At 37.5% G+C, this 144179-nt stretch overlaps 2 long non-coding RNA genes across 5 annotated transcripts; one reads left to right on the top strand and one right to left on the bottom strand.

Annotated features, from left to right (window-relative positions):
* Nucleotides 1-41733: 41733 nt before the first annotated feature.
* On the bottom strand, nt 41734-108857 carry LOC134756720 (uncharacterized). The gene is made up of 3 exons (XR_010129822.1): nt 108760-108857; nt 103517-103586; nt 41734-41833 (listed from the first exon to the last, which is right to left on the bottom strand). It is a non-coding gene; the product is annotated as an uncharacterized lncRNA (long non-coding RNA).
* Nucleotides 80645-110751, top strand: LOC109025665 (uncharacterized). Of its 4 annotated transcripts, none has more exons than XR_010129820.1 (4): nt 80645-80710; nt 89096-89286; nt 109468-109651; nt 110543-110731. It is a non-coding gene; the product is annotated as an uncharacterized lncRNA (long non-coding RNA). The 4 variants fall into 4 exon arrangements; XR_010129819.1 differs by lacking the exon at nt 80645-80710 and adding an exon at nt 82111-82467; XR_010129821.1 differs by lacking the exon at nt 80645-80710 and adding an exon at nt 85347-85418 and having other exon boundaries at nt 85845-89286; nt 110543-110748.
* The last annotated feature ends 33428 nt before the right edge of the window (nt 110752-144179 follow it).

The raw sequence follows: 144179 nt of genomic DNA, 5'->3' as shown, positions 1-144179 counted from the left end.
GTATAGTGAGTCTAAATCGTATGCAGCAATATAAAATAATTATTAACATATAATTATAAGGAGAATATGAAAAATCATGGAATGAATGAGAATAATAAAGAATTTAACTATACTACAGATAAAACTCTCTAAAAGCATGCTTGCATACAGATAAACACTGGAAGGATATACAGGAAAACAATTGTAAAAGCACTTTAAAAGGTACTAGTAATAAGTTTGGAGGGAATTCTACTACTTTTTGTTTTCATACCCTTCAACCAAATTTTGTTCTAAGGCTATTTGGCAATAAATAGATATAAAGAAAAATGTTAGCAACTTCAGACATATGAAAGCAAGCAGCAAAGGCAGTCTTATTTTATCTCCCTCTTTATTCTATCTAGGGCTGAGAAAAGGACAGGAGAAGAAACTGGGTGCAGAATTGGTTTTTCCCTCTTCTTCCTACCTGAGCCATCCAGACAGCACAGCTGCCCCACAGGTAGGTCTCAACTAAGCTGTGTACATGTGGTTGAGGGCACCATAGAACACAGGAGCTTTGTAGAGCAGATCAAGTCCTTGATTCACTTGAAATAATATTACTCTTCTCTTTCAGTGATCTTCTCTGTTAATAAGAACCTTTAAGCTAATGACCGGAGGCAAATATAAAGAAGTTTTTGGGAATGGGCTGTAATTGTCTTTGTTATCCAAGAAGCAATTATTTCCCATAGTTGGCTTTCTCCAGAATCACTGATATTACTACTTTCTTTCTCTGGTATCTCACTTTCTTTCTATTTTATATTGCTATGCTTTGCATTTCTAATACATTTCATATCTTTGAGGAAAGGCTTATGTCTTTTTCTTTTTAATCTGCCATGTGCTTTTAAAAGTTTGGTTTATAGTAGATACATAAATTATGTATATAGTGGAATATAAATATAGATATTGCATTGAATCAAATTTCATTGTGTCATCTCTTAACGAGCATTTCTATTTTTAATGGTCCCTTAACTTCCCCCAAATAACCCATTTTAAGGTGGAGCTTGAATCAAATAGTTCATTTAAAAATGCCTATACAGTAATGCCATTATTTTTAAAAAATGTGCAGTGATACTGAAAGAAGAATGTCTCAACGATGTCAGCTTCCCACCAACACCTCAGTGTCTGCCCACTCTTTTCTTGTTGACCCGTTTCCCGGCCTGCAGGTATTCTTATTTAATGTACACCATATTGACAAACTCATCACTTTCCCACTGACGTCCTCACTGTTGAAATCTTATTTTCCTCATTTGCCCCATCTTGTTTTTACTCAAACAATTATATTTCAACCTATACTCTTTAGATTAACCCCTACCCAACCCCTACTCACACAGACACATTTGGTTTTCCACATCAATTTTTAAAAATCAAATATAATATAAAAATATATTTTGGGGGCTCTGGATTATTTCTGCATTTTTCAATACCTTTTAAAGATGATTATACAAATTAAATATATATGAGTTTTACTTTGCCAAAGTATATTTTTCAAGAAGCTAAAACAACAAATTATATGCAAATATAAAGTGAGCACATGTCAAAGTTTTTTTAGTTCATTAATGATGAAACCACCAAAATACTAAAGCTGGTCCCAAAAGTACGGGAGATATGTATAGTGGCCACGAGAAAAACAAGATTTCCACTTCAGGTACAAAATAGCTTAATGTTCATAAAGGACAATAAAACTATAATCTTTGGTCAAAAATTATTTGTGTCTTGCACACAACATTCATTTCTATTGCTATTTGATGAGAATCATCTATATTGCTATCCATTTTCTGAGAGCTAACATTTACCCTTGGAAAGTTATAAGGGTTATTATCCTGAATAATAGTAAATAGCAAGTCAAGTAAGACAGGAGAATTAAGTAATCCCTTGGCCAGGCTTCTACGCAATGTCTTAGAGGATATGGAAAAGAATCAGTAATCCGGCTGGGCACAGTGGCTCACGCCTATAATGCCAGCACTTTGGGAGGCCAAGGCGGGCAGATCTCCTGAGGTCAGGAGTTCGAGACCAGGCTGGCCAATATGATGAAGCCCTGTCTGTACTAAAAGTACAAAAAATTAGCCGGCTGTGGTGGTGCACGCCTGTAATCACACTTACTTGGGAGGCTGAGGCAGGAGAATCACTTGAACCCAGGAAGCAGAGGTCACTCCACTGCATTCCAGTCTGGGCAACAGAGTGAGACTCCATCTCAAAAAAAAAAAAAAAAAAAAAAAGGACTCAGTAATCCTATGTTTTGGAAAATTTTTCTTAATAGGGCAAATTTCTGAATAATGATCAATTCTTCACCAATATAATAATCTACCTGTAAACATGCCCACATTTGGTACAAAAAGAATGGTGTTTTCATGCCTGACTAGAATTAAAGTATCTCAAAGTTCAGGGCCTTTTAGCCTTCATCCAGGCAGCCAATCAGAATGGCAAGGACTATTTCAAGTAAATATCCCTCCTCCAAGAAACACTTAATTGAATACCTGCTATGTGTCAAGTGTTGTGTTGTACGGAAAAATATTCAATTCTTCTTCTTCAGAGCTGAGAGCTTAGTTAGAAAAGAGATGTACAATGAATTATGGTAGAGTCTAACGTATTTGCAAGATGCCATGGGCCTCTCGGGGTACAGCACCTGATGTAAGCCTTTGGAGTGAAATCTACCTGAATTTTACCACTGTATATGTTGTTTATTGACTGATGAAATAACCAAAATACCTTTTATACCTCAATCCAAGCTTGAAAATTTTTAAAAAAGTGTATGACACAATTCTCTGACTTTTTATAACCTGAGGTTATAAAAAGAACTTAAACTGATGAGATAACTCTGGGTCATTATGCAAAATACAGAATACTGTGCTGCACTGTCACTCAGCAATGACCCAGAAAGCAATGAGTCATAAAGGATATATTTATCTTTATAATAAATAACCCCAACCTGCTATATTTTTAAATTATTGTAACTGATTTATATGATTTTATATCTCTTGCAGTTCTGTTCAATATCACTTTGATATGTACAGCAAAAATATTCATCACAGTTACGTGGTATTTTGTTCAAAATGATGTAAATATGTGTCCATTGGACTGTTTTTTTATGTCTTGATAAAATTAGGTTAGGTCACAATACGAAGGATAAATTGTTCTTTATTTTTGTCTTCCCATCTGAAAAATGGGCGGACTGCAAGACAATAATGATAGGGTACTAAACTATTACAGAGCCTCAAGGAAGTTCAAAGAATCTTATGTAAGACATTGTGATGCAAGAGCAGTGTTATTTTAGCTCTGTAAGGGATAATTGTATAGTTAATCTTCTATATTACATTGAAAAACTTTCAATACTTCATTGTGTTCAATTATATTCCTGATTACTCAGATGGAAAAAATTGGGGAAAGTTTGGAGATGCTTAACTGTGAGTTGCTGATGAAGTGTTTTCTCACTGCCCTTGTCTCCTAAAAGGGCAGGATTTGGGTTTTGGGTCCTCTTGCAGGCCTCTGTGGATTTCAGTTATCATTTTAGCCCATGGTAGCAGCCTTCATCAAAGATTCAAGGGCCAGTTTTAATTAAGAAAGATTAATGACAGGTGGGGCTCACGCCTGTCATCTCAGCAATTTGAGAGGCCGAGGGAGGTGTATCACCTGAGGTCAGGAGTTCAAGACCAGCCTGGCCAACATGTTGAAACCCCATCTTCACTAAGAACACAAAATTAGCTGAGCATGGTAGTGCATGGCTGTAATCCCAGCTACTCGGGAGGCTGAGGCAGGAGAATCACCTGAACCTGGGAGGCAGAGGTTGCAGTGAGCCAAGACAGTGTCACTGCACTCCAGCCTGGGCAACCAAGTGAGACTCCATCTAAAAAAAAAAAAGATTGCCGATGAGCTCCAAAGAGCTTCCTTTCATTCCAGATATCACTTGCAGCAGAGGCATCACCAGGCTACCTCAGGCAAGAATAATGGACAACCGCATTTTCAATCTTCTCTGCACCCCTTTTTGTTTGTTCCTTCCCTCAGAAATTATACCCTAGAAATCTACAGTTCCCATGTTCTTTAAAGAGCAGTGGTTTTTCTGGAGAAGAATATGCCAAACAGAATTCCACTTCCTGAACCACATTTCTCTTTGTCTTCCATGAGTTCCACTGGAGATGAACTCATTTAGAAAAAAAAAATACCGCATAGTTGGTACCGAAAGTGACACAGTGTGATCTGGAATGCAAATACAAGCTTTTGGTCCATGATCTGAATTTCTGCCTGTCACGTAGGGAGCAGATTCAAGATGTTTGCGTTTGCTTTCTTTCTCAGAGAGATAAAGGAATACTCAAGAGCAAGGGGAAAATATAGGCCTTTGATTCATTCAATTCATTATTACTTTTTGTCAAACATGTAGATAGAGAAAGTTCTTGTCATCACTGAATTTATAAGTCAGCAAGAAGGATCGACATTGGGCAAGGTTAGTTAATGCAATTGGTGGTTTGTAGGAGATGTACCAAGGATATGGGTACGTAGACAGTGAGGGCTTAGCAAGGCCTTAGAAAAAGGAAATGATGTGTTAGCTGAGACACAAACATGAATTAGACAGTGAGTAAGGTGGGTGTCTCTCTAGGCAGAGAAAACAGCACATGCCAAATTACAGAGAGTATATCAGTTAAGTGGCATTTTTGGAAATTCTGAGAGAAAACACATGAGGACATTGTCAAGAGAACAGTTCCAGGGAATTCCACAACTAAGTGTGGGTTGGTGGGTGAGAAAGAGGGCACTCCTAGGGACTAGGATAAGCCAAGATAAATCCTAGGAAGAGCCTATGGCATAAGCCACAGCGAACCTCCTACTGAGTCAGGCAGCTCAAAGCACAGAGCTGTCCATCAGGAGTAGGGTGAGTGAGAGAATCATCCCTGACAGACTTCTTCCTGCCATGTGCTCCTTCTGAAGTCCTGGGCTGGGACTCCAGGTCTCTTCTCAATGCTTCTTGAAGTGACAGGCGCCTAGGGCAAGCCATGGGAGTGGTGGCTGACATCTATATGTTATGTTTAGTTACCTGTCACATATTTTTAAGAAATGAATTGTTTCTAAAGGCAGGATAGGTATTTTGTCTATAAGCATATAGTCAATGTCAAAAAATATTTAATTAAATCAAGTATTTCAAAAGCCTCACTCTTGCTCCATTAGATGTATAGGTAATTTTAGATAGCAAATTCAAATATGTTTATCAACCCACTTTTCTATCAGCAACTTCCTAACATTTGGATGAAAAATCAACACACTGAGAAGTCAACAGATATTTTTTTGTTTCTCTGAGGCAAAAATCTTTAGTGATTCACTATCCTTTTCTACTTCCTCTTTTTTCTTTCCTCAGCACACATCTCTTCTTTTAATTTTCATCCCTATAGATTACAAAATCTTGCAGAAAATTAGGTCGCTATATGCCTAACCCAAAGGGAAACTCTGAAAATGTAGAAAAGAAAATTAGTTCACCTTCAAGAAGTAATTTTAACTTCACTCTAAAATAAAAACTCAGAACTTTATATTGACAAAAGAAAGTTGAGCTTTCTCTCCTCTCAGTTTTTTCCTCTATTTTCCCATGTTTCAGGACAGAGGCTGCTGCCACAGAGCCTGTTCTTTGGATTCTGGAAGACACGGTGTAGAATGTAATGCTAGGGGTTTGCACGAATATTACTGACATCTTCCCAAATGAAACCTTCGCCCTTTATTTTAATCATTGTTGCCTCTGTATCTGAAGCATCTAGAAGAATGAACAGTATGGAGCAGACACTCAAGCAGTATTGGCTGAATAAATAATTGACGCCTTATCAAATCAATACCTACTAACTTTAGAAATTTTGGAAAATACATGTGTGCGTGCGCATGTGCAATATTACCATCCTGATTACCACCGTTAACATTTCAGTGAAATATTTTTGGAAGATTCCATACTAACATTGTTGAATCTCCTAAAGAGATCATGATGATTGAATCCTGGAAAAGTTAATCAAGGCAGTCAAGAGGGCCAGGGACAGGCAAAAAACTGATTTGAAAGAGAAGCTGAGAGGACACTTTAGGATGAATCTTTTCAAATAAGTTCAAGCAGGCCAATAGAATCATTTACTCCAGAAAATCTCACTAAGGTGCCTTCAGGAACACAGTACAAAGGAAAAGAAGTCTGACTGTATGAAAAAAAGTCTGTATGAAAAGAAGTCTGACTGTATGAAAAAAAAAAAGCTATAGGTCTTGAAGTTTCTGTTTATGGCAGATAATATATAGCACTTGACCTCTCTCACCCTGTAATCTATGAATCTCTATTATTTCCCTTGATTTGTACCAGCCTCAAATTTGATTCTACTTTGACTGGCAGTGAGAGTTGTTCACACTCCAATATTTACAGAAAACATCAATTTCCAGAAGCCTAGATATTTATGAATTATATTAGAATTATTTGTGTGATATACAGCAAATGTATTGCTGACCTAGTTAGAATTCTTTCAAAAGTGCTTTGTTAGTGCATTTGAGTTTAATATGCAGGGTGGCCTGTTTAGAGTAGGTTCCACTTAATTCATCATGTCCAGCTATAGTGACAGCTACTTTAAGTTTTGGGCCAATAACAAGTTTATTCAATCCCAAATCTGTACATCCATTCTGCCTAGAAGGTAACCTCATTGCACGTCACCTAGCAGTGGCCACAACCCCCTGGGCTGAGCAGATTTCTTCCCCTTCTCCAACAACCTCCCTTTGCTCACCACATGTCTGTATTCTCATTCCTGATCATCACTGATCTACTCGAAACCTTATTTCAAAGTCCCTAATCCTGGCCAGGAGTGATGGCTCATGCCCGTAATCCGAGCATTTTGGGAGGCCGAGGTGAGCAGATCACTTGAGGCCAGGAGTTCGAGACCAGCCTGGCCAACATGGTGAAAACCTGTCTCTACTAAAAATACAAAAATTAGCCAGGCATGATGGTACATACCTGTAATCCCAGCTACTTGAGAGGTTGAGGCAGGCGAATTGCTTGAACCCGAGATGTGGAGGTTACAGTGAGCAGAGATCATGCCACTGCACTCTAGCCTGGGCAACAGAGCAAAACTCTGTCTCAAAAAACAAACAAATAAAAACAAAACAACCTGATATTTTCTTTGTTCATTATGATCCCATCCATTTTCCAATTAGGGAGTTTCCAAAATTATAACTTCTCAAATTATTGTGCTTTGACTAACCAGTAAATAAATCTCTAAGCAAAAGAATGGCTTAAGAAAATATGTGTGCTAGGACAGGAAAGTGCCTGGCCACAGAGCCAAAGCTCAAAAATATTAAAACAATAAAGAAGAAAAATAGAAGATCAAATCCACATCAGTAATTCATTCAACAAATATTAATTGAAGGCTTACTATATGCCAGATACTTGGGTCAGGGCTGATGGTACAAATAGTGAGCAAAACAGATGGAATCCCTGCTCTGAGGAATCTCACAGTCTATGGTGGACAGAAATATCAATCAAGTAACTGAAAGAGAAATGTAAAATGGCAAAATGTACAACAGTTTAGATGTGTTGCTAGTATGACAGTATTTGATTATAAGATGTGATATAGCCATAAAATATTGTTAAAGGAGTAGCATGTATTAAGGCTATGGGAAGAGGGGAGCAGCATTGTGTGTTTGAACAAAGGAAGGAAGGCTGGTGTGGTTGGAACTGAGAGAGATTAGCTTAGAGAGGAAAATAGGGACCAGACAATTCTGGGGCTTTTAAGACATGTTCAACTACATGCACAGGGAAGCGGATTTACATAGGATCTCAAACTGTACATTTAGTCACATGATTTGCCTGCACAATTTGTCCATACATAGTATTGATACTTCTTTTATGTTAGAGATGCTGATGAAAGGAAATGATTGAATGGAAATGGGGTGAGCTAGTCTGTGTACTGAACTTCAACACAAGGTCCCGATATGAGTGCTTCAAACCCAATACCTTGCATTCCTCTTCCCACCTGGTTTCTTTTTATTTTTAAATTTCAACTTTTATTTTAGATACAGCAGGCCCACGTGCAGGCTCATTGCATGGGTATATTGTGTGATGCTGAGGTATAGTGTACTCATCCTATCACTCAGTTAATGAGTATAATACCCATTAGGTAGTTTAGCAATACAATCCCACCTCCCTTCTGCCCCCTCAGTAGTCCCCAGTGTCTATTGTTCCAATAGTTATGCCCATGTGTGCTCAGTATTTAGCTCCCGCTTACAAGTGAGAACATGCAGTGCTTGGTTTTCTGTTCTTGCGTTAATTCAGTTAGGATAATGCCTTCCAGCTGCATCCATGTTGCCACAAAGGACATGATCTCATTCTTTTATGGCTGCATAGTATTCCATGGTGTATATGTACCACATTTTCTTTAAAAAAATAGTTTTCTGTGAGTGAGTTTAGCATGCAGTGATGCACTGCATCATCTTTTGTTTGTGGTTGCAACAACATGTCGCTGTACACTGTCCTGTGGCGTTAGCTAGAGGTGGCCCCTTGAAATTACTTATGTCTCCCAGTTGATAATCACAGTAGAATTAGCTGGAGACATTCACAGAGATGTCCTGTCACATATCTGATTTTCAGGAGGTCTAGAGTTACTGTGGAGGAAAACAGATTTGAAACTTGGTTTTGACTCATGTCTGGAAAAGTATAGAAAAAATGCAATTGGCAGAATTCAGATTTTAAATGTGGAAAGAGCCTGAGGGTATTAGAATTCAAAATTTTGGAGAGAGAGGGTGCTATAGTAAAGCACAAATACTGCATCTTCTAGAGGCCCATCCACTCTGCTTGAGACTCACACTTCAAAGAGGGGTTTGTGGAGGGTATTCTCCATTCGACAGAAAGGTGGAGCTGGAGAAACAGTGAGAAATAAAGCAGATTAAGTCCAGGGGTCTTAAAAGTTAGGAAAGTAGGCTGGGCACAGTGGCTCAAGCCTGTAATCCAGTGCTTTAAGAGCCCGAGGCAGGGGAATCACAAGGTCAGGAGTTTGAGGCCAGTCTGACCAACATGGTGAAACCCCATCTCTACTAAAAATACAAAAATTAGCTGGGCGTGGTGGTGCGCACCTGTAATCCCAGCCACTCAGAAGGCTGAGGCAGGAGAATCACTTGGACACTGGAGGCACATGTTGCAGTGAGCTGAGATTGTACCACTGCACTCCAGCCTGGGCAACAGAGTGAGACTCTGTCTCAAAAAAGAAAAAAAAAGAGCAAAATAGTTAGGAAAGTAATGAGGTTGGCCCAGAAGGGCTAGAGAGACCTCAGCAGACAGATCTCTGCAGACAGACAGACCCCCACAGCAAGGGAGGAATGCCAGTGGGAGGGGAAGAAGGAGCAGGACTGAAGGCACAGACTAGAGCTTGGAGGACAAGACAAGGAAACCTATCCTGTGTTCCTCTGGGTAATCCAAGGTACGTGATCTGCTAATGTGAGCACAGAAGCTGTTGATCTAGTATATGCAGGAAAAAGTGGACAGTTGTCATACTCAGAACTTACCTGCTAGTGGGATTTATGGGACAACCCAGTTCTGTTGTGCTAGACTATCTAGCTCTATGCTTGAAACATACATAGATAATATTGTTCATGTGTGCGTATATGTGTGTGCATGTACGTGTGTGTGTGTACATGGCCAGTTGTACCAGCAAGAGTAATATAATGGTTCAAAGATCCTCATCTTGGAAAACGCCTCATGCTATGAAGTTGAATACTGCATATCACCAGATATCAAAGTCCCATAAGAGGGTAAAATCACCTTTAAATTGAGAACTGAAGTTATATTTGTGGGCCTTCTTCTCCTATATCTCCTTGTGAGACATCCTTGTGCTAATCTGGATGCAAAACTTGCGTGATAGGAGAAGACACGCTGAACCGGTAGGTCTGTGCAATGTGGAAGGAGGTGTGCTTTTCATGTGTCTTACACTCATTGAACCGTGAGTGCAAAATGGCTTCACCTGTGCCACAGTACTTGGCGGGATCATGATGTCAATTAGGTTTCATGAGACTCTGTAAAGCAAATTTGTTTATTTGCTCACTGAGTTATCCAAAGACAAAAGGAGGACTGTGCCTCCAGCACAATAATTAATTATAAAGTCATCACACATATTGCATTAATGTTGGCTGGCTTCTCACAAGTCCCTCTCAGAGGGCAGGGGCCATGTGTAAGTATAACTCTATTTAGCAACTACTAAAAAGACACTTTGATTGGAATCTGTGTGATCATAAACTTCTTTACTAGGTTGTGTGTTCCTTGAAGGAAAGGATTTTATCTTTCATTTATTCAATAAATATTTATAACTTTATAAAGTAGTAAAAAATACCAAAAATATCTTCATGCAGCTTATGTTCTGTTTTTTAAAATTTAATTATTTTTAATTGGTAAATAATAATTATATATATTTATGGTGTACAATTTGTTATATGTATATAATTGCAGAATGATTAAATCAAGCAATTAAAATATTCATCACCTCACATATTTATCATTTCTTTGTGGTAAGAATGTTTAAACCTAGAAGGACCCTATAAAATTGAACTTTATACTCTTTCACCAACATCTCCCCTTCACCTATTCACCTGCCCCCACCCCACAGCCTGTGATAATGATCATTCCACTCGTTACTTCTACTGAGTTTGACTATTTTAGATTCCACATATAAGTAAGATGATGCAGTATTTGTCTTTGTCTTATTTCATTTAATATAATGTCCTCTAGATTCATCCATGTTGTCACAATGACAGAATTTCCCTCATTTTTAAGGTTGAATCGTATTCCATTTGTGTATCTATACCACATTTTCTTTTTTTATTCATCTTTTTCCTGAACACTTGGGTTGCTTCCATATCTGTGCTATTGTGAATAATGATGCGATAAACATGAGAGTTCACGTATCTCCTAGACACAGCAATTTCAATTCCTTTGGTTTTCTACCCAGAAGTGGGATTGCTGAATCACATGGTAATTCCATTTTTAATTTTCTGAGGAGCTTTCATACTATGGCTCGGTAATAACTATACTAATTTACATTCCCACCAATAGTGTCCAAGGACTCCCTTTTCTCCACATCTTGCCAATACTTATCTTTCATCATCTTGATAATAGCTCTTCTAACAGGGAATATTGTGGTTTCAATTTGCATTTCCCTGATAATTAGTAATGTTGAGCATTTTTTCATGTATCTATTGGTGATATGTATGTCCCTTTTTTTGAAATATCTATTCAGGTCTTTTTGCCCACTTTTTTAATCAGGTCATTTGGGGGTTTTTTGCTATTAAATTCCATATAGATTTGGATATTGATTCCTTATCAGATGCATTGTTTGCAAATATTTTCTCACATGCTGTGGGTTGTCTTTTCACTCTGTTGTTTCCTTTTCAGAAACTTTTAAATATGATGTAATCATCCCATTTGTCTATTTCTGCCTTTATGGCCTGTACTTTTGGGGTAGTATCCAATAATTCATTGCTCAGACCAATATCATGGAGCTTTCCTCTTTGTTTTCTTCTAGTAGTTTTATAGTTTCAGGTCTTATACATCGAGTATTTCTCTAACACTTCTATAATGCTGACTGTATTCCAAGCGCAGGTCAAAGCTCTTGACATACATTAACAACTTAAAGCAACAACCCAATGAGGCAGGTACTAGGCTATTTCTATCTTATATATTGAAGGAGACTAAAGCAGAAGCAGTTTAAGCGTCGTCCAAGGGTGCACAACGAGTAAGTGGTGATGCTGGAATTTGTACCCTGGCAGTTTGGCTTCAGAGTCTACCTGTGTTTTCACTTTATTATCTCTTTCCTTTTAAATTACCTTTTTATTACTAGTGCCTAGCATAGCTCTCTGCAAAGAATAAATGAGTGCTAATTGAATAAGCCAATGAAACAATGACATTTATCATGCTAATGGTGATGATGATGAAAAGATACTGATAATAATGATTTATATTAATTGAGTTGTCACCCATACTATGTTTCATAATTTGTAAGCACCATATCATGTGATCTTTTTTTTTATTATTATACTTTAAGTTCTGGGATACATGTGCAGAACGTGCAGGTTTGTTACATAGGTATACATGTGCCTTGGTGGTTTGTTGCACCCACCAACCCGTCATCTAGGTTTTAAGCCCTGCATGTATTAGGTATTTGTCCTAATTCTCTCCCTCCCCTTGCCCCCCACCCTGCAACAGGTGCTGGTGTTTGATGTTCCCCTCCCTGTGTCCATGTGTTCTCATTGTTCAACTTCCACTTATGAGTGAGAACATGCAGTGTTTGGTTTTCTGTTCCTGTGTTAGTTTGCTGAGAATGATGGTTTCCAGCTTCACCTATGTCCCTGCAGAGGACATGAACTCATTCTTTTTTATGGCTGCATGGAATTCTATAGTGTATATGTGCCACATTTTCTTCATCCAGTCTATCATTGATGGGCATTTGGGTTGGTTCCAAGTCTTTGTGATTGTGAATAGTGCTGCAATAAACATACATGTGTATATGTCTTTAAAGGAGAACAATTTATAATCCTTTGGGTATATACCCAGTAATGGGATTGCTGGATCAAATGATATTTTTGGTTCTAGATCCTTGAGGAATCGCCACACTGTCTTCCACAATGGTTCAACTAATTTACACTCCCACCAACAGTGTAAAAGCATTCCTATTTCTCCACATCCTCTCCAGCATCTGTTGTTTCCTGACTTTTTAATGATCACCATTCTAACTGGCATGGGATGGTATCTGATTGTGGTTTTGATTTCCATTTCTCTAATGACCAGTGATGATGAGCTTTTTTGCATGTTTGTTGGCTGCATAAATGCCTTCTTTGGAGAAGTGTCTGTTCGTATCCTTTACCCACTTTTTGATGGTTTTTTGTTTTTTTGTAGATTTGTTTAAATTCCTTGTAGACTCTGGATATCAGCCCTTTGTCAGATGGATAGATTGCAAACATTTTCTCCTATTCTCTATGTTGCCTGTTACTCTGATGATAGTTTCTTTTGCTGTGCAGAAGCTGTTTAGTTTAATTAGATCCCATATCTGAATAGCAATAGTGTTAGTATTTAGCAGCTTCCCTAGACTGATAGTAAACCTGAGACCTAGAAAAGTTAACCTAACCACATAATGTTAGATACCTGGTAAGCTATAGAACCAGTGCTGGAATCCTGGTCTTCCTAACGCTAATAGCCATGCTCTTTCATTACAGCTAAAAGTCACCAGTTCTGGGATTATTTCTGCCATTTGTTTAGTGGCTTGAGAACAATTATTTATAACATCTTGTTGTACATGAATCTCACCTTATAAAATAAGATTAAAATAAACTTTGCCAAGCAAAGATTGTTGAAAACATAAAAATTCTCGAATAACAAAATAAAAACTGGTCTTTCTCCACATACATACTCAAAAGTGCACTCACACACATATATACTCTTACCCCACAGGACAGAAAGTTGAAAGTCACTATGCATCAACCATAGATCCCCATAGATCTAATCCAAAGAGTCTGAATGAAATCGAGATAAATATAGTAGGCACAATGGATAGAATACAATTTGTGGTTTAAAATCCATAAAGTCACTCTAAGGGCATTGTGATTTATTCCATATTAAACCCATTTCCCAATCCTAATATTTGTGCCCACATGTTTTTAATATGCTGTTTAACCACACATTTTACAGATATAAACATCACCATATGAGCTTTCAATTAGCACTGATTTTCTTCCTGAAGACGTGCCTATTGGAATGAAATGTTAGGAATAGCTGGGAACTGATGTATGTGGAGTTAAAGTGCTGTTAATTCAATTGCTTTATCTGATCCAAAGTCACTTAGATTATATTAAATTAGCCATCTGCTTGGCTTTCACCTTGGAATGTCTGCCAGATGCTGAATGTGTTTACAGAGTTCATTAGCAGACCCAACCTTAACAACTTTTTTGTGGTGTAACACCAGTGACCAGAAGTTTTCCTGAAAAGACATCATAGGGAAAAAAAAGTATAAGCTACACTTAAATAAATGTTTTTAAAATGAAATGTTTAGATTTATTCTCAAATTTAAAAATCATTTTATTGGAAGGGAATTTGGACAAAGGATTCCTACTAAATACCAGCTGATCTTTCACTTCTCTTTTGACAGGCAATGACAATTGATCATACTCTAATATTAATAAAAATACCAATTTTCACAGATCTAGATATTATTAATTATGTTAGAACTATTCATGCAATATACACCAAAGGGAATCTTCTACCACTTTACACTTCTGATTTAACTTTGTTGAGTGAATTCCCAAGAGCAGATGACTATTCTACCTTGTAGTATATTATGGTGCAGTATAGTCTAGTGATGGAAATTAATATGTAAAATCTAATTTTATTACCATGACAAAGAAACTATTAGGTGAGGACCATTACATTTTGAGGAGTTATAAGCAGCAACATTTGAGTTGGTTCTTTAACATTTTAGAATAACTGTATGTAAGGCATCCCAGGCAAAGTAAGCAATTATGAAAAGGCTTTTTCAGTTGGGGAATTAATAATAGAATGTGGCAACTGGAGAAAGATGAGGCTGGAAAGACTCTCAGAGGCCAGATAATGAAGATCCTTGATTACTGTCTAGGAAATTTGGTTGTTAATTGGTCGATTATAAACAGGTAGCCACTGAATTAGTTTTAAGCAGAGAAGTTACATGGCATAGCATGACATTTAGAAACATAATAAAAGTATAAAATATATAAATAAATTAAGCAAATCAAAGTCACCTAACTTAAGAGATTATTGTAAAGGTACAGGAGAGAAAATGAAAACCTTATCCTAAACAGAGAAAGTGGAGATGGAAAGGGGAGAGATTTAACAGTTAATTAGGAAATAAATGCAATGAAATGTGTTTCACAATTAGAAATGAGAATGTAAACAGAGGAACATACTGCTTTAAGATTTCTGATTTGTATGATAGATGATTATGAGTTCCAATTTAGGAGGAAGGTTATGGAAATTAGAGGGAATATGGGGCCATGACTTTATCTTTGGATATTTTAGATTTAATGTGACTATTAGATATTCTTGGAGGAATGCCTGTAGATAATTAGTTTATAAGTCTGAAATTCAAGACAGTGATCTGGGCTAGAGATACAAAGTTAAAGTTCATTGCTGTGTATTCTAAATTTGGGATGGTAAAAATTAAATGAAGCTATCTAGGAAGTATATGTGTAATGAGAAGATAAGGATACTCAACATAAGACTCAAAGTAATATTATTGTCTAAGGCATGGGAGGAAGAAAAGATTGCAAAGAACTGCTCAAAGAAGTAAAAGGAAAACCAGAAGAAGATATGATGGCAGAAGACATTGGAAAAGAGAGTAACTATAACAAGCAAAAAGGATCAGGACAGTCTAATGTTACAAAGACATATTCCCTTTTACTCACAGTACTATCAAACCCAATAAGTCAAATTAAAGTACCAAGGAAGAGGAAGAAGAGGAAAAGCTGGTGGTAGCTGAGGAGGAGGAGGAGCAGAAGAAAAAGGAAAGGAGGAAGAGGAGGAGGAGGAACAAAAGAAAGAGAAGGAGTTGAAGAAGAAGGACAGGCACAGAAATTAATGAAATGTTTTGAAGCTATCCAAACCTGATTGTATATAAAATAAATTCTACAAATTCTGAGACTAGGTTTCATGGCTTAGTTACTAATTTATCTATCCACAATGAGAAAATCAGATGTGGGAGAGAGTTGATAACATTTAATAAACTAAGAACAATATTAACATGTTTGATTTAGAGTAGTTAAATGTCTTTCCAGTACATAATGTCAGAGAAAGTTTAATCAGCATTATGAACTACTTGGAAAATTGTTATTATATCATTCTCATCCTCATTTTATCATGAAAAAATGAACACTTAGAAATATAAAAGTTAAAAATCCTGCTTATTCTCATACAGTCTGTGATGAGACTATATGAGAATAGGACATTTAGGACCCAAGCCCAAATGTCTTGGCTTCAAATTCTAATCTGTAGTAGAAAAGTAAAATGCATTCTGAGTTCTGTGATGAACACTGCAACTGTCTTGGCCAGATCATCTCTCTCCTTCAGGGAGTAAATGAGAGACTTCAGATGAACTCCCTTCCAGCTCTGTGAGTCTGCATTTCTATTAAATATTCTGAAAGTTTTGCAATTGTAAATGTCCCCCAGTATTAATGAATACTTACCCAAACCTACAAAAATACTACTTTAAATTCAATTAATTTTCTAAAGAACTAAAGTTTATATCTTGGAGCAAAGTATTTCATTTTGATTAATTATCATTCAATATTTATAAAAGTTCACATTTCTGCTAGGTTGGAGCACTAGCTCCCATAACAGGCTATAATAAATGATAATGGATAATTATTATTTCAATTACCTTACTCCTTTTCTTAGAGATACTCGCTTGTATTACAAATTGGACAATCCTCATTCATTTTGATGTACTAGTTCCTAAGTAACTTGTAGGCATTCATTGATAACGGTAATGTATTTGAGTGAAGGGATATTCAGAACTGAATTGACAGCAACTTACTCAACACATCAACTACACATTTCACCTGCTTTATTAATTTTTTAATAGACATTAGTTTTTAGAACAGTTTTAAATTTATAGAAAAATTTAGATGGTGCAGATAATCCCCGTATGTCCCACACCCATAATTGACATCCTATAGAAGTACGTTACATCTGTTACAACTAATGAACCAGTTTTGACATATTATTAACTGAATTCCATAGGGCATTTAGTTTCCCAATATTGACACACTTTTATTAACTCAAGGCCATTGTTCATTCAAATTTCCTTAGTTTTCTCCTAATATCCTTTTTTTAATTTTCTTCTTCAAGATCCCTTTTAGGACGCCATACTAGTTAGTTGTCACGTCTCTTTATTCTCCGCATATTTTTGACAGTTTTCTTGTTTTTGATGACTGACAGTTTTGAGGAGTACTTCTCAGGTGCATTACAGGGTTTTCCTTTATTGATAGTTGTCTGATGTTATTTCTGATGGTTAGACTGAGACTAGGGGTTTTGTGGAGGAACATAACCGAGGTAAAGTGTCATTTCCATCACATTATATCAAGGGTAAAAACTATCAACATAATTTATGACTGCTGATGCTGACCTTGGTCACCTTTTGGCTGAAGTCATGTTTGTTGGTTTTCTCTACTGCAGTGTTACTCCCTTTTCCCCTTTCCATACTATATTCTTTGGAAGAATGTCACTATGCAAAGTACAATTTAAGGGGAGAGAAGTTATTTTCCCTCTCTTTGCAGGTGGAATATTTAAATAGCTTATTTAGAATTTTTTCCATAGAAGATTTGTCTGTTCTCCTCCATTTAATAATTAATTTAATCATTTATTTACATCAGTATGTTCTGATGGATATTTATTTCGTATTTTCGCTAGCAATTCAGTACTATTTCATTTGTCGCTCAGATTGTTTCAGCTTTTGCCACTGGGAGCTCTATTAGTTGGCTCACTTGCTTTATTTTACAGGAACATCAGTGTATATTTGTCTGCTCTGGAAATAGCCTTCTAAGTAGGGACCATGGGAAAAAGTTAACAGGGAGAAAAAGCAAGTGTTCAAAATTAAATATTCTAATTAAATAAACAAAATATAAAAATGTTAAGTCAGTATGTAAAAATATTTCTAATGTACTTAAATGCCAAAATTTAAGTTAATGATAGAATACAAAGATATTTACTTAGCATTATAAATAATTATGATACTATATACAGGAAGGGGAACATCACACTCTGGGGACTGTTGTGGGGTGGGGGAAGGGGGGAAGGGATAGATTTAGGAGATATACCTAATGCTAAATGATGAGTTAATAGGTGCAGCACAACAGCATGGCACATGTATACATATGTAACTAACCTGCACATTGTGCACATGTACCCTAAAACTTAAAGTATAATGATAATAAAATAAATAAATAAATAAATAAAATAAAATAAAAATCTACTGAAAACTAGAAAAAAAATCACCTATGACTAACATAACTTCATCCCCAAAAAAACTAAGGGAATCAATTTTTAAAAACTATACTTGATAAAATAATTTTAGTTAAATAAAACAAGTAAACAAACCTCAGTAATATTCCTGCACAAGAATTGGATAAAGAAGGGATAAGATAGAACAAAAGATTCCATTTATTGTCAAAAATAAAGCACAAAATCTAGTTTTATATGCACACGGTTTTGTTATCAAGATAACTAGACTTCTATTTCTAATTGCATGGTAGACCAGATACAGTGAATGGTCTTTCTTACAGCAATAATAAATAATAATAACACTGATTAAAACAGAAAAGCAATTATTAAAAACACATTGTCAATCAGGTAAAAATTGTAAATATCTGCAAAGGCCAAAGACAAAAACAAAGTACCAGAAACTCATAGGTAAATTGTACCCAAAACAACTTTTATCCAGAGCATTTCTGAAAATTCCTGGAGATCTTGAGCCACACAAATTTCTGGGATGGAGGAGGAGGCCTAGGGCCATCCAAGACAGTCTGTCAGGAAAACTTCACAGAAACCTGCATTCCTGATGTATACCCTCAGTCTAAGTGTAAACAAAATCTAAACCTACTACATATAGAGAAATAGCAAGCATATTTTATGCCTAGATTTTGAGGCTAGATGTAGGGGAGAACATCTTCATTCAGCCAAGTCCAAAATGCAAAGAGTTTGTAAACCAAATTACCTTGAATCCAAAACATTCAAGGGCAGAATTTCATTGAAATAACTCTCCTGTAACTGTAAGTGCTTGGAAAAGCTAAAAAGTGATTGTCTCTGGAAGAGTACAACTTCTATTTGATTCTCAAACATTTTCCACAAATGAAGTTTTAGAAAAAAATACCAGTTCATTGTCTACAATTTTAAAAAGAAAAATGATAAAGAGACAGAAAATAGTTATCCATATTAATCTAACATGTACTTCAGATATTAAAAACACCAGAGATAATATATCTCATAAAAATGTTGTACTTTTTATAAATGACTTCATGAGCTAAAAGAAATCATAAAAAAGAACAAATTGATTTGAAAATGAGTAACAGAACTTCTATAAGTAAAATTTCTAGACACTTAATATAACTAGTAAGCAATAGATTAGATACAGCTGAAGGAAGAATTGGTAAATAGAAAACACATTTGATGAAATTATATATGATGCAGCCTAGTGAAACTAAGATATAGCAAACATAAAGTATAGAAGAAGAACCTATAATAAATGCCTGATAGAAGTTCCATAAGAAGACAGTGGTACATAGAAAATAGCTAAAGAAACTGTATTAAAATTAAGAACTTCTGTTTATCAAGAGACACCATTAATAATGTGAAAGGCAAATCAAAAGTGGAAGAGAATATTTAGATTGCACATGATAGAGGACTTAGGCAGACATGAAAAAGTCTTATATGTATCAATTAGGAAATGACTTGTAATCCAATTTTTGTTTAAATAAATAAAGAAAATGTTAAAAGACATAACCAGGCATTTTATGAAAGAATATATTAAATGGCCAAAAGACATATGAAAAGCTGCCCATTCTCATAAAATATCAGAGGGATATAAATTAAAACCATAATGACACAACTATACACCGGTCAAAAAATAAAATATAACAAAATGCCTATCCATACCGAGAGAAAAGCAAGAAGCAACTGAAACTTTTATACATTACTACATCAGGATTAATTATTTAGCCACTTTTTGAAAAATTGACAATATCTGCAAAAGCTGAACATACGCATATTCTATGCTATCACATTTTCACTTATATGTATATACCCAGCACGAATATATACATATGTACTCCAGAAATTTGTATAGCTATGTTCGTAGCACAAATTTTCCTAATAATCAAAAGCTGGAGACCAGCCACATGTTCATCCATGTAGATACATAAATTACTAGAATTGGATATTATATAAACATAATCAATATCATCGTCATCACTCTTGAACCAAAAAAGCCAGAGACAAAAAGGTGTACAGGATAATTCAAATTATAAAGTTCAAAAACATTCAAAATTAACATATGTTATTAGAAGTAAAGACAGTGGTTGGGATTTTGTAGGAAGGGATGATGAAGGGAAAATTGCAAGTGGAGAACTTTGGTAACTGAAAGGGGGAAGAATGCTGTTTCCAATAGAAAGAAAAATTATAATAGACTTGAAATAATGCTCTACATGCGTCTATGCACAAATTCTTTAAAAAAATTATATACTTTTGATGATATTAAAGAAGACCTAAAAATAAGAAATATATTCTTCTATAGGACAAGAAGACTGAATATGAGAATGTAAATTTTTTCTATTTTTACTTTTAGATTTAATGAAATTCCAAACCAAATATCTACAGAATTGTTCATGGAAATGACAAATTTTTTCTAAAATTTCTATGATAATACAAGAAGAACAGGGTTCTCCTAAAAGAGAAATGGGGTGACTTGCCCTAACAGGTAGCAAGACTTACTATAAACTGTGCTATTTAAAATTTATGCACATGTGCAAGCAACATTTATAGTTGAGCCGACCCTCCAGATCAGTAAGGAAAAAAACAGACTACCTAATTTTTCTTGAGTGGTGGGTTATCTATACAAAATAATTAATTTATCTTTACCCCCTATAAATAATAATTTAATTGGAATAAAAACTTAAATGTAAAAAGCAACATTATAAAACTTTTAGGAAACAAGAAAAAGAAATGTGTTCATGACCTCGTAACAAGGAATTTCTTAAACACCCAAAATGTGTGAACACTAAGAGAAAAGATCACAAATTTATGAAGTTCTGTTATGACCCAGTGAGTAAAAGGCAAGCTTTACTTTGGAATGATATTTGCACATCATATAATAAATTATTAAACTTTTATAGTAAAAGATTACCTCAAAGCAATACAAAAAGCTAAATATTTTTACAGAAACATACACAGAAGGCATGAAGAAAAGAGAGAATAAGAATGAGCCATGAATGTCTGAAAATCGTTGGTGTCTCATTGACAATGAGAAACGTGTAATTTTTAAACATGGTATGTGGAAAAAAAAATAGCTACCATTTCACATCCCTGATTGGTAAACATTAAAAACTTGAACAGTACCAGATGTTGGAGAAATTCCTTAGCAAAACAAACTCATCTATTTATTGCGGCGCAATTGTACATTGGCACAACCACTTTGGAAAAGGGTTTAACATTACTGAGTAATGCTCCATTCTACTTCTAGGGAAACATGACAGAGAAACTCGTGACCACGTGCAGTGAGAGACGTATACAAGAATGTTCGTATCACCCTTTTTCACAAAGGCAAAAAAAGGAAATGTCCAAATATCTATCAATGACAGATAAACTCTAGAATATTCTTACAACAGTTAAAATGTTAACTACATTAGGACTACACAGTGACTTGTACCCACACGGATAAACAATTGAAGCATTATATTGCTGCAGAGAGGCAAATCAAAGAAGCATTCAAGCCACATGTTCTTGAAGTGTGCATGAATAGAAGATAAACTACCTTTAATAAAAGTGTGAGGCTGATGAAAGCAGAATCCAAAATCGTGGTTACCTGGGGGACAGATAACACTATGCTGTCAGTGAGGGACACCCTGACCATTTCTAAAGTCCTGGTGACATTCTTTTTATTAAACTGAGTTTTGACTATGTGGGTAGCCATATCGTTATTCTTTAAATTTTACATATGCATTTTCTAAACTTTCTCTGTTTCACTAGAATTAGTTTAAATTATTAAGAAAAGAGAAAAATACCCGCTTTTTGAACTATTTTAAAGAATTGAATAAAAGAACACATAAATCTATTAGACTAGAAGGCAAAACATAAGAGATGTTTGAGATTTCTGTACAGATCTGAATTGCAGAAAACAATTGTTCTTTGGAATCTGACTATATACAAATATATATATATATATATATAAAGTTACATATATATGTTGCATATATATTATATATAAGTTGCATATATATAGCCATATATATATGGCTACATATATACATATATATGCACAACTTATACAACTAAGAATATTCTGGAAAGACCAGAACCTCAGTATATTCCTTTCTGTGGCTCCATAGGTCTCCCCAGGTGGGAGTTTGAAGGGCTCAAGAAAAAGCCAGAAATTTTGCTGAGGTCTATATCGTGCCTCCATGGCAGCTGCTATCTCTTTTTTCTCTCTGTTTTTGCTTTTGCCCAGCTCATACCAGGTCCCCTCCTGGACCACTGCTAACCTCCTCCAGATCACAAGTGTCCTTTCCATCACATACTCCTGACCACATTGCTGCCTGCTACCTCTTTCAATCTGAGAGCCACCATGTTTAGCTAGAGGTGCACAGGTGGAGACCCTGATCTGTCCTGAATCCCTGGAGCATCCTGTAGTGTGTGTGTGGATGTGGGGGATTGGCGGGGGAGGGGGTAGAATGTGTTTTTTAATATGTTGCCAGCTTGGGCAGCTTGCCAGTCTCAGATGTCTATAATAACCCCTTTGTTCTAGAGAACTGTGTCTCTTCTCACGGCAGAATCTTTCAGAGGAGGGCCACAGAGCATAATTGAGCCTGTTTTCCTTTTTATTATAGCTTTTTCCTTTCAAAGATACAAATTCAAGGAGTGCAGGGACAGGCAGATGATTCTTTTAGGCACAAGAAGAGACCAGACGCATCTGCACACTTTCTCTGTAACTCTGCATCTCTGAGCTGCTGTCACACTTAGCCTCCTCTGGCAAATTTCCCCCTTTCCCAGTGTTGTTCTTTTCAGAGTACCTTTGCTTCTTCACACACGTTGGCTTTCCTTGCCACCATCCCACCCCACATTTGTTAAACACCTCTGCATGTGTCCGTGCTAAAATTATCAAGATACGGAAAAAATTAAAGACTATAATAGAATAAATTACCCCAATATATTAGCAAAAAATTTACCTGAAAACACTAGATCTCTCTCTAGAAATACCAGAATTCAAATTATAGCAAATGAGATAATGTTATAGATGTATTAACACATGAAGATAAAGATAATATAATTATCTAATGCAAGCACAATTATAGATAATTGATAAATTGCAATGCCATTTAACATTAGTACTTTCAGAAAGCAAAATGACATAATATAAAGCCATAGAGATATTGGTAAAAGAAAACTATATAATACACATAATATGTGCACACAATATCTTTTGGGGAGGGGCATTTTACTGTAACCTATAAAGATGAAACATTTCACTCTAACCTGCTAAATCTAAAGCAAACAAAATTCAGTCTACCACCACCATCAACAATGACAAAAAATTAGGAAAGTAAACTATGTATTTAATATTAAGATATTTTAATACATTGGGGCATATCAACAAATAAACCATAATTTAAAAGTTATGATATTCAGGAACAAAAACATGTAACGTATAAATGATTTATGGCATATTAATAAAAATTAGTAGTTAAAAATTTACAAATGCACATTCTGCATATTGAATCTGATGTACACATTTGAAAATAGTTATTTTGTCATGAAGTGCAGTTGGATTACAAACTTGAGGTTATTTGCTTAAACAAAATGAAATTGCCAAGTTTCAACTGTTTTTGACCTAGAAAAAAGGAAATGGCATATGGTAATATCTAACATACTAAAAAGGCTATACCTTGGAAAAATGAGAATACTAATTTGCTCTCAAAGAATGTATCTATCAAAGAGGGTATCTATAAAGGTAGGAAGTGATAGATCCCACAGATTTCTTAACCCTCTTCTGTTGAATAGTAAAAGCTTTGACATTTTAAGATGCATTTTAAAAGTTTTGAACCCATATATTTGTTTATTTGCTACATGACACTAAATTTTTTCTAGTCTTCCCCTCACTTATGAAGCCACAAGCATAAGACAGTGATGAACGAAGGGCACCTAATGGCAGTCAAGCCCATATTTCTAATAAAATTCCAGCGTGCCCTCCGACACAGGGCTTCAAGCCTATCCTGCTGTCTTTTAGCTTCTCCTGCCTATGCAAATCCATTTGGGCGAAACAACCTGAGAAAACTAGAATTATTTGCAGAATCACTGCAAGAGAGTTCAAGCATGGAAGAATCATTATTCATAATTTTCTGCCTATGGTAAAAATCAGTACCAGTCTGTTCATTTTCACTTACTTATTCACTTGATAAATCATTGAGTAGACATGATTTTCAGCCTCCCCCAAGAAAGACAAAATTCTTTCAGAAAATAATCACTCAATGATTTAAGCTGAAAATATAAATGTAGTGCATACAGTACATAGAAATCTCTGTCAGCTATATAAATCTTATACACGTCCTCCTTCTCTTCTGTGGTATGACAATGCTAAGAGACCAAAGAATGTTTATAAGCAAAGATTTTTAAAAATTCTCAATGTCAAGAGTTTCTCATGACATTTTCAAAAATAAAACAAGTTGGATATAAACTCCACCCAGTGAATCAACTTGAGGAAAATGACTTTTTTTTTTTTTTTTTAACTCTGGATGAGACCAGATTTCTGGTAGAGCCATTTTTAAAGGAAGTGGGCTGATAAGTCTAAACAACAAAAAGGCACAAATGAGCAGAAAATCAGATATAAAGAAGGAACAAAATGGGCGGGTAGAGTACTAAGGATAATTTTTTTTAGACATAAATGGTGAAAGAGGAAATATGTGTGTGAATGCCCATTGTTGATTTTGTGTTAATCACCTGTGTTAGGCTATGTCATGGTAACAAACAACTCCCAATCTCAGTGGCTGATGAGGACAAAGGCCTATTTCTCACCTTTGTTGGTTGGAATCCAGACTGAAGAAGCAGCCTGCCTGCATCTCGAACATGTAGTCTCATGGCACAGGGAGAGAATCAATGGTGGGTTAAGGAACGGCTCTTTGAACTTCTCAGATGTAGCCTACTTCATTTCTGCTGGCCTTCTATTGGCCAAAGCAAGTCACATGGCCAAGCCTGACATCAGTGAAAGGTGATATTATATTCCTCTTGCAGGGAGGGGCCCTTCAATGAAGGATCTAATAGAGAAGGGTAGCAAACACTTGGGAAGAATAATACAATATACTATAATTTCCTACAAAATCTGCTATCTATCTCAGATGGAATTTTTTAGATAAACTTTACTTAAATCAAAGAAAATGGAACTGTTCAGTTGTCTCAACGGAAGCTTTGCACAGGGATTAATTACACTGGATTAAAAAGAAACTATTGTGAAGAGGCTGAAATTTTTTTTAACCATATAGCAGGCTCCTTAATTTGTTTATGTTCATATTTGAGGTAGGCATTATAGTATGAACTAAAGTTGATTGCTACCTGCATAACTTTATTCTTCTCATCTCATGATTTGTGGCTGGGGCTGTAAGGAGCTAGCAAGCATTGCCCTGTCTTCACTCCCTGAGATTGGAGCCAAGTGTGAAACACAAAAGACAGAAAAATAGAGATGAACATATTAGCTGCATTTACAGTAAAATCAGCTGGACAATGTAACCTTAGATCCTCCCATAAAAGAGCTGAATAATACTCACTGCCCTAATATTAAACAGACTGATTCGACTATGACTGGCAAAACGGGACAAGTTCAAGTCTCCACCTCAAAGAAAGGCACCTCACTGCATGGATTATTACAAACTAACTTTTACTCCTTCTACAGGTGAACCAGCCTGAAAGAGGAGACATAAGTTAGCCTTTGCAGAGCATGCTCAACTACTACATCCAAGGACATCAACCAAACGATTTAGCACAATGCAAGTAGGCCAAGAACTTGAGTTTAGATGAAAGGAAAACATAAAGAGTATATACACTTCTTAACACTTCAGCTTTCTATTCACTTAGCTCTTGATCTTACATGGTAAGTCTATCGTTAAGCCGTGATGGAGGTATCCTCTACTTGCATCTTCACTAGAATGTTCCCACGGAACTGAGTACCTGGTTTTGTACATCTTTTTGATACAACTGGTGGAGAGTTTAAAATGCTTCCAGGAAGGCTCCAAAATGAGACAAAACAGTACATTAATCGATTTGAAGGCATTTCTGTACTTAAGAAAAAGAACCACTTCCTCTTATATGTTCCATCCTTTAAGTAAGCATTCAGTTGTTGCAGCCTGGGATGTTACTCATTGGAAAGTGTTTGTTCCCTCAGGACCACCTAAGTTGCTTTTGTTCAATATCACGTTTCTTATATGCCTCTTGCATTAAGGAGTCCAAAGAATTTAGGGCTATCACCGCACACATAGAAAACACACCAATTGTAACTCTAATGGATTTATCTGAAGCCAAGTTATGTCGCCAGAATCTAGTACTTAATAAAGCCAAAGAGTCCTTTATCAGGAATGATAAAAAAAAAAGATCATAATGTATCATCTTTAGCTGGGAGATGCTAAAGAGGAGAACAGAATGGCATAAGCTGAGCATGCTAAATTCCTTCCAAACCATCATTCTGATAATGCACCCCTCTTCTCTTGCAGGGATGAGGGGTGGAGAGAAAAGCCAAAAGTGTTAGTCAGCTGGAGATCCTCCACATGTTGATATGAGAAGTTAGGATTCAGTACTCCTTCCTAACACGCAGATATAATTGCATGGACAAGGTCCAGTCTTTACAGAAGTAAACAGAAGGATAGCTTTGCTATTTCCTGTCTTACTGAGATCCAAATAATTCTACGCATCTGCTCAAAGGTCCTTTGCAAGATGCTTCCTCTCTAACCATAAATCCATAGACCACAGATAATGCAAAATCAACTCTAATTAATTCAGACCTGGCAGTGACTGAGTTAGCACTTCTCTTGGAATTCAGTAAAGGCTATTAAGTTAGCAAGATAACTCCTCAGGCAGGAATCAGAGTAAATTAAATATATACTATATTTATAAACACCACCTTCTTTAATAAATAACCTTCAATTAATTATATTCAAAATGTATGGTAGATTATTGACATATATGAGGGTCAAAAATGGCATTTATTCATATGACAAGGTCTTAGCAAATATAAGAGGAGCTATGAACAAATGATAAATAAAAGAGGATTGTAATTCCAAGTTCTGGTTACACTACCTGTAATGATTAATTCACTTTTTGGCCATACTTTAAGCATCTCGATTAATTATCACAGGCTGAGAAAGGCCTCAAAGGAAAACTTTCCTGCCATAGAACATCTGGTTTATAAGCTATTTATTCCAGCCCATAAAAACTTAAATTCCATGTATTGTATTTCTATTCCTTCTATTATATTTCCACTAAAGTGTCATTCAGACAATTCTAATTGGCCATGAGTAAGAAAATCCAATGGATTGCACCTGAAATGCTAAGTAAATATGTATCTAAATCCTATCTGTGTTTCATGATCCACTGTATATCTCTTCTACACCAGGAAAGTTTCTCAAAGTCTCAAAAATTCATGGCCAGCTATTTATGCAATAAATTTGCATGGCTAGATATCACTATAAATGCATACGTTTTGTCACACAGATGTGAGTACTGTATGGATATAATGTATACTATGGCTACTTTCAAGATCATTTGAGGTCATTTATAATAAAATTACATTTAAAGTAGAATAAATAAACGTCTTGGAAAATATATAGAAACCCAAGAACCATCAAGCAAAGATCAATTTGATATCTGATGCTGAACTGTAGATACCTGTGTGTTTTTGACCAATAAGATGAGCAGGTGACAAAGATGACATTCAATTATGCAAATAAAAGAGCCCGACTTATTTTCTTGGCTGGATATGGGAGCATCTATCACCATACTGTATTCATAGAAGCAGACTTTTCCCCCTAAAGTTGTTTTTGGGTTCTACATCTTAGGGTAGGGGTGTTACAACAGGGATCTGAACATATCTTTTTTTTTTTAAATCAAGTTATCTGTCTGCCATCTCAGAGTGACTTTTGTAGAACATATACATCTTGACTGCATATTTTTTTTCTAAATGAGTAATTATAAAATCAGTCCCTAGTAGATAATAGGTGGAATTCAATGTTTCTCATTTCAGTGTTGGGGAATGCTAGACAAAAATAAATTTTGTAGTTTTGGTCTAGCTGTTAAAATAATAAAATACTTCATTGTTCTAATTGTTTCTCTTTACATTAGTAGTCAGAAGAATAAGGTAAATTCTGAAAAACAGATAATTAATATCCTAATCCATTAAATAAATATTTGTTACTATATAAAGACTACGTAAGGTGTTGGTCCTCAAAGATAGAATGGATAGGAACAAAGGTTTAGTAAAGAAGAAAAACATTCAAATATATAATCATAATATAATGTGTTAAATTCTTTTTTTTTCTTTTCTGTTTTCTTTTTTTTTTTTTTTTTTTTTGAGATGGAGTCTTGCTCTGTCACCCAGCCTGGAGTGCAGTGGCACGATCTTGGCTCACTGCAAGCTCTGCCTCCTGGGTTCACACCATTCTCCTGCCTCAGCTTCCCGAGTAGCTAGGACTACAGGTGCCTGCCACTACGCCCGGCTAATTTTTTGTATTTTTAGTAGAGATGGGGTTTCATCATGTTAGCCAGAATGGTCTCGATCTCCTGACCTCATGATCCGCCCATCTTGGCCTCCCAAAGTGCTGGGATTACAGGTGTGAACCACTGCACCAGGCCTATAATGTGTTTAATTCCTAAATAATAGTCTGTATGATGAAATTATGAATGGTCTACTAGAGGATTCTCGATTTTCTTTGTCGTGACCAATAACCATGCTTGCAATATATCTAAAAGATAAATCATATTATTTAAGGATATGTTAATGTGTTAGGGATTTGAGGGAAAATCCTCACTGTATTACTTTATAATTACATGCACACAGTCAATGCACTATTATTTCTCAGGCTGATTCTGCGAGATATGTAAACATACAATCCTTAAAGCTACACTAATATCCTGGGAACTATGACTAACAGCTCATGTAATATCCTTTTCCTTAAATCCTACGTCAAGGTAGTCCTATTGCCAATAATCAATATATAGACATACATGGTATATTTAGCAAATGCACAAATATATATATATAATATTGATTATTTATTGAATGACCTTTATAGAAAGTATTTGGATATTCATTATTGTTTTCCACTACTTTTGTTTTAAATTCACCTTCAAGTATGTACAGGGAACATTGTGACAATCAAAAGCTCATTAAGAGATTGAATATGGATTATGTAAGTTACAAAGCAGAGTATTAATCAGATTTTTAACAGATTTGCCTTTTAAAAACATTGAATTACTTAGAGAATTTGGCATCATGTCTGTTAACATTCAAAGTGTCCTTCTACTGCAATAAAATTAAGACTGAGAAATTAGCAGTGTACATAGTTACACCATTGTTCTGGCTTGATCCAAAGATTTGAACTTCTTCATATTAACTGTTGTGCATTTAGCCCAAACCGACCCTCAATCCATAGCTTTTTAAGAAATGTTTATCAAATAAAACAAGAACATTAATACCTTCAAGCCATCCACAGCCCTCCTTCTGCATCACTATGGTAAGTATGGGATCACAGAACAAGAAAGCCCAGACTTGCAACCCTGGCCTCGCAATTATCCATGAGCATTTTGGCAAGTGTCTGATGCAGGCTTTGCCCTGTGCAAGACAGGGAGGTGGGTGAGATATGACACAGTGCTTATTTTGATGGCGCTTAAATTCTTGATTCCTCTTTTTTCCTCCTCTAACATAAAAGCAATCATCATGTTCATTGAATGATGGCTGTAAACCTTGCACAAAGGAATTCTATCTTTCAAATTTCCACTTCTCATTATCCACATGAAGTATGCTTAATCAAAATTATTGATTAATTGTACATGTGAAAAAGTAAATGATTGACTGCAGCCCCTGTGATACACTGGCATGCCCATTCCCCTCAATTTTTCAAACAATGGATGCTTTCTAATGTGAAAGCAATAGCCTTCCAGAACTAAGATTTACTTGAGTATACAAATAATTTCAAAAGAAGAGTAAAGGGTTCATTAATTTACCAAGTTACTATTAGTCTATGTTGGTCTTCATCCAGAAAATATTCACCAGAGGGAGGTTGTAAAGTATGCTTTTCTATGTCCAAATGACACGTATACTCTATTAAGTGCTTAGAGCTGCACTGGTGTGGCAGCAAACAATACTAACCATCACTCACAAGATCTGAGATGTGACAAATGATAATGAGCTAAAGCTCTGCTCCATCCCCACATTCAATTTGAGGATCTTTCTGGATAAAAAGGCTATTACATCCAGAGATGTCATTGCCATCACAACAGTCAATAGAAAAGTCATTTATTTTTAAGGAGCTTTACTTCATATGTTAACCTTTCCAGATTTAAGTTCTAAATTCTCCAGGATCAATTAGAATTAATCCAAAGCATAATATCAGACTATGCTTCCCTTTTATTTATTTAATTCTCCTACCAGAAACAGACAGGCACACCAATTGTGCTGTTCAATAGCCCTATACAAAGAAAAACATTTCCTGCCTATGATCATTACACAATGCAAATATTTTCCTGGAGAATCTTATAATTCATCATGCTAAATAGGAAAATGGCATGGCCTTTGTGCAGTCGACTGTAAGTACCCGGAAGAAAGCTCACTGGTCTCTTGATGAGGTGGGACCAATGATTAGTTGGATAGGAGCGACTCCCTCCATCTCCATCTGCTGCCACTTCATTCCACTAGGGATTAATTGACTTGAACCAAATTATCAGATACTCTCTGTGCAATTGCTTGATGAGTTGATGATGATTTCAATTCAACGACTGATTAACTTGTTGGAATGCCCAGGTGAAGTGATATTTGTTTTAGAAATCTGAATTTAAAATTTAAAACTAAATTTCTGCTGACAACATAGAAGAAACAGAACTTAATCAGGGAAAGCCTGTACTAAAACGTATTTGCTGCAGCAGTAAGGAAACTCAAAAGATTGGTTTTATCTTTGATGCATGTGCTTTAAAACATCAGTGGCATGTCTGCCGTCCATTTTTCGTTCTCAGAACAATAGGAATGGTTTAAAACATTATGTAAAGAATGTATAGCAGATTTTCGAATCAACAACTGTGAAGAAACAATGTGAATAACCAAATTAAAGATGTGACAGTTGAGAAACTGGAAACAAGTTATTATGGAGCATGTGTACACTCAAGATTCGTAAAAGGTTCTTAAAATAGAATTAATCCTTACAAGCCACTAATGTTTCTGTACTAGATTAATGCTACTATTCACAGAGGCTGATCATCCCCAAGGAAGTTCACAGTACATCAAACTAACACTGCTCACTAAAGGACAATTATATTTGGTAGAAATAATCCCCTTGAAAGTAGAAAAGGAAAAGAAAATCAATCACTTCATGATTTAATGAACTATCCAAAGCACTGCTGGCCATTACCAAATATGAACTACGGTGACAATAATTAGAACTCACCTCGTTAGGGAAAAACATTCACATTTTAGACTACTTTAAATTAAAACTCATTAAAATTTAGTTTATATTCTTTACCAAAAAAAACCTATCAGCAATTTTGAAAACGCATCACAAGTTCTAGATATCCACTAATGATGTGACTATTCATTTAAGAAATATTTATTACCTTTAAATAGGCAGGTAGTCACTGTAATACATATCAAAAACGTTTTTTGTTTAAATGTGGATGTACTTCCTTCTGATCAATGTTTGTCTCAATAATGACGATTAAATCTTATATTAACAAATGCAGGAACATGTTAAATGGAATGGAGAACTTGTCTTTAACAACTTGTTTTGTGTCTAGCAAAATCCTAGCCTTGTCCCTCACTTCCCTTTCTGTATACCCTACTCAAAGTCTTGACCAAGGCATCTCTGATGCTGAGCATGGGTCCACTAGCTAAGTTCACACCTTTGTTTATGTTCCCTGTTTGCCTCTAAGATTCAGCATTTCTATCTCTGCCTGACATCCAGCCCCTAGTCAAGTCCAGGTAGAATTAGTAGGTATTTTCAGTCATAGTATCTCCTTGGGGGGCCTCTCATGTCCTTTTTATGCATATCTCTATTATAGCGCTTTTCAGGGTTTTTCACAGCTGGGAATTTATAAAGGTTTCTTCCTCCTAGACCTGGAGATCCTGGAAGGAAGAGTCTACATCTTTGTTAGCTCAGAGATGGAAACCTAGGTAGAAAATTTGAATTAGGGAAATTAGTACAGAAAGTTGGAAATCCATCTGGGAAAGAATCCATCATCTCTCACTGATGATTTCAATTAGTCTGACTTTTTACAAGCTTAAAGCAAAATCAACAGATGTGAAATATAGTAACTGATCCCATTATAAAAATTTGATCTTTACCATATTCACATATCCAAAAATTGTATTTCTATGAAGGTTTTTGCCATATAATTAGTGGTTAATCAATGTTATTCGTGGATATGGGGTTCAAGCTCTACCTATGCTACTTAATTACATGAATATGGAGAAATTCTGTCAACTCCCTAAGGCTCAGGTTCCTCATGGGAAAATGGTGATGACAATAGTGTTATCTTATAGGACTTTTAAAATAATTAAATGAGTTGAATGCATAAAAAGCAAACTACAAGGGGTATATTAAACATACACAATTACTAGACTGGAACTCATGAGCACCCATGCAGAATATTTGAAAGCATAAAGACATCTTAGTAAGTTTTGAAGCTATTACCTAAGAAGTCTTTGATAATTTTCTAAACTGCCTAAGGCATCTGGGAAGGCTCCTTTTTCTTCTGTCTTATGGAGGAACAATTAAAAAAAAAAACAACTGAGGCCCAGTTGGAGAGTACGTATTCTATAGCAGGTTTTCCGCATATCTTTATTGATTACCATCATTTCTATCTCAAGTAACAGACATTCCAACCAGCAGAAGTTTTAGCTGTAGTTGCAAAACCAAAGGCAGAACTATGTTTACGACTCTAGACAACACAATCATGGTATCTAGTGAAAATCAAAACTCTCACCTACTTCCCCAGACATGGATGGATTCTGCCAACTCTCCATATCTAACCACCCTGGTTTCTTTTCGCAATATGGTGAAATTTTAGACAATAAGAAGAATATTTATTATTTACAACTATTAATATAAAGAAAACAATTTTTATTGATTTTTGTTTTCCAAACACAATTTCTAGATCTATCATTGATGCACACATACTATAGGAACACTTCGGTAACATGGCAACAAGGAAAGCCTAAATAATTCTGGAATTAGATAAAAAAGACACAAACAATGCTCCAAAGTGAAAGTAAATCGCCTTTTTTCAATATTAAAACTTATCTCAACATTTCCATAGTTACAGAAAGCTTGAGTGATCTTGGAAAGAACTCTATGCACAGAGAGCTTTAATTGTTGTTTACTTTAAACTAGGGGCCATTTTTCTAATTCTGGCAATATACAACTCTCTTCAGCATTAAGATTCTTGATTTATGCTCCTACATAAGTCCCCTCCCTCATCATTCTAATGAGTAAAGCCTGGTAGGAAAGGGAACACATTTTGATTAATAGTGCTTTGATAGTTATCACTTCTTTGTTTATGAGAAAACTTGCTAGCTGCCTCTTAGTTGCAAATTAGAAAATGATACTTCAGTCATCCAATCCTCTCAGGTTTCTAAGGGAATTCAGTTCTAGTTAATTAGTGTTAATGAACTGCTATTCTTTTCCTGGCACTGTATTTAGTCAGTGCAAACACAGGAACGATCATGGTGCTTGCCCTGAAAAAGCTTATAGTTTAATCAGGGAGATAGACATATGAAGATGTAAGTGAAATAGTGTTATTGAAATGTGGCTTCTATATGCTATGCAGACAACGGGAAAAGATGAGGCACTGCAGAGAAATAAATAAATTCTAGTGGGAATGAGAATGTGTAACAAGTGAAACTTCCAAGCCCACTAGTTTGTGAACAAAAATGTGGTCACATCAACATATTAATCACCCTAACCAGCTGATACAATAGCGCCCCATGAAGTCTGCTCTGGTGTTTCTGAGAGTCCCCAGGTAGTGTCTTATATCCTCCTAAAGTACTTGTTTTTTTTTCCTTCTGCTCCTGCTTTGCTGTTCATGTTCACTGCTTATAAATTGAGGAATCTCCTCCTCACCTACATGGTGAGAAGTGCCCTCCACAGGACATCTGCTTTCCTGCTCAGCATGCCAAATCTGCACGCCACTGGGACACTAAACAGCAGTGGACTCTTCATACCCCACTCTGCGGGACACATACTGAGTTCTATGTCTCTTTCCAATCTCTGTATTACAGTTGCCCAGCTGTGACTGAAGCACTACTGCTTGCATGATTTGCACAATGTCCTGCATGGATTTTCTTCTTTATATTTTACCTGTAGCCTCTCCCTCTAATGAATGGAATCTTAAACACTGGTGCAACACACACTCTCTAAATTCTAGACATCTGAACATCAACGTTTTCTTTATTAAGCCTTCTCTGCAACTCTCCTGTTCCTTGATTATGAATGATGATAAGTGTATGTTACATGGGGAATACTAGCTTACCAATTCATGAGACAGAGCCAGACCACGAACTCTACTTGGACTTAATTCCTGCTTTTACTTCTAGGAGAGATGAAACCTGAATTTAAACTTAATGACTAGACAGGAAAGGAAGAGGAGCCACACAGACAAAGGACAGAATGTGAGTCAGTCCAGAGTGCTTTAGGAACTGTGAGGAAGTGTCACATGGATGGAGGGGGAGCAGGACCAGATCGTAGAGCCCTGAGTTCTCTGCTTGGAAATAACGACTCATTTGGCTTGATATTAGGGAGCCACGACTCCATTTTACCTGAAGGAAATAATATAGTATTGATTCTGCAGCACAGTGCTCACTGTGATCTACAAAACTGTGGAAGCTTAAATGGAGACTGAAAATACTAGAGAGAAATAGCATTTGAGAGACAATTATGATAATTGATGAGTGAGTAATTACTGAAATGCAGCATTGGCTGTGAGATAAATATAAGAGACCTTACAGGGATATAAGCAATTAGGAGAGAAGAACATCATCACCAATTTTCTAGGTTGCATAACTTAGAAAGTGTTAATACCATTAACCAAAACAGAAAAATAAGCTAGAGAAGCAGGTTTGCAGGTGAAGTTGGGGAGTGGGGAGAAGATAAACATAGTTACAAATGTGTTGAGCTCAAAAACCCTGTGGTACATTGTGAACAGGGGACCTGTAAGAATTTGGGTATATCTTAAGCTGGATCCCAGCAGGCAACTGGGTTGGAGACACAGGTTTGAGTCATCAGCATGTACATGGTAGTTTAATCAGATTAGTGGGGCAGATTGCAAACCTAGGCAAAGCTTGAATGAGAAAAAAGATGAGGACCAAAAACAGAACTCTTAGGAAAACAAAAAATATATAACACGTATTTGCTGGACTAGTACATGATAAAAAGTAATTTGTCCTATGTTCTCTGTTTTATTCACATGATTTCCTATAAGAATCCTTTTTCTATTTCATTTTTTATTCTTTTGTCATTTTTTTCATAAAGAGGTAAATGTTGTGCTGTTACTTGTCCTGAAGATGAATATTCTGTTCAGAAATGAGGCTGAAAACATTGTCAACAAGATTAGGTATCTGGAAAATAATGTTAAGTTTCATGAAGCTGTTCAAATAAAAGGCCCTAGAGTTCAACACATTTCTACTGCACACTAATTGCCATAACAACACATATAGATGCATTTATTGAAATCAAGTTTCAAGGCAGAAATGTCCAAACTTTCTCATCATGATACTCCAGTGCCTGGTACTTTTTACACAGTGTCTATGCTGTGGGGGTAAATTCCAGCACATCTGAAATTTGCCTAAATTATTTTGCTGAGGTAAGAGGTGTGCCTTCAGGGTGCTGACTGACCCTTGGTCAAGGCATAACATCCACTGATTAATAGTGTTATTTTGTAACAATGGGTCCAAGGATGTTTGTGTCAATTTGATGGCACGGTTTATTGATAAACAGTAAGATGATGGTTTGCCCCTAGTTTCACCAAGAACTCCCAGGAGGGCTCTACCATTAGAGCCATTTATGTAACAACAAATATGCCTAGATAACAAGCAGGGTATAAGAAACCAAGGCCAAGCCTCCATAGTGAACTCCCTGGTTCTGAGGTGCCAGTGCACACGATGACATGGTCCTGATCCAAGAGAGGAAGTGTATCCAGTATGGTCCTGAAGCAAGTGGAAAGTTTCACTCATGCCTGGTCTCTCCACACCCTTTACTGTGGGGCAGCCTTCGGCTGCAAATGCAAGTTCTTATTTTAATGCTGTTTCTAAATTATATCATTTTCCTCAAAGAAATCATAGATTTGTAAGTACTGGCATTTTGGGTCCTATAAATCTTTAAAAACTGAATCCCGTCTGGCTGCCACCATTAACACAGTGCCTCCAAACCAAATTAATTAATTAGCTAGGTCCAAATAATTTAACACGTGTTTATTAACAACTTAGTCTTCATTTGAAAGAAAACAATATGCACACATGGAAAGAACACATACAACTTTCATCTCATGTTTAAGTAACCACAATTAGTCACTAATGAGGTATGTGCACCTGAGGATGCTGTAAAAGTCAAACCTTGGAATCAGATTGGGCACTGCCACCCTTGTGTCCTGTTCCATGATGATTTTCATGTCATGTTTTCTTTGTATCACAGCAACCTCCCAAATCCCAGCCGGCATCACCTAGAGGAAAATTGCTCAATCTAATACTCAAACTGTGAGCTGCCTTGAGAGTATTTTGTGGGATGTCTAACAAACATTGTTGCATTTCGCTGAAACATTTAAACTATCCCAAGATACCCATGTGAATTTTCCATGGCGCCCAAGGGCACTTCAGCAACTTTTGGGAACCACAGATATAAGAGAATGACAGAAACAAATTCCTTGTTCGCACAGGCTTTCCATCAGAGTCAACAGTTAGGGTTCGGAGATGGTAAGTTGATAAGGGTCAGTATGGAAAGACTATATATATATTCTTCAATATTCTATATTCTAGACATTGTAGAAAATTCAAGAATGGGATGCTGAGCTGCGATACCTTAGGAATTTAGAGAGTGAGCCACTTTCTACTTTTTGAAATATTATGTTTAATTCTATAAGCCAGAAGGGACTTAAGAGTCAAGTTGCCTCCAGAAGGTGATAAAAATGAATTTTTGGTATATGTATACACATATATACACATATATATTATATACAAATGTTTTATATATATTATATATACACATATATATTATATATAAATGTTTTATATATATTATATATACACATATATATTATATATAAATGTTTTATATATATTATATATACACATATATATTATATATAAATGTTTTATATATATTATATATACACATATATATTATATATGTTTTATATATATTATATATACACATATATGTTATATATACACATATATATTATATATAAATATATAATAGAGAGAGAGAGAAAGAGACGGAGTCTAGCTTTGTCGCCAGGCTGGAGTGCAGTGGCATGATCTTGGCTCACTGCATCCTCCACCTCCTGGGTTAAAGTGATTCTCCTACTTCAGCCTCCCAAGTAGCTGGCAGCATGAGCTGTCATGCCCAGCTAATTGTGTATTTTTAGTAGAGATGGGGTTTCACCATGTTAGCCAGGATGGTCTCAATCTCCTGACCTCGTGATCCGCCCACGTCAGCCTCCCAAAGTGCTGGGATTTCAGGCATGAGCCACCGCACCTGGCCAATGTATTTTTTAACCCCCAGTATTCATTTTCTAGAAAAAGAGATGAAACGTGGCTGAAATCAGAAACTTAAGACACACCTGAAAAATAGCTTATAATCAGTCTTGTCACCTAAATGAAACAAGTGTTATTTTCTTATACTTTTTTCTGGAAAGGCTGTGGGTCATCTCTTCACAGTGCCCTTGTAGGGTAAAGAAGCCAAATCTGTCAGGAACAGGTGTTTTCAGCAGGGGAAAGTCATATTCCAACCGACAGGAGTTTCCCTTTGTGAAAATTTACCTTTGAAAGATGGAGAAGGTAATTTTAGGTCTATAGATTTCTGATCTTTGAAAAGTCAATAGAGAAACTTTCTGAATGAGGTTCTTTATTACATAGTGTCTGGCTGGTTCTTGTCCTCCACTGCTCCCAAAAACAGCTATCAGCTTTTTCTATTCATTCATTCACTCATTCAGTTCATTGACTGTCAGCTTTAAGACAGGTGTACTATTCTAGACATTGTGGAAAATTCAAGAATGGGATGCTGAGATGCGATACCCTAGGACTTTAGAGAGTGAGCCACTTCATACTTTTTAAAATATTATGTTAAATTCTATAAGCCAGAAGAACTTAAGAGTCCAGCTGCCTCCAAAAGGTGATAAAAATGAATTTTCAGTCAATTCAAATGCTCTTTGTTCATTGAGGTGTTTATGGACATAAATCTTCATGGGCTTGACTTCCAGGGCAGTGATTCTGTGGCATTAAAAGTGAGTGCAGGCTGGGCACCATGACTCACACCTGTAATCCCAGCACTTTGGGAGGCTGAGGCAGGAGGATTGCTTGATCCCAGGAGTTCAAGACCATCCTGGGCAACATAGAGAGATCTCATCTCTACAAATGGAAAAAAAACAAAAGTGCAGCCATGTGTTCTAAGGGTATCATGGAGGCACCAAAGTGGCACAGGAAGCCTTTCATCCCCACTTTATGGCAGCATCATTTTAACCTATTCTATCTATTGGACCTAAAGTAGGTTTTCAAACAAAAGAATTCTCTTGATAAGAGGGAGAAAAGCTCCCCCACCCAAAAAAAACACCGTATTACTCTCTGTTCTGCTAGCTTCCTTTCACCCAAGATAACATAGTCTTCTGTAGGGAAGTTCCAAATAAATCACATGCCTCTGAGTTTTCACACTCTTGTTCACATTTGTTGGCAGTTAGGGTCATGTTATGCACCATCATGCATGTCTCAGTCAGAGCACTTTTTTTCTAGTTATGTGGAGAGAATTAATATATGAGTTTACTAACTAACTAAAGCAAAAGAGCACAACATAGCAGGATCCTTCTGATTTTATAGGAGGGGCATTCAGAAAAGTCCAACAAGAAGTTATAGGCAAAAAACTAAGGCTAGTGAATCACACCCTCACCTCTCTATCTCAGCTTGATCATATTTAAAGAGAAATGACTCAGGAAGACAAAGATGAGTAAATCACATCTATTGCTGTCAAAGGCTGGGTGGGGGAAATGCGGATTTAGGCCTGTTAACTAGGTGGACCCTTTAATACTATGTCCTTGAATGTAAATTACCCACTCCATTACAAGCATTGTGGGACATCACTGGCAACTCATCTGCAAGTCAGCACCACACATGGCCAAGGGTAGAGGGAAGCGTAAGCTCTTTGCAGGCAGGAATATCCATTCTGAGAGAAAAAGGAGAGTATCTTAAGTCACTGCACCCAAAGTATTAATCAGCATTCACTCCTATTCTTTTGGAAAGGAGTAATGAAGTGGCAAGACACGAAGCTGGGAGTGTAAAGGGAACATCTCTCCAGGTGGAAACCAGAGGAGGGGGAACAGCACCCTACACTGACGTCACGTAACACTGCCATGAGTTGGGAATCAGGATGAGAAGTCCCAGTGTGAAAAGGAGTGGAGGCTTGGAGGGAATACTTAAATCAACATACAGATGGTCAGAACTGTGACAGCATAACTGTAATACTGAGTTCTGCAGCTTACGCTCTCATAGCTATAAGCAACTAGATCAGCCCACCAAGTAACACCTTTAGAGATGTGATCATGAAGTCACAGGTGATAGAATTCTTGATAATAGAAAGGCAGAGAGAGGAGACAGGTTAATACTGGGATTAACACATTCCAGTGCTCCCAGCAGTATCTCCAGAATGAATTTTGTCTCAATACTTTAAATTAGAAAGCATCCTGAGTACATCTCTATAATTAAAATAGAAAGAATAACTACACTTATATTAAATGTGAAAGGAAACATTCAGGAAAGATGAGGAAGGGGATTGAAGGCAAGAATTGTAATAGGAAAGGCCAACTTTACCTTCTTCTTTCCCCACATTCTTGATAAAACTCAGGAATTTTCCTCATTTCTCATTTACAAGTCACTCTCTTTTGAGAAGAGAGGTTTTAAAAAATAAATCATCAATTTATTTTCATCACTACCCATTCCCTAAGTATAATCATTCTGTCGATTTACAAAGTAACAGTCTATAAAGAAATCTGAGCCACATTTACATTTTCTTTAACACTTGGTGGGATTTGTTTCCAGTCTATAGAATAGTGCACTCCAAATGCACGTGTAAGGCCTTCTAAAATCTCTAACTGCTGTCCAAAGGCTGATTCTGAAGACAGGTCCAGAGGCAGAGTTGCCTATCTCTGGAATTTCGTATGTGCTGAAGCATAGTGCTGGCCACTCGGGTTTTTTACAGAAGGGCCTCCTTATGACTTGGGACTTGGCCTATGACCTTTTATGATCAGGTGTATCTTAGGGAGAAATGTGTACTTCTTGGTGCTCTTGATCTTGCTCTTCCAGGAGATGTTCAGGTTGAAGCGTTAAACAAACAATTCCCGAGAAATATGAAATTGCCCAAAGGTCACAGAGCAAAGAATCTATATGTCAGCTTACAGAAGTAGTTCAAGACTTCCAGAAATTTCATTAAATTCATCTTTTAGTTTGATCCACTTACATTTCTCATTGGGAGTAATTTCCCTGACATTAGAGTAAATGCATAGGTTCTTTAAACTGTCAAAACCTCACCTTCTTTTTCTGCAAAAGGGATTCAGACTTCCCACCTATTATAGTTGCTGTAGGTACCAATGTTAAAATGAAATGTACAAGAAAGTGTTTTGCTAATGGGAAAAATTAAATGTGAAGAGGTGTATCATTTCCTCCACACCAATCATAACATGATGTAAGCAAAATACATAGTAAGTGTCTTTACTCCAAATAGACCAAAATTCAGAGAGAAGGTGAACAAATAAAATGGTAAAGTTACATATTTATGGTGTAGTTCAAATAGTTTATAAAGGCAAATTATATCTAATTACATAAGTAAATGAATGGGAAGAATAGGTATTCAGACTATGTCTTTTGGGACAAAATAAATGAGATGATGTAATCTCAACAAAGACAGTTTTCCTGGTGAAAGGATCAGCTTGACAAAGTCTATTAATCTATTCCATTAATCCAGTCCTCTATTCCTCAACATTCTATTAATATATTAATTAATCTATTCCTTTCTTAATCTATTATTCTCTTCCTCTTCATCATGATTTTCAAAGTCTGCACGCCGTAGTCCATCATCTATGACTCCAGCCAATTTCCCAAAAACCCCTGTATGAACTCCCTCACACTTAGTTTTCCAAATAGTCTGGCACATGTGAACAATCTGAATGAATATTCAGCAATCAAGCACTCAACATTAAAAAAAATTGGCCACATGGTAGGTGTCTTAGAGTTTTAAGAGAGTATGTAGAAATGAACAAGACACACAAGACTTCTGTCCTCACTAGAGTCCAGATAGTCTATCTTACACATACACTAAAAAACCTCATCAGGATTATACTCTATTTCAAATCCTTCAACAACTCTCCATTGCTTAAAGAACAAATGCCAATTTTCTTTCTATGACATTCCAGCTCCTCCTTTTACATTTTCAGCTTCATCTCTCACCAGTCTTCTGTATGCATCCCAACCTATGAGCCGCATTCAATTACTCACTGTTTCCCATGCTCATCATGTAATTTTATTGCTCTAGGTCTTTGCACAGGGTGCCCCTTCTGTCTGAAATGCCAGTTGCCAGTCACTTCATCTCTTTCTGGCAAATGCTTAATCATTATTCAAAATTTCTGAATGAATAAAAAAGAAAGAGAAGTTGAAAAGGAGTAAAGGGAAATACATATATTCTCTTTCCAGTACATTATTCTTCAGAATTCTGGTTGTCATCTAGACAATAGGTTTTTCCACTGCTCACTCACTCATTCAATGAATATATTTTAAAAACTATGAATTCCCTCAAAGATGACCACCAAAACTTCTTCCCATCCTAGAACTCGTTGACCACTCCTTCCTTCCAGAGGTGGACTCTATTTCACTTCCACTTAAATCTAGGCTGGCTTTGACAAATGGAATGCAGCGAACATGACACCATGCCAGTTCTGGGCCCAACCTGTAAAAGGCTTGGCAGCTTGAGCTTCGCTCTCTTGGAACCCAGCCTCCATACACTAGGGAAGCCTATCTAAGCTAATGGAAGAAGAGGTAGACCATGTGGAGAACTGATGTGGAGCCAACAGCCGACACTGTCTGACAGATATATGAAGGAGACCATCTTGGACTTCCCAGCCCCGGCTCAGCTCCCAGCTCAGTGCAGGACTGCTTATCAACTCACAGAATCACGAGAAACAAGAAAGTATTGTTGTTTTAAGCTACTAAATTTGGGGGTATTTTGTTATGTAGCAACAGATAATTGAAACATTATGCCAGTCACGAAAGATAAAAGGTAGAAGTATATATTCTAAAATAACTCACTAACTAGCAGAAGATATGAGTGTTTAAATATTCAATGACATATTACAAACACAGGTATAAGAATGACAGAAACTGTCTTATTACTAACCTATTTTTTGGTGGAAAATATTAAGACATATTTTTCTTTACAGTGGTGAGAAATTAAAAACAAACAAATAAACTAATGAGATGGCCCATAGACCAGTAAAGAGGTTTCTTGGAAGAATCCTATAGGTTTTCAGATCCATCTTCTTTCATTATTAAATAACCATGATAACATGAGTCTGAAAATTCCTTGTTAATTTTCATTTGGCAATGTGAGAAGGCAAAAAGAATTGTGAGATAATTTCTCATTTTCTGTCTTGCAGTTTTTCCAGAGGCCTCCAAATTACTTTTTTATTAAATGATTATTAATATTTCCAGTCAAGTCCTCTGGTGCCATATGGAAGTTTTACTTTTTATTCAGTACATATGTGAAAGTCTGGACTGTACAGAGTAGGAAAAAATCATTTCTCAGCTGGCATTGTCTTCCCCAGAGAATGTGTTGTTCTCAAAGCTAGTGCATCATGTTAAGTACCATCTTTTTCTCAATACTGTGTTGGTCATGAAGATGGAAGAAGAGGTGAGTTAAATATTCTAGAAAAACACATCTGCAAAACTATCAGCAGATTTATCTGCCAGAAAGGGCTTTCCCATGCACCTTTCCATACCATTCCAAGAACGGAAAGGCAGAGGATGGAATAAGAGAAGGAATCCAAAGTATGTCAAGGTTCTTTTATGGATTTTTCATTGTTGTTGTAGCCAGGATTAAATGACCTGTTATTACTATTAAAAAAAAATCCAAACAAGCAGGCAGTCAAAGACATATTTAAGTTGCAAAGTATCAACATGTTGCTTCCCTACTTATCTCATATTGCTTTTTTTCTCTCTCTCTTTACTATTAAAAGCCTTCAAAATTTAAACTTATTACTTACTCAGAAGGAATTAAAATCTGTTTTTGCCACACACAAAGTTTGAAAGGCTTTTAGATCTTGTGAGGGTGTTTAATAGATTTAATTAAATTAGAATTTTACACATTAAACCATAATTTTTAAAAAGACTAATAAAGATAAGACTTTTTTCATATTGGGAAAAAGAAATCATCTCCTGTAGCACAGCTACAGGAGAATAGTGTGTCTCCATAGTATCAGTGGCTTTGCTGCAAAACAAACTCCTAACATTTGGTAGCTTAAAGCAACAATTCTTTAGGCCGGGCATGGTGGCTCACACCTGTAATCCCAGCACTTTGGGAGGCTGAGTCAGGGGTGACCCAGGAGTTAAAGTCCAGCCTAGGCAATATAGTAATACCACATCTCTATTAAAAAATACAAAAATTAGCCAGGCATGGTGGTGCATGCCTGTAGTTCCAGGTATGAGGGAAGCTAAGGTAGGAGGATTGCTGAAGCCTGGGAGGTCAAGGCTGCAGTGAGCCATGATTGTGCCACTGCATACCAGCCTGTGTGACAGAAAGGGATCCTGTCTCAAAAAACAAAAAAAAAAAACAAAAACAGAAAACAGTTCTTTAAGAGATGACTTATGTGGATCAGTAAGTTGAGCTGGGCTCAGCTGAGCAGTCCTTCTTGCCTAGGCTTATTTTATTTATACAGTTGCATTCAGATGATGGGTTCTTGGAGGGCTAGTAGGTCTTGGATGGGCTCACACACATCTCTGGCATTTGGTAAGTTGTTGATATGTAATAGTGTTTCTCCCCTGTGACTGTGACTGATGATTGGCTTTGTGTCAACTGGGTGATACCTATATATATCCTTCATTATCCAACAGTTATTTCATGATCAAAAACAAAACAAAACAAAACACCTTTTCAAACTTTTGCTTGTATCATGTTTTCTAGTTTCCCACTGGCCAAAGAAATTCATAAGGATAAATTAATAGTCAATATTCAATGGGTGGAGAAAGAAATAGGTTTTTTTTTTTTTTTTTTTTTTTTTTTTAAACAGAGTCTCACTCACTCTGTCACCCAGGCTGGAGTGCGGTGGCACAATCTCGGCTCACTGCAACCTCTGCCTCCTGGGTTCAAGTAATTCTCCTGTCCCAACCTCCAAAGTAGCTGGGGATTACACGTGTGCACCACCATGCCTAGGTAATTTTTGTATTTTTAGTGGAGACAGGGTTTCACTATGTTGGCCAGGCTGACCTTCAACTCCTGACCTCAAGCGATGTGCCCACCTGGGCCTCCCAAAGTGTTGGGATTACAGGTGTGAGCCACCGTCAGAAAGAACTTCTTTGATGAGAGGAACATCAAAGAATTTGTGGTCACTTTCTATATTTGAACAGCTTACTACTTTCCTCCATATTTTCACATCTAATTATAAAACATAAATACCTAGAATTTGTTTTACACCCAGCAGGTTTCTTTTTTTTTTATTATTATTATACTTTAAGTTTTAGGGTACATGTGCACATTGTGCAGGTTAGTTACATATGTATACATGTGCCATGCTGGTGTGCTGCACCCATTAACTCGTCATCTAGCATTAGGTATATCTCCCGATGCTATCCCTCTCCCCTCCCCCCACCCCACAACAGTCCCCAGAGTGTGATATTCCCCTTCCTGTGTCCATGTGATCTCATTGTTCAATTCCCACCTATGAGTGAGAATATGCGGTGTTTGGTTTTTTGTTCTTGTGATAGTTTACTGAGAATGATGATTTCCAATTTCATCCATGTCCCTACAAAGGACATGAACTCATCATTTCTTATGGCTGCATAGTATTCCATGGTGTATATGTGCCACATTTTCTTGATCCAGTCTATCATCGTTGGACATTTGGGTTGGTTCCAAGTCTTTGCTATTGTGAATAATGCCGCAATAAACATACGTGTCCATGTGTCTTTATAGCAGCATGATTTGTAGTCCTTTGGGTATATACCCAGTAATGGGATGGCTGGGTCATATGGTATTTCTAGTTCTAGATCCCTGAGGAATCGCCACACTGACTTCCACAAGGGTTGAACTAGTTTACAGTCCCACCAACAGTGTAAAAGTGTTCCTATTTCTCCACATCCTCTCCAGCACCTGCTGTTTCCTGACTTTTTAATGATTGCCATTCTAACTGGTGTGAGATGGTATCTCATTGTAGTTTTGATTTGCATTTCTCTGATGGCCAGTGATGGTGAGCATTTTTTCATGTGTTTTTTGGCTGCATAAATGTCTTCTTTTGAGAAGTGTCTGTTCATGTCCTTTGCCCACTTTTTGATGGGGTTGTTTGTTTTTTTCTTGTAAATGTGTTTGAGTTCATTGTAGATTCTGGATATTAGCCCTTTGTCAGATAAGTAGGTTGCGAAAATTTTCTCCCATTTTGTAGGTTGCCTGTTCACTCTGATGGTAGTTTCTTTGGCTGTGCAGAAGCTCTTTAGTTTAATTAGATCCCATTTGTCAATTTTGTCTTTTGTTGCCATTGCTTTTGGTGTTTTAGACATGAAGTCCTTGCCCATGCCTATGTCCTGAATGGTAATGCCTAGGTTTTCTTCTAGGGTTTTTATGGTTTTAGGTCTAACGTTTAAGTCTTTAATCCATCTTGAATTGATTTTTGTATAAGGTGTAAGGAAGGGATCCAGTTTCAGCTTTCTACATATGGCTAGCCAGTTTTCCCAGCACCATTTATTAAATAGGGAATCCTTTCCCCATTGCTTGTTTTTCTCAGGTTTGTCAAAGATCAGACAGTTGTAGATATGCGGCGTTACCCAGCATGTTTCTTATTATATGACAAACAATTCTCTGTGTATTACCCTATGTCATTTTCACAGTGTCATCCAGTATTAAATGGTGAAACTAAATGACAGAAAGTAAGTTGCCTACTATCGGTGAAGTCTGTATCCTAAATTGTGAAGTCCAAATCTAAAGTTCATTTTCTTAGCCAGGACTCTATACGGAGGATGAATTATTTCTCTTTTTAGTAAGATACAAATTAAACACTACTAATATCACAAGAGTATTGGAGGTAACTATTTAGTTAATTCTAAGATGCATGTTTTCACACTTTAATGTGTCCAAAATTAATCTTTTATATGCTGGCATGTCATCATGTAGTCAGTAGTGGTACTTTTTTATTTCTTAATGGTACATAAAATAATGGTGCATCTTGCAATCTATACTATCTTACATTCAATAAACATGATAGCATTATCATATGCTACTTAGTTAATTTATAGCATTGATATATTCAGCAGCAAAGAGACATTTAGCAAAGAAAGCTCAGTATAAGCCCAGTGGCTTAGACACTGCTTAGTTTACACTAAATTATTAATAAAATTTATTATATGCCCAAGTATTGGCATTTCTTTGCATTTTATAATAAATGACATCATTATAGAATGAAAATATTAGTTTTTTCAATATGTTGTTATATAAAGCCAAGCAAGTTTCCAGAAAAAGCACTTTTACGAACATATCATAGGTTATCTGTCTCTTTTATACACATCAGTGGTTTATCCACTAAACATTTTGTTCATTTAAAATATTTAATGAAAACTCAATACATAAAACTAATGAACTAAAAACTGCACTATTTAGTTAGAGTTTAGTGATTATTTGGGAGGATATCAACAACACATACCTGCAATTCAAAGAGGAAAATGATTAGGATTGGGATATCTGAAGTTCAATTTTCATTTGAAATCTTCTTAGCTTGAACAAATGACTTTACTCCTATGCTGTAATCTCTTCATATGTAATATCTGTGGCTAATGGTACCTGACCCTTAGTTTCAATGTCTGCTAAACAATCAGCAAGTATTAACTATTTTTATTATTATTGGCAACTACCTTCCTCTTTATAAGAGCTGCTAGGAGGAGTGTCTGAAGGTAGAGTTTATAAACTATGGAGTGACATCTTTTAAAGTTAAGATTTTTGAATCACAGTACCATAACCAAGCCAACAATATCAGTAAGATTATTAAGTGGATGCTATATACTAAGCAGATAATGACTCTGTGCTATGTAGAAGAAAAATAAGTAAAACATAGACATTGCCTCAAGAGGCTTATAGTAGCTTAAGTTGTAGGCACAATGTCTTTGAAGTAATGATCTGATAACCATACAGCCAGTGATGTGGTTTGGCTCTGTGTCCCCACCCATGTCTCATCTTGTAGTTCCCACAATTCCCGTGTGTGGTGGGAAGGACCCGATGGAAGATGTTTGAATTATGGGGGCGGGTCTTTCCTGTACTGTTCTCATGGTAGTGAATAAGTCTCATGAGATACGATGATTTCATAAGGGGAATGGGCTTGGTGCCCATTCTGTCTTTGCTTGCTGCCATCCATGTAAGACGTGACTTGCTCTTCCTTGCCTTCCTCCATGATTGTGAGGCTTCCCCAGCCACATGGAACTGTAAGTCCAATTAAACCTCTTTCTTTGGTAAACTGCCCAGTCTCAGGTATGTTTTTATCAGGAGCATGAAAATGAACTAATACAGTAAACTGGTACCAGTACAGTGGGACATTGCTGAAAAGATACCAGAAAATGTGGAAACGACTTTGGAACTGGGAAACAGGCAGAGGCTGGAAATGTTTAGAGGGCTCAAAAAAAGACAGGAAAATGTGGGAAAGTTTGGAACTTCCTAGAGAGTTGTTGAATGGCTTTGACCAAAAGCCTGATAGAGATATGCACAATAAGGTCCATGCTGAGGTGGTCTCAGATGGAGATGAAGAACTTGTTGGGAATTGGAGCAAAGGTGGCTCTTGTTATGTTTTAGCAAAGAGACTGCTGGCATTTTATCCCTGCCCTAGAGATTTGTGGAACTGTGAACTTCAGAGAGATAATTTAGGGTATCTGGCAGAAGAAATTTCTAAGCACCAAAGCAGTCAAGAGGTGACTTGGGTGCTATTAAAGGCATTCAGCTTTAAAAGGGAAGCAGAGCATAAAAGTTCAGAAAATTTGCAGCCTAACAATGTGACAGTAGAAAAAAAAAAAAAAAAAACCAACCCAGGCCAGGCGCAGTGGCTCACACCTGTAATCCCAGCACTTTTGGAGGCCAAGGCAGGCAGATCATAAGGTCAGGAGATCAAGACCATCCTGGCTAACACAGTGAAACCCTGTCTTTACTAAAAATACAAAAAACTAGCCAGGCATGGTGGCGGGTGCCTGTAGTCCCAGCTACTTGGGAGGCTGAGGCAGGAGAATCACTTGAACCTGGGAGGTGGAGGTTGCAGCAAGCCGAGATTGTGCCACTGAACCCTAGTCTGGGCAACAGAGCAAGACTCCGTCTCCAAAAACAAAAACAAAAACAAACAAAAAAAAAAAACATTTTTTAAGGAGAAATTCTAGCCAGCTGCAGATATTTGCATAAGCAACAAGGGGTCCAATGTTAATCCCCAAGACCAACGTTAATCCCCAAGACAATGGAGAAAATGTCTCCAGGGCATGACAGAGGTATTCACAGCAGCCCCTCCCATCACAGGCCCAGAGGCCTAGGAAAAAATGGTTTTGTGGGCCAGGCCTAGTGTCCCTGTGCTATGTGCAGCACAGGGACTTGATGTCCTACATCCCAGCCACTGTAGCCATGGCTGAAAGGGGCCAACATACAGATCAGGCTGTGGCTTCAGAGGGTGCAAGCCTCAAGCCTTGGCAGTTTCCATGTAGTGTTGAGCGAGTGCACAGAACTCAAGAATTGAGGTTTGGGAATCTCCACCTAGATTACAGAAGATGTATGGAAATTCCTGGATGCCGTGGCAGAAGTTTGCTGCAAGGGTGGGTCCCTCATGGAGAACCTTTGCTAGGGCAGTGTGGAAGGGAAGTGTGGGGTTGGAGTCCCCACATAGAGTCCCCACTGGGGCACTGCCTAGTGTAGTTGTGAGAAGAGGGCTACCATCTTCCAGACCCCAGAATGGTAGATCCACTGACAGCTTGCACTGTGCACCTGGAAAAGCCACAGACACTCAATACCAGCCCATGAAAGCAGCCAGAGGGGAGGTTATACCGTGCAAAGCCACAGGGGCAGAGCTTCTCAAGACCATGGGAACCCACCTCTTGCAACAACATGACCTGGATGTGAGATATGGAGTCAAAGGAGATCATTTTGGAGCTTTAATATTTGACTGCCCTGCTGGATTTCAGACTTGTGTAGGGCCTGTAGTCCCTTTGTTTTGGCCAATTTCTCCCATTTGGAATGGATGTATTTACCCAATGCCTGTACCCCCATTGTACCTAGGAAGTAACTAACTTGCTTTTGATTTTACAGGCTTATAGGTAGAAGGGAATTGCCTTGTCTCAGATAAAACTTTGGAGTGTGGACTTTTGAGTTAATGCTGAAATGAGTTAAGACTTTGGGGGACTTTTGGGAAGGTATGATTGATTTTGAAATGTGAAGATATGAGATTCAAGAGGGGCCGGGGCAGAATGATGAGGTTTGGCTTTGTGTTTCTACCCAAATCTCATCATACAGCTCCCATAATTCCCACATGTTATGGGAGGGACCCCGTGGGAGATGTTTGAATTATGGGGGCAAGTCTTTCCTGTACTGTTCTCATGGTAGTGAATAAGTCTCAGGAGGTATGATGGTTTGATAAGGGGAAACCCGTTTCTCTTGGTGCTCATTCTCTCTTTGCTTGCCGCCATCCACATAAGATGTGACTTGCTCTTGCTTGCCTTCCTCCATGATTGTGAGGCTTCCCCAGCCACGTGGAACTATAAGTCCAATTAAACCTCTTTCTTTTGTAAATTGCTCGGTCTCGGGTATGTCTTTATCAGCAGTATGAAAACAGACTAATACGGCCAGCCTCACAGATTCAAAATGATCACCTGGGGGCAAATTATAGTGATAGTGGTAGTGATAGGGTAAGGGTGTAAGAGTCAGCCCACTTGATGTCATTTTCCCTTTACCTATACATTTTCCCCTTTGCTGCACAAATTGCAATTTTGACTTTTTCTATTTATGTTTCTTGGTAGAAAAAAAAAAAGCTAACATAATTGACTTCTTCCTGCTGCAACTTTCAATCTGAAAGTCAAACACTGTTTCAGAGAAAAATAATCCTCACCAGTTTTACACAATATATTCATCAGAAAGGTCCTGGCCACATCAATTAACAGCAGGGGATGAGATCAGGACTTTGGGGTTGATCCCGGAAAATGGTCCTTCACAAAATGTTACGTTGTTCTTAGTGACAATTAACTTAGCAGAGCACTTTAATGAAAGTGCAAACAAGGTCAATCTGCAGTTGGTTCTTTCTCCTCCATTAAATGACACATCGTACCTATATTTTAAAATTATGCATAGGAAGTAGCAGGCTCTTGAATGCATTCCAATTATATCACAGACCAGGTGTTAAAGCACATTGCTATTAAGCTCAAACCATGAGCTAAAATCACAGTACATAAAAGTCAGAGACTTTCCTATAGATATGTAATACATGGCTTAATCTTTTTTCTTGTATTATACAGATAAAAGCAACCATCCTTCCAAGGCAATCTGTTAGTGATAGCTGATGAAAATAGAAAATAAAAGTAAGACAACTTCTGTAAGTGTAGAGGGTATGAAACCTACAAACCCATAGTGAAAGACACTGGAAGGAGTGACCTTTGAGGAACCAGGAAGCTGAGAAAGTACCTTTCTTGGTTTAATTACTGTACACCATGCAGGCATCTACTAAAGCAGTACTTCCCAAAAAAGATGTGTGGTCCAGGTCATCAGAATCCCTGGAAAAGAATGTTTTTGTTTGCGGTGGCAGGCGCCTGTTATCCCAGCTACTCGGGAGGCTGAGGCAGGAGAATCACTCGAATCCGGGAGGAGGAGGTTGCAGTGAGCCAAGATCACGCCACTGAACTCCAGCCTAGGTGACAGAGTGAGACTCCATCTCAAAAAAAAAAAAAAAAAAAAAGAATGTTTTTGTTTTTAATGCAGAATTCTGAGTCCCACCCTAGAAGATTCTCTTTCAATATATCTAGGGGAGACCAAGAGATCTGGATTTATATCAAATATCTTGCATAAACCTAATTCAGGGACAAGTTTAGAAACGAATATCATCACATTTCATTATAGTTGGACAATATACTTTATATACTTCCCTAGACTGAGTCTTGAAGTTTAAGACCTAAGATTTTCTACTCTGGAGACTGTCACAGTACCTAACACAGAATAGGTACTTGGTGGGTATCTGCTGAGTGAAGGAAGCTATACATAAAGCGAGTCATGTCTTTTCCCTTACGCTCTCTAAAGGCTTATTTTCTCCATTCATTGTTTAATGTCCTCCTAAGTTTTTAGGTTAGGGATTAAATATCAGTGGCAAGTCTGAGAGAAGTGTAGGGTAGAGAGGACAAGGTACAGTAAGGAGGCAATAACTAGCAGCTAGAAGAACACAGGAAGGACCTTGGCCGAGGTTCTGCAGATTTGGTCTACTTGGAGGACGTACACTTGGAGGACCCTTAAGACAGACCCTGAGTATGCAGAGAAAGGTGATGGGCAATGTAACTGAAGAATCCACTCCCCTTTCTTTGCTTGGCTAGAGCTCTGCATGACATGGCCTCATTTGGATGGCACCTGATTGTCAGCCCAGTGTATTCCTCCTCTCAGATGTTTAAAAAGCCTCTACAACAAAACATTATCCAAGTTCAAGTGTATTCAATCTGATTCTTATATTCTTCATTCATATTTATAGCCTCCTGCTTTAAGATTCCATTTTAAGACAGAATCCTGTGTCTTACTCAAGCCACTGACTTCAGAATTTCTTTTACAATTTTCCCACCTCCAAAGGGTTAAATTAAAGTCTCTTCGGAAAACAGTTCTGAGAAAAATGATCAGTGCTCAATTTCCTGTTTTATCCATGGCTACATGCTGGATTTACATAACTGAAAACATCAATAAACTGTCAATTATGGTAAATGAATACTAGCTTTTCACTACACAATAATCCAAGACCTATAAGTTTAAGAGTATTAGGAAATCAGAAAGTTTAAGAGTATTAGGAAATCAGAGCTTGAGTTTTGGATCTTCCCCATGAGCTCATCTTCAATTTAGGTTAAATATATACCCAGGGATTAGGCGTGGCCTGGACAAATGGGCACATTGGTATTGTAGGCAATCTCTCATCTGCAAACCAGGTATTGAGCTGGATAGAAATGCCTGCACATAGGCAGCCTTTATTGTACCCTCGTCTCTAGGAAAATAAGGACTTCAATAAAATAAGTACATTTTATTCATTACTTTATGCTACTGCCCTATTTCTCAATTTCAGAGACAGTTGTTTTACAAATATGGCCCTTTTCCATTATAACACTTCTAAGTTAACTTCTTTTAAGTTTACCACATCCCCCTACTACAATATCAGCCAGTCCCTAATCATTATTAGCTGAATGAGCAAATGAAGAAGGAAAATGTTACAGTGGAAGCAATGAATCAGTCAGTTCCCAAATACTTACTAAATACCTATTAATTAAAAAACCATCTCTACCCTCATGGGACCTGGAGTCTTAAAAAGAGGCAGGCAGGCACAGTGGTGGGAAGAGACAGAAGGCAAGAAGATATAAGTAAACAACATAAGTTTATCAAGTGATAAATGATACAAGAAAATGAATTTTGATGCTGTTACAAAGTGTGACAAGGGAGATGGGGTGCTTCTTTACATAAGATGATCAAAGAAGTCCTCTTTTAACCCTAAGATGATCTGAGAAAGAATATTCCAGCCAAAGGGTCAGGACTTAAAAGACTGAGTCAGGACTCAAAGAATGAGTGAGCTTAACAGTGTGTATTAATGAAAGACACAGTCTTTACGCTCCCAGAGCTTATAAGCTTCTCCTCATTCCCACTAACTGGGTTCCCTTTTGTACATGGCTGCAGCAATTAGATCTTGCCTTGCTGCTAGGTTTCCTTGATTTCTGATCCATTCTTACTAATCATTTAGAAAAACTGCATCAGATAAACAACAGTCTGATTTTCTCTGTCCCTGGAAGTGGGGAGAGGGCATAACAAATGGCATTTCTAATGGCAGTTCAGGGTGGAGAGCCATTGTGAAAGGCATTTCAGTTATTTCAACAGAACTACTTCTATCTATCCTCCTAAGACAGGTCTGAAAATCAAAATCATGCTGGGCTTGCTATTAGCCAAAGTTGAATTTAACTGATGGGATGTTTTTCATTTATTCATTGATTCACATGTGTTTTCATCAGGCATTTATTTCGTGTACCAAACATTATTCTGGAAAGTTGAAATACACAGATAAGTGGAATATTGCTCTTTCCTTGTAGAGGTGCACAAACAAGTCTAGGGATAGACAGACAGCACAAATCACAGCAATGTTATTTGTGCTCTGAGAGGTTTGCAGCAGTTGAAGAGATTTGCACAGAAGCGTTAAGTATTTAATTCAGCCTGGAGAGGTTAAGACAGTTTCCTGAAAGAGGTGATGCTTGACTTAAGACTTGAAGGTTGAAGAGAAGTTTGTTAGGTGGGTAAAGATGTGGGAAGGGATAGAGATACTATAGAAAAATAATGTCATTAGGAATGCTGGTGTGAGCATGCATAGTGTGTTCAGGGAGCTGAAAGCCTATCTACAAGAAGCAAGAAAACTTAGTGAAATAGGAGGAGGCCATGGCCTCAAAGGCCAGTTTCCTGTAGCCACCATTTTTTTCACTAATTTGCTCTAACAGTTTGATATATTTAAGACAGTCATTTCATTAATGTTCTAGTCTTGCCTGGGTTTGGCAGAGAGTCTCTTTATTATTGAGTCTAACAGTCTCTTGTCCTTTCTGCTGTCCCAAAAGACAGAACGTGCCTCCAGTTGCCAGGGAACACAGAAAGTGCTCAGCAGCCATTATCTCATATTCTGACCATGCAAAGTGGTTGCCATTCTGAGAATGGAGGTGAGGAAACTGAGGTTCAGGGGTGAAACTGCCATGCCTAAGGTCACACACCTAGGAACTGACATGGTTATGATTCAATTTCAAACCTGGTGCTCATCCTCTAACACTGGGACAAAGCTGGTTATAAATCATGCTGGCAGTCTATTGAGCCTGTGGTTTTGGCTGGTGTGAAGATGTTGAAGGAAGGTTTGTATTAAGATACTCTGTGATTTTGGCACAAGAGCTATGGAAGCATATGGGCCCCTGGAGAGGTTAGCAATATGAGCAAGAAATAACAGGATGAGATTCAACTGGAAAAATGCTAATGAATACATCTGGAGACAAACAAGCAGAAACACACATGGTTAATGGGAAGCAGAGCAGCAGGGACCATGAGGGTTTGGAGAAAGTGGACATTTTATCATAAAGACATTGCCAAGAGGAGATGGGAGCAGGCGAGAAGAATTCCCTTGGGCTGTGGACAAAAAGACCTCATCGAACCAAGGAGAGAAAGAAAAGGCCTTTGGCATGCTTGATGTTTTGGATCTGCAGTGCCATTTTCACTCTGGGTCCTCGTATTTTAAACAGAAGCCAACCAATGCTGGGGAATTCAGAAAAGAGAATCACACACATAATTTAATACCAGAGCGGATGAACTCAAGAGGAACAAACAAACAAGCAAATAAGATCATCTTACATCTCTACAATTCTGAAAAAGGCAGCAGCAAAAAAGGGCTGAAGTGAAAATGCTCAAAAATGGAGGAGTGGGCAGGTAACATGGCTCATAGCAGTATAACTTACAGCACTAGCTACCTGCAGTTACTTGATCTTCTGCTAAAGTCCTCTCATTGGGAACACTGTCTCCTAAAATGTGGAGGCTCCAAGCCTGAAGTCCAGAACTAACACTGTGAAGACTGATTTCATGCTGTCAGAGGACAGGGGCTCTGGACCTCAGAGGGCAGCCTGTTGCATTGCTCTCAGTCTTATTTGATAATCACTCATGAATGATATCTATGGATACCTTGTGGTGTTTACTCTAGATGTAATACAACAGACCTTAATTCCTGAGCTAAATTCATGGGGCAGGAAAATAACACCATTTCTCAGTTTTCACACCATTTTTTTCTCCTTTTTGTCATCAGACACTGGGTGGATTATAAATGACCTGAGTGTGCTGTCTTAGTAATTCCTCAACCAAATGTTGTTTTCCAATAACCATCTATCTTCTAAAGTGTCTCTCCCATTATCTTTTTCCTAACTGTTTGAAACAGATGGTACTTTATACCATTCATGTCCAAGTCATTTCAACTAACACTGCCCTGTGATTTTGGACTCTCTACCTTAGAGGAAAAAGCACATTCAAACTGTGATGTGTGCAAAAATGTGTTTGATTTTGTAGAGGAACAGAAGGTTCTAGAAATTTTGGGGTGTTGTGGCATGTGCCTCTGAGTAAACAAGGGTAATGTTCTTGGTGGAAATTCCCTGAGTGAACCCTACCAGTACTATGTTAAAATATGAGATTCCCAAATGGAATGCTGGCATAGACTGATGTATCCTGTAACTGACATGAAATGAATTAAATCACCACCTGCTATAAGCATTCAGCATCTTCTCATTCATTTGAGGCTCTCAAAGGCAAGTGTCTGCCATTGAACATAAGAAGTACTTAATAAACATTTGCTGACTGAATAGATGAGTAACCTCAATGGTAAAACACAGTTATTACTTTGTTAGTTTGGTACAATGAAGATACCCAAGTTTGGACTTCAAGTCAGACAGACTACATTAAAATCTTCCCTTGTTATCTAACAATTGTGTGATTTCAGAATAGTAACTTCAATTTTATGTCCTTGATTTTTCTCATTTTTTAAAAAAGGAACGATTTTAGTTAACTCCTGGGGCTCTTGTGAAGATTAAATGCAAAATAGCGTATTAGATGACTACTCTAATTCCTGTGGTATACGAAAAATGTACCAAAAGCTATTTTGCTCCTGCTTTGGGAGCACACCAGTGACATTTTTCTGGCCAACATCTCATGCCCTTAATTCATATCCATGGCCCAGAGCCCCAGAGCAACTTTCTTGAGGAAGTTTTTCTATATGGCTTTCCTAGAGCTTTCTCCAAGCTCTTTTGACACTTTCTATCTGTACAACTCAGTCGGACACTATGTATGTCTAACTTCTCATACCATAGTATTTATTGAATTGTTATTTCACAGATGGTGTGGATCAGTCATGTGTCCCACGGTGAGAATTTGAAAACAGGGTTTGCAATAGGCTCATTCTATCACAATGCCAACTCCATGGGAGGTGCATGTAGATAAGCCCCACTGAACACAATACACCACTCTTAATCCTTTTGAGTTGGAGAATCTTCATTTTAAAATAAGGATATCATATGCAATCTATCTACTTTTTAGTCTGGTTATAAGAATCAAATGAGATAACACATATGGAAAAATTTTGTAATTCTTAAAGCTTTTATGGATGAATATAATTCTTCTCTTGTGATTATATCATCTTATTTGTCACTTAACTACAATCTTAGGAGGCAAAAAGAAAAGATGCTTTCATACTTAATTTTGAAAAACTAAGCTTAGTTAGGTAGGCATCAGATCAAGAAAGCATAATTACATAGGCAGTATCAAATTCCCTATATCCAAACATCTAGCTTCCTTATAACCAAACATCTTTGTGCTGTCCATGCTTCTAGTGACCATGTTATTGGAACAATACATCAAGGTATGGGGTATTTTCTTAAACACTGTGTCAGCGCAAAAAAGAGATATATATTGCATGCTCCTTCCTTCTCTTCAGCACCCAATGCATATCTCTATTAACAGACTTGTTATATTTTATTGAAAAGATCCGTGAAGGCCTCCCAGCTGTGGCCCTGATATAATATTTATGAAAACATACACAAACAAACGTTACCAAGTTAAAAAAAAAAGTGGAAACTTGAGATTTCTCAATGCTCTGCCAAAACCCTGGAGAAATTTTTACTAACCAAAGATCAGATAAAGTTTTCAGGAAATAAAAATGATCAGATGAAAGGGTCCAATGTGAAGATCTAGGAAAATGATCAACTTTATGAGTTGTAGTTTTGATTTCTGCTTTATAGCAAGAGAATAACTACAGAAAGCACCTAATTATTGAGAAATAAATATCCCCCTGTACCATCAGTTGATCAAACAGCAGAAGCAAGATTAATTCTAAATAGAGTCCATGCATAGAAGTAAAATAGACCTAGATTTGCATGCCAACACCACTACTTAGTAGTGGTGGGCTTTGATAAATTTATTTCATATTTCTAAAATTCATATTTTTAATCTGTAAAATGAGAATGATACTAGTGGCCCTTTTATGTAGCACCTATGAGAATACATGTGAAGTCCCTAACATAGTGACTAGAATAAGGGGAAGTTCAATACATGATAGTCGTTACTATTTATATTATTATTATTCATTATTATTAAATTATTATTATTATTATTAAATGCTGGAGATTGTTGATACTTCAGCATCCCCAAACCCTAACCCCGCAAAACATACTCTCAGGCATGTGCATGTGACCACATGCATGCACACACACACACACACGCACACGCACACACACACTTACTTTTGAACCTCACAAGGTCTGGAAGCCTAGAAAGTAATTTTCTCAGATTTCCTGGAGTTCTGACTTAGATCCTATCAATAAAAGCTGCCTACATACAATTAGGAAGACAAGAAAGAGAAGCCATTATTTTCTTCCTCCAGTGGCCTGTAGATGAGAGGGTAGCAAGAAAAAGTGGGGTTTAGAGAACTTTCTAGACCTGCTCCTGTGAGTCACTCACTCTGGTGCTTTGGGTCTTTGAGATTATGTGCAGAAATTCCTACAATTCCTGCATTTCCTAATTTCCACAAAGCCAGCTACTTGAACTGACCTTGACTCTTGGCTTTCCCAGCTGTCTCAATGGTTTTATAAGCAGCTAACTTCCTATATTAAATTCTTCCTGCTTTAAATATCCAGAGTGACTTCTGTCCTCTAGACCACATCTTGTCTACTATGTATTACACCCTATATAAGCACAGTTGCTGTTTGATACAGCAGAGTCTACTAGGTAATTGATGGGCAGGTATGGACAATTTGCCTGTGGGCCATGCACTTGAGCCAGCGCTCTCTCTCAATCACTGAATGAGAAGGCCTCATTCTCCTTCTCTGAGAAGGAGAAATGGAGGCTTATTTCTCCCTAGACAGAGAACAGTAAAATTATAAGATCTGTCCTCACTAATGGAGGAGTAGAAGCAAAACAACCACCACCACCACAATATCAACAACTTTGGCTTATAGAAGGTGTACCAACCTGCAACCAAGAGGCAGAGGAAAAGAATAATTGTTCTGATTTTTACAAAATCTTTTTCTGGTAAGCTCTATTACCTATGCAAATAAAAGATAACATATTTCAAAATTAAATAATACCTCAGAAAACATAAAGTGAAGGAAAATTTAGCTAATAAGTTTTTTCCTTTTCTTCAATGCTCTGAGCAATGCAAGAAGGAAAAATCATGTTTAATTTTTACTTGTATCCCAAGCACCTAGCATGGATTCTGGTGCACACACATTTTTCGAACTGAAGGGAAGTGGAAAATCAGGATTAGCCTGTAGCTTCAGGAGACAGAGAGGCCAGGGTGATCCTGTTAGTTCCAGACAGGTTCCAGAGCTAGGCTTCCTCTTGCCCCCCCACCCACCGCATGCTTCCCAGCCCACATTCCCCAAAGTTCACCTTTTAAAGTGCCTCTTAGCTTGTCCAGCCACACCAGCCCTAGGCTTACTCATAAGACCAAGCCCAGTGGAACTGCCTTTCCCACACCACATCTAAGTGAGCCAGTTTTAATAAACAAACTATTCCAGATTGGCACTCTTAGTTCCAATTTAGTACTTTTGATGTTCTTGGTTACCTAAAATAGAAAATAATAATTTAAAAAAGTTCCAAAAAGCTTAATTATTTAAAAGATGTGCTTTAATTTAACTAGAATGTTACAATAACATTTCCTTCCTATTATAACTGAAAAACAACTAAAAGTTGTGAAGAGTGCTATAGTGTTTTTGATGAGATAAATCTTTATTCTCAGACATAATTAACTTCTTTAAGAAGATGCACTAAGTCTAAATTCAAGGACATTTATTTTAAAACTTCTGAAGGTCTGAGATTCTACTTTGTTATATTCAGGCAATGAATTTTACCTCTTTAAAATATTTTAATCCTTATCCCACTCCTATCTGTGCATTTCTGGTTTAAATGACTTTTGGATCTCTCCTTAACAAACTAGAGTCTTTGAAGCTGACCTTCCTCTGGCTAGGAGAACCCAGAGGACTAATCCCCTATGGATTCTCTAGTTTTCTATCTCCAGGAGATGAGTGAGGTAATCAGGTTATCAGCAAGGTTCTGTCTGTCAAGGTGACTCATGAATGCCCCTGGTCTATGGTTAATTACTACGCTTCTGGTGTCTCTGCCTTCATCTGCTTTTCTGAATATTTTTTTTGTGGCACAGAAGCCCAGACCCCACTCTTTGGCCCTTACTTTTGAAGCACAGCACATGTGGAATGTCCATTCTCCACAGAGGGTGACAGGGCAGCTATAGCCACAAGCCCAGTTTCTATAATCTAAGAAAAACATATCTTGCAACTAAGTGATTACCTAAAAGGGGAATTGTGAGGCTAAGAATTTGAGATGACAGATTATTCAATGATTATGGAAGCCAGAGCTACTAATAACCCCCAACACCAAAAAAAAAAAAAAAAAAAAAAAAAAAAAAAAAAAAAAAAAAAAAAAAAAAAAAGCTTGTGGATAGAGCACTGGTTTTATATAATTGCACTGAATTCTGAATGAAACAGTTATCATACTGAAACAGAAGGTTAGTGTGGCATTCTTCTGTCTCAGTGACAAAGGGATTGAAGTCATCATTCAAGAAAGGAATGCAGGATAGATAATAGATGCAGCCCAACTGCAGCTGTAGACGTCAGGATTACTGAAACAAGGCCATTCTTCATGCAGATGCAAGCACATTGTAAACATAAGCATTAATACTTTTTGGATTCAGGGGAGAGCTGGAATTTCGCATTTCCAACATTGCTTTAATTCATCACTGCCTGCTGCATGATCCTCTAGCACTTTTGTGTATGAAGTATAACAATTAGAACTAATGATTTTGGTGTTCGCAGCTTCAGATTGCTTCACAATTTCTTGAGGTGAGAAGTAGCCCACTCTCAACAAGTAGAGTATAAATTAAACTTTACATCTTATTTAGGAAAGGATTCCCATGTTTTCTTTTTCTAAAAATATACTATTGATTATTTAAGTCAGGAATCAAGGGTACAGTGCTACCCTTGGTGCAAGAAGTTAAAAACCCATGCATCACCTCAGAACCCTCCACTGAATTTAGAGTTCTCTACAAGAAATTTGGGAAATTCCCTATAATTTTTCCAGTTTGGCCTGATTCCCTCATAGAAATCATGGCTAAAATCTCCTTATATTTTACACCCACTGAACCCCAAGGAGGCTACAAGGATAGCCTAGAATCTGAAAGGTAGCCTTTGCATTTTGACACCCCAAAGATTTGTCCATGTGCTGGGGCCATATGGGGATTCTGCAAGGTGCGAATTCTTGTCTCATCACCAAGACTAGTCCTGTAGTTCCTGATGCCCATGTGGGAACTGATCCTATTTTCCTGTGGATTTTAGTGAAGGAAAGATGATCAGAGAAACCTGGCAATTTCTAGGACAGATTGAAACAGCTGTGAGCATAGCAGAGTGTGTTGCCACTGCTTCTATATTATAATAAAAATGACAATATATCCTACATTTTACATTGTAATATACACTCTACAGAGGGTATTTGCTATTGGTGAAAGCTGCATAGATCATTCAACTTCAAACTGTTTATATTACTTCAAAATGACAACCTCATTTTCTGTAGGCATCAAAAAAAAAAAAAACCCTTCAACCTCCTGATAAAAATGCAATTTTTACTTACAGTACCATTCATAACACTTCTGAAAATATAGCCAAATGTGATATTAGTCACAAGACCTATCTCTTCCTATATTTCAAGTTATTGTTTCTGAATTCTGTGGCTCCATCTCTCCTTTTTACAGGTGGAAGTCATAAACTAACTGAAATGTGTTGGTGTGTTCTGGTGGTGGTCACCAGATTGGCAGGGGTAGTCATTAAGAAATAAAAAATCATGTAATATTCAAAGAAGCAACAATTTGATCATTGGCATCTGGAAGTAAATTGTATGGTAAAGGGATAAATAAGTGAGGATCTCAAATGTTTAAAGCCACAGTTAATGTTAAGGCCATATGTGAATCCTGGTAGAGAGTTCCTGGACATGCGAGGGGAGGGATTGTGGCTCCATGGCCACAAGATGTTTCCTGGAACCAGTGATTCTGTCTTGGGTTTTATTAGGACACTCTGGTACATTATTCATGTAATAGGGAAGCCCTGTGATTTTAGTGCTCACTATGGGTAGGGCAGGAGGTTGGAGGAGGAGGGTTACAATATGAATATTTTATTGCATGTAAATTATACCTCTAAGGTTACTTTAAAAAAAAATACTGCCAGGTAATAGAGTATATATCTCACTGCAAACAAGAAGAGTAAAACCTGGGGGTTTGGGTCAAGATGGTGGGCTAGAAGTAGTCCATGTGCTCTGCTCTCATGTGGATGAATGGAGCTGGAGGCCATTATCCTTAACCAACTAATGCAGGAACAGAAAACCAAATAGTGTATGTTGTCACTTATAAGTGGGAGCTAAACACTGAGTACATATGCACACAAAGAAGGTAACAACAGACACCAGGATCTACTTGAGGGTACAGGGGGGAGGAGGGTGAAGATCAAAAAACTGCCTATTGGGATACTATAGATTATTACCTGGGTGACAGAATAATTTGTACACTAAACTTCCACAACATGTAATTTATCTATATAACAATCCTGCACATGTAGCCCTGAAACTAAAATAAAAATTAAATAATAAATAAAAATAAAGGGTAAAGACTTAAAGTCAAAGATGGAGAAGGGAGAGTAGAGTAGAACAAAGGAAGAGTGACATCCCAAGGTGAGGGTTGGTGTGGACAGTTCACTTTTCTGTGTTTTCTGTACCCTGGGTGAGCAGCCCAGCCATGTATAAAGGGACAGTTACATATAGTGCAGCTGAACATGAAGTGTACAAACAATATCATCTTAGAACTTTTCAAACTGAACTAGGTTCACACCCCGGCTATGATGCTTCTTGGTTTTGTGATCATAGACAATTTGATCGTAAGCCTGTTGAACCTCAGTTTTCTCAATAGTGAAACTGATGCAAGGCAGGCAAGCCCCAAAATTAGGGCTTAGCCCAGGAGGGTTCTTGGCTTCACCTGGGAAAGAATTTAAATGTGAGCTAGTGGTGTTACCAACTATTAATTTGAAGGGGCAGTGTGTGGCAGCAGCAGAACCCACAGGCAGTGTGCCCAGAGTAGCAGCGTAAGGGCAGTACTACTGTCATATTTAAACTCTTTCAATTTCCTGCAAATTTAGGAATGAGTTATTCAGAAATTTCTAGAAAAGGGCTGGTAGCTTCTTGGTGTTGCCACGGAAAGGGGCAGTAACTTCCAGATGTTGCCATGGCAATGGTAAACTGTCATGGTGCTGGTGGGCATATTTTATGGAGGGATGCTGCTTTCCCTGCCTCTTCCCTGTTTCAACCAGTCTTCAATCTGGTCTGAAGCCTCACCTACATCAAAATGAGAATGATCACAGTCTTTACGTTTGTTGTGAGACTTATTCTAAGAAACACATGTAAATTACTTACATATTCAATATCCGTAAGTAATAATTTCATCCTCATACTCAACCTATGGATGGCAGATAGAAGACCAGACTCAGAGAGTCAGAAGCCCTGTGGCCAGGGTGAACAAATCTAAGAAGCACAGAACTGAATAAGTGACTGCGAGGAGTCTCCGACCCCTGACCACTTTCTTATTTCCTCAGACCTGCCCTATGATTGTAAGGCAATCAGAAACAAAGATATGATGATATTGGAAAACGGTGGGGTGAGTGTGGGGGAGAAACATATCTTCTGTTACCAGTGCCTTAAAGCATAAAAATGCCAACACATTATAGGACAATTAACATTAAACTGAACTCAGATATAAACATAATCAGACAAGGCATTCTGAAAATAGCCACGTCTGCTGGGTGCCAAAACCAGGTGGATTCTTAGAACATACTGGGCAATGTTTTGGACGTCTTGCCTGCTCTCTTGGGCTCTGCTCCCCAGCGTGCTGTATATGGCATAAGTTACAAGGCCCAAGGCAACGGTCTCCATGTTAACCCCTCTTGGGATGCTCTTAGAGTTACAGCAAAAGTTCTGTCTTCCTTCCTCTATGTTGTCAGCATTAGTTACAGCTGTTTACCTGATATCAGTTTAGTCTTCCTGAAGTAAACAGGAAGTCATTTTTTCCCCAATATATTCAACCATAATTAAAAACAAGTCACACATGCAGTTTCAGAGAACAGGTTCAACTAATGTCCTTTTTTTTTCCTTTTTTCAGAACATGACTGCAAGGGGAAAAGGCTATAAACTATAACAATTCAAAATGTTTATAAATGTTGCTGGGGTTCCAAGTACTTAGATTTTCTGTAGCCTCAATTATCAGCAAACCATGGTGACTGTGGCAAACTAAAACAAAGCAAAGGGAGAATTTTTGTTTTTTGTCTTTGAAACTCAGAGACCGTATCTCTGAGTTTTTCCTGGGACCAAGAAGAAACTTTGTGAATGAGGACACATTTAAAAAGGTCCTTAGGAATGAAGCCCCTGGATGTGATCCAGGAAGACGCACAGACCAGCCCTGCTTCGAACGTTGTCTTGTGGGAGGTTCTGAGCACTCTGTCTTCAGGAATGGTCAAATGCCTCTGGTGGGAGATATGAGGATAGAGTCTGAGACAGAAGAGCTGAAAACACAGGGCGTTAAATAGCATTTACAGGTTGATAATCTCATTATAAATGTAATAGGAGAGAATTATAGGAAATTTTACTGTAGAAAAATATAACAGAAAATAAAGGCCAGGAGTAAACATGGCACTCAACATTAAATATTAATATTCTCATCCGCTTTTTTCTAAAAATACATATACATGCTTGCATATGTAGTTTTAAAAGTAGGATTATAATGTAAATATTTTGTACACTGTTGTTTTTCACTTTCCATATACAATAGAAACTCTTCCAATCTAGAGTACTCAAAGTCAATAACCGGCCAATTAATTTTAAAAGGCTGTAAAGCAGAGTTATTTAAATAAACACTTACTGCTTAAACATTGTGTTTTCACTTAAGATATATAAATGTGCATTCATTAACTATGCTTATGATGCAAGGCCAACGCCTTTTTTTGTTGTTCTTTCTTTCTTTGTTTTTGTTTTTAAGACAGGGTCTCACTGTGTCACCCAGGCTGGAGTACAGTGGCACAGTCATAGCTCATTGTAACATCAAGCTCCTGGACTCAAGCGATCCTCCCACCTCAGCATCCTGAGTACCTGGGACCACAGGTGCACAGCACCATGCTGGGTATTTTTTAAATTTTTTTTCTGTAGAGACAGGATCTCTCTATGTTACCCATGCTGGTCTCAAGCTCCTGGACTCAAGGGATCCTCCTACCCTGGCCTCCCAAACTGTTGGGATTACAGGCATAAGCCACCAAGCCCAGCCAGGCCTTTTTGTTGTGCTTAGGTCCTCTGATGACAGTTCGGCAAAGTTTTCTTCTGAAAGCCACATTTATGATACATGGTCTACAATTTCATTTTATGATGTCTTTAAATGAGAGGGAGATTGCAAAGACTATGAAGAGGACATCAGAGCTCATAATCCTAGAATTTTCCAATCTTTTTCCTTACCTTTTTTGGTTGTCTTACCAGAGTTTGACAACAATTATTTAGCACCTTAGCTTCCTAGAAAAACAATCTGAAACTTTTTTTGCAATTAATGACTTAGTGATTTAACTGATATTTATCCAATATCAGTTAATTGAGCCATGCAATTACAGTGGCAAGGGCAACCAGCCTAAACATATTTATTGAGACATAGTAAGGACATTACAAAGAGTGGGAGCGGTTTGCACCAGAACAGGGGAGAGGAGCCTGCAGTCCATGAGACCAAGAGCACCGTGGACACGGCTCTGTATGTTTACAGATGGAGTGCCCAACTGTGTTATTCTGGTGAGTTGGTTACATGAGGGCTGGTTTAGGCATAATCTGCAATTTTCAGCTTCATCATGTTTCAACGTTGAAATTGATCCCAGACACTTGAACTAAATGTAAATGTTATAGAGGTATTGGAAGAGACAAGTCATTCCGCACTTATATTTAAAGTATCTCTGAGTGGTACAATTTGGTTTTAATGATAATGAAACTTAGTAGTATTCAGGTAGGAGACAGGACTTGACTCCAAAGGTGGGGCTTGGACACTGGACCAGATTGAGGACTAGCTAAACAGGGATGAGGGAGGAGGCAGTTTTCCAATCAGACACAACCACCAGTGTGCCATGTTAATTTATCACTGCCATGGCAACACCCGGGAGTTACCACCCCTTTCCAAGGCAATGGCCCAATGACCCAAAGGTTACTTACTACCCCTTCCCTAGAAATTTCTGCATAAACCACTCCTTAATCTGCATGTTATTAAAAGTGGGTATAAATGTGACTGCTACTCTCTGCTTGCGGGGTAGCCCTGCTCTGGCAGAGCAGTCACAAAGCTGTAGTAACACTGCCTCTTCAATAAAGCTGTTTTCTTCTATCTCCAGCTCTCCCTTGAATTCTTTCCCATAAAGTTGGGCTTAGCAGCTATGTTTAACTCACATGCAGGAATGTGTCTTTGTGGCAACAGAAGACTTTGTTTTCCCTTAAATGAACCCATTTACTAACCCAAACCAAGAAGCCCATCCTTTGGCTTCTACCCCATTTGTGTATTAACAATCAACTTAGATGGATGGATTTTGCATAAAAATTCAGCAAAAAAATTGATGTCATCTTGGATAAAGTTGAGCTTAGGAGTTTGTTGTTTCTGTAAATGTTCCCTGATATTTCCATTTCTTACTGCCAACATATCTTCTCACAAGAGTCAGCAGTGTTCTAAGTAATTTGCCTGGCCAAAGTGCTAACAAGTAATTAACAATGCATTCATTAGTAAGGCAGTTAATGCATCTAATGATCCTTAATCACAAAATGGAATGTTTACTATGAATGTTTTATTCCACACCCTTTTCCACACATTATTTACTATCAATTAGTTACGTGGAGCAGTGATCATTATCTGTGGATAAAAAGAAATTGCTCCAAAAAACTAAAAAACTGCATTATTGATAATCCTGCAATTTAATACATACATTTTTTAATTCTATGTGTCTGGAACCTTACTCATATGATTCCTTTTCTCACAGTGCATGCTATTTCACCTAGGATATAAATGCCACGTGTTTTTATATGGACAAGCCAAGTTCTTGCATTTATCTATTTAAAACAGAACAGCTCTAGGGCACCTTAGCCTTGGGCTATGCGTCTGCTAACCATTAAAGAAGTCAAACTCTGTGACTGGGCTTCTTTGAAATACTGCAGAAGCTCTGCTTAGCTGGCACAGTTTAAAAATGTGTCTGTGGTTATAAACATATATACGCACACACATAGATATATATACATATATAGTGCACAGTTATACGTATATGCTTTTGGATAACTTTTAAAGTAAACTCCCTTCTTTGCTAGTCATCTTTGTAAATGGCTCTACCATCCATAGAAGAAGAACCCACAGAGGTATTCTAGATGCCTTCCTCTTTTATATGCCATATTTAATATGTCATCATATTAGAATTTTACCTTAGAAATGTCTCTTACATCTCTATCCTGTGCTCCAACCCCAGTGCTTTTGTTCTGGAACCATCATTTCTCAGGAAGATGCGTTAACACATTAAAGTTCCCGTAAGGAAAATATTTCATTGCAGCCTCTCCTCTCAACAATCTATATTTTTATCATCCCTATTTGATATTCTTTTCTGACTAACATAGGAATTAGAAGAGTTTGTGATTGGGGATGATGGTGAGAGCAGGGAGACAGTTCATAAAACAGGAAGTCATGTCTCAAGCCCAGTTCTTCGAGGAAAGCTGGTGTGATATGGCCAATGTACTGCAAAAAGATAGATGTGAAACCAGCTCTATACATGTTCCTCTGTTTTTTAAGAAACCATCAATGAAGCAAGCTCTAGCTTCAGAAAATCCTATGTGGAGAGACCTAGAAGAGACCTCACCTGTCATTCAGTCTAACCATGAAGGCAATTGTACTTTTTTAGGGCTGAGTTGTTTTCCTTGTCCTCCAATTTATATGTTGAAGTCCTAACCCCTAGTACTTCAGAATATGACTATGTTTTGAGATAGGTAGGGGCTTTAAAGAGAAGATCAGGTTAAAATGAAGCTATTGTGGTGGGCCCTAATCCAATCTGACTGACATCCTTTTAAGAAGAGGAAATTTGGACATACAAAGAGATACACCAAGTACGCACACTCACAGAAGAGACACTAAGTGAGGATACAGCAAGAAGGCGGCCATCTACAAGCCAAGGAGAGAGGCCAAAGAGGGAACCAAATCTGCTGACACCTAGATCTCAAACTCCCAGCCTGCAGAATTGTGAGAAAACAAATTTCTGTTGTTTAAGCCTCCCAGTCTATAGTACTTTGTGATGACAGCCCTAGCAAACTAGTACACATTTTTCCTGGCTCTTGGGAAGGAATGCTATTCTTTTGTATATTTCAGCACACCCTACTTTTTCAGGCAAAACAATATGGGAAAGAATAATTTTCAAACTGGAAAGCATTTAGGACTGTGTAAATCTCACAGGAAACCATGATAACAAGAGATTTGCAGCAATTAAACTTTAAAAAGCCTCACAAGATCTCCCAAATTGAATGCGCACATTTCAACGAAGCCAAGTACTAACAAACATATCCCCTGAAGCAACACCACTAGAATAACACCTTCTCTCCTCCCTTATGATTCTAATTGTTTATTTGATAACCTCTTATCCCAACTATTCCCAGTGTGGAATCTGATAGTGGTTGGGTTGAAGCTCTAATGTACCATATTGAAGATGTGAATCTAAATGTAAAAAATAAATCCCATAGTTCAAAATTACTTATATCATTGACAAGTTTAACACAAAATTTAGTAAGACAGTATTCAGACAAAAAACATGTTTTACCCCAAGCCATTTGTTCAAGATTCTGAGCTCAACTCTGAATTACTATTTTCCTAAATACTTGGCTAAGGAATTGATTGTCCTCTGACCTTGTGTCATCGCCCTCATTGTCCTCTCTTTCCTGCAAGCACAGGTTCAGAGAAGATAAGAAATATGTCTTCTTTTGATGCCTATTCTGATCCTTGGCTCTGCACAGTGTATAATTCAAGGTTCCCACCAGGCCTTAGTGGGCTGATAGGCCTTCAACAGAATGCACTGCACATCAATCTACAAGGTTCATTGCTGACTAAAGCATCAAAGTTGGGCTACTCATCTGTGGGCCTTTCTGATTTTTCCCTTTCAACTTTGAAATTAATTTTCAATTCCAGATAATATTTGAAGGCATTTAAACTGGAGGTTTTTTGACTCCTTATGGCTATAGGTTTGCTTTGTTTGGATGGTACTACAGTATATTATTTTTTAAATGCATATTTATAAGTTTAAATGTTTATATGTGGATATGTGTACTCTCATTTGCCACCTTTTTCATGGTCCTCACTACCCTCTGTCCTCTTCAGAAGGTATTTTTGAAATGACTCTCAAGGTATTTGAGTTTATGTGGCCCCTAAGAGAGATTTTGAGATCCTATATCTCCAATTCAATTGGAGCACCCAAAGATAAAAGTATTGTCTGTAAATACAAAAAATTCCAGTTAGCAAAGTAGCTCCAAAATGATAATAAAACCTAAAGGGGCCTAGGGCAAGCATCTTAGTTGCTGTACCACCTGGTCACCAAAAGTTGGGTGGTCTGCTAAACTTTGATTTATATTCTCTCAGTAGCAAACTGACTCCAATGGGATTTCCACAAATCCTCTAAAATGCAAATATGTACTCCACAAAAAGTAATAAATCAATTTATGAGATTGGGGATCTATACCATTTCCCAGAAGAAGGAATCTACATATCACCTTTTTCTAATACAGGTCAGAGAAATGCTGATTGAGAATCGAAGAGACCAGGAATAAAAATTTCAGGGGAGGGCTGACAGTGAACAAGAAGGTAGGAGTTACAGTTCTTGAGTGCACAGGCAGCGAACAAGAGACAAATGATCTAATTCTATACTAGACTGGCAGTTAAACCGTGTGTGTGGCAGATAAACCAACCCTATATTCTATCTTAGGCTTAGGCACTTATATCCTTTATACACACACACACACACACACACACACATATGTATATATATTTTGCTGATTAAACAAATATATACATAAATCAATTTAATTTTTATGTCTGGGATTTTCCATATAAATGGATTAATATACCAGAAAATAACACTTGCTAAAATTAGATGTTTTTATTCAGAAAATATGCTCAACATGTTCTCAGCTAGAAAATAGGCAAAAACATTCTGACCTGTTTAGTATAATTGAGAGAATATAAGGGAGCTACTTTGCATTATACAGACTTAGAGGATTTACAATTTTATTTTTGCCATCTTGGTTTATGAAAAGCAGACTGAATAACATGCTAGAGATTGATTAATAAGAGAACATGGGACTAATCTTAAGGAGGCATTGGGTGAGATTATAACACTTAAGCTACTGTATAACTACAGAGTAACACTTTTAATAATCCTGAACAATATCTGTCTGTGACACCTTAAGATGAGTAAAATCAGCCTCTTTGTTGATATCATTAAATAGGGAAATGGTGCTGCACATGCCCCAAACTACCAGTGACCAAATAATCAAAGAAGAGACGGAAGGCTATCTCTCCTGGAAGCTTCTGTGTTCCAACCTCATGCAGCAAGCAGATGTGCTGGCCCTGGCTGCATGGCTACAGTCTGCTCTTCACTCCCTGAGATGGCATCTGTCCCCTGCTCCTGTGAACCGGGAAGCAGAACTCCAACCTTCTTCTCACTTCCTGAGATGACATCTGTGCCCTGCACCTGTGAACCAGGAAGTAGAACTCTGACCTTCTCCTCACTTCCTGAGATGGCGTCTGTCCCCTACCCCTGTGAACCAGGAAGTAGAACTCCATCCTTCAACAGTCTTCTCAGTGAATCCAGTCACACCAGTCACATTCTGAGTTCTGTAGCAAAGATCCATGAAGTCTTGGGCAGGGCTCTGCTACACGATCTGTACTCTTGTCTCAGTATCAAACACCCCTTCTAGGCTGTACACTGGTGCTGAGGGAAGTTTCTCTTTCCATTTCTCATACATTCTTGTTTCTAGCATCTAAATTGCTATCTGGTTCTTCTATTCTCCAGTCTGGGATTTCCCTGAATTACTGGTTTTCCTCTTTTCTGTATGTGGAGTAATTCATCTCTGTAAATTCTAACCAGCATTCCCTCCTTACCTCACAGGACTGAGTGAAATTAACACCCTCTGAGTAGTTGTCACCACTCTCCTTAGAAGCCTGTTTCATGACTGCAGTTCACTACTTGTGCCCTTCTTATCGGACATTATCTGCCATTTCAAAGTATTTATCAAAATGTTTTTGAAAATTCTCACAATGCTCTTCCTAAGAGGAACCAAGGTGAATAAACCAATATATTTTAAAGTATAGGCATCCTATACAATGAGAGTAGATACAGCAACTGAGAGCAAGAAGCAGAGATGACCCCATAATTGAGTGAGATACTCACATCAACATGCCTTATAGTCCCTGCAGAATTATGCATTTGGTTAAAAAATAGTGAAAGCTCAGAAACCATGGCCCTGCTTGGAATTGGAATACAGTGAACATGCCTATGGACTGGAATAAGAAGTAGAGCTAATATACATATATAAAACTGAAAAGAGGCAGGACCCATCCTGAGAACCACCAGCCCAGGGCAAGCGAGGAATTAAAGAGCCAGCTCTGCTCCATCACCCAGTGCTCCAGAGAATGAAGAGGTCTCCATGCATCAAAATTTCCTATGATGTTTACTGTCTGAATCCCAGCTTCACTCTTCACTGCCATGAATGCCAGTCCTCAGCAGCAGAGAACTTCTGTTTGGCTCTTCTAGTTTTCAGCTCTTCACAACCATGCATTAACCACAGGCTTTGAACCATACTAACCAGTGTCTTCAAAAGGGCAATTTCACATTCTCCCCCTTTACTGATGGGAGCAGAGGAAATGCTACTCAGGGGAAGGAGGGAGATCCTTCAGCATCAGGACTGACTCCCAAAGGCTGCCACAAATTTATTCCTGCAACCCCCTCACACAGTCACAGAGCCCTATAGCAATGGTGTTGCCATGGCAACCAAGAGGCAGCCAAGAGGAGAATGGATCTTATCACCCCACAAGTGGTGCTTCAAGTCTTCCATCTCATCACTCTTTCCATATGACAAACTACGTCATTAAGAGACCCCAGATAGTCATTAATTACTAAGTGTGTCTCCTCTACTCTAAGTTTGGTCATGCGAGTATCACCTAGAGGACACAGGAAAAGCAAGTTTCAGCCGCATGGTGGAAAAAATAAAAATGAGATTAGGATGCTGGGGAGGATTCCAGGGAGAGAAGACCAAGGAGGGAGAATCCTGGAGGTCATCTTACTCAATGCCCTTATCACAGCCCTCTGTGTGAGCATGGAGATGAAAAATCATGCAGTGTAACTTCTGATTGCCCTTTTCAAATTCCCAGAACAAGCACTATGAATCAGCAATGTCCCTTGGAGTGTGGGAGAAAGACTCCCAAGACAGCAGCTTAAGGCTGGCCAAGGTCTCAGGAAATCTATTTATGCCCTGGGTCAGCCAAGGCAGGGTTGGAATGAGAAAACTGGGATAGCTAAGCCCTTCGGGGGCAAGTTATTTTAGTAAGAAACCCATTTTGTAGAATTTAATAAATTCTAGGTTTTGTCACATGCTTTTTTTCCTTTCTATTTTTTTCCCTTACTGTTTTCATAAAAAAAAAAAAAAGCTTTTTTATTTTTAGAGGACAAATGGAAAAGTCTCTCTTTCCATGACTCAGCCAGAAAAGTTTGAAGGATTATTGTGTTTTACAAGGCCAGATGTGATGCATCAGGGATGGAAAGCTTGGTGAGGTGGGGGCTTGGGGAGGGATGCCTGCTGCCTCACATCCTTTCAGGCTAAGGAAAGAATGTATTTGGCATCCAAAGTGCATGACAAATTTGTGTAACTTCACGTACATCCTAGTGGTAGGGACAAGAGAAGATGTATAATAGTGAGACATAGAGTCAGCAAGGTAGGCAAAACCTGGTCACGAGCATTTTTATCTAGCTACATAAAGGATTTAGATTTTGTTTTATAAGTTGTGCATAGACACTGATCAGATCTAGTTTTGGCCAGATTATCCAGCAAGGCTAGGAAGGAAATTGCAGCTGGGAGTGGTATTCATGAGGTCCTTAGGGGAGAGAAAAAGACATAATGTTCTAGAAAAGAGTTTGCACAAATACGTTGTTGAGAACAGAGTTGCCTCTGCAGTGTTGTCTGAAAGGGTGGAATTTTCCCCTTGTAGGTGACAACAGAGCCATTTCTTCACTGTGAAAGATCAAGTTTCAAGTGCACCACAGGGAGAAGGGTGAATGAGACCCATTGGTGGTAGAGTCACAGGAATGAGCTGGTAGGGGCAGAAGAACCACAAATGAGGGAGAAATCTGCTCATTTCCTTCTTTCTTGCCCCAAAGCAAAGCAACAGAATCTGGTCCAAAGGGCTGGTACAGATGGTGGAACAGCACAGCATATGCTCTGCAAGTACTTCCAAGAACCACCTATATCTTGGCACTTAAATACTTCACAACAGAGAAAATGTGCTGATAATTTATATATTCAATATGTGTTCATGTGTGTACATGCCCAACATTCACACACACAGAGCCAACACTCAGCAAACTCTGCATCACTAAAACTTAGCTTATGGGCCCTGCTTCCATTTCGTATGCTTTCCCTATTCCTAGTATCACCATACTCTCTTCTTTCTTCAGTCTTTAGCCCTGTTCTTAGGATTGTTTTCTTACATCAGTTTCTTACCCCTTCAGCAAACTCCAGGGTTCTTAGGGAACCCAATTGCTAATCCCCATCATGTAGAATAAAAAGCTCTTTCCTCTTTTTAGAAGAATTTCATGCATAACTAAGTATGGGAGGGAAAGTCTTTTATGACCTTGACCTCATAGAATATAGTCCGCTACTTAGTAATTTTAATACTTAGTTTCTGTATACCTAAAACCAGGCATGGTCACGTGGAGGTACACTGGCATGTACACACCCCACCAATACCAAGATCTGTGAGTTAAAACAGACCGACAGAAATGCCTCTTTTATTCTTCCTCTGTTTCAGTCTTTAGTCCCCACTGCCTCTGGTAAGTAGGACAATGGCCATCAGTTCACCACAGCAAAGCAAACAAAGGAAGTGACACTAAGGATGCCCTAGATGGGGATTGCCTGTCTTCAAGTTTTAGACTTCTGATTCGGATTACTTTCAGAGCTAGTGTTACTCAATGGACTTGAAAACAAACTCATTTTGAAGTTATTTTCAGGAGGAATCCGTATCCTATCTCCAATACCCATGTGACTCTAAGCAGTTCACCTCTTCTCACTATAACCTCTTCTACAAAACATCCCCAATGTCATCGTCTGCTCCAAATTTACACTTATTGTAATAAAGTAGACTAGGCAGTGAGTTCACAAACCTCTGGGTGTCTCAATCCTTCGTTAGCAAATTCTTGCCAGCATAGCTCTATGCATGACAACACCCAACTCCTCCTCACACACTGATGTACAACACAACACACAGATACCCAGACCTACACATTCCCATTGTCCCCAAGACATACAGAACTGTGCCCAGTCCCACACAGATGCATCTGCACACAAAAATGCACACCCTGGGTGCAAACATAGTCTCCACATATATTTATGCAAGTGTTTTATAAACAGCAAAACCTTGCTAATTCACAAGGCTCTTTGGCTGGTGGATTACTGGAGTGTGCAGATTAGAATTAAAACAAATGATTACAAAATCAAGGATAGCCCATTGCCAAACACATTCTGTTCTTTTGCTTAGTGTTGTAGTTTTGCCTTAATTTATGGTAATCCTACCCACGCTGCAAGTTAATGTATGGCTGGTTCATAAATGGAGTGCAATCTACTACTCCATTTTGGCTGGGAAGGAAGAGAAGACCGCCAGGTTTTTAAACAAGTCTTAAAAAAAACAAAAATTACAGTTCTGCCACATATTAATGTGAGAATAGATGAGATTCCTCACTGTTCATATATATGGTGTATGTGGACAAATATATATACTCATAATGAAGTCCCAGTTCTGTGAAAACTCTTAGAACAGATGTTGAGTTTAATTTCTGTCATAATATATGATAGTTTGGTTTAATAAAAAAGAATTTACAGACTTCAGTAGCTTCATGTCCAAGGGCTATACCTCTGCACCAACTGTCATTTACTCCATCATGTCTCTCCCCTTCATTTCATGTGGGATTTCAGACCCATATTCAGTCCTTCATCCTTCTACTCTGTCTTGTGGTTTCTTCTTCCATGACAGGAACTGATGAAACTCTTCAATTGTGTCTATCTCTCTATATATTACACACAGAATTCAATACAAACTCGAAGTAGATTTTCACCAGAACCTCACGCCAACCAATCTTTCCTTCAGTTTCCAGCCAGCCTTGCTTACACTTCAGTCTAAGAACATACCATAAATATTCTACTTTCTTCAATTTCCTGATTCATCCCCATTGAGTTCAGATATACATGAATTTTTCTTAGCCTGAATTTTTTCCTCGACTAGAAACAGGTCATAATTTATCTTTCCCATGCATAGAATTTCTGATAAGTAATATGTATTTCTTCCCACTAGAAAAAAATCCCCGTTGTACCTGAATCCCACCCATCTTATGGAGCAGCATTGTTTAAAAACTTTGGATTGAGATGTAATGTATCTACAGCATGGTACACAGATCACAAGTGTTCAGCTATTTGAATTTTCAGGATTTGAATACACTCATCTAAGTAACCCCCTAGCTCAAAAGAAAGAATATTACTAGAACCACTGAAATCCCCCTGCTGGCCTCACGGTCATTATCCTCTATTCCAGGAGTTGATAGAAAACTAACCTGTCATCTATTACCACCAATTAATTTTGTCTTTTTGGGAACTTTATATAAGTGAAATAATGGGATATTTATCTTTTCATATCTTATTTATTTCAGTCAATGCTGTATTTGAAAGTCAACCATATTATTGTATGCAGTTGTAGTTCATTCATTCTCATTGCTGTGTAGCACTCCATTGTACAAATAAACCACATTTTTTTCTCCCTGTTGGTGGATAGTTGGGTAATTATTTTTATGGTATTATTAATAGTTCTGCTATGTACCTCATTATGCAGGTTTTTTGGTGAATATGTATAAATTTTTATAGGAAAATACCAGAAATGGAATTGCTAAGTCATAGGATGTACAGTGTATGTATGTTCAAGTGGAGTACATACACCCAACAGTAGTTTAAAGTCAATGGCTCTAAGAATGTAAGCCCTTATCATCACTGTCTGAGTGTCCCAAGGTCCTACACACACACCAACACACAGTGTTTAGGGTCATTTTTTTAAAAAAGCAATGTTGATGATAGTGTAGTAGTATAAACACATTATTACATTTTGATTCACATTTCCATGACTGAGCACAATTTTACACATTTGTTCATCATTTGACATCCGCTATTGTGAAGTGCCTAAGGATTTAAAATTAAGCATCTTTTCATTTGTTTATTGGCTATTTGGATATCCTCCTTCAAGAAGTTCAAGTTTTTGCATATTTTCCTACAGAATCATCTGTCTTTGTGTGTGTGTGATTGGTAGGAGTTCTTTATATTTTCTGAATAGGAGCCCTTGTTGGATAGGCATATTGTGAATAACTTCTCCCAATTGAGGGTTGCCTTTTTTCTCTGTTAGCACCTTCTTTTGATGATATGAAATAAGATGTCAATCATAATACAATTCATTTATCATTTTAACTTTTATGATTAGTGCTTTTTCTGTCCTATTTAAGAAACTGCTATTGCCTCACTCCAAGGCAGGACATTTTTAAGTTTTTTTATATCCTGTATTTAATTTGATCCTCAGGACATACGTGTGAAGTAGGCAGAAGAAGTATCATTTTGTCCATGTTACAGAAGAAGAACATAGACTCAGAGAGGAGAGTGAGTAAGACAGTTCTCAAAGCAAGTCTTCTGACTCCAGCTTCTGAATATCCTGGAAACCAAAGTATACTCCAATCTCTTATGATTCCTAAACTTGGGTCACTATTCATGCCAGAACTAAACCTCTCCATGGCATGGCCTGAAAGGACGCTGCTTGGGAAATGTAAAGCCAAGAAGAAGGTCATGGTTATGGGCATTTACAGCAAGTGATTCACATTAAAATATGATGGTATTCCCATCACCTAAACCTGAGGCCTCTTCTCTACAAGAGTAGACGTAGAAGTTTTTAAGAAAAAGCCAAAGTCTGCTTCTCTTTTAACCATTGAATGAGGCAGAGAGGAGTGAGATCCCTCCTGTTCTTATTACAGGTATATATATATATATTTAAATAAGGAGATGAGATGGGAAAGAGAGAGGGAAATGAGTGAGAGTTACAGAGAAGAGACTGAAATAAGAAGAGTAGTACAGAAGGAGAGAAAGAGGAGGAAGAGATTAAGAAACGTGAAAGACAGTGAGTCAGAGAGAGACAAAGATGAGTGAAAATGAAGAGAGCAGAGATGAAATAAGAAAGATTGAGAGAGGAAGGGAAGAGGAAAGGAGAAAAAAAGTTGTTAAAGAAAACTAAAGAGAAAGAGGCTTGCCATCTATAAGCACTGTGATCTTGACCATACTGTTTTATCTCTTTAGTCTTCACCTCTTTAAAATGGAGATAATAACACATACCCACTGTGGCTGCTGTTGGAATGAAAAAGAGATAATGCAGGTAAATGTATTTGCTCAATTGCCCCTCTGTGCTGGTGGCTTAAATAAAAAATTTGTTAGACAAAACTATTTTAAAAAGCTTCAAGACTGGCCAAATCATGAAGTCAATGATGGATGGTATGTTTACATCTACAGCCTACCAAATAGAATTCTTCGTTTTGCCATTAACAAAAATTGATTTGATGACTCCTTGTAGATATAAATCCATGGCTACATCTGGAGGTATCTGGACTCACTCCATGCTTAGCTTTAGGAATGATGAACAACTTTAAATTAAGTGCCAAAGCTCAATAAGCCACTGAGTTTCATTAACACTCTTATTAATGATCAGATTACATGTTAAACAGAGATAATTACTTTCTTGATGACAAATAGGAAGATGTCATAATCACCAGGTATAAAAAATAATACCCCCAGAAAAAAAGATATAAAAAGGGACCAAAGTGTAGCAATTTTCCTTTATCAGACTCTTTGAAAAATTTTCAACTAAGTAAGTTTTGGCACGTGCACACACAAACACAAACAAAACAACTTATTATTCTAGGAGAAATGCCTTCTCTTACAAGGTGTTTGAAATAATTCTGGAATTTAGGAAACTTCTTGGGAAATGAATAGAGTGGACTCTCTGTGGCTTGGTCACAATTTCTGTTTTCATAAGACTAACACCTTCTCTCCAGCCCTATTTGTTTTTTTCACTTTCCTGGGCTCCCTATGTATTTGTCTTTTCTATAGTTGCTATGTGTCTCCAGAATTGTTTCATTCGTTTAATCACTGAAAAATTATGTATTATTTAATAAATAATCCTGAGCACCCTGTTGGGATTAGAAACATAAAGTTGGAGGAGGGATGGAAAGCTATGGCAGATCTCTTTCTTGGCTCTCAGAGCCTAGCTCAGATGTCCATTCCTGAAACTGATAAAGAGGTAGAAAAGCTTATTCAAAGAGAAAGCAAGGCCCCTTGTTGATATTTTGCAGCTCTACACCTAATGGGGAATAGGAGGTGTTTTTTAAAAGTAATTTCAGAAGCCTCAGAAACCATAGCTTGACCTCCATAAGCATTGTTGCCTGGGGCAACAAAAGTTCTCAGACTCAGTTCTCCTCTACGCTCAGGGAAATAATAATGCCTTATTATTCTGACATACAGAACAACAAAGAAATTTCTTTGCATTTACTTTTTCTGATGCTTACAAAATCTTCCCTCTCTCCCTGCTAGTTCTATTTTCAGATGATAGAAAAAGGAATTTTTTTAAAAATGCATCTCTTTAAAAGGTCAAGGGAAAACTTGAAAAACTGAAAGTCACTTGGAGACATCTAAAGTCTGCTTCTATACATGAAAGTGCATTTAAAAGAGTTTATAAAATGAATTTTTAAAAATTAGTATATGCAGCTATTAGGAAAACATTCCATACCTTAATATTGATGTACCACTTGAAAAGGGAGACTTTTAGATGTGCTCATGGAATACACTAGGGAAAGATGAAGAGCTGCATACACTGATCCCTAAAGCCAAACTTAGAGGGGTCACTGGGGTCCTAACCTCAATAATCCAGGCCAGAAAATGTCAGACGGGGTCATCCCAGGAAAAAGTTGTGTTCTATTTGGTGTCTAGCGCGATGCTTTCTGAGGGTGCCTAGGGAGTAGTGTAACTTTAAAGGGGACCCACAGACCTATGGGGAACCCTATAAAGGTGAGGGAGGGATGGAGAGCTGTGGTGGATAGCTTTCCTCATCCAAGTTCCCAGAAGGTCCTCTGCCCAGAGAGAAGCCAGATGGAGGGTCTGACTTCACAGCCAGGCTGTCCTTAATCTTAACTATAGCCCTACCCCACGCAGTGCTACCTACAGTCCTCTCTCCCAATGCAGTCCTAGCTCCCTGCTCACCTCTGTGCAGGCAGTACCAGAACACAGTACTGGCTCCTTTCTGTTCTCCCCAGAAATTCTCCAAAATGACTCTGATTTGCAAAGGTCTGTGAGATTGAGATTGAAGTTACCCTAGAAACATCTCAAAGGTGAGAGAAGAGGAATGAAAAGAACCTGAGTGGAAATTTGGGAAACTGAAGCATAGTATTTGCTTAGGTATTGCTTGTCTATTTGCCTTGAGGTGTTTCGAAAGCACAGTGCTCTCATTCTCAAAGCTATCAGGGGCCCATACACACAACTGCACTCTCTTCTTGTGTATAAACACACAGCACACTATTTTTCACACCAGACAAATGCATCACATTATAAAACTTTTTAACATTGCTTGTTTCTACAAAAGCATGTGGTAAGTGAGTTTGCTATAACTTAACTCCTTTTTATATACCTACTGATAATTTATTTTGATCTACCATTGCTTTTTCCTTTTTAAGCAAAGATTATGCCTCTCAATATGGAATAGTAATCTCTTCTTCTAGTTCCACAATGAAGGACACACCATATTGTCTTAAAGGGGAACTAACATCACTTTATCTAACACATGAAAATAAAGATCCAGTTCACAATAGAGATTAAAGGACTTGGGAAGTTCTTGAAGGGAAGTTCTTGAAAGCTTTGCAAAGCCAAGCTTGGAGGCACAGAGGGTATTTTTGCGGCACCCTAAAGCTGCATTCAACTGACCAGTACTTTCCAACCCTGGAGGCTACATCCCTGAATAATCACACGCTACCACAACTTTCTTTCTGAGATGTTGACAGTCAAAACAACTTCGTTTTTCTCTACTGTAGAGCTTCTGCTTTCCAAAGAAAATTTTCCCGGATAATTAATTCTCATTTCTCCTCTGCACCAAAACAGAAACCCTACCACCTTGTTTATTAAGTTTTCAACCAGGAAGGGAGGATGTGAGAATCTTCCTGTAAACGCAGGCTGGGGGGTGTCAACAGGTGCAATCTAGAAAGTAAACATAGGTTAATGAAGCACAAATAGTGTTTGGAGCTAAGAATGTCCTTGGGACATTTTAAACCATATCTAAGGATTACGCTTACTGGAAGCTCTGCTGGCCTCCTATCCACACAGCTGATATCGCATAGGTCATACTGCAGGGTTAATTTCACTTCTGCCAATTAAAGATCCCCAGCCCCAAACTCTAGAACCTCAGCATCATTACGTCACACTTGTTTCTTCTCTGGCCCCTAATGTTAGGCCCCATGCTAGCGACCTCTCTGCTTTGTTCCATTTGGAGCACCAGTTGTATAAGTAGATACTTGCCTGGTGACTTCTATCAGAATCTCTGTGTATAATTCTGAAAGAGGTAGGATCTCCCTTACCTGGGCCCACTTGCCATGCTAGCCTTTCTTTATCATAGAGTATGATGTATCTTAGTGTGATTTGTCCTTTTATTTGTCCTTCTCTAGTAAAAGTCTGTTTGGGAGTTCCCCAGGTAAGAAATGGTGTTTACTCATTTCTGTCCTTGGCCTCCAGATTGTTTCTCAGATATAATAGTCTATTATGAATCATTTTATATATTAACTTTTAATTTATTTGACCCTACATAGCCATCAGGTTTTTGAACTAATTGACAGAAGAAATTAGATCTCACTCACTTCAATATTAATCTTCAACTTTGTGCTCAAAATTAAGCACACTCCTATCTTATTTAGCAAAATAAAATTATAAAACTACGTACTTTAAAATCCACTTAGAAAATATCTATGGCCAGAAATATTTGCAAAAATTAGAAACTCATGTGTTACTTTATTCATAACTTTATTTCATACATATTGAGCCCCTGCTATGGGCCAGACATTGTGCATGTTATTATTTTATTTAATGTACTCACTCCTGAACCTTTCAATAATACAGTGCACTTTTTGAATACAAAATAAAGTTTTACAAGGGAAGAAAACTCCTGGACCTTTTAAATACCTGGTTATCAATGGCAAATATATCAATTTAATATCAAAATTGAGATATGAAAAACAAACTCCATTATGGCATCTCATCATTCATTCCTTTTCCCACCAATTCCCTTGTGGCTTACTCAAGTATTCCTGACATGAACGGTGCTGCAGTGGTCACAGCTCATAAGTGAAGCCTCTCCTATCCAGATTTCACTGTCATTAGAATTTACTCTATTGTCAACAAAGCAATACTGCTGATGGTTGGAGAAAAACAACTGCCACGGTATCCAAGTGTGGGAGAAAGCTTTGTTTGAGCTTGGCTCACTTTTTGGAAGAAAGGATAAAAGGCTGCAGAGTTCAAGTGCGCAGGACGTGCCTCGATTCCTGCAAGATGGGGTGCAGAACTCAAGTGCCTAGCCTGTTAAGAAGGCTCTCCTAGAGCAGCCTCCCAGGAAAGCAGCCCTCTCGTGAAAAAAGACAGCATAATATCTCTGAGTGGCCATTCCATGACACGCCAGGCTCAGAGAAACAGTTTCACGGGTTGCTAGTACAGTATGGCATCGCCTGTTAAGATTGTGGTCAATGACAGACTACATATATGATGGTAGTACCATAAGATTATAATGGAACTGAAAAATTCTTATCACTTGGTGATGTAGTAGCCATTATGAGGTCATAATACAATGTATTACTCACATGTTTGTGGTTTTCTGGTGTAAACAAACCTACTGTACTGCTAGTCATATAGAAGCATAGCACATATAGAAGCATATATTATGCTCCTATATGTCATATAGAAGCATAGCACATAGTCGTATAGAAGCATAGCACATAGTCATATAGAAGCATAGCACATAGAATTATGTACAGTACATAATACTTGATAATGTTAAGAAATGACTGTGTTACTGGCGTATGTATTTACTATACTATACTTTTTATTATTATTTTATAGTGTACTGAGTCTCTTTATTTAAAAAAAAAATAGTTAGCTGTAAAACAGCCTCAGGCAGGTCCTTTAGGAGGTACTCCAGAAGAAGGCGTAATTACCTGAGGAGATGACAGCTCCATATGCGTTATGGCCCCTTGAAGACCTTTCAGTGGACAAGATATGGAGGTGGAAGACAGTGATATTGATAATCCTGACTCCGCGTAGGCCGAGGCTAACGTGTGTTGTGTTTGAGTTTTTAACAAAAATTTTAAAAAGTTAAAAAGATAGACATTTTAAAAATAGAAAAAAGCTTATAGAATAAGGACACAAAAATATTTTTGTACAGCTACACAATGTGTTTGTGTTTTAAGCTAAATGTTATTACAAAAGAGTCAAATTTTTTTAAAAAGTTAAAAGATTATAAAGTTACAGCAAGCTAAAGTTAATTTATTATTGAAAAGTTCTTATAAATGTAGTATGCCTTATGTCTATAATGTTCATAAAGTGATAGTGTATAGTGTACAGTAATGTCCTAGGCCTTCATATTCACTCACCACTCACTAACTCTCCCAGAGCAATTTCCACCCTATACAGGTGTACCATTTTTTATCTTTCATACTATATTTGTATTGTAACATTTCTATGTTTAGATACACAAATACTTACCATCGTGTTATAATTGCCTACAGTATTTAGTACAGAAACATGCTGTACAGGTTTTTAGCCTAGGAGCAAAACTGTCCCCTGCATCCTAGGTATGTAGTAAGCTATGGCATCTAAGTCTGTGTAAGTACACTCTGCGATGTTCACACAACAATGTAATCGCCTAATGATGCATTTCTCAGAACATATCCCCGTCGTTAAGCAACACATGACTGTATCTCATTGATTGTGTCAAATTAGAGCTGGCTAACCAGAACTGACAGTGATTCATTCAAAATAAAGTGTCAGGAAAAATCAAAGCTTGGGCTTCTTTTTCCTGCCTCTAAGCAATACAGACTTGCCTATCATTTTTAATATATGAGAAATGGATGGAAAAGTAACCTTATCAATAATCAGTGAAAGGATGAAAGATGCCTCTCCTTAAAGTTTAGAAGTCTTCAATGCTTCCCCACCCCCACCATCTAAATGGTAAAGTTTTAAAACCTGCACCTTTTCTTAGTATAAGGCCCTCCACAGTCCCCACCCTCCTCCCCAAATTCAATATGAAGCAAACAAGTCATCTCCCTGGAATGTATCTCCTCTCCATTCTTTATAATTGTCTCTGTTCGGCTTAACATGCAAAGCCAATCTCAACACATACATTCCTATAGGCACTATGCTGACCACGGTATTCACTGAGGACTCACTTTTCTAAATTGTCTAAGCCACTCTTAAACTACCAGGGCAGCTATTGCCCAGCACTAGGTCCTGCAGATATGCTATCCTCTCTAAGAAGGCACAAGTCTTTCAAAAGTAGAATCTTCTATTTATTCCGTTTGGCATCACAAAATTCTGAAACCCAGACATCTTAAAACAACATAAATTCATTCTCTCTTCTTCCTGCAAGTTAGAAGACCAAGACCAAGGTATCCACAGATCCAGTCTCTCTCTGAAGGGTCTACGGAAGGATCTGCTCCATGCCTTTCTCTTAGTTTCGGGTATTGCTGGCAATGCCTGGGATTACTTGCTTACAACTGCATAACTCCAGTTTCTGCCCCCAACTTCACATGGCCAACTTCCCTCTGTGTCTATCTTTCTAAGCCCTCTCTTTTTCTTATAAGAACACCAGTCATATTGGATTTAGGGCCCATCCTATCCAGTCTGTCCTCATCTTACCTTAACCAGTTACATCTGCAAAGACCCCATTTCCAAGTAGGGTCACTTTCTGAGGTTCTAAATACACACACATTGGGTGAGGGGCGAGCACTATTCAAAGCAGTACAGAGCTATACCTCATCCTGCTTTGATGCTTAGTGTCTTCCTTCCACTAGGAGAATTTAAGGACTAAGCTGCAACAATGACACTATTTGTGGAGTACGTGTTGTATAAGGTCATGTGCTGGACTGTGCAGTAGACCCTTTATTTACCAACTCTGACACAGAAGGGCAGGGAAAGTACCCTTCCTAGAAGCCTTGATTGTGGTAAGAAAAAGCCAATGCCTTTGTTATGGTAATTGCTTTTGACCTGCTCTTCTGGGAGGCCTCTGGTAAGGTACAATGGAGTTCACCTAAGCAAAGTTTCAGTGGAAGAGATCAGGAATAATTAAGGCAGGGAGGGTGGGGAGAGGAAACAATCATGGAGAAGTCTCATCTTCAAGCATGGGAAATGTCAAGCCGGATTCACTCTGTGTAAAGGTCAGCCCTAACATGCCAACCTTTTAAATTTTTATTTGAAGGACTGTGTTTAAAATACCATGCTACAAATTTGCTAAAAAAAGAAAAAAAAAAAACCATTCACTCTGAGAGAACCATGTATATAGCCACAGAAGACAGAGACACCACATTAGGGCACAAAACTACATAAGAACAATGGAAATTCCCTGAAGTTTTAGGGAAGCAAATGAAAGAGCACAGGAACTTTTTTAAACATGTAGGAGAAAACTTTGGTGAAGGAAAGCAAGCAAACAACAAATGCAACTTCACTTATCTTGGAGCCAAGAAACTTGTTTTCCTGTTTTAGTTTGCTATTTGCTGGCTTTGTGACATTCATCAGATAAAGACATTTCACTTTTCTCTACTATGGAGTAACACTTGGCTTACACACTGTAAATTATTGCTTTGTGCAACAAAATGAATTAAATGTTTTCAGAAATCATTAATTATTCCACAAATACTTGTGATTTTTTGATACTTTCAGATAAGTACTTATGTATTATCTTAATGATTACCAACATTGCAACCAAATGTTGTCTGCCATTTTGAAGTAATACAAATCTGTTCTTGAGAAAAGTCCTAAGGGATCAAGCCAAGCTTGTTTCCTAAGAGAGGCATTTCACAAAAGGTTAGGCAAAATTGAAAGCCATCATCAGACATTTAAAAATAAGGTTTTAAAAGCTGACCTAGTTGTTGAACAAATAGACGTGTTTATTGAATACCCACTATGTGTATGTGTTGCCTAGGATTGAAGGAGAAGCAGAGCTGAAAAAATCAATATCCCTGAGCCTAAAAAGATCAGAATACAGCCATACACTATTACAAAATGTCAAGGTAATATATGAAGAATACAGAGGTAAGGAAAAATAAGAGCTGGTTAATTTTAGAGTCAAAAGAGATCCCTATGAATTAATAGTTAAGGAATCATCATAGAGGAAAAGGTGGTAAGCTAGATAGTAAAAGATACCTTGGTGATAATTTTGATTCCATATAATAGAACAAATACTTAAACACTTGGATGGAATAGAGGTTGGAAAGTATGAGGATGACGAAGGAGGGAAAGAGAGAAAAATGCTTTAGTTTTAATCCTAAAGGCATTATCAGTTTAAGTACTTCTCTGTGACTGAGGTTATTATCCACAATATCAGGGTGGACCCTCACGTCAGACTGAAACCAAATGGATTTTAGCACATTTGCCAGACCTAGAAGAAAACTTAATGAGAGATGTTAATATCTTTACGGTCTGTTCATTCTAAATAGAAAAGAAGATAGGAGGTGAAGACTGAACCCATTTGCCTTTGAGGGAGCAGGACACTTGGACAGCATTCTCACTCTTTGTGGCCAAATGAATTCATCTATTTCTTATAATCTTCTTAATGGTAAAATATCTGCATGTGTAAAAAATTATTGTTTTATATATTTACACACACACATATATTCAAATGAATGCATGTAGATATACGACTACACTAGTATCTGTGGGAAAAAGAGAAAAAAATCCTTTATGAGAGATGAAGTATAAAAAATCAGAATGGAATTCAGAGTTGCAAAGTGGATGCTTTTTTAGAAGATTGAACGGAAGAAAATGATCAGACTGAAATTAGCTGGATTGGAACAATGCTTTCTAAAAAGTGACCTATTCTGAGATGGGAAGATCATACCCTTTCAAGAAGAGACAATCAGCTTTTGTGTGTTATGTCATTGTAAAAGCCACTTAGAGAAACGCAGCCCAGCACTTGCTTTTGAGAGGAGATGGTAAGACGACAAAACGATGAACTTAATGGACTATCAGATATTTTTAAATAGCATTTTTCATTTTAAATGTGGATCCAAAACCAATGCTTATAGAATGAGGGCTGAAAGCTTTAGTTCAAACCAGCAAGGCCTTCTCCAGTATCTGCACCGAAAGCTCTCTGACAAGAATACACTTGATTTTCAACCAGCAAGAGACTAGTTACTCCATTTAGGGAAATGACATCCTGATGACCTAAAATTACCCTTGCAGTTTCTGCAGACTGTAGCTTCAGCAATGTGTCTATTCCGGGTTGCACAAAAAAAGAGTTTCGCTATGGCTTTTGGAAAACCCTTCCTGGGGAGTATCATGCTTTTCCCAGCTTCTTTGCTAAAGGTGACATGAATGTCTATCAACATGGCACTTACCAGCCACCAGGGTTGGTAATTCATGCATTCAGGAAGAGTTTGTGAATGTTTACCATGTGCCAGACTCTGTGTTAGATGCTGGTTATACAGACTAAAAATATAGTGTCTGTCCTCAACAGCTTAACACCCTTTGGGAAGGAGAGTCAAGTAAACAGACAATTAGAATACAGCAGAGCGATGGCCAGCTAACTGGATTCCTGAAAATGTGTTTGACTTCATCCTATCCTCTCTTTTCTCATTCATTTCCTAACACTGCAGTCTGGCCCAGGCTCCTGCCTGATACTGATCTTCCAGGACTACACAACCTTCCAATCCAATGGCCAGTTTAACCTGCACCACACCCATTTTCCAACAGTATTTGTCACTTTGCATCACCCACTAACTTTCTCAATTATCTCTTTTCTTGGTTCCCAGGACTGTGCAATATCTTGAATTTTCTCCTTATAATTTTGAAAAAAACAATTCTTTCTAAGTTTCCTCATGTAGAGTCATTTCCATTATTTAGCCCCTAAATGTTAAGACTACATAGAATTTTGTTAGTTCTTTCGATATGTGCTTTCTTTATATAATTTCATCTCTTAGCCTCCCAAACAAAACAGAACCTCCAAATCACTCCCATATATATTCCATTGTCAGTTTTGTCCATGAGATTTTGGAAATGCCTCCAAGCTTCCATTCAAGATGGTAAACGGAGCTTATATATTTAACTACACCACAGTAAATTTCCATTTATATTCACAGTGTTATGTAAAAACATATACATTTTAAAAAACTGCATCAGCGTTACCAAACAGGGAAGGATGCCATTCACATATTCAATATTGTGAGGGTGTTTTTCCAAGATTTATTATAGGTCTTGGATTACTAAATTGAAAAATTACTAGCCTATGATTCAATGTATGGGAAGGCAATCCCCCAGATCTCCAAAACACTCGTGGCAGAATTGGAGAAATGGGTAAGACCTGGGCAATCAAGAGAGTCCAAATCTCACAATTTGAATGACTTCAGCATGGACACCAGGAAAATCCTTGAGAGTCCCAGGCTTGGACTCTTACTCTGGGGCTCTTTGACCATAGACAGTCTCACGAATAATGCCAAATAAAATGGGGACATTTTCTCAACAAGCCACTGACATTGGCCTGTCTACTCTGTTCTATTTCCTGTACTTTTACATTGCCAGATAAAGATACCAGTCCTTGTAAGTGAGGAGTAGGAAGGGAGCTAAAGTTACAGGCATTCATGCAGTAGGAAGGTTTGATTCTTCTGACATGGGTTTATTTCTCTGTTTGTGGATGTTTGTCACTTGCATCTGTTGTAGCAGCCAGCGTTTATCAGGGACTCAGTTATTGTTTATTGGGCAATGCAAATGTCCATGTTGTGAGACTCTTACAGGAAGGCTTCCTCCAAAACCAGGCACACCAACAGGGCAAGCTCTGTGTGCCTCTGTCCACTCTCTGCTCCAATTACATTTCTAAAAGATCAAACTTGACCCCAATGCCCCACCCCTTCTCCTCCAGCTCCTGCTGCCTGCACTGATGGACCCTACTGCCTGGTTGGCATATCACTTGGTTTACAGCAACTGGAAAGAGGAATATAATGTAACAAACCTTGCTGCTATTTACAAGATAGTTGTTTCTTTGTTTTTACTCCCTCAAGTTGGTTGTAACACTGAAGTTAGCTGGGCTACTGCCTCATATCCCTAATTGAAATGACTTTGCTCATTGCTGTGGTTTGAATGTGTGTGCCATGGTTTGAATGTGTGTGCCACCACCCCCAAATTAACATGTTGAAGCCTAGTCACCAATGCGAGGCTACTAGAAGGCAGGGCCTTTGGGAGGTGATTAGATAATGAGGGTGGAACCTTCATAAATGGGATTACGACCTTATAAAATAGGCCCAGAGAGCTGCCTTTTCCCTTTTATCCTATGGGGACACAGTAAGAGGACGCCATCTATAAATCAGAAAGCAGAGTCTCACCAGATACTGAATTTGCCAGTGCCCTGATCATGGACCCTCCAGCCTTCAGAATTGTGAGAAATTTCTGTTGTTTATAAGCTACTTATATAAGCTATATGGCATTTTGTGGTAGCAGCCCAAATGGACTAAGACACTTATCAACAAACCCTCTTCAGTAAAGTCCTACTTTAAATAGTGTGCACCCTATGCCACGGTGTATCAGTCAATTATTACCATAATCATTTTGTGTGACAAATAATCTCAAGATCTTAATGGATTACAAAAGTAACTACTTATTTTCCTTGCTTCTGTGAGTCAGGTATGGCTTTACTAGGGTAGGATGGGCTTGGCTACAGGTCAGATTAGCATCGTTCCAATCATTTTTTCTTTTGCAGGCAACAGACACCTGAGCCATGTACTCCTCCTGATGGATCGCAGGAGCATAAGATGGTAAGCCGAAACACAGAATACATCGCAAAGCCCATCCTTGAAACTAGGACACTGTCCATCAGCTACAAGTCCTATGATTGAGTCCATCAAAGGTGAAGTAGATGGAACTCCATATAGACAAAAATAAAGGTGACAGGTAAGAATAGGAAACGGTTGAAGTGGATGAGATAAAATTCTAACCTTAGGAATAATTTCAGGAATATAACAAGTGTCTTTCCAAGTTATGGTTGGCTATGTATGATAGATTTATTTATTTATCCCAATTTTCCCCTCCCTCCAAGCTATGAGATTATACATTTACCCCCTTTATAGTATGGCTTCTTAGTTACTGGATCTTGGGTTAGTCTAGCCTTCAATTTGATACTGTAAACAAGACGTTTTATACTGATTCTTTTCTTATCTATGCTGATGCAAATTTCTCCTAATATGTATCTTGGTGTGACACACACACACATTATTTGACACCCATATATCTATGTATATATGTATAGGTCTGCATATATATTTGTGCAAACATAAATTTGTAAGGGAGGGGAATTAAATGCATAAGGCTTAAATTGCCATCTTGAACCAGAAGACCTTTGGGTGTAATTTTTCCATGTTTGTTTAAGTGTGTTTCTCCCAAAGAGACTGTATATCATCTTGGTATTCTAAGCACATAATATTGTTCCTGGACTAGTCATATAAATAAATAAATAAATATATATATATGTGTGTGTGCGTGTGTGTGTGTATACACTCAACAAATGTTCAAATTAAATTATTAATCAAATTAATGATTTGGCTATTCTTTCCAAACATTTTATGATGATAAAAACTTAAATCCTGTACTAAAATCTTGCATCTTTTCATCCCATTCATTCTGTGACCCAGCAGCTTAATCCTGCTTTGCTGACCTTGTATATTCTCTAGGTCCATGATGCCTCCTTTGAGGTGGGGTGAAATATGTAGCAAATAACTCAGGGTAAAGGCACAATTGTCTGTTAACAGAATTTAAGAGATGTGAGTTTTTATCAGAGATGGTACGTAACAAAAGTTAGTATCAGTAAACTGTGGTTCTGACTTTTCTGCTACTGTTGGGCTTTTTAAACCCCTTCACCTCTCTAACCTCAGATTTCCCAAAAGAAAATGGAAACACGTTTTTAGAAGCTACTTTTCCTCCCCACCTTACCTGGCTATATCAAATGAAATGTTTGAGAATATGCTATGAATAAGAAGTGTTACAAAAATATGATCTGCAAGTATTAAAAGAGAAATTTAATAAATCCAGAGACTATTGTTTAGAAAGTAATTATTACTTGTGTCTCTCAGGGCAAGGAGAAGGGAACAGAAGGATATGGAGAAGCTATTTGTAGTTCACCCCTGACTAGATAAAATGACTTTAAACACAGTATACAATTGCAGAATAAGAAGTACCCCTCAAGATATAAAATTCTCCCCATATTACCTCCCCCATCATCCACATCCAAGAATCCAGGATGGGGGCAGGTAAAGGGGAAAGAAGATCAGCAACTTCAGAAGGGGGTCTCTATGGGAGGGAATTTTCAGAGTCTGTCAGCCTCACTCAACCTTCAGGGTTCTGGTTAATGCATTTTGACAGGGAAGAGAGTTGATTCTGAATAAATGAATCCTTTCATGTAGAGAACTTCTGGGGAGAAGTGCAGAGTGAAAAAAACCAGCACCCATGACTTCCTCATATGGAATTCTGGGCTGATGCTCCATCTGACGCCAGGTAATCATGGGGCATTTCTTTCAAAGCCATCCATATTTCTGGGCCGGAAAAAAAAAGTTTCAAAGACTAAACCCCACGCTGAGGAGCTGATTTCTTATAACAATAGCTAATGATGAGTGTTCTTGAAACCCCTTTTTAATCAAAGGACAGGGATTGTCAGAGCAGATATCACTGTATTAAGTCCAAACTAAAAGCCTGGTCAGGGCTTCTATACTATAGATAAAACCATTAATAAAGGCAGCTCTAAGATATTTCTGTGAAAGATTCAGAAAGAACACTAATTAACCCAGACAGGGAATCTTCCAAAGATGTATTCCTTCTGTTGAATAATACCCTGTATTGGCATTTTTGTGAATCATTCTTGACATTTTGCCAGTTCTGCTGTCAGCTTTCAAGGGATACAGAAATAGTGAGTAGATTTTTAAGAGCAAAAATCTATAAAACAAAGTCTGATTACAATACTACTGGCTGGCTTAAAAACAAACACAGAGATGATCATTAAAAAACAAAAGTTCTAGCAAAGTCTCCTGTGGTAAAATAGCTTCATCTTGTTGGTATGAGACCATGTCTGAAAGAGCCAACTTAGATTGAATTACAGTGTTCTCTGGATTACAAGTGTAAAAGTGTTTTGGGTTATTGTTTAGTGAACACGTCTGGGTGAGCAGACAGTCATACACATATACACACATTCATTCAGTGAATATTTTTTAAACAGCTATTCTGTGCCAGACACTGCTAATAAACTCTTACGAGAGCTACAGTTATTACTCTTTATAAAATACTAGTAATTGTTCTAGAAAGAGTAATTGCTAAATGTTTATTTTATGCTTCAAGTAACTGAACATTTTTAGACATAAGTAGTATGAACAAGCTCATTATTAAAAAACTAAAGTAGAATATTGGCTATTAAAGTGGAAGTAAAGTATCTATTCATCAATCCCTGACTTCCATAGCCCAACCACCACTTCCTGTGGAAATATTATTCATGGAGCGTGATTTAAAGAGTATTACTCTCAAACATTCTTACCACCCAGAACTTGCTAATGGCATTCAAAAGTGATGTAACACAAGTCACATTTCACACTTATACTCTTTCTTTTTATTCGCATAGTACCCATACTACTCTAGAAAACAGTATTTTTAGCTCCCTCACTTTAGCCCCTAAAATGACTGAGAGTAAGAGAAGATCGAAGTTTTCTTCCTTTCCTTTCCTTTCTGCCGCCCTCCCTCCTTCTTTCTCTTTCTTTCCTTTTTGTCTTCTTTCCTTCTTTCTTGTTATTGTTTCTAAATTATATGCATAGGCCAATATAACACAGACACAAGTTTGCGGGTTGTCAGGAAAATAAGAAAGAGAACATTTTGACTAAGAACTCCAAATTGAACCAGAATAGAGGACATAGTGCATTTCTTTGTAACTTGGAAAGTTGGGTCATGGAGAAGCTACTGTGTAAAACAGGCATATAAAATTTTGGCATTAAAGAAGACTCTTGCTCAGCCAATGACACGTGGACTGCCTAGATATCCCCAAATTCTGATTCCACATTTGTTTTTATAAAACAAAACAAATGAACAAAGAACAGCCCCATATTCACCTGCTACTTGCTACAAAATATAGGCCTGAGAGAATTTATGAGCAAAGGCAGGATGTTTACTTTAAATATGTTTGTATAGCATTTGGAATCCTCAGAGAATGGGGCCTGAATAAACAAAACACCACTACTAATAATATTTCACAAAGCTCGGTGAGAGAGTGACTGTGGACCCTGGCCATTCCCTGGGCATACCTGCCTCTTATCAAACTCGCATCACAGTCTGATGGGGTGTCCTTCTCTTGCCCTTGCCATTCAATAACTCCTGCAAGTGCAGAAGACAATGGGGGTTTTAAGGAAGGGTCAGGATTCTCTGCCCATCTCCATTACTCCTGCACTCAGCCCCGTGGTCACCTCCTGCAACTGGCATTGTGCAGACCGTCATGGAAGAGAAATGGTCCCTGGGCAGAGTCTGTCAGCAGGAATTTTGGCTGAGGAAGAGAGACAGTTCTTGTCCAGCATCGTATTTCTTTCTCTACCTTAGTAATAGCCAGAGAATACTGGAAATGACTGACTGAGTAAATTGCTTTTGGAACAAATGCGCTCCCTCCCACTGGTCTCCTCCTTCTCTTTTTTTGGTTTCTGGCTCTCTCCCCTCCCTCCTCATCTCCTCCTATCCCTCTGCAAGCATGAAAATCTCTCCTCTCTTTCAGATGATGCAAAGCTACTGACAAAGCTCAGGAAAACATGTATATATGTAATATGTAATGTTTTGCTAACAATTCAGGATGTCGCCTCCAGCTTTCCAGGTCATGAAGTAGGTGTGGTCTAGGTCAGAAAAGCCAGCCATCTTCACATTCATGCAGCTAGGCCAGCATGTAGGGGCCACTTGCAAACATCACTGACCCCATAACATGGTCTGTCTCTTGAGATTTATCCACAAGCATTGGCCTGAAGCCCTTTGGCTGGTAAAACATGATCCCAAGAGGAGGAGATAGTTCAGATTCCTGACTGGGTGCATTCAGTAGAATGAAGTCATTAACGTTGTTGCCACTTCCAGCTTCCCTCTCAGTCCAGCCTGGGTTCTCCTCCCTGAAACTTGCTCTGGATTCCTTTGAACAGCTTTGTTATCAGCTGCACAGATACTGTAAACCAACCTTCAGTGAGTGTGTCTGTCTCCGGTAGTGGTTAAAATTACACAAAGACACACCTTTATTGGGAGTTACTGCTGTGAACTTCCTTTACACTAGGGATATAACACAACTTATAAAGCAGGTGTCTGCCAAATTAACAAGCATAGTCTGCACTGCTTTCTGACACCAACAACAAATTCTCCGGCTCTCTAGACACCAACTAGATATCCTACAATTCAATTCTGTTCTGACGTTATCTACCTAGAGTTAGCTTCAGAGCCCATGAGTTAAGAGCTCAGTCCCACAAGACCACGCCCGCTTTAGACACCAGTCCTAAGTCCCAGGCTGTCACCTGTACTTCTGACTGACTGGATATAAATTCGAGGGTTTTCATTATCCCCTTTTAAGTTTTGCTACTTTTCTAGGACAGTTCATAGAACTCAGGAAAATACTTCATTATTTATTGTAAAGGATACATCTCAGGAAGAGCCAAATAAAAGAGATACACAATGTAATGTATTGGGGGAGAGCGTGTGCAGAACTCCCACGATCACTCTGGGCATGCCGCACTCCCAACAACTCAGAAGCTCTCCAAACCCCACTGTTTAGGGTTTTTATGCAGGTCTCATTGCATAGGCATAATTGATTAAATTATTGGCCATTGGTGATTGGTCTCAACCTTTAGAATCTCTCCCCTCCCCAGGGGTCACGGCTTGAGGCTGAAAGTTCCAACTTCTAGTCATGCCTTGATCTTCCTGGTGAGCAGTTGCCATTCTAAAGCTGTGGAGCCCCAAGACACCAATCACATCATTAGCATACAAAACACATTAATTCCCTGGAGATTCCAAGGACTTTAGGAGCTGTGTGCCATCAATCAGGGACAAAGATCCTCATATATTTCTTATTATGCCATGGGAAATAATACAGTTTACAAAGCAGGGTGTCTGCTAAATTAATCTTAATTAATGAACACAGAGATCCATGATTAGAGGTGTTGCCATGTGTGTCCCCACACTCTCCACCCACATGCACTAATATCCCTTAGCAAACAGCCTCCTGCATTAGTTTACTAAGGGTAATAGCCAAATACTACATGTTCTCACTTACAAATGGGAGCAAAATGAACTTATGAACACCAAGAAGTAAAGAACAGACACTGGGGTCTGCTTGACGGGGGAGGGTAGGAGGAGGGAGAGGAGCAGAAAAGGTTAACTACTCGGTACTGGGCTTGATACCTGGGTGATGAAATAATATGTACAACAAACTCCCATGACATGTGTTTGCCTATGTAACAAACCTTCACATGTACCCCTAAACTTAAAATAAACATTAACAAAATATCAGGCAGGAGGAGGAAATAAAGGGTATTCAGTTAGGAAAAGAGGAAGTCAAATTGTCCTTGTTTGCAGATGACATGATTGTATATCTAGAAAACCCCATTGTCTCAGCCCAAAATCTCCTTAAGCTGATAGGCAACTTGAGCAAAGTCTCAGGATACAAAATCAACGCGCAAAAATCACAAGCATTCCTATACACCAACAACAGACAAACAGAGAGCCAAATCATGAGTGAACTCCCATTCACAATTGCTTCAAAGAGAATAAAATACCTAGGAATCTAACTTACAAGGGACCTGAAGGACCTCTTCTAGGAGAACTACAAACCACTGCTCAATGAAATAAAAGAGGATACAAACAAATGGAAGAACATTCCATGCTCATGGGTAGGAAGAATCAATATCACGAAATGGCCATACTGCCCAAGGTAATTTATAGATTCAATGCCATCCCCATCAAGCTACAAATGACTTTCTTCACAGAATTGGAAAAAACTACTTTAAAGTTCATATGGAACCAAAAAAGAGCCTGCATTGCCAAGACAATCCTAAGCTAAAAGAACAAAGCTGGAGGCATCATGCTACCTGACTTCAAACTATGCTACAAGGCTACAGTAACCAAAACAGCACGGTACTGGTACCAAAACAGAGATATAGACCAATGTAACAGAACAGAGCCCTCAGAAGTAATGCCACATATCTACAACCATCTGATCTTTGACAAACCTGACAAAAACAAGAAATGGGGAAGTGATTCCCTATTTAATAAATGGTGCTGGGAAAACTGGCTAGCCATATGTAGAAAGCTGAAACTGGATCCCTTCCTTACACCTTATACAAAAATTAATTCAAGATAGATTAAAGGCTTAAATGTTAGACCTGAAACCATAGAAACCCTAGAAGAAAACCTAGGCAATACCATTCAGGACATAGGCATGGGCAAGGACTTCATGTCTAAAACACCAAAAGCAATGGCAACAAAAGCCAAAATTGACAAATGGGATCTAATTAAACTAAAGAGCTTCTGCACAGGAAAAGAAACTACCATCAGAGTGAACAGGCAGCCTACAGAATGGGAGAAAATTTTTGCAATCTACTCATCTGACAAAGGGCTAATATCCAGAATCTACAATGAACTCTAACAAATTTACAAGAAAAAAATCAAACAACCCCATCAAAAAGTGGGTGAAGGATATGACCAGACACTTCTCAAAAGAAGACATTTATGCAGCCAACAGACACATGAAAAAATGCTCATCATTACTGGCCATCAGAGAAATGCAAATCACAACCACAATGAGATACCACCTCATACCAGTTAGAATGGCGATCATTAAACGGTCAGGAAACAACAGGTGCTGGAGAGGATGTGGAGAAATAGGAACACTTTTACACCGTTGGTGGGACTGTAAACTAGTTCAGCCATTGTGGAAGCCAGTGTGGTGATTCCTCAGGGATCTAGAACTAGAAATACCATTTGACCCAGCCATCCCATTACTGGGTATATACCCAAAGGACTACAAATCATGCTGCTATAAAGATACATGCACACGTATGTTTATTGCGGCACTATTCACAATAGCAAAGTCTTGGAACCAACCCAAATATCCAACAATGATAGACTGGATTAAGAAAACGTGGCACATATACACCACGGAACACTATGCAGCCATAAAAAGGATGAGTTCATGTCCTTTGCAGGGACATGGATGAAGCTGAAAACCATCATTCTCAGCAAACTATCGCAAGGACAAAAAACCAAACACCGCATGTTCTCACTCATAGGTGGGAATTGGACAATGAAAACACATGGACACAGGAAGGGGAACATCACACACCAGGGCCTGTTGTGGGGTGGGAGGATGGGGGAGGGATAGCATTAGGAGATATACCTAATGTTAAATGATGAGTTACTGGGTGCAGCACACCAACATGGCACATGTATACATATGTAACTAACCTGCACGTTGTGCACATGTACCCTAAAACTTAAAGTATAATAAAAAATAAATAAATAAAATAATCTACACTAATGCAGCCAGGCCTGGCCTTGTCTGGATCTAGGAAAGATTAACAAAGAGGCTGACTCCTCTAAAGGTCTGAAAAGAAATATTGACCACCTTTTTCTCTGAGGGCTGCTACCTGTGAAGTTTCAACTACGTAACAAGACCACCTTGCCTAGTAAAACCTCCTCTTTTCTCCCTTCTGTAATCTGATTTGTCATCATAACCCATTCTGGGCCATTCTCTGAAACCTCATTCTTTCTGTAACCTCAAGATGGTATATAAGCTTCTGTACCCTATGGGGGGATGGGGGTTGGGTCTTCGTTCTGAAGGTTCTTGTACATACACATTAAATAAATTCATATGCCTTTTCTCCTAAAAACACAATCAAACAAAAGCCTCACCGGTGAGTTAATTCCACACCCCAGGACCTACCTCATCTGAGACCCAGTCTTCAGGGACCTCTCTCCAGCCCTGTCATCTGATATCATTGAAATAGATTAAACTTGACTTTCTGAGCTCCTCTTTTGGCTCCTATAGCCTTCAGCTCTGCTTGCATGTGCCTATGTGATTTCTCATTCCAGTCAGATTACAAACTAACCGAGACACAGATCTTGTGCAAAAATTTTCTGCTGCCATCTCAGCATCTACTTCAGTGTCTTCCCAAGCATCAGTAAATGTTTGCTAATAATTAATTAATAAAATAGATCTATAAAATGACTATTACTGGGAATAATACTACTGATAATAAAAATAATATTTAAGTAACATTTATAATTTGCTGGGAACTTTACTAGACATACATTTAATAATTAATTTAATTTATATGAACCAGCTGTGAAAGAGAGTTAACATATTCTCTACACAGGAAAAACCAAAATTTAGAGAAAAATGCTAAAGAAACTGACTCAGGGTCATGCATAGAGGAGGCAAAAAAAAAAAAAAAAGATTCCTGCCTCATAATCCCCAGAATGTTGAGCCAAAGTGGAATTTTGAAGGTATCATTAATAAGATTTTTCAATGCTCAGTAGGGAAGATTGATTTTCTCTAACAAAATGGAACTCTGTCTTCACAAACTCATACAGAAAGTTCTCTTCATAAGTGATCAGGATTTGCAATGTGCTTATCCAGGTGCTCCTAGATTTTTAGTAAAAGTCATCTATATATCACAGAATAACTGAGCGAGGAGGACTATAAAAAATAATCCAGTTCCAAAAATTGTTTACTTTCAGCATCCAGTTGATATCTTTAAGCTTCTGTAGGCAGAAAATACTTCAGAACTTGAGTGCATGACATACAAATGGTCTCTGACGTTATTTTTCAACTTATTTTTTAACTTTATGATGGTACAAAAGTGATACATATTCAATAGAAACCATACTTTGAATTTTGATCGTTTCCAGGGATACTATGCTATGATGGGGTGCTATTCTCCCTCTCTCTCTTTTGCTGTCTCCATGCTGGACACTGGCAGTGAGCCACAACTCCCAGTCAGCCACACATTCATGAGGGTAAACAACTGATACAGCCATTCTGTTTTTTCATTTTCAGTCCAGTATTCAATAAGATACATGAGATATTCAGCACTTTGTTATAAAACAGGCTTTGTGTTAGATAATTTTGCCCAACTACAGGCCAATGTATTGTTCTGAGCATATTTAAGCTAGGCTGGGCTGAGCTATGCTGTTTAGTAGGTTATCTGTATTCAATGCATTTTTGACTTAAGATATTTTCACCTTACAATAGGTTTATTGAAATGTAGCCCCATCATAAGTCAAGGAGCATCTATGCTTCAAACAGTCCTGGGCAAGAAAGAGTTGAACTTTGCTCTACACCCCCACTATATTCATGCCTCCTAGTATCTTGGCTATGTCTACTAATTCTCAATTGCAGGATTTACTTTAGGGATGTAGTTTTCAAGATGACCCTTTTTGGGATCTTAGTGTCTTCCAATGTTGTACAGATTATGTCTAGTCTTGCCTGTTGACCACAGTCTAGCAACCAGTATTATAACCTAACATACCTCTAGCTTCCAATTTGGCTCGATTATATATGCCTCAGAATCTTGGAAACATGTATAATTTGATTATTTATTTCATAAGAAGTGAGAATTAAATTGGATCTTTAATCCACAAGTCATATTTTCTTTCTTCAGTGCCATGCAATAAAGTCAGTCTCTTTGTCAGTGGAGAAGCTGCTCGTCAATACAAATTGAGCACTTGGTGACAGGAAGAGGTACAGATGTATGAGATGAAGGAATAGTAGCTAATGAACTATTTTAGGATATCAGTTAGCATTCAATAGTCATAATTCACTTAACGAGAATAAACTAAATCCTATACATTCGATATTGATTTCTACCTGGATTTAGTTATTCATAGAACCTATAAAAAATTGTGACTCCATAATTATGGGGATCTTGAACTGAATAAAAGAGGAACAAGGACATATACAAACTGCTAAAGTAGAAGAAAATTGAAGAGATTAGCTGGGTTATAACTAGTATCACAAGAACAAAAACAGAGATATAAGAAAATTAACAAAACATAAAAACAAATTCAGAAAACCTTTGGTCTGAGGCCTCTTATATTAAATCAGCTCAAACTTCCACCACAACCAAGATACAAAGGTGGATGGACTGCACTATCTGTGCCTTTTGGCACCTGTTGTTTGTTCCCCTTCAAGACTCTTTTAATATTCATATAAAATAGTGAGTGACCAGAGAGCATAAGGTCACTTCTCCTAAAGATCAGAGGCACACAATGTCCTCAACCTCCTTGCATAAACATGCACCCACTTATCTCCCCCAACTCCAACCACAATTCCACCTGTTTGCCCAACCCCTTAACTTAACCAAGTTCAACTGTCTTTAGGTAACAGGTTACAATCTTGTGAGGATGTCAGATTGGGATTACGTGTTTCATAAATGTTTGGTTGAGTTGACCTATAAAATGAATGCTATTTTCTTCAGAGAAAGATTTAATGCAATTTTCCTTAATGAGTTTAAAACCATTAATGCCTTTTATTTCTTAAATCTATTTTTGCTCCTTATATTTACCTAGAAATGTATTTCCTACATATATGCTCTGAATGTATTAGCATTTCATTACTTTAACCTGTGTTTCTCTGTAGCTATGGCCCATTTTTTATGCCTAATATTGTTTATTTGGGGTTTTCTCTCTAGTTTATAAGGAAAATTGAATTGTCTATTTTGTCTTTTCAATGGACACACTTAATCTTTTTTGATATTCTCTCCATTATATCTTTGTTTTATTCTTCACTAATTTACTACTATTATTTTTTGAAATTATCTCCTTCTTAAGTTTGTGCTTACTTTATGTGGTAGGCAGATTTTGAAACCTGGCTTCCAAGGTTCCATGTCCTAATCTCTAGAACTTGTGAATATGATGAGATAGCTCTCCCATGATAATGTTACACTATATGGCATAGTTGAATATAAGATAAGGAGATTATCTGAATAAGCGTAATGTAATCCTATAAACCGCTTTAAAACCAGAGTTTTCTGCAGCTGGTAGTGGAAGAGATAGACACTGGAAGCATGAGGGAAATTTGATTTGCAATTGTTGAGATTGAAAGTGTGGCTAATTGTGTTTATGCGGCTGAGTTATGAGTTCTGGTCATTAGTGTGAGTGACAGTACTGTAAGGAACTTCTCATTTCCACGTATTCTTATTGGTAAGAGAGAATAATATTTAAGTAACATTAGAAAAGATATATCAAGAATGGCAGAGATTTCCTACCACTTATAAACCACTTTTTTCTAGACTATTGTAGAAGAAAGATAGAAACTCTGTTTTATATAAACCACTGTATTTTAGGGTGTCTTAATCACAGTATTTTGGCCTGTACCCTAATCATTACAACATAGTTAGAAATTGCCCACTTAGTCTTCTGCATTTTAACTCTCTGTTTTCTGCTTTCTCTCTCTAATTTTCTGTTTTCTCACCTCTCTGTGCAGCATTCCATTGTCATTTTATATTGTCAGATCTGTCATCCAGTTGGCTAATTCCCTCTTCAGCTACATCTCATTGCATGTTTAATCTGTCTATTGAATTAATCATTTCAATCACTGTGTCTTGCCATTGTAACTAGTTCTATTGCAAATATATCCCTGTTGATTTTAATAGTATCTGTCATTATACTTTAATAGTCTTTTATTTATTTAAAAATATAAAATATACTGATCATCTCTGATCTCATAATTAATCTCTGTAATTTGTTATTTCTGTCATCTCTTGCTCATGATTGTTAATTTTATGATTTGTTTAATAACTTTGTATTGTGAATACATGTTTCTTGGTGCTCCAGCTGTGAATATTTGTTGACATGAGATCTATGTTTAAAATATGTTATTCCAGAGAGGATAATCATTTGCCTTTGACTAATGCCTGAAGTACTAGCAATTTAGAACCAGTTTAAATTATATTTTTGGTGGGAAGGGGGTTGGGAAGTGCAGAAAGTATGAATTATAAGCCTCAGAACTCGAGAGAAGTCTTGTGAGTTGGAATTCTCATTAGATTTTTTTTACAATAATTATCATTTAGACACAGTGCCAACAGGGGTACCAGTCCACACATTTCCCACTGTAGGGTGCACTTATGCTTTCTTTCAGTCTTCTGAGAAAGCTGGCCCTCAGTCCACCTAGATCCATGTAGCTGTTCCAACTTTCCATGTGTTAGATCATCAAGAAGAAATAGAACTTCCTCAAGCAAAATCAATTCTTGCTTTCTCCTGATTTGGGCTTTCTTATATTTCATAAGCTATAAAACACCTTTTTAACTTTTCTTTTAGCTCAACAATGCGTTGAGAAATATACATTCAGGTGTGTCTTACTAGAAGAGTCTTTCTTCTACAACTATTAACTTTCTTTTCTTTCTTTTTTTTTTGAGACTGAGTCTTGCTCTATCACCCAAGCTGGAGTGCAGTGGCACAATCTCAGCTTACTGCAGCCTCCGCCTCACCTCCTGGGTTCAAGTGATTCTCCTGCCTCAGCCTCCCAAGTAGCTGGGATTACAAGAGTACACCACCACACCCAGCTAATTTTTGTATTTTTAGTAGAGACGGGGTTTCACCATGTTGGCCAGACTGGTCTTGAACTCCTGACCTAGTGATCTGCCTGCCTCGGCCTTCCAAAGTGCTGGGATTACAGGCATGAGCCACCATATCCAGCCTACAGCTATTAACTTTCATACTTTCAGATAAGCTTTAATTTTCTTCAGAGCATACATAGTTGTGTTAAATTCTCTTCTCTTTCTTAAAAATTATTTCCTATCTCTCTTCTTTAGAATGTAACTTCCTGAGACAAGAAACGTGGTAATCTCATTTACTGCTGTATTCCAGTGCCTACGGCAATGCCTGGCACGTAGAAAATGCTCAATAAAATTTCCCTAAATAAATACATTACAAGATATATATACACACACATACATACATGTATTATACACATGTGCTGTAGCCATACATACATATGTGTGTGTATAATACCTATATAATTTGGATTTGAACAATTTTTTGTTTATTAAACTGCTGGTCTAACTGGTCATAGAATACTTCAGTTTTGTTGTGTGATAAGTAAAATATTAAGGTTAAAGATGCATCATACAAAATTAAGACACATTGCATTGACTGTTTGGTGAAAAGGTAAATGGGAATCCTTTGGACAAAATTGTTTATTAACATTACAGAAACATCAGATAAATACCTACTTTTGAAATGCTGAGTTATTGTAATATGCATATATAGTCACTAAGTGTGAACTGTAATTTCATGTTGTCATTCCAGTTTGCATCCTTAATGCGTCATTTCTCTGGTGGGTTTGAACGGTGCTGTATTACAGACTGTCACTTGCAAGTTTGAGGCAGCTGAAGCTACTGTACAATGACTGACATGAGCATTGAGCAGACCCTCATAGCCTCTGCCAGCAAGTCTTTATCCTGAGAAAAGGGAGCAGATAAGATAATTGGATGGTTGAGCAAGAATTCATGTTTGTGTACTTGATGGACGCGAAAACATGTGTTCAAGAATGCAAATTTGAGGATGAAACTTGTTTGCTACAAGAAAAACACTGAGATTGGGGTTTGGAGACTTGAGTTTTAGAAGTACCTATAACTAAATAGTTATAGGTACTTCTGGACACTTCTGGACCTCGGTCAATTTATCTGTAAAATAAACGGCTGTTGTAGTAAATTTCCCTTCCAATTCTACAATTCTATTATCAAATATTTATCACATTTATAGGCCTCTCTGAAAATTAAACAAAAATCTTACAATAAATTATTCCTCTTCTGAGAAATTCAGTATAAGTTGGGCCGTTGCTGGACTTTCCAACATCTGAATTATAAGTACTACATGATGCCTGTCTCCAAGTGTTTCCCTAAAGTAGTTGATAATATAACGAAAACTAGAGCTCTACACAGAAAAAAAACAAAGCTTTATTCTATTACCTGGAGGGAAGAAAAGCTAGGGAGCCCTCTAGGGCACTTAGGGTTATAGCACTGTCTCTAATCTAGCCTGAGGTTCTTGGACTATGGATGATGCTTCCTAGTTGGAGCTCAGCGCTACTCACCTTCTGCTTTCTAAATCTCTTTGTCTCTTGTTTTTCACTATCACTTACCTCTCTGGTTTGATTCTATTCCTTCTCTTCTTTCTTCCTCTTGACAATTATGTCCAGTCTGTATCGCCTACTGAATGATAGAGAATGACAGCATTACCTTCTTAACATATGACAATCATAGCCCTTCAAATAGTGAAGCAATACATCAACTCTGACCTCTGTTTGCTTTTTACAAGCAGAGTACAAATAACTAATATCAGAAATGAGAGGCCATCAATACTGATACCATAAACACTGAAGAAGATAGTAAGAAATACTATGAACAACCCTATGCCCACACATTTGATTATTAGCTTAAATGAAATTGACTAATTCTTTGAAAGACGTCAGCTGCCAAAACTCACACAGGCTGTGTCCTCTTAAGAATACCGGGAGAGGCAAACACTACATTATCAGCCTCTGCCCGCTAGCTGATGGGAACAAGAGTTTGAGGTAGTACAATGCCAAGGAACCCAGGGACACTCTCTTCACAGCTTTTCACTTGTCATCTATCATGTTGGCTCAGGCTGCTTTCATGCTTAGAAATTGAGATTCTCTGTGACTGCAGCTTTGCAAACATCGGCATTATGTAGCCAATACTTGATCTTCTCATGATCTTTGTCTCATGAGATTGGACTGTGCTATCTGTACTCTTACCTGTTGATGAAGGCCATGTCATAATCAGATTGATGGGCCAAGCCCAAAACGCCATCTGTAGTAGCCTCATTCATTAAATAATAAATACTACCACTTCACTAAACAATGTGTTTCTTGGATTCCTCTTTGGGTATCATAATGTCCAACCAGATCAATTTTTGTCTACCTCCTTGTCCTCCTTTCTGAGTTTCCTTTCTATTGGCCCATCATGACAATTTCTAGATATTGCCTATATAACCGCATGATGTCTCATATTTTAATCTACAGGCAGAGTAAGAAGCAAAAAGCAGTTTAATGCCTCGGCCATTGGAGGTACGTCATAGCAGTCAAGAAGGGAGCAACACTGGAATCAGACCTGGCTTAGATGCCTGGTGCTGCCCTATACCCTCTACATAAACTTAAGCCATCACTCATTCCTTTTATTTGGTCAAGTCTAACCTGAGGATACAAATATCAAATTCATATGGATTCTGTAAAAAAATTATATATAATTATATATATATACATATATGTATATAGAATATATCACAGAAACTGCCTAAATGCTCAATAAATAGAAATTAAAATAAAGCCTGACCTAACATTTGCTTCACAAATAACTACATCATCTGTCCACTAGCAGCATTTTATTTGAATCAATTCTGTTCCTCCCAATATCTTTTTCCTCCTTTCTTCTATATATAGAACTTAAAAGCTCTCAGGAACCATGTGTTGCCCTTTTGTTGAGGATGGGGTCACAGCTTGTTCAATGTCCCATTTTGTGTTGAGGGCAGTTATAATTAGAGCCCTGGTCTATACCCCAGGCTAAAGCATCTGGGAGCCTGGTGAGGATGGAGTGGGGCCACTGAGGGCTTGAGCCCTCTTTTCCATGCACACTAGAAGGCAGGAGTAGATCCCCCCATTCCTGTTCTTTGCTGGCCCTGATGCAAGAGAAAAGTAGGAAGTAGCAGAGAACCAGAGAGGCAAGCACCTTGGTTATGTAATATCCACCAAATACCGTTCTAACATATATTAGCCAATTATATGTTTCTCAAACAGCCTGGGAAGCTTCTCAAAATATTTTTAGCAACATAATCAAGTACTGTAAGAAAAACAGGTAAGCTAGAACCAACATACCTCTGACTGTAAAGTGCTGAAAATTCTAGGGTTTAGTTCAAGGCTAACCTTAACTAGGAAGCTATTTTGAATTTTACTATGAAATAATGCAAAGAGAAAGGAAGAGAACTTCGGTTAAACAGCTGCACTTAATAGGATGGTGAAGTCTATGGAGAGCTGGCCTGGTGGAACTGGCTTTCATGGCTAGACACGGACAAATTGCCCAAGGTGGAATGAGTATTCTGTGGCAAACTGCCTTAGGAAGCCTAGCCTCTTTGTCTCTATCTGTGTCTGGGATCCACGCTGAGATTATCTTAATTAGAGCTAAAATGTAAAACTGTCTTCTTGATAGATTTCCTCCATGGGCCTCTTCAGAGCAGGTGGAACCAGATATTGTTTTCAGAGGCTTGAGGTCATCATTACCTTCATCTTGACCAAATGTGTATCCTGACCTTAATGTAGAGACCCACCTAATATCTTCCTCACAGACTAACATGGGGGGAAGTCACATATTGGAATCTGTTAGTTTCCATATGCATGCTGAATATTATCTCAGGCCTAAGAGCCAATTTTGTCTTGTTGAGAGATCTAATGAGTTTCCTCTCTAGGAGATGGGCAGTCTAGCAGTAAGTCAGCCTGGGAGCAGTTTTGGCTCTGGCTTGAAACCCAGTCCCAGGAGAGAAGTTTTTACTATTACTTATGGGCCAAGGTCTCCTCATCTCTTTCAGTTCCACTTTCACTAACATGGGTCCATCTGTCCCAGTTCTTCTCCACCTGGAAATTTCCCACCCCTACCATTCTAACTATAGAAACTGCCTTAGCTCTTACCAGTCCTTCTGGGCAATGGTTCCTGAATGCTGCCCTTAATCTTCAATTCATAAGCCACAACTTTCCAGTAAGCACCTGGACTCTCCATGTTCTTCCCACCTGGACTCTCCACCTAACCCTAGATCCCACTCCCATGACACAGTGCGCCATCTACTTGGCCAGCCGCCACCTCCAGTAGGCTGCTCAGCCTGCAGCCTGCCACCTGCCTGGACTGCAGTCTCCAGCTCTCAGCCATCCTCCTTTCACCTTTCACTTATTTTCCCCCTTCTTATCACTTTCTTTCTTTGTTCTTCTCCTGATCTCTCTTTCACCTGTCCGAAGCCCCTCCGTCCCAGTTGTCTATGGCTCACAAGTCTCTGCAGTCCAACTGGACTCTTCAAGTCAAATAATTCCTGCCTCCACAAAAGTTGAATTATAGATCTTGCTGGGCTATAGTAATAGCAGTAGGGCTAAGTAGGAAGGAGCAATTAGGTACACAAATGAACCAAACTTGGCTCTTAGACTGAGTCTTAGTATTTCATTGGATAATGTGGCAATGAAGAAATTAGTTACAATGAAAGGCAAATTATACCAAAAGACATTAGAGGTGAAAAATTAAAATAAAAAGTCCATGTTTCTAGCTTCCAACTCCTCTGCTCATTTCATTTCTTATTTGTACACAGTATGCTCTGAACCCATTTATTCTGCAGAATGATTATAGAGCTTCCTACAGCATCATTGTCCACCTCAGCCCTATCTGTGGCACTATACAGACAGGACTTCCTCATGATGAGAAAATAACACCTTTTACTCTGTGGCATACATTTCCCTCCCTTTCATTCGGTATTTGGGATCTACATGCTGAGTTCAAGCCCACATACTACATTTTCCTCTTTTTTTTTTTTCTTAAATTCTCAGCTCATCTCATGAGTGAAAAAAGAATTTTCTCTTCTGCCTCCCACATCATAATGCAGCACAAAAAGTACTCCCATCCTCCATCTGATGTCTATCTTCTTCAAGAATCTGCACCCATGTACTCCATAGAGAGACATAAAAATTTCACTTAGCAATGAGTCATGAATTGTTCTTTAAACGTTGGATCAAAGGAGCTTGTAAAGCCCAGGTTATTAGCGCATGTGTACAGTGTGTGTGTAAGGGAACAAGTGGATGGTTCAGATGCAAAAGTCTAGGAATGGGACCTGGACCTCTTGTTGCCATTACTCCTGCCTAAGGATGAGAATGAGTAACAATCTATAGGGTGTTGTTCTGTATAGAACCATATAATTATGTAAGTTTGAGAGAGGGTGGCATGACGTAAACAAAAAGTGACAAATGTTAAAGACATCAAAGTCATCTCTTAACCTACCCCTTAACTTACCCCTCTTATTATTCATTTGAGCACTAGTTGCTCAAATATAACCCATGGATTGAAATGTTCATGAACGCACTATTAGAATAGATCATAGGGTCCTTTGTATTTCTACCATTTCTTGTACAAATTTCTATCCCCTTTGTAACATAACCATCTGCTTATGTTTTAGTGTTTCTTATTAGGTTGTGAATAATTTGAGGGCAAGGCATGTGTCTCAATTACCTATGCAAAACAGCTAGAACAGTGCCTGATACCAGATAGATGCTCAATAAACAATCACTGAATGACTGAATGGAAGGATGAAAAATGTGGCATGCATTGAACTCATTCTTCATGATTGGAAGATTACATTTTGTCCAGAATGTTTTATTGATCCTGGAAGTTCTCTGTTTTTCAAAGAAAGTGTCAGCAGCAAAGGAAACCATAATTACTGAGGTTGCTAAAAACCTTGGTTCCTCCAAAGAATGCTTTATCAACCACCATTACATTTTCCTGGTAGATGAGCAAGTTTAAGAGGTTTCCTGGTTCCAATAGGAAAATTGACTTGAAAACTGAGAGGAAGATGGCTCCACTAATTGCTTTGTCATCCCTGCTAGTTGGTGACTTTGAATGAAATAACATTTTAATTTCTTGAACACCTACTCCCTTTAGACACTTGCTAAGCACTTTATATATAAGAACCAATTTCATTTTCTCCTAAGCACTGCCAAATAAGTATAATTATGCCTGTTTTGTACGATGATGGAATTGAGGTACAGAGAGATTTGAACAAGTTGCTCACAATCATATAGCTAGTAAGTGATGGACCCCGATTTTTTATTTTCATTTTGTTAGAGACAAGTTCTCACTCTATTATCCAGGCTGGAGTAAAGTGGTGTGATTGTGGTTCAGTATAGCCTCAAGCTCCTGAACTCAAGCAATCCTTCTGCCTCAGGCTTCTAAGTGTATGGGACTACAGTCGTGGACCACCACACCAGGATCATTGTTTTCTATTTTTTGGAGAGATGGGGGTCTCACTAAGTTTCCCAGGCAGGTCTCGAACTCCTAAACTCGAGTGATGCTCCCACTTCATCCTCCCAAAGTGGTAGGATTACAGATGTGTGCCACTGCACCAGGCCTCAAATTTTTTTTTTAATGGCCCACAGTTACCAAACCCTTTTCTCGGGGATTAGATAAAAAGTTTTGAATGACTGTCAGTGTAAACACATTGCCTGCTAATGATCTAAGATCTTATTTTAAATGGAAAATATTTTCTTTTGACCTAAATAATTAAATGCAAAGTATTTGCTGTGATAAAAGTCTTGGAATCCACAATAAAAATATTTGTACCTACCAGTCATGACTGAGCATGGGATGACTAATGGGTTACAATCAGAGTTGGGAAGGTGGGTCATTATGATGTCATCTGGCATGTGATAATATAGATCAGGCCTGCACTCTCATGATTTGGAGATAGCCTGGTAGAAATGACAACCACAATGTTAATACTAACATATGTATTACATGGCTTGTTTGTTCTTTCGCTTAATATTTTCAGAGCACCTACCTATTACAGGCACTGTGTAAGTTGCTAAGGATACAGACATTAATGTTTTATTCATTCAATCTCCTCAGTGTTTCTTTAATAATTTCTTTGCATCCTACACCCACTGTTTCTAACATGGCCTGGGTCTTTAGTTATTCTTTCCCAGAAACAATTCTCCTGAATTGCCTCTCAACCTCCTCACTGGTCTCTCAACCTCTAGTCTGTGTCCTTTCCAATTTAATTTCTGACTAATGTCAAGAGTTATTGGAGGCTCTTTGGTTAATATTCTTAACCCGTAACATGGCGCACAGGTTTCTCTTAATGACACCTGTATCTCCAAGACCCTCCTGAAACCCTTGTTAGCTAGTTTGGTCGACTCTCTCTTTGCTCATATACCCATTCCTCTCTGATACTATGTGAAGCTGGATTTAAACTGTTAGTTAATTGTCAGTTTCCTAACTACCCTATGATCTTTTCAAGAAAAGGGATTTGAATACATACATTTTGTCTCCACAGCACTTCTCACAAAACTGGGACAACTAACTCTTTATCCAACATCTGCTGGCTAAATAAAGACATGACCTTCACCTTTTGGGATTGTTAATTTAAAATGGTTCCATAAGAGCAATGCAAAGACAGAGATATTTGGCAGCACTGCAGCTGGTGATTTATATGGCTCTTCACAAGGTGTTACTTTGGGGTGAGTGATCATTTTAATGATCTTGTTTCAAATGGTCACACTCTACGTTCATCAGGACATTCTAGCCTTTTGCACAAAGACTTAGATGTACAAACATGCAGGATTCATAGCAATTAACTTCTACCCTCATTCTTTAATCTGTTCTCTTTCCTGCCTTTGTTGCTGTCCCTTACCCCTCCCTTCTTTCTCTTTGTCATCCTTTTTTCTTGTCCTGGATAGGATTACTTGACTATTTGATTATTACAATAGAGTTTTCTAAAGATTCACCATCAGAATGATTTAACTGACATTTAAACATATTACTAAGAAAGTACGATGTTGCTTGAAGGTCATAGTTTAGATTTGAAGTTTAAAGGTTTTCATAATGTTTAGTAGAGGTATCATAAATGCCATCTCTCCAAAACTAGTATTCCCATAGTCAATGACAATTGGATTTATTCAGGACTTAGATTTATTTAGCTTTGCCATGTAATATTTGTCAAAAAAGATTGCAGTTTCCAGGAAGTTCTTGTTTTGCACACTTGCTTCTTTGGCTAACCTTGGCAGACACCTGAGACCTGTGAGGATAGTCTGTGTGAGGTGCTGCATGTCCTCATGTTCCTTCTCAGATAGAGTGGAGGCACCCACCAGACCATAGTTTCCCATTTTCTCAAAGGCAAACATCTAAATCACAGGTGTGAACTGGGGTTTAAAGTGGGAGAAGTTTGGTGGGGCAAAGTTCGTTTATCAGTCTAAACCCAACTAAATAGTAGACTAAACTCTCTCCATGGAAGGGCCATTTGAACGAATTATCTATCATAAGTGAGGTCATGAACTAAAACTTCTCACTAAATTAGGTTTGCTCTATACACAACATATTCCAAAGGCCACTGTCTGTATTATGTCCTACAGGTATCAAGGTATGGATGCTTAAATCAGCTGCAGGAAGTAAGAAAGAAGAAAAAAGGAGTGATAAAGATTAAAAAAAATCAACCTTGGTCCTTCCACCAAGACCCATTAATTTCCATATCGTCATCTGCATAAGAGGGAAGATTCCTACATGACCAGGTTACTGCAAGGATGTGAATTTTGAATATTAAAATATTATATACAATTGGAAATAACTGAAATCTACCAATGTTTTTACAATCCAGCATATTTACAAAAACAAATCCATCAAGACATCCAAAAAATTAGTCTTGATGAGATTTGTAATGAGGCATTAAAGATAAGCTAAGTAAACTGTTAGAAACTTAGAAAAATATATTGTAGCATAACATATCTAATCTTAGCTCATATTTTATGCAAATAATTAGACAATAAATATTTAAAATAAACAAGAAATTTAAATCTTAAAAGAAACTAGACAAAGCAAATTTAATATTTTTGATTACCTAGCAAAGTTCAAAGCCATTATACTCTGAGTAGAAATTACAGTAGCTGGAAAGAAAATACTTTTTTTCCTTGTTACTCGAATCTATTGATTCTGTTTTAATCACCAGTGAAAATTAAAGATTTTAGTATAAATGAAGTCATATTTAGCTTTTTAAAATTCCAGGGCAGTGTGGAGTTTGATATACTCTCTGCCTTCTGGAGAAAACTGCTCATTACAGGAGCTAATAGAAGAAAAAATAATTATTCCTATTGTTCCAGTTGTGCACCCACAGATATCATTTCACATAACAATCACAACTGTTGATGAGATTCCTAAATAGATCACAGAGGATCACTTGTGAGCAAATATTCTCATCTCTTTACAAAGGTCAAAGATATTTTCTTTTTGTAACTGGATGGACTTGCATAAGGTAATGAGCTTCATCCAGTGATAGCAAATGGCTGCAATTACAATTTGTGTTAGGGCAGTGTCTGCCCCAAATGTCATGGGTCTATATTGGACACACTGACACTAGATGAGTAAGACTACTCTGAGATGGAATGAGAGCACTCTGTATGTTGCTGGAAGAGAACAAAGAGACAGCATAGGGGGTATAGCCACAATCCCTCTCCCAGCAAGTCACTACTTTCAGGAAAGTCTCTGCTCCTGATGCCTTACCTTCCAAACCCCACTGCATACACAGACATCCCTTTCATTTGCCCACATAAAGGGTGACATTAGCTTCATACTATGTCTCTAGCACAAAGACAATACCACCAATGACAACAGAGACCTACAATCTTGCTACAACACAACCCCTGTTCTCTACAGATAAAACTTGGGGTTGTGAGAACTTTAAAACATGTGTGTCCTGTGTGCGTGTTTGAGAATGGCTCAAGCATCTCCTTTTCTGTATATGCCTTTCTGACCCCATGGGCAGCTTTAAACCTCCATCATTCACATTCAAACCCACTGAAAACTTCTAAAGGTTTAGAAGTTATTTTCAGCACCCTGAGGTACAAACCTCTCTAATCAACAAATCTGGACTTACATCTGAGGATAGCAGATAGCCTCAAGAGATTTTACAATGTTTTGCTCCCAACTGAGCTGAAGATATAAGAATATCACAATCTTCTTCAATTTCTGTCTCTCTGTGCTTGTATGTATTTTCAATACAACTTCTTCACTTCCATTGCAGATTATAACAAAAGACAAAATATATGCTGCAGTTGGGGTGGAGAAATTGAAGGAGAGAAACACAGGTGAATCTAGAAATTTGAGAAAATGTCTAAATAGAACACTAATTTTTGGAGGCCTAGGGTTTCTGCTAAATCAGACAAGGTAACATATGCATATGAAAAAGGAAAGTGATCTTAAGAGAAGAACATGAATGGTCTTGTCCTTGGACTAGACATTCAGAGAGGGGGGCTTGGATCTCCAAGCCCACCCCAGGTCTGGTAATTTGCTAGAAGGATTTGTAGGATTCAACCATCATTATACTCACAGCTAAGACATATTACAGTGAAAGGATACTGTATTAGTCCATTTTCACGCTGTTGATTAAGATATACCCAAGACTGGGTAATTTACAAAAGAAAGAAGTTTATTGGACTTATAGTTCCATGTGGCTGGAGAGGCCTCACAAATCATGGTGGCAGGTGAAAGGCAAAGAGGAGCAAGTCATGACTTACATGGATGGCAGCAGGCAATGAAAAAGCTTGTGCAGGGAAACTCCCGTTTTTAATACCATCAGATCTCATGAGACTTATTTACTATCACCTATCACAAGAACAGCACAGGAAAGACCCACTCCCATAATTCAATCACCTCCCACCAGGTTCCTCCCATGACACTTGGGAATTGTGGGAGTTACAATTCAAGATGAGATTTGGGTGGGGACACAGCCAAACCATATCAGATATGAAGAAAGCACAGCAATGGGAAAAGACACTTGTGCTGAAAGCACTAGCTTCAAACAGTCTATGCCAGTGGAAGTCACACAGGACTTAATTCACCAGCAACGAGCTGTGGCAACACAAAAGAAGTGTTGTCTATCAGGGAAGTACATTACAGACTCAGTGTCCAAGCTTTATACTGCAGGATGTTCACATAGACACCTTCTGCATAGCACATTTAAAAATGCCAAGTGCACAGAAACAAAGCAGGTATACAGTATAAAGAAATTGTCTATATGGTCTCTGCACAGTGAGCCACTCTGACCATTCAGAAAATGTTTAATATCAGTGTGAGCAGCTATTTACCAGTCAAGTTCCCAGACACCAGTCAGTCAAAGATGGACCTTGTAAGAAGGCCTTTCTAAGTAGAGGCAGTCTCAGGCCAGCTGCATTCACTCTTTTCCGCTCAGCACCCTAGCTCCCGAGCTGCTTTTTTCCCATACTGTGTGCAGAGCTTTAAGGAGACCTCATCTCTACATAGTTTACTATTCACATTTCAAAAATATTCACATTTACTATTCAGATATATTCATATTTGGAAAATACATTTCCCATTCTTTATTCAATTGCTTTAAGGAAAGCAGGATTAGGGAATCATGAAAGAGTTGGTGTTCATAACAGAAGCTTCTCTTAAGACAATTTTGGCACTTCTGAGATTTCAGGTAAAATTTGAAAGCTTTTGAGACATTTTGTTTTAACTTCGGGAAAATTTACTAAAACTCTCAGTTCAACCTAGAATTCCAGGGGGCCCCAAGGAGTTTTAACAATTTGGATTCAGCTTTCCAGACTTCCTGTTTTCTATGGTTTGAGTTCTTCCCATGATAATCTACGGCAGAGCACAGAAGACTCCATGTAGCCACCTTGACTGGGCACCCTTATTTTTTCCACTCACATTTTGGGCTCCTGGAGTCAGAAGATAATGCAGTTAGGGACAAGGCTCTAGTGTCATCAGCGCAACTTCCAGTTTCTTCTCCCAAAGAGGAATTGAACAATTTTGGCCATATTCCTCCCTTCTCACCTGGCATGTATCTGTCGAAACGCCATTTTATCTTTTTCTAAACTAACATTATGGTTAAAGACTCTTTTTGAGAACTGGTCCCTGATTTCTGACTGTGAGTTTCCTACTTCCTCTGAACATCCTGCCTCTCTTCTCTGTGCCTCAAGTAGGACATGTAAGATAAGACTCTATATGATCACCATTTTGGTATATGCATTCAATTCCTACGTAAATGTGAGATTCTGCATGACAGAGCCTCTTCAGATATGCAACAACATGCCCTCTGAGAAAACTACATTATACGTATCACTTAAGTAAGAGAAAGAGAAAAACAAAGTCAAAATAGGCTTGAGCAAGCAGGCACCAGGAAAGGGTGGGCGGAAACTACCCACTCGTCCATGAATTAGAGCTTGGAGTTGGAAAATAGAGGAATGATGTACAGATTAACGTAGCAAGAGATGTCTTTTCTGAGGGAAGCTGGAAATCCAACTTTGTAAGCAAAAATTGAGATCAATACTAACAAAATTATTTAAGGAGTCAAGACAGGAAAAATTACATTTCAGTATTTCCCAACCGATCTATGAAACATAGTCCTGTTTCGTGTCAGTCAAAGAAAAAAAAAGAAAAACATTCATTTCCAAATAAGTTTGAGAAATATTGCATACTATATGAGATATCTGTAAGAATGGAATGTAGTATGCAATATTGTAAGGAATTATCATTTTAAAAGCATCCAGAAGACCTGTAGTAAAGGTCAAATTTATTTGATTAGAAATGCACCATCTTATTTTTTTAAAACTTCTGTATTTTGTTTTTTATTAGCATAGATTTAGGTTCTATGGAACATAGTTTGGGAAACAGTGTTATCCAGGCATTCTTAAAATCAGTGTTTTATTATCCTTGGTCTCTGTGAAATATCAGTCTATCAGCTGATTTCTGCCCCTACAATTTCATGAGTCTTGCCTCAGACTCATAGTTATTGCCTAATATGTTGCTTTATGAGTTAAATAGGACCTAATATCATCAGTGTAGTTGCATAAAAAAGTCAGGCTGTATACTTGACAATCTGAGTATAAAATGGGAAAAATCCAACCCTAAGAAAGAAAAAAATGGATTTATTTCATAATAAAGTCTATTCGAGGGCTAGAAAGCCTTATATTGTCAAAACCACTCACAGGTGATTAAGTGAGAGAATATTGCGTCTACTTTCTCAGATGCTGCTGGGTCCCAGGTTTTAAAACCACAGTCTGACCCAGGATCCTTTCCCCAGCTTTGCGATTCACTTGCTGTGAAACCAAGCGTAAGTTACTTGATTTTACTATCTTTGGTTTTCTGATCTATAAATGAGGGTAGCAGTGCACACCTATCACAGGCATGGGGAGGAAATTAACATAAATGACTTCAACCTCTTTGCAAATATGAAATCCTGGTGATCTGTGCTAAAAAGACTAACTCTGTCTTCATGCTCCATTTCCCTTTCTCACTCCCTCAGGGAGACTTATGCTTGTCTCAGGGCAGTGGAAAAAAAAAAAAAGGCACCATACAGAAAGGTCAGTGTGTGTGGCCAACCAAACGTGATATCCAGCTGGAAGTCCAGCTTATTCTAACTGAGCATTAAGCAGAAACAAAGTCTCTCAGATGGCTGTTCCCTTGTCTGATCTCTCAAATAGCTATCCACTTTTCTACAGATTTCAATTAGGTTTCAAAGTTTGTCTGCAGTGATGATAATTTCTGTCATCTCAACACCTTTGTGACATGAGTAGAACCAGCACTAGAGTTGAACAGGTTATTATTTGTTTTTCAGATAATAAAAAGTGAACCCAAAGGAATTAAAGGAATTGATCAGTAACACAGAGTACTAGCCTTAGACTTGGCTTCTGAAAAAGAGACACTATGTAATGTACCTCACCCTAAGTTGTCTTAAAGTGGCCTCATTCAGGATCAGAGTTTAACCATCAGGACACATGGGTTAGGGGAAGATAAATCACTGTTCCTCCAGCATCCAAAAATATATCCAATTCCCCATTCTTCATGGCCATGTGGAAGAAAGGTAGGTCTCACAACCCTAAGCTGTCAAACTCAGAACCAAATGGAAGTCTTTTGAAAGCTTTAGTAGAAACACAGAATCTCATATTTGAATAGGAGCTCAAAGGTTATCTGTGCAGCTTTCAGGCCAATGAATTCTGTATGGTACCTTGTTGCTTACTCAGTCTTTGTTCTGCTCTGTCAACATTTTCTCCATCTCACCATCAACCACCAGAGTTGTCTCACAGCTGTGCGTGCCTAACCATCTCTATAGGCAGAGTGGTTTATAAAACTATGAGTTATTTCACTCAGGATAATGAACCCCAGCTCCAACCATGTTGCTGTGAAGGACATGATTTCATTACTTTTTTATGGCTTCATAGTATTCCATGGTGAATATAAATGTCACATTTTCTTTATTCAATTAATTATTGATGGGCACTTAGGTTGAGTCTATGACTTTGCTCTTATAAATAGTGCTGTGATAAACATACAAAGACAGGTGTCTTTTTGATAAATTTTTTTATTTTCCTTTGGGTGGGTAGCCAATAGTAGGATTGCTAGGTCAAATGATTTTTCTATTTTCAGTTCTTTAAGAAATGGGTACACATGGACATGAAGATGGAAGTAATAAACATTGAGGACTCTAAAAGGAGGGAGAGAGGGGAAGGTGTGAGGGTAGAAAAACTACCTATGAGGTACCATATTCACTGTTTGGGACGTAGATTCGTGAGAAGCCCAAACTTCACCATTATGCAATACACCCATGTAACAGAGGAATAAAGCCTAGAATAATTTTTTTAAGTATGAGTTTTATTTTTCTGTCTCTGTATTCCCAGGAACCAGTCAAAATCTGTTCCCGAAGATGTGTCAACAAATAATTTGACAGCATCTCTTTTCTCCCAAACTAGAGCAATTCAATAGCCTTTTATTCTTTTTCCTACTTTCGCCTAATTGTTTCCCTTAGTATAGCCTTTTTTTAATCCACAAACAAAATGATTTTATAAATTGCAAAGCAGAATATGTTGAAACCTATATGTTTCTTAGAATATACTAATATAAAATTTAATCTCGTTACCATTATCTACAAGTGATAGACTTTCCACCTGATATTACCTTTTTTTCTTGGAGTCTTCCCACCTTCCCCCATCACTTGTGATGATCTAATCAGGGAGGTTGCCTTTTTGCAGATAGAACACACTACCCCTTAAGCCAACCAATGGGCCTTACATTTATGGTTCCTTCTGCCTGAAATTCTCCTTCCCTGCATTATGATATAGCTGGATCCTTCCACCATTCAGATCTTTGGTTTAACCAATTTATGCCTAGTATTCCACTATTGGAACAATAAACTTGTGGGAATTATTTACATCCTGCTGCTCAAAGTCATCGCCAAGGTCTGATTTTTCACAAACAAAAAATTTCAACCTCCGGCATAAATGTGTTAATGTTCATTTCCCTAGAGGAGTCTTCCCTGACCACTAGCTTACATGACTATCCACAAATGCCTTATCACACTCTGTTATCTTAGCTTGCTTTATATCAGTGAAGTAAACTTATTTTTGCATTAGTTTACCTGTTTATTGTATATTTTTCACAATCAGAGAAAAACCTGGTAAGAACAGGATCTTGCCTGCTCATTCACCAACCTCTCAATCCAGACCTTAAAAACAACTCTCAGTGTATAGTGAGTAGATGATCATTTACTCTCTTCTGAAATAATGACTAAAGGAATGAATAATCCATTCAATGCTCAAATCCCTCTCAAACATACTTATTGATATCTTAACCAAGTGCTATCCTATTTTTCCATAAGTAGAAGCAGTAATAAAGAATTCAGTAGTTTTCCATTTTTTTTTACACAAGTTTTCCCTCATTTAGCGTATGTTTTCTTTCCAATGTGTTCTTCATATTGATGAATGTCCCCACCTGTTGTAAAGACACAAAGCAAGTCTACTCCCTTTTTCACATCATGGTTATTTGATTATTGCCTTTTGAATCTCTTGTACAGGATCTTTTATGCAGGCTAAGAATACAAGGCCGATCCTCCATTTTATATTTTGTACTTTTAAATTTCCCTTTTTCCTTATGAATATATTCATATATATAATATATATACATGTCTCATACATTTTTATCACATCTATAATTTTACTAGTACACAGTGGATAATATGCGTGTGTATGTTTGTTTGTGTGTGCATGTGTATATTCGATGCCACCTGTTTTAGTCTGTTGTCACACTGCTGACAAAGACATACCTGAGACTGGGTGATTTATAAAGAAAAAGAGCACAGTTCCACATGGCTGGGGAGGCCTCACAATCATGGCAGAAGATGAGAGGCACATCTTACTGGGCAGCAGACAAGAGAACTTGTGCAGGGGAACTCCCCTTTATAAAACCATCAGACCTCATGAGACTTATTCACTATCACGAGGATAGCACATGAAGACCTGCCCCCATGATTCAATTACCTCCCACTGGGTCCCTCCCACAACACATGGGAAATGTAGGAACTACAGTTCAAGATGAGAGTTGGGTGGGGACACAGCCATGATATGGCTGTGAAAAGTTTATATCACATAAACTTTTGTGGCAGCTACATCATACCTATAATTTACACTGTTTACAAACCAAAAACAAAACCCAAAAACATCCCCAAACCATTTTTACAGAACTACAGCAAGTCATGTGTGGTGGCCAGGCTCCAATGCAGGCCCAAGGATCCCTTCTGGCTTCAAGCCATCCTGTAGCTTCCTGCTACATTGCGTGATGATTGGGTTGGTCTGTGTGATGTAGAACACAACACAAGTGACAGTTTATCACTTCTGAGGCTAGGTTATAAGTGATATCTGCTATGCTCCCTCTTGACTCCCTTACTTTGGAAGAAGTCAGCTGCTATGTCATGAGGACATACCATCTTAATGGAAAAGCCCAAACAATGAGAAACAGGGCCTCTCATCACCAAGAGCCATGTGAATGAGTCATCTGAGCAACAAAATCTTTAGCCCCCGTTAAGCCTTGAATATAACCTTAGAAAGCAGAACCACCAAAGTACTCTACTCTGAGAAACTGTGTGAGAATATAAAACTTCATGTTTTAAGCTGCTAGTTTTAGACTAAATTTGTTATACAGTGATGGATAACTAATAAATCATGCCTCCCCCATCCCATATTCATATAATTAGATTTTTCAGATCTAAATTTTTATTTTCATATATTCTTAGTAATATCACATCATTACATTTGTTTCTTTTCATTCCACTTAGGATTTCTAAAATAAATAATTAAATAATGAACAAAACTGGTGATGATTTACACAATATCATCCGACAATTTGCAAAGTCTGTTAGCTTTCAAGTTAGTATTGCCACTCAAATTACTGATAAAAATGCTAAAATGGAAAAAGTATTCAACAGCATCCTGCTGGCCTTTAGCAATGTCTCTAGTTCATAATTTTCTAAGCTCGTTTCAAACATACATTTTACCAGCTAATAATTTATTTTTTCCTTTGTAGCCACACAATGTCTCTACACTTAATCTACAAAGAAATGAAAATACTTGTGTTATGTCTGTTGCGTTTTCTTGAATTATAAGCCTTAGCATTAAGTTAGAAAGGAAAGAAAAAATACTTCAATTTGGACATGACTGCTACTTAGCCCATTTTGGCTTCTGGAGGTATTTTTTTTATTCTAGGGGCTCAAAGGCCATTGTCTTCTACAGTTTTAAAATAATGCCATGAGTTGGGCAAGGACTTCATGACTAAAACACCAAAAGCAATGGCGACAAAAGCCAAAATTGACAAATGGGATCTAATTAAACTAAACAGCTTCTGCACAGCAAAAGAAACTACCATCAGAGTGAACAGGCAGCCTATAGAATGGGAGAAACTTTTTGCAATCTACCCATCTGACAAAGGGCTAATATCCAGAATCTACAAAGAACTTAAACAAATTTACAAGAAAAAAACAAACAACCCCATCAAAAAGTGGGCAAAGGATATGAACAGATACTTCTCAAAAGAAGACATTTATGCAGCCAACAGACACATGAAAAAATGCTCATCATTACTGGCCATCAGAGAAATGCAAATCAAAACCACAATGAGATACCATCTCACACCAGTTAGAACGGCGATCATTAAAAAGTCAGGAAACAACAGGTGCTGGAGAGGATGTGGAGAAATAGGAATGCTTTTACACTGTTGGTGGGATTGTAAACTAGTTCAACCATTGTGGAAGACAGTGTGGCGATTCCTCAAGGATCTAGGACTAGAAATACCATTTGACCCAGCCATCCCATTACTGGGCATATACCCAAAGGATTATAAATCATGCTGCTATAAAGACACATGCACACATGTTTACTGTGGCACTATTCACAATAGCAAAGACTTGGAACGAACCCAGATGTCCATCAATGATAGACTGGATTAATAAAATGTGGCACATATATGCCATGGAATACTATGCAGCCATAAAAAAGGATGAGTTCATGTTCTTTATAGGGACATGGATGAAGCTGGAAACCATCATTCTGAGCAAACTATTGCAAGGAGAGAAAACCAAACACCACATGTTCTCACTCATAGGTGGGAATTGAACAATGAGAACACATGGACACAGGGTGGGGAACATCATACACCAGGGCCTGCCGGGGGGTGGGGGGAGGGGGGAGGGATAGCGTTAGGAGATATACCTAATGTAAATGATGAGTTAACAGGTACAGCACACCAACATGGCACATGTATACATATCTAACAAACCTGCACATTGTGAACATGTACCCTAGAACTTACAGTAAAATTAAAAATAAATAAAATAAAATAAAATAAAATAATGCCATGAGTTGGCATAAAACTCATCTGCTTCTCCTTTTAAATGAATATGAAAATGGCATTTGCCCCTTTTTAGTCCTGGGTCACCTTCTCAGTCCTGCACTGTTCACTGACGATTACTGCTTGCGGTCCTCAGGTCTGTACACATTGGAAATCTCTTTATGCATTTTGGAATGGTCACCTTGCTTCCCAAGGTAGCTACATGTCCATGCACATTTATTTAAATATGTTCCAATACATTGCATTAATCTGTATTTCCTTTTAGATCCTACTTACTGGTACACCAATCAACAAAAAACAAACCCAAAATGGAGAAGAGAAGAGGATATATTAACCATTACATATTTTATAAACACTACAAACCCTGGCAAGTAACATTTGTGAAATTAGTGAATGAATGAATTAATAAATGAACATAAGTGTGAAGCATCCTTATGTAGAAAACCCAGTTCTGTTCATTAACACTTAAAATTCAAACACATATGTGAATCTGGTTAATACCCTCTTTACCACAAGATGAGGGTGGTTATAACTTATTTATTTTCCTGTACTTTCTTCTGAAATATATTAAAGTTTTCTGCCAAGATATAAAATCAATAAGCAGAATACTTCTTCAGTTACTTACTGTGCATGAAAAAATAAGGAGACAGAAATAGAACACAATTTTGAAAAATATAAACCAGTTTTAAGATATTTCCAGATTTGATATTTTCCATTATTACCTTTAAATAAACTCTATCGAAAAAGGAGTCCTTTGCCTATCAGCAAAAGAAATTCTGTTATACGCAAGTGATAAGCCAATCTAAGGACATATAAAATAAGTTATTATGCAATAAATATGTCATCCCCAATCAGAGTAGAAGGATAAGAACAATAAAAAGAGCTAGGGTAAGAGAAATGGAATTTTAAAAAATATGAATCCTGCTATTAGTCTATTTCTCAGAACACACTCCAGATGCAATAAAGTGCTAAATTCTTTATATAAATATATAAAGACACCAGTAAATAAATGAGCAATGGACAAAAAACCGAATTCCTCACAATAGGAATAGAACACTTTAACAAACACATGGAAAGAAAGATGTTCACCCCCATGAGGAATCAAATAAATAAAAAATAGTATAATAATAATACACACTTTTTAATATAACAAATTAGAAATTATTTAAATTTAATACACAGAAGCAATGCCAGTTGGTGGAAGATGAAAGAGGCACATTTACATTAACATAAATGGGAGTATAAATTACTTATAAACCCTACTGAGAAGTCATCTGTCAATATCTATTTTAAAAAGGCTTAAATGTATTAATTGCCTTTAACCCACTAATTCCATTTCTAAAAATTTCACTAGGCTGGGCGCAGTGGCTCACACCTATAATCCCAACCCTTTGGGAGGCCGAGGCAGGTGGATCACCTGAGGTCAGGAGTTCGAAACCACCCTGGCTAACGTAGTGAAACCCCGTCTCTAGTAAAAATACAAAAATTAGCTGGGCATGGTGGTGCACGCTTGTACTCCCAGCTACTCAGGAGGCTGAGGCAGAAGAATCACTTGAACCTGGGAGACAGACATTGCAGTGAGCCAAGATTACACCATTGCCCTCCAGCCTAGGTGACAAGAGCAAAATTCCGTCTCAAAAAAAAAAAAAAAAATCACTAGAATGATCTCCCCTTTTCTGTGTGGCAATGTCTTAGCAAACATTAGATCATCTCCCACAGCCAGTTCAAGCTTCATTCCCTTCCTGGAGCTTACTGTCCCAACATGGAAAATACCTTTCTCTACCTTGTTAAAGCTGGTCTGGCCTTTCAGGAGAGGTCTCTGATTATTTAAAAGAAAAGCCTGCATGTTTGTGGAAAGGAAAAGGAGAGGGAGATAGGATACAGTAAGGAACTCACATTTCCATCAGGAGTAAATGAGATGCTCTTTGAAATAGTGAAAGGCCCTTTGGTCTTAAGAGCAATATAATCCTGAATTACAGAAGAGCAAGGTTAGAGCTAACATAGCAGAGAATAAAGGAGATGATAAGAAAGGTAAACGTGTCTGAATGAGAAGGCCAAGAAGATAAAATCAGGAATGAAAAAGATCCAGGTTGAAAGTGTTGCTTTCAACTGGAGTGATGAGATAACATTTCAGGAAACAACTGTGAACCAACCTTGGAAAGGCAAGCAAGACTGTAATCAGAATATTAAGCTGGTGGGGAGGAAGTGAGTTCCAGGCCATGCTTTTCTAGATACTAAATGAAGGGTCTGATTCCAAGCCTCACAAGTTGGAAGGCAAGAGAAAACTCACAGAAACTTCAGAAAAGATTTACATCGGCATGGAAATGACCTGAAGCAAAAACAAAAACAAGAAGAAGAAAAAGCCACCAATGGGCTTGCACACACATACACACACCAACATACACACGGCTTTTATTTCTATGTTGTTTGCTCATCTTTCTGAACCTCAGGTACATACAACTGAACTATTCATATTCATTAGTCAATAATACACTATAATTGTTGGGAGAAAAGCTGTGTGTTGGAGAAGCAGAGGCAGGGCTTGCATGTCTGACATAATGTAGAAGAGTCTTGGAACATGTCCAGGGTCCAGGATCTAAAATCCCTTGTGACCTTTGAAACACCAAGCTCTGTGCCAAAAGGTGGAAGGCTACCCTGATGCCCCATAATCTAAGCCCAGGGCATAAAATCCCTCATGGCTTGGACAGAATCCAGGGCTCGTGGCTCTGGAATAGATTTGCTGGCTCCTTGCTCCTTGCTCTCCCAGGATTGATCGTATCTTGAGTTAAAAGAACCTGGTCCCCATTATCTCAAGTAGCAGAGCATATGCTAAACCATCACAGATGTAAATCATGTACTTAATTCAACACGCCCTTTCAACCCCCACATTCTCACCATTTGTTTCTTTGTTTGATCACCAATAAATAGTCTGGGCTTCCAGAGCTCTGGGCCTTCGCAGCCTCCATACACTAGCGATGGCCCCCTGGTCCCACTTTACTTCTCAAACTGTCTTTTTCTCAATCCTTTGACTCTGCTGGACTTTGTTGCCCCTACGACCTGGTGTTGGGTCTGATCACCCCAACAATAATTATCAGTCCAAGTAAAGTCACTGCATCTATTGTGTTTTCATGTCCCCTCAGCAAGCTCATTATGCCATATGCCTCTCTCAAAGTATATGGATTATGTCTTCATGCCTGCCTTCCATATGTTTAGATATAGATATTTCCTTGGAAAATATAAATCTGATATTCCTTGAAAACTCATCTGAGAGAATTCATATAAAATATTAATTTTATGTCAGAGAAGGATAAATGAATATTATCTTGTTCTCTATAAATTTCTGTATATTATTTAAAAAATTAAAACACTAAAATTATATGTAGTAATGTGTGTGGTTTTCAAAATCAATATAAATGGCATTGTGCTGTAATTCTCGTGCTATTTTTCAGTTTTTTTTTCATTAATTTCTATGTTCTTGGGAGCTATCCACACTAGTTTATGTAAATATGATCCTTGGGATTAAAATATATTCTGGGCGATGCATAGTACACATTTATATACCAATAATCATGTTTTCAGTCCCTTACTTCAAAGTGTCTTGCTATGAATCTAAGATTTTCTATGAAGTCCTGCTGGGTCCCCAGGTGCACATATTCAATTTCAATAAGCCCTACTAGAATGGCTATACCAGTCTATACTCTTACCAGTAGTGCATGGAAGTTGCCACACTATCTTATGCCCTTAATGTTTTGAGGCTTTTGACTTTTACCATCTGGAAGTATGCAAAGGGGTGTTTCAATGTTTTAATTACTTTTCTGTGGTTACTAAAAGGTTGAGCATTGCCTCATGTTTTTATTAGTCATTTGGATGTTCCTCTCTTTGAATTTCCTTTCATATTATTTGCTCAATTTTTCAACTGGAGATTTTACCCTTTTTTGGCTTATTTAGTGTTGTCCTTTGCCTTTTCTAGATAATAACATCTTCCCAATTTTATACTTTGCAAATGCCACCACTCAGTTGTCATCCCTGTGTTAATTTTCCTCTGCTACCATTTGTTGATGAGGCTTCTTTAATTTTGATGTATATATAATTTGTGTGTATTTTAGATCTTTTTCATTTTGTTCATACAAAGACCCATTCTTCTACTTTTTTATTAATACTAGCTTTTATGTTTCACATTTAGGAATTTAATTTTATTTGCATAAATTGTCACTAGATTAATTAACTAATAATTTCATCAACTTCAGAAAAAGAAACAGCCTTAAAGAGATCGCTATGCAAAGTCACAGAAGTTAAATGGCATTTGAAACAATAGAAAAGCATGACATTCTTCTGGAATCATTTTTGAAATGGATCCATGCATTTATTTTTACTTTCATAAATGAGTCATTCTCCACGTGCGAGGTTGGTAGCTTAGCTTAGAGGAGTCTAAGGAAGGGAAAGCTCAAATTCATTAATAAAGTAATAAAAGTAAACAAGTAAAACAATCACTTTTTCAAAGCAGATCAAAATCAAAGATGGATCAAAGGAGAACTGTGGTTCTTTTGTCAAAAACTATAGCAAAGAAAGCAATATTCTAACAACAAAAGAAATTCTGCCATTATGGGTTGATGATTTTTTAAAATTTTTTATATATTTTTTTAAAGAGTAAAGGTGGACAACACTATGAGGAGAATGTGATCCCCAAATTATGCTGCCATTTAGAGCACATTATATCTGAGTCACCAGCAGCGCCGACCATGAGTATGTTGGGGTAGGTGGGCAACCGTGTCTCAAGAGAGGCAGCTGAGCACATTTCTGATGCTGGGACCCTGGGAAAGTCAGTTCTTTTTCACCTTAGTTTTTATATCTGAGTATAACTTTAAAATTCAGCCTCATACATAGCAAAGGACAACCCAAAGGCTGAGAAAGGAAAGTTTTACCCCAGAGCAGGTGCTCAAGTGCTCCTTCCATGACTGTGTGAGTGGTACGTGGCCTTTCTGAGGCAGAGGAGCTCAGATGGAGCAGCCTCCTCCATGATATCAGCAGGCCTGGAACAAGCTCCTCTTTACCTGATCAACTCACTGGTGGGTGGAATGAAGTTTTGATGTGAGTCCAGTTAATTTTACTTTTTAACCGCAAAGCCTGGCTTACTTAGCTATGGCCTTGGTGTTTGAATATGCTTTTTCTGTAATAGCTGATTGGCTGCTATTGTCAGTATGTCCCAATGAGACTGGTCAGAAGCTGAACCTTGAAGTATATGTTCTTCAAATAAACGTGAAAGTATATGTGTGTGATTTACTCAACTAATTTTTAATTAGTTTCAATTAGTTTTAATTGTGGGAATATCTTAATCCCACCATCAAAGGTACTGTAATCTACTTGGGACAACAAGATGATTAGTTAAAAACATGGGAATTGAATGACAGGGCTGGAGAATAACAGGCTCATTATTAAGACTAATTAAAATTTTAATTTCTTCCAATTGGTCAAAGAGCAAAATTGTATACGTCTCTGTGAGCTACTTCCGTTGTGTCAGATGCTAAGTTCATGCCAATGTACCTGACAAACACAGCCCTTGTCCACAGTAAGAATAGATACCTGATACAATGATATTAATTAAAAATAAGTTTTTAGATAAGTGAACAAACTGCTGAGAAAGAGAAATAAAAGATGTTCTTAGGCACATCATGTAGACCCTAAGGTAGTCATGTTTGGAAGTGGAAGGTGGCAGAAATCTGTTACTGGGCATTCAAACAGACAGCTGAGAGATGACGCAGAGTTAGTTATGAGAAGAGGAGAAAGAAGAGTATTTCTGGCATCAAAAACAGCAATTGTGAAGCCCCAGAGGTCAAAGAAAATGAAATACTGCCACGACATTTCACAGATGCTGGACTGCCTGTCCCAGTAGAAAAATCTGATTCTTCTACCATTTTTATCCAAGATTACTCCATCATAGGCAGATTTGAATTGACTTTATCCATCCCTCAAGGGTTCAAGTTTTAACATCCAAAACTTTATGTTCAGATCAAATTCATTATTTTTAAACTCTAAAATAGCCTTTCTTATTATTCCTTTTTAAATTCATTTTATAATTTCCCTAACAGAGCCCAATTCTCCTATCTTAGCATAACTCCAGATCAACCACCTAGGATTATTCGATGGAGTTATCTGCATGAAGTAATTACTTTTTTTTTTCTTGCAACCATTTCATATTCCAAGATAAGTCTGTAGACTTTAAGGCACGTACTATCTGTTCAGTTTGCAAATTTTCTTGGAAGTTAAAAGAGAAGAGTCAGCAATTTACTTCACTGACTGAAAAAGAAACTTTAAAAACCATTCCACCTCTGCATCTTTTGGCACTTAGAAAATCTTGATTAATTCTTTAAGATGTCAAAAATGGTAGTTAACTGTATGTCTTTTGTTGAAGATTAGAAATCTTTGTTCAGGGCATTTGAATAATAGTTTTATGATAATGTTCAATTGTGATGAAGACAAGTCACATTGAATCATTTACTCATGAGTTGAAACCTGGGAAACTGTCCTGCATGTCAAAATAATAGAAAAGTGACTTCTGAAATGATATTGGAGGTAAGGCACTTTATTTCAAATCCCTCTGATAACAAAAATGAAAGATTGGAATATAATAATTTAGGATACATTTTCTTTTCCTCAGTAATTCATGTTTACTACATTGACATTTGAAATTGGACTTGCAGGTGTGTCTTCTTTCACAAAACAGATGTCTTCCTAAAAAAATACAGAAATTACTGAAAAGGAAATCACATTTTATATGTGCTGGGGAAAATTCCAATTAAAAGAAATCTTATGAAGTCTCCTTGACAAATACGACAATATTTCTTCTATGCAAATGATTCATATTAATTGGCTTGGTTCATGAATTAATATGTTTATATATTGGGCTTTGTTTAATATGTGCTCAACAGTGTGGAACATAAATCTGATACAAACGTTTTACCTTTTGAAATGTTACTTAGACTTTAGGAAAAATATGTCTTTGCTGAAAAGGAAGAATTGAAAGGAGAGAAGGAAAAGAGAGAACGAAGGAGGAGGACAACGAAAAAAAGAGAGAAAAATGATTTGTAATATTCTGTTTGTATATTGAGCTTTAAAGCAGCCACAGGCTGAGAACACCCTTGTCTGTGATCTCTTGGCATTTTTTGTAAATTTTTTAAAATTTTTTTGAAATTTTTCTTTCAGGTGTTGGCATCTTCATGAAGGGGCATGTTTGTTATTAAAAGCCTGATAAATACTTTCAATGGCCATCCTCTGGCTCAAGCCATCTGCACTAGGCCAAGAGGTGGCATATACTGGGTGGGAAAAGAAATGTTTATGAAATTTGAACTAAGTTGAAACTACTTAAAGTTCAAGCCTTAGGATCAAGGACAAAAGAAAAGAAAAGCCAAGATGAAAACAAATGAGCTCCCTTCCATTCAAAGACTCTAAAATCTGTCTTTATGGCCACAGATTGTACAGATTTCCCTGCCTTTTTTTGCCCCCATTTTCTTGACAAAGACCAGTTTCTCACTGATAACATTGCACTGATCACCTGCAATCATCACTTTTAATAATAAGCCTGTTATTCTCCAGCCCTGTCATTCAATTCCCACGTTTTTATGTAAACATCTTGTTGTCCCAAGTAGATTACAGTGCCTTTGACAGTAAGATTCAGATATTCCCATAATTTTCAGAGCTGCAATTATGCATCAAGAACATCATTGTGTTTTAAACAAAACACTAGTTCATTTAATGCTCACAAGCCCTGAAAATGGGTATTATTCTTCTTTCCATTTTCAGAGGAATCAACTTAGATGTTGAGGATTTAAATAACTTGTCCATGCTTTTACAACTCAGAGGCAAAGCATATTTCAAAGGCATGTTTCAAAGCTCTTCATCTTTCCATGATGAAAACATGATGGAAAAATAAAAGAGTCAATATTTGAGTAAATGAATGTTTGAAAAAAACAACTAACTCCTCAGTAATTATCAAAATAAAGAATTAAAAACCTCTGTGTAATTTCAGGTCAGGGAATAAAAAAATATTTGTTTAGCTGGAAAAAGTGACCTCTCCTCTCATACTCATTCTTCAAGTCTTTCCAATCCAAATGGCCCATGGGAAGAATTTAAAAGCTTCTATTTTACGTGTAAACTTGTCTCTTATTCATGTCTTCCTTTCCTCAACCAACAGTTCTACCTGAAGCTGTCCAAATCCCACTCCCTTTGGTATGTATTTTCCTAATGTAGCTCCCCTCTAAACCACACAATCTTGTGTCCACCCTCTATATTAGATGCCTGTACAGTGCTTTCCACTTAGAAGGGTCTCAATGAATAAATGTCAAATAAACAAATAGGCAAACAGATAACATATTTTTCAGTCTTTCAATACTGTCATATTTCTTAAGAGTAGCATGCATTCAAAGACATGGCAAGTCTCACAGATAAGAAGTCCTGTGTGTTACGTGTTCGTTTTCATTTCCCTCTCCACGCCTAGCTCAGAACTAGGTAAATTTAAGACACCTAAGTGCTGGTCATTTTATATGCAACCTCAAAAGACGTTGGCGGATAGATTCCATATTCCACAAGATGAAGAAATGCCATCACAAGGTCACTAGCACAGCAGTTAGTTATCACAATCTCCTTTCTGACTCCTTTCCCCTCTTTCTTATATTTCTCAAAGGTAACCTCATGCCTCTGAACCTCTTGCCATACCAAAGGTTGTTCTTGGGAAAAACCAACAGTAGTGCCATGAGTGGAGTCATCTGAGTCATAGGTTCCAGCCTATGGTATGCATCGAAGCAAGGGTATCTCTTTTCTCTCCTAAAGTAGAGGGTGTTTAGAATCTATTAGCAAATAAAAGAATATTCTGGGCAGTTGAATGCCCCTTTACTGTAGTCATAAAACAGAATAGCTAACTCTCATACACAAGGTTACCTATCTTAACTGGAATCTTAACTGATGAGCTCCGATATCTACTGTTTCCCAAGCAAGAAATGGTCTCTGATCTGTAATCACATGCACCATTTACACTGTGCATGTCATGGGTCACCAGCTATATTCACCCACAATTCTTCTTGATTGAATTAACTGAAAGAAACAAAATGTCACCTACAGTTGGCCTAAATTAACCAAGAAAATGTGGCTATACCCTGGTGACAGTGTTTTCATTTGTTTTGTTTTGTTTTCCTCAATGAAGCCAAAACCTATTCTGAGCATCTGACAGCAAGAGTGTACAAGCTTTCAAGACTCAACAGTAAAACCAAGACACAACGTCTGCAAATACTTACCTCTAATGGGCTTTGAAAGGCTTAATTAACTCCTGCAGGAGTAGTTCTTTGTAATGTTCAGTTTGCATGTTTTCTCAAAGGTCAAAGATTATGAAGATGGAAAGGAATGATTACTTACTATACATGCCTCAATTGGATCAGAAGAACACTTTTAATACTTTAAATCTTAGTGATTGTTTTATTATTAAAATCCTGGAATTAACTGATTACCCTTAGAAGGTTCAATTCAAGGAATACATTGTAAGTGGTCATGTTTGTTTTGAATATAGCTGTGGATATACTTGCAGGGCAAGGAGGGGTAGTGAGGGATTTCTTTTCTGCTCTCTCACCTTGTTTCCATAGATCAGAAACAATTAACAACACAAGTAACACCTGAGCAGAGATTTCAGCTCTGGTCTTTCTTACTGCAAAAGTGAATTCACAATGTTTGCCAAAGAACCTGTGTTGTTAGACTATTTTGAATATTTCCATTGACATCACTAAGCTTCCTGGTCAGGCTGAAGAACTATTCTAAAAAGGATTTAAAGTTGTTATTTATTAAGATATTTTTCATGATTCATTCATTTTTATATAATAAAATAAATATTATTAAAGAAAATCAAATATCTACTCCTGCCAATCTCTGAGGGAAAAAACAAAGGGTAGGGAAGATTCAATCTTTTTAAAAGTCCCCCAGTTTCTTACAAAACCAAGACCAGTATACAGAGAAGTGTGATATGTGATCATAGAATACAAAGGGTCATACTGGGGCAAATTAGAAGCATGGGTCAATCAAGTATTGGTGAGAAAGGCACATGCTGCCCACAGTAATAGACATTTTGGCTGAAAACTAAAGGAAAGAAGAAGCTGACCCGGTAGAGAGGGTTGAAATCACTTTAATCAGAATGAAGTTATACAAAATCCTTGAAGTGAGAGAGAGCACGGGGCATTTGTGAACTCAGGAAAAGCCACTCTCAGCCTGCCTAGAGCCTGTGTCAGAAGGAAAAACAAACAGGGGCCATTCACAGGGGACTTATCTGGAGGCTCCTTGGACTCATTTAAATATTTCAATTTTAAAAGTAACAATTTACAATAAAATTGCACTTTATAAACCTGATACTGGATTTTAGAAAAGAGTAGATAGGAGGAAGAAAGCCCAGGATGTGTAGAAATCGGTTGGGTAAAGTTCTTGAGGAAATAACAGCATGGCCTCATAAAGTATAAGGCAGAGGGAAAAGGAGAGGGAGTAGGTTTTAAAGATGCTTAGGATATAGAATTAATTGGGTATTTGGTGGACTAGACAGGAAGGCAAATGGGGAGATCAAAGATCAACCTAGGTTTCTGGCTTACAGATTATTATAGGTGTTAGAGGTACCATTCACCAGGGATGGGCATATAGGAAGAGCAGGTAACTGTGCAGGGACGTTTGTTGTTGTTGTTGTTGTTATGAATGGAAAAAGACTGGTGTATATATTCATTTCTCTTTAATTTTTTAAATATGGAAGTAAAATACAAATTTTGCCAAATTCACTTTTCTGGCCTATTAGTTCCTACACCCCAAAGCCCTAACTCATCACAGAATCTTTTATAAGGTAGTTCTCTTATCAGTAGAGCTCCTCAATTAGATCTTGTGGTTTATTACTTATTTTGAAATACAATTAATGTGCAGTATATGAAATCTTTAATAGAGTTTACATGATTCGAACCAAGCTTTTCTTTTTAACAGGGTTAAAATATTTTCAATAATCCCAAAATACTGTCTGTTTAAACGAGAAACTACATATCCAACTTAGTCTAAATTTGCAACAGCTGTTTGATGAAGACAGCGAGAGTTCTGATATTTGTGATTATAGTGGAGAGAGCACAACATCTAACAGGCTTGTGACATGGCCAGGGTGATTCACAAGCAGAGACATTGTCTCTGAATCTCAGTCTTTCCAATCCTACTCTGGGGCTCATTACTCTTCCATACAATCTACAAAGGGCATGCCCAGATGTTGAGTTCAGCAAAGATGCATCTCATTGACCATTAGAATCCAGCACTATCACTACCATCATTATTATTTTGCCTTGAAAAGTTTGCTGCTCTGACCAGTCTTCTGACAGGTGGAATTCTCCTTATACTTTAAAGCAAAATACATTAAAAATGCATTTAAAATGCCATCAATGGTGTTTGTAAAAGTGTTTTCCCTCAAATGAACTTTAAAGCCTGGTTCACCAACAAACTGCCCACCACTGGGAATGCATTCTAATAAAAGCACATGCATTATGGTTGTAAGAATACTTGAAACAGCATTTGCATCTGCTACAAGACTTACAATGTAATGGATTTCTAACTAATTAGCATGATTTCCCAGACTGAATTATCCCACATGTAGGAGTAGCTGGATATAAAAATAAATTTGATTATAATATGCATAAATTGCTCATTTCTTACAGAATTATGGCTTTTTCTTAAGTGAATGCCCAACTTCCCCAAATCGTCAATGAAAATGTGTTTCCAAATGGCTGCTCTTTTTGGGTTTGTGCTGCTTTCCGGGAGTTTGGCTACTCGTGGCAGCTGCTTTGTTGGAACATGACATGCACAGCACATCAGGCAATGAGTGTGACCTACATTCAGGATGTTTATGCGTTCTGCAGAAATTGGGTAATTTCACTCACCGTTTTGTTCTTCTGCTGATGTGAGGGGTCTTGAGCATCATTTTGGGCAATAAATCCCTGGATGCTAAAAAAAAAAAAAAGCACAGTATTTACAGAAGAATAAGATTAAAAGGTACAGATCCACTATAGTGTATTTCTCCCAGTTCTATGCCAGGTTTTGTTAGAATGGTATAAAATCAATGACAAACACACTCCTCTACTCCTTGGAGCTGCCATAATGACTCATACACAAGACAATTATAGAACAAAACAAGACAGAATAGAACCAAATGCCAAATGACCGACAACCAGTAGTATATTCTGTAATTCAGAAAAATTATTTGCTATAATTGCAAATGTATAGCACTTAATCTGGGAAAGAAACAAGGTAAGATTTGGATGGCTGGAATGTAGAAGAGACATTCCACATCTATAACCTAGTATGAAGGTAAGAAAAGCATCATTCTTTCATGTACAAATTCATCCATTCATTACAAGCTGCTATTACATGAGAACTATAATAATTCTGTTTGTGTGATGTGTCATTTTGTTTAATATCCCATATGCAGTTTGTTAATAGGTGTTATACACACAAAGTGGTTCTTTGTCAAATATGTTTGGGAAGCAATGGGTAAACAAAATTAAACATGAGTATTTCAAAACTTCTCAGTATTCAGTGTTCTCCATTTTCTTTAAATGAGAAAAAACTTTGTTTTAAATTTCAAACTTAATAGATATTCAAAAAATTTAAAAAATCATACACTGCTGGACATGGTGGCTTAATCCTATAATCCCAATATGTTGAGAGGCCAAAGCAGGAGGATCACTTGAGTCTAGGAATTTGAGACCAGCCTAGGCAACAGTGAGATCTCGCCTCTACAAAAAATAGAAAAATTAGCCAGGCATGGTGGTGCATTCCTGTAGTCCCAGCTACATGGGAAGCTGAGGTGGGAGGATCACTTGAGTCTGGAAGGTTGAGGCTGCAGTGAGCCATGATCATGCCATCCCACTCCAGCCTGTGCAACAAAGGGAGACCCTATTTCAAAAAAAAACCTGAAAAACAAAAGAGCACAGCTTTCACTTAAGCAAAATAACCTATATATGAGAAGAGGGTAGAAAAAGTTTACGCTGTTAATGAAAATTTGATGTCCCCCTCCCATTAATTCCAAATTACAATAATGTAACACCAACACTTAGTGACACCTACTTACCTACTCTGCACCAGGCACTGTGGTACGGTACGTGCTGAACTTGCATTTTGTACAGCTATCACCACAACTTTCTTTTTTTTTTTTTTTTTTTAAGACTCGGAGTCTCACTCTGTCACCCAGGCTGGAGTGCAGTGGCACGATCTTGGCTCACTGCAACCTCCGCCTCCCTGGTTCAAGCAATTCTCCTGCCTCAGCCTCCTGAGTAGCTGGGACTACAGGCACACGCTGCCAGGCCCAGCTAATTTATTTTGTATTTTAGTAGAGACAGGGTTTCACCATGTTCCCCAGGCTGGTCTTGAACTCCTGAGCTCAGGCAATCCACCAGCCTCAGCCTCCCAAAGTGCTAGGATTACAGGCATGAGCCACTGCGCCTGGCATCTCCACAACTTTCTAGATTACCTATTGCTATTCCTATTCACGGATGAGAAAACTAAGTCTCAGAGATATTAAGAATTTTGCAAAGGGTTGCACAGTTTGGCAATTTGGTAAATCATGTTTTCTATCATTCTTTCATTGTTTTGTGTATAAATCACAGGAATGAATATTCTAAGAGTAAGGATGAACATGGTCAAGAAGTTTATTACAAGTGGTAGTTGAACACCTGTCGATAGACAAGTTCAATTAATGTTTATAGATAAAGAAGGTAAGGCATTGCTTTTGTCCCAACAGGAGACATGTGCAAGGACTAAGGAAGGTTGCTTCTCATTCACCTTTTCTCAGGGGGTTATGTAAGGACATGATTCAGAAAATGAAGAATTGCTCAAAAAAGAGAAAAACTCTGGATCCAAGAATAAGTAGACCCAGCAAGGTCAAACAATGAAAAGCGTTCTTGTATTTACTTGTATATTACTACTCCGATTCTAAATCTAACTTTGGAATTCTAGCCCCAGCTTTGAAGTTGGTCGAGAATAGATTCTGCTCTTGTCTCTTCACCTTCTCCAATCTCTTCTTCCCCAAACTATATTTAATATTTTGTTGATAGTTATAGAATGAAGTCACCCTTTCTCACCCATCTCATACGATATTGGTTCTCATAAATCCCAAGCAACTACTAGAAGCCCCAGTTGAAACTTGAGGTTGGAGCACAATGTAGGTTCTATAAAAACCCAGGGACCCCATTTATAACATAGTAGGGCTAAAGTTAGTGCTTCATGGGACAGAATGGAACACAGTTATTCAAATGCTCTTTGTTATCAGAATACCAGTACCTCTTATGCCAAATCAGCCCTGGCAAGCATGAATGAATAGTTGGTCCTTTGGCGGGCCTCAGCAACAAAACCTAAAGGGAAATTTGCCTTCAGCCTGGAGTGGGCAGTCACAATCGCTGTGTAATTAGTGGTGACCAGCAGGAAGTTCAATTGTGTTTTTCACATGGTCTGAAGAAGCTGATTTGCCCTCATTCAACTAACCCAATAGGGAGTGTTGGACGTAAAAAATCAACTGATTCCCAAATCCCATTTTAATTATTTGTTGTAGGCCCCAGTGGCCAATTTCATCAGAGAGTTTGTTCCATTTGGGTGAGAATGCTTATTCAGAATACCATGGAGACTTATTTCCAGAGATGGCAAAAAAATGTGTGTTCCTGAAATGAAACCTTTCCATTATTTGCAGAAAATATAAAGGCACTGCTTCTATTAACTTTCCAGCTATCACTGATTTCATTTAAGCCAAAATATTAGATTTAGTCTATTCACAATACTGTAATCACAGCATAGTTATCGCTTTGAATTGCTGGTATTTCTACCTACTTCATTTTAGTACTTAATTTGTTTCTTTTTTTTAACATGTTATACCTCAGTATTTTAATTATACTCAGCTGAATGTATCTGAATGCTCTCAGCATGCTTCATTATTTATATTAGTGGAAAAGCACATAAAATCAAATTGCATGCTGACATTCTATAATTTGTACTTGCATATCTCTAAAATAGATTTCTATAGATACAGCAACTATTCACAGTGGCTCAAGATATGCTGTGATTTTAAAATTTAACTGAATTTTAATGTACTCCAAAAATAAAATTTATGAGTTTTCACTAGAAAATGTCTTATCTGATTATTCATATTCTACAATTATTAACTGCTCCTATTCTGCATTTGATTGAATTGTAAAAAGGTGAATTTCTTCTTACCCCAGGCATTAAGCTGTAATTTCTGCACATTTTCAGTTTTCCATATCTAAATTGGAAATTATGTTAGATCTACTGAAATATCAAGTATAAATAAAATATAAACCTTTTTTTAAATAGAAATGGACATTACCATTTAATTTAGTCAGGAGCTGTATGGCCATGTCACCTTTCTCACTGTAATTTTTTGTGTGTGTAGGTTACGTAGACACGCTTTATCAAAAAGTTGATTTAAACTCTTTCCTTTTTCATTTGGAATTAAGAGGCAGATGCCCCAGAAAGTATTATGAAAGCCTATGCTTTTATTTTTAGTACCTCTTCAGAGGACTCAGCTATGTTCTTGGGTTTGGCAAAATCATCGCTCCATCAGCTTGTCTCAGACTAGGATTCCCCAAATAGATGCTTTGGTTTGGTCTTTAGGCTTATCCTCAACATTTAAAAGGCAGATAAATAGTAGAGAACACTGCCAAAATGTGTTTCTTCTTTGAATAATCAGAGGCACAGATGATATTAGTAGAAATTTCCTCTGTGATTAGAGTTTTCTCCACTGTGCCACACGTGATTGTGAGAGAAAGAAGAGAAATGGTCCGTGGAGTTGAGGGTAGAAGAGAGAATATAGCAAGCCCTTAAAGAACAAGCAAGCCAGTGGAAGGCAGAATGAGCAATACAAGGGCTTTTCAGGTGGAGCCATTTCCTGAAGGAAGAGGAAAGCATATCGTGAATTTTAAAAAACAACACATATATAAGTAAAGTATTATAATGGGGCTTGCGATTAGTTAAAACACAAAGCAAGTATGCACGAGTGATGAGAAATAAGATCTAGCACCTGAGAATAGAGGGGCCTTGCACAGGTGAAGATCCTGGCTGCATTTACTTAATCTGACAGGCAATGGGGAGCTCTTGAATATTTGTGTGCAGAATGCTGGAGGTTGTCCGGGTTGTGTTGCAGGAAAATGAATCTGGCAGTGTGTGTTGGATATTGGGTATATTACTGGAGGTTGAGTAAACAATTTGGAGGCTATTAGAGCAACCTGGGAAATAGCTGATTCAATTTAAGTCCAATTTGGTGATTTAGTGAGTGCCTAAATTGAGAAGGGCACAGTGCTAGACAGTGGGTAGGCACAAGTAATAAGACAGTCTTTGTGGCTCTTTGAAGTCATGGACCCATGACATACTTAGTAAGTGTTGGGAGAAGAAAGAAAAGAGATCTATCAGAAAGGAGGGAACAAGGGAAGAAGGAAACAGAAAAGGGAGGAAGAAAAGCAGGCAGAAAGGAAAGATGGGACTGAAGAAGGCTAGGAAATGATTTAACCATAGACGGAGAATAGCAAATAAAAAAATCTGTATAACTATCTGCTAATAACCATAAAAACTTTAAAGAATTACCCAATTTCATAACAAAAAATAAATGATTAAAATTAATTCATTTGCCAGAGACTATTGGGGTATAGAAATATCTGGTTTCCTCTTCTTTCTGATGATACAAATATATATGAGCAGAAAGGCTGTACATCACTTACAGCATAGCCCGTAGTGACCTCACACTCACCGTTCTCCATCCTCCTCTGCGTGCTAGCGTAGTGGAGTAGATCTGTTTCCTCCTTCCCTTGTTCGCTCCTTTCTGATAGATCTCCTTTCTTTCTTCTCCCAGCACTTACTAAGTATATCATACATCTGTGACCTCCAGCCTTCTGCATACAAATATTCAAAAGCTCCCCGTTGTCTGTCGAATTAAGTAGATACAACCAGGATCTTCACCTGTGCAAGGCCTACAGGAGGCCTAATCCACAAAATGAAAGGAAGGTGGAGCTGGGAATGCCTGAGTGTAACAAAGTCCTTCTATCCCAACATGCTGTATTAGATAGTGGCTTGAATGATGATTACATGTTTATTGTATTAAGCCATGTAAGTACGTTAGCCTACCCTTCCTGAAATGGAAAAACATGTTCAAGAACTACCAATCAAATAGATACTGACTTGATTGATATCATAAGCATGTTCTACCAATCATCTGAGAAAAAGCTAATTGCAGATAATAAATAAAGAACCTAGGTTTTGGGAAAATATCCTGACTGATTTTAGAAGTTGTAAAAACTTGACAATGTGTGTGTGTGTTTATGAAACAACCTAATTTATTAACATAGATGTATGTAAATGCAACATATGTATAATTTTATAAATAAAAGTTCAGGGATTATAATCTATAATTGTGCAAAATTTATTCTGAGCAAGAAAGGACACAAAGTTAAAAAAGTCTAATACATTTTATTACTCTAAGTGGTAGACTAAGAACTACAATATTGTCTTGAAGAACACTAAAGGGTGTTTGATAAAAATTGAAATTCACTTGTAAACTTAAAAAAAAAGCTTTAAGTAAAATTAAAACAGAAAGTAATTAACATGAAAAATATATATATAACCGATATCAGCAACAAATATCGCAATAGAGGCCTTCATATATATTAAAGTCTGTTATAAGGAGTGCTTCCTATCACTATTATTATTCTATAATGGTATTAATTTTCCAGGGGAGTGAAAAGAAAAATAACACAAGAAAAAATTAAAACCAAATTTCAGTAATTTTAAATAATACGATTGCTGACCTATACGATGTGAGATAATCAACTGAAAAATAGTTGGTTTCACTATATGACATGTCAAGATATTAGTTGCTTAAACAATAATATTAATACAACCCTCAGAAGCTTACTAAAGAACACTCACACACACACATATATGGGAAAATGAAGAGTCATACGAAGTTCTTATTTAAAGATAAAGACATGGTTTTACCTCTCCCCAAAAATTATCTTATTAAGTTAAAATTTATTCAAAACTCTACTTAATTTAATATTGGGAGATAATAAAGTGATTAAAAACATCATCAAGAAGAAAGAGGAAGAAACAATATCCAACATCATGTTTTTAAAGTAAAGTCTGTAGTATACCGAAATTTGTTGCAACATGTATTAAAATGCATTGTGGTGTTTTAGTATTGGAAGTAATATGGTAAAGAGCTATTTCAAATAGAAAACGGTGGGTTTTTCAATGATTGTCATTGACACAAACAGCTGATTGTTTATAAAAAGAAATAAAATAACATCCCTACCTCACACTTTATTCACATGCAAATTTCTAGCTGGAGGGATATGTAAATGTAAAAATGAATGAATCAATTAATAAAAATGGATTACTAATATAAGAATGAGTATTTCTATAATATTTAGGGTGCAGAAAATAAGTAAAATAAGACATAACAGAGCAACACTTTTTAAAACTTCAAGTTTAAAAAATCATTAAAATGAAATTGAAAAATATTAAATGTATTTACAACAAATATCAACTCAAGCAGTGATTATGTTACTACATTATTGTGTTATTATAAAGATCTATTGCTGTATGATAAGATAAACAACAAATCAAAAGAACTGAAAAGGTTAAAAAATAGAAACAGGCACTTTACAAAAGGCCTATGAACATGTAAAAACCTCACAAGTATAATCATAATGAAGTGAATGCAAATTACAACCAGAATACACTATTTTTCTCTATCAAGCTGGCAGAAACTATAAAAAGAGAACTGCCAGTGTTGTCAAGGGTTGGAGGAAAACAGAAATGCTTCCATAGTGCTGCAGGTGTATGAATTGGCACAACCTTCCTGAGCAGCCATATGCAAAGCATTTTAAAAAGGACTAAGAATGTGCAGACTTCTGATTAGTAATTTTTCACTTCAGGTAACTAGCAGCACAGATATAAGTAATAATTTACAAACACTATCACATAGAGTTTTCCGGCAACATTTTTTATAATAGCAACAACAAAAAAGAAAAAATCAGTTAAATCTTCAATGGTAACATCATGGTTGGCTAAATGTGTTCATAATATATATTTAGTTTTAAAGATATAGTTAACATATATCATAAGATGGAGCAATCTCAATTTGTATCACAGACATAGGTAGATGCATAAATTTATGCCTACACACACATACCACACACACATGATTACATGCACTAAACTGGAATCATAATGGAAGAAAATAATTCTGTGATCACTTCTGAGGAGTGGACTTACAATTTTTTAAATTTCTTTGGCTTACATCTATTTTATACTTTTTCTAAGATGCGCCAAATAGAATCACATTTAGGAAAACAAATATGTTATTTTAAGATACAAAGAAGCCCAGAAAAGATATTGTAAGAAAACAGTTATCATATTCTTCTCATACGGTAAAAATACCTGACTTGGGTAATGGAAATATCAAATTCATCGGTGGTCAGGAATCTTCTTCTAACTAGGTCAAATTAGGTTATACTCCATGACAAATCGCTTCCTCTGTGTAAGCCTCACGTTATTCCTTGGCAAAAGGAGAAGATTCAACTATATGTTTCCTGAAATCCCTTGAGATTTCATGATTACTGAGAGTATGTTGTACACACATGTAATTTATTTGCATTGTTTTAAACTCTCTAATTTTCTCCCTAATATATAAGCTTCTGTGCCCTGATTCTTTGCTGAGGGAAAAATTATACTTTCTCTTTTGTTATCAAAATACAAGATCTGGTCAAGTAGGGGGGTCTAAAACAAAATAAGTGAGTCCCATCTCCATTGCTCTGATCAGAGAGTGAAGAGAGGAGTCACACAGGGACTGGAGGAATCTGTGCCTGTGAATGGCTAGTGGAGAAGCTGCTCTGTCACACAAGGAGAAAAGCAGAGAAGTGTATGGAGCCAGAAGAACTTTGAGCAACAGAAGTTGGGTGACCATGTAATTTATCTCACAAACAGGGACTTTTGGAGAATTTAAGGAGTATTTACTAAAAATTATTCTGAAACAATAGGTAAAATGAGACTGTCCCAGGAAAAATAGGACTTAAGATCATCCTAAATATAAGTCCTGGAATTTGGGGAAAAAATACTCTTCTCCCTGAATAAAACCTAAGAAGAAAGAAAAGAAGTTACATTTAAGTGATAAAATCTGTCATTGAGGGACATTTGAGAGAAGTTTGCTGGCCACTAAGAAGGTGCCACTCTCATACAAACTGTAGATCTGTTAACTTTCCAATGATGTGAGACCTTTCTGGATTCAACTTCATATTCATATGGAGGCCTGCTGGCTGGAGTATAATCTACACTCCTAATAAAATTTTAAAGAACATAATGATTTGTTTATCATACCACCATGATTCCTTGGGTCACTAAACATGTTCCTACATTTAATTATACTTGTAGAGTATCCAGCACACGACACTGAGTGACCAACCATTGTCATTTGAGGACAGGTTATGAGACTTTCAATGCTAAAACCAGGATAGTTCCTGGAAAATCGGGATGGTTTGTCACCCTACCAACAGATCAAACCTCCCTCTGGTAAGGTACTCAACTGATTTTCTCTCTATTCATTTCCATATTTTGATGTTTCTGCTCTCTAAATTGTGTCTAAATTGTGCAATAAGTATTGTGGGCTGAATTGTGTCCTCCCAAAATTCACATGATGAAGCTTAATCCCTAGTGCCTTGAAATAGGACTGTTTGGAGATAGAGTCTTTACAGAAGGAATTAAGGTGAAATAAAGCTGTTGGGGTGGGCCCTAATCCAATATGAATAGTGGCCTTCTAAAAAGAGGAAGAGACACCAGAGATGCACAGGCACAGAGAAAAGGCCGTGTGAAAACCAGAAGAAGACAGCAATATGCAATCCAAGGAGAGAGGTTCTCAGAAGAAACCAATCTGGTGATGACTTGGTCTTGAACTCTTACCCTCCAGAGCTGTGAGGAAATAAATTTCTGTTGCTAAAGTACCCCCAGCATGAGGCACTTTGTTATGGCCTCCCTAGCAAACTAATACAAAGACACCACAAAAGCCATTTTGTCCTAAACCTCATTGCCTAAAAGACTTGAAAATCTAAATTCTCCAGAGGAATGGTTTCATGGTGGTTGGAAATGTGGCAATCCATCTAGTTTCAACCTAATTTTTTTTCAGTGATTTGTACTCTAGGAATAGCTATCCAGATTTTTCACAGGGCTTCAAATTGCATTTCATTTCTCCTTCATTAAGAAACCTGCATGATTTGCATTCTGTCCATCTGTCCAAGTTCATTTCATCTCTCTGAGGAGTTGACCTGTCTTTCTGCTTAGTACATATAATTGGTTTTGATGTCCATGTTAGATCAAGTTTAATTATCAGGTGGCCAATAGTCCCCAATGGCTTAGTTATTTCAAGTTTACTCATTTAGAATATATTGTTATTTAACAACACATCAGAACTGAAATTATTGTAGTTAGAGTCTGTCATTTAAGCCTTTAAATCATACCCACAGTACATTATAGTTTTGTTCACTAATTACTAAGTATATTATGAAAAAGCAAATTAACATTTTGAAAATAAGCAGCCAGCATTATACTCATGAAAGTGGAAAAATACTTTTTTTTCCCTTCTCATTGGGAAGACTTTAAATTTAATCTTTTTTTCTTACTTTAACATTTACATTTCTTGTTGAAATAGAAGCATAGGTTCTTGGTCTCAGTCAACTAGAGAATCATGTACTTCACTGAAGATCACTATTAGACCAAATAACTAGTAATCTGATCTGGTGTTAATTTTAGTCTCTGCTTCAATAACTCTTCTCTGAAGTCTCCTAAGCAGATGGGGTGATCTTATTCCTAATATTACCCACTGTTCTCCCCCCTCTAGTTCACCATTTGTTATAATCTGAGACACTCCTGATTCTTTTTTTTTTTTCATGAGAATATTCCCTGAAAGGGTTACGGACATGGACAAATATTCTCTCATCTATACAATGGTGCAACAGAGGCTCTCATTACTTAAATGTAGTTCCCCCAAAAAAATATTAAGAAGAAGGGTGTTGAATATTGTATAAACTGTTTTTTAAGACAGGATCAAAGATTGAATTCCTTCCCAGGGCTGCTGAGACTGTACAGACCTGAAAGATTCTAACTAGTGCCTAGTATAGCACCTGGGATACAGTAGGCCCTTGATAAATGTATTTTCAATCAATAAGTTAATAGTTTCAGGAAAAAACACTATAAAAAATAATTTGGCAAGGAGAACCATCAATATTAGATGTTGCATATATTCTGAACTACTAAAGTAGACATGAAGTATGAACAAGAGTCAGATGACATTGAGGAAGAAGCACATTTACCTACCTAAGAATCTGCAGGCAGCTAAAAGAAAGCAGGTGCATAGCATCTGAAATCTTCACAGTGCAGGCAACCAAATTCAAGAGATGCAGTTTCTTTATGATATCACCATTTATGGTTTAGCTCTGATGGAAGTTTCCCTCAAAAGACAGCAATGGCAGAATTTGCCCCAATTGCTTCGACCTGCCCCAGGATGCAACTTATGAGGCCTGCTTTGCAGACAATTGTGATGGTGTGATCATTTCTTCTGGGGCAGGCTCAGTGGTATCGTAGTCTTTTGAATTGGAAGCAGTGAGAGTGAAAAATATAAATACAATCCAACTGTTAATCTCCTTGATCCCTTCAAGACAATATGCTAATTTTATGTAGGAGAACTTTCATAATCACATGATATTGTTCTTTAAAATCAAAGGTTACATTCTCCTTTGCATTTTCAAAAATATTTTACTCCATATTGCCTTAGAATCCTCTAATAGGATTTCCTATACTGTACTTTCAATTTGATTTTTTAAATTTGTTTTTTCTTAACTAGTTTTATATTTACTTATGAGGTAATTTTCATAATGCATAATTTATGCTACACTGAAAGATGGAATCAATGATCTTAAATAGAAATGAAAATGTTTCATGTTTCAAATTTGTTTTGACTGATAGTTTTATGACTATATTATTTTTATTTTTTGGACTTTTTTATTTTATGGAATATATCTGTAGCTAATCTTTCCTTAAAATTACTTGCCCATTTGAAAGGCTTATTTTATAGGCATATGAGATTTCTCTTTTGCTATCTCCTGAAGCCAGAAGACTTGCTAATGTTTAGGTATCTTTATTTGTCTTAGGATGGGTATCAGTTAGGGTTACATTTGGCTGCAAGTAAAACAGTCCCAGAAAACAATGGCTTACACAAGATGTCACTGATTTTTCTCTTAAATAAAAGAAGATAAGAAGTAATCCAGGATG

This window comes from Gorilla gorilla, chromosome 12 (genome assembly GCF_029281585.2).
Source record: "Gorilla gorilla gorilla isolate KB3781 chromosome 12, NHGRI_mGorGor1-v2.1_pri, whole genome shotgun sequence".
Taxonomy (NCBI): Eukaryota; Metazoa; Chordata; class Mammalia; order Primates; family Hominidae; genus Gorilla; species Gorilla gorilla.
The sequence above is the reverse complement of the archived record's forward strand: the minus strand, read 5'-3'. Positions and strand labels throughout refer to the sequence as shown.